Source organism: Oncorhynchus tshawytscha, unplaced genomic scaffold, assembly GCF_018296145.1.
Source record: "Oncorhynchus tshawytscha isolate Ot180627B unplaced genomic scaffold, Otsh_v2.0 Un_contig_766_pilon_pilon, whole genome shotgun sequence".
NCBI lineage: Eukaryota > Metazoa > Chordata > Actinopteri > Salmoniformes > Salmonidae > Oncorhynchus > Oncorhynchus tshawytscha.
The window spans coordinates 1,884,819-2,020,000 of record NW_024609833.1 but is presented as its reverse complement, the minus strand read 5'-3'; the positions used below and the strand labels follow the sequence as shown (position 1 = coordinate 2,020,000).

Here is a 135,182-nt window from a genome sequence, read left to right as displayed (position 1 = left end):
TCAATGAGAAATTAACAGGCACCGCATCAATTATATGCAACGCAGCACACGCGAGATAAACTAGTAATATCATCAACCATGTGTAGTTAACTAGTGATTATGTTAAGATTGATTGATTGTTTTTTATAAGATAAGTTTAATGCTAGCTAGCAACTTACCTTGACTTCTTGCTGCCCTCGTGTAACAGGTAGTCAGCCTGCCACGCAGGCTCCTCGTGGAGTGCAATGTAAGGCAGGTGGTTAGAGAGTTGGACTAGTAACCAGAAGGTTGCTAAAACGAATCCCCGAGCTGACAAGGGAAAAATCTGTCGTTCTGCCCCTGAACAAGGTAGTTAACCCACCGTTCCTAGGCCGTCATTGAAAATAAGAATGTGTTCTTAACTGACTTGCCTAGTTAAATAAAGGTGTGTAAAAAATATTGGCAAATCGGTGTCCAAAAATACCGATTACCGATTGTTATGAAAACTTGAAATCGGCCCTAATTAATCGTCCATTCCGATTAATCGGTCGACCTCTAGTATGTAAAATGTATACGTGGCAAAAAAGCTATAAAAAACGAAGATATTTGTCCTCCGAAGAGGGGGTGGTGGAGGGGTTATTTAAAAAGAAAAATAATACGAAAAAACACATGGTTCAGAGAGTGGCCAAGTGTTGAACTCATCATCTGCAGTACTACTCTTTCTCATGTTAGCAGGGTGCGCAGTGAAGGGGGCATGGTGGGCCGCAACTTGGAGCGGCTGCAGCGTGAGGTGCTGGGAGTGGTGTCTGCTGCCCAAACAGACCGGGACCAAGCCCAGCAGGGCCAGGCTCGACTCAGTCAGGAGCTGGCCTCCCTCCGAGAGCAACACAAGGCAGCCTGCCAGGCTGCAGCACAGGCCACGGTGAGTCTCTTCTTTTCCCACCACCTCCATAGGCCACTGGTAGGGTGTATGGTGAGGTTGGGTCAGTTTCGCATTTTACCTTATTGCTTAAGTTTAGGATTTGGAAGAGGAAGCTGATCCAAGATCTTTACTAAGGGAAAACTTCGCCCCCTGGGGGAGGAGGGAAGCTGTTTTACTTGTTCCCTGTTGTTCATGGCTTGTCCCACCCACAAGTAGGCAGCAAAGAAACTCTGTGAGGAGGAGATACTCCAGCTCAGGAGGAACTGCAGGAGGCACGAGAACTCCAGAAACTGACGGGCCAGCGGCTCCAGGAGGCTGAGGACGAGCAAGAGCTTTTTTGCTCGCTGAGCTGGAGGAACAAGACAAACAGGTCATTACTTCCAATGCCTAAAGGATCTACGAGTCTTCTGCCCACTAGTGCATAAGTATAACACACACAGAGAAAACAACATGTACCACCACTAGAGCTACTGTTTAGAAACCATTGTGGGAATGTATCACATCATAATTGTAAATTAGTTAAGTTGACAGGATTGCTGAATGAATGGATATAGATGGACAGATAGATGGACGGATAAGTGACTGACTCACTCACTGACTGACTGTAGGTTCTTGTCTCCCCCAGATGGAAGTGGGCGAGTGTTACACCCAGCAGCAGCTGCAGTTCTGGACTTGGAGCTGCTGGAGCTAAGAAGCTCCTTCACAACGGCAGACAAGATGTCCGCAGCAGTTGAGAGCCGCCAAAGAGCAGCTCCGCTCCTTACACACCATCGTGGAGCAAATCAACCAGGAGAGGGATGAGGTGGGTGTCTCTTCATAAACATAAACACCTATAGGCTGTGTCCCAAATGGTACTCTGTTCCCTACATAGTGCACTACTTTTTGACCAGAGCCCTATGGGACTAAATAAATCACTGTGAGATTAAATAACTCTCTCTCTCCTTTTCGTCGTCCTATACTTTTGCGGTGCTGTCTGTGTGTAGAGAGACTGTGTTAGACTAAAGTGAATAGCTCTTTTTCAATGAATCTGTCCTCAATTTCTCCCTTTCTTTCTCTTCTTTCCTCCATCTCAAAATCCTCCTCTCGGACCTTATTCAATACGGTTGAGAAGGAGGCCAGGAGTTAAGATGAGAGGGAATCGAGGAGACTCATTAAGATCGAGTCAATCTATTTGTGATGTGTTGTGTTAATGCAGGATGCGGAGGAGCTGGAGGGGTCTAGGTTCTAGCAGCCGAGATCACTCAGAACCTGACCAAAGCCGAGGCTGAGATCCAGCTGCTGCAAAGCTACTGAAAAAGCTACTGAAGTACAGGGTATTAAAAAAAGCTAAGACTACAACTCCTACAGAAGCAATCTGCATCCCAAATGGCACCATATTCCCTATATAGTACACTACCTTTGACCAGGGCACATAGTGCACTACTTTTGACTAGAGCTATGTAGGGAATAGGGTGCTGGCAGAACTCACACCGTGTTGTACATGAGTAGAGATGTACTCTTATTTTAACAATATCTGTGCTCACCTGAGTAAGATTTGAAGTTTTTCTTTCCATTAGATGCATTTGATGGACCAAAAGCCTGGGGGGTATTTCAGATCACAGCATCCAACAGCAGGAGCTGGATCGATGAAATGGGCCTTGACCAGACAAGAGGCCCAGACTAAGCAACTGCGGGAGGCAGCTCGCCCTGGCTAGAGAGAGTTAGTTGGCTGAACAGTTTGTTTTAGCCCTATTTAGTTGAGTCAGTCTTAACACTGTAAAACACCCCAATTCACCTATTAGGCCCTAACCCTGTATGTCTTTCTGAAGATTCGATGCCCTACATCAATATTTTTTTAAATATACTTTATTGCACAATAATCCCACTTTGTTGTTGTTTTGTTGATATCCCCAATGTGACTTAGACTCCACAGAGAACAGCGGGAACCTGGAGGAGCTTATGGGAGGTGTGTGCTCTCAGGGAAAACCTGGTCCAGCAGAACCAGGTCTTATCCAGCCTCAGAGACCCTCATAGGACCAGGGGTCACTGGTACTATGTCCCATCATCCACAAATGTAAGGAACCACCACCTACCAACCTCCCTGTGACTGTTTCAGTAGTTGATGGTTATGCTTTATGGGATTGTCAGTGTGGATATGACTGCTACCTGGCTGCAAACTCAGAAGAACCCAGAACCAAATCAAGCAAACTTATTCGGTTTCCTTCTGGGGAAGGAAACCACCTCCACGAAATCCTGATTCGACAAAAGATATGCTATACCACCGAAACATCAAAAAAAATGTACACCCTGTGTAATAACACGTTATGACACGATCATAACCATATCATAATGTCATAACACTGTCATGACCCATAGATTTACACCTGTAGTGACAGATATTGCGCTATTTTATGGCAGGTTATGATACCTACATAAGAGTGCAGGCAGAGGAAAGAGTGCCTCCCTACTGGCCCTCCAACACCACTTCCAGCAGCATCTGGTCTCCCATCCAGGGACCGACCTGGACTAACCCTCCTTAGCTTCAGAGGCATGCCAGCAGTGGGATGCAGGGTGACACAGCCGTCTCAGAGTAGAATGTTACCATTAAGATGAAAGCTGCAATGCCGGGGTTCAAGCTGTGGGCCCACTGTGCCACCATCAGGACTATTTGGACACATTGCCTTAGGATGAGCTACTTCTGTACTCCTTACCACACTAGGCAAGTAACAGAACTCAAAATCAACCAGATCATGCAGATCATGTAATATGCCTTTGATATATTTTGGACATGATATTGACTACTTTAAACATCTTCTTCACCTGAACTGCTAGACAGATTGGTACAACATTTGGTATATATCATCTATGGATGCACATCTTTAACCCCCTAGAGTCAATTGACGCACCAGTGTGTCAATCTAAGTAACATAATAAAATAATCCCCATCAAAATCTGTCAGTTTAAGAGAGATGGATGCAGTGGATGGGTCTCAGTCCACCGCATCGGCCGATGTCGCACTTCCGCATCTGTGGTGAAAGGTTGCAGAGCTAGAGCGGTGTTTGTCAGACCATGAGACATCCCAAAAAATGGTCTTCTCGTGTAAACGTCTGTAGCATCCAAATTGTTTGACCTACAAACTGTTATGAGAGGGGAGACGAACACGGTGATCACCTCCTTCCTCTATGAAGTGTCAGGGGACTTGTCTGAAGTCGGTACGGTCTATTTGCCAACTTCTGTTTGGTAGTGTCTGAACCGTTTGGACTACAAACTAATGGTGTTCTCTGTTTTGCCCATTCGACCCCAACAAGTGTCACGGGACACGTCTGAAGGTAACCAGTAGCGTTTTTTTTTTAACTAATGGAAGTTTGAAGATAGTTTTTTGACTACCCAAAAAAAGGGGTTAAGTACACAACATGACCAAAAGTATGTGGACTTGCTTATATTCAGCCACAAGAGCATTAGTGAGGTCGGGCACTGATGTTGGGCGATTAAGCCTGGCTCGCATTCAGGGTTCCAATTCATCCCAAAGGTGTTAAATGGAGTTGACGTCGGGGCTCTGTGCAGGCCAGTCAAGTTCTTCCACACCTATCTCGAACCACCATTTTTGTATGGACTTCACATTGTACACGGCGGTGTCATGTCTTTGCTGTCATTAATGTGTTTGAATGTTATTTTATAAAAATCAATGAACTACGTTTAATTATTACGCTGTTAAATTAACCATATAATTAATTAAGTAGTAATCTGGGGCACCACGGAAAAAGTTTATATAATGAGTTACTGTTTTCCGATTGTCTCTTAAAGATAAAGATCTCTTACACCAGTCAATTCATTAATTCTTATTCACCTTCAGTCTCATTCCGAACATCAACTTTAAATCTGCATGAACCCTAGCATAAACCCTACCATAAATTATGAATCAGCGATATACAAATTGTATTTTTCTAACTAAATAATCACACAGAATTACATAAACACACAAACAGGATAGTTTACAGGTTACACAAGGCATTGAAAAGTCCCTAGTGGACTAACCCGATATGATGGCTTGTTACAAAAATGAGAAGGGAGGAGCATGCAAGAAAGAGCGGGAGAAGAGACAAAGGACTTCACTATCTTACATACAGCTGATAACTATGCTCATGGAAATGCGATTACGTTGCACATGAACGGCCGCTCTGTCACGCCCTGGTCGAAGTATATTATGTTTGTCTTCATTTATTTGGTCAGGCCAGGGTGTGACATGGGTTATTGTGGTGCGTTTTTGTCTTGGGGTTTTGTGGGGTGTCTAGCATAGTCTATGGCTGCCTGAGGCGGTTCTCAATCGGAGTCAGGTGATTATCGTTGTCTCTGATTGGGAACCATATTTAGGCAGCCATATTCTTTGAGTATTTCGTGGGTGATTGTCCTTATTGTCCTTATGTCTGTCGTGTAGTTGTTTGCACCAGTATTAGGCTGTTTCGGTTTTCGTTACGTTTATTGTTTTGTAGTGTTTGTATTTAGATTCGTGTTGCTTCAGTTTAATAAACATGGATCGCAATCTACACGCCGCATTTTGGTCCGACTCTCTTTCACCCGAAGAAAACCGTAACACGCTCATTCGAAAATAATTGCAATGTACATATTTATGTGTGTATGTCTTGTTGTCTCTCTGTTGAAATCGCCAGTCCGTCTGGGGAGTAATTGGACAAAGTCTCTGACTTGTCCACCAGAGATCAAAGTCTTTCGTAGTTGTAGATTGCTCAGCGGGCTCTGTTATAGTGGATATGTAAGACGTACCAATGGTCGTTTGATAGGGAAATGTGCTTTAGAATGGTTCTATCAGAGTACCACCTGGTGGTTCTCGGTCGAGTTTACTAGACTAAGAGTACTTAAACAGCTGCAGACTGAATGGCAGCAATCCTGCGTGTTTTGGTCTAATATGTTAATTATTCAGCGAGTCCTTTTTAAACACTTGGGGATAAAGGGCGTTCCATTACGTTTGGCATAATGTCTGTGCTCATTTGGGCGTGGTTATTGACTGGATAAACTTCACATGAAAAACCATTTTATAATTTTGAAGGCCAAGATCACATTTCAGCTTCTCACAAATAGTTTCATATTTAATTATATAAATTCCACAACAGTTGGATGTAAATCTGACCACTGGGAAATATACACATTCAGAGATAGTTATGTTATATCGTCGTTATTGAGATCCCAAAACAACAACTGATCTGACGTAATTGTTCTTTAAGTACCCACGGATCCTTCCAACTGTTTGGAATAGAGAAATGTTGTTTCATTATCAATCTTCGTTACAAAATCACTCTCTGTAACAAAGGGATTTTAACTTAACTTCCCTTTCATTGTGTGGGAGAGTGAGAGTTCCTGCTGGTATTTACGAGCGTCATAAAATGGCCAACTTTCACCCCTCTCCCCCTCTGCGGGATAGAGAGGGTGCTGTAGAGAGGACCCACTAACCTGATCCTTCAGATCTTCACTGGAGAGTCATGCCAGTCCCCCTCTGGTATATTCAACTTAAAAGGATCCTGTAAGTTGCAACTCACCATAAGAATGAACCTTGGATGTCCTGATTTGTGGATCAGCGTGGCAGTCCCCCCCAGTGGTTTACCCTGGTAGGCCTTCTGCCAAGGGAGTAGTCCACCACCAGGATGAGCAGTGGATGCCCGGATTGGGATCGGTGTTCTAATTCGCGGTGTGTTGCTTAGGGCACTATCCTAAGTTGATAATTACATGATACATCTACAGCCTTAAGGCATGAGTTTCGGGCAGTCTACAGGAATGACCTATGGACCTCTGGTGAGCACTGTAGCTGTAGAGTCACTTCAGAGCCTCAGAGTAACTTTTCCACTTTACTAAGGCTGGTATTTTGCTCGACCCTTAAGTTGTCCTCGCATAAATCCTCATTAAATGTTCCGTTGTAGGTGTGCGTTTATGCTTACATAAGCGCACATGCCAAGGAAAGACAACCAAGTATCCTGGTAGGCTGCAACCTGTTCAGAATGAGTCTGACGTCATTAGATCATTTCCAGGTCAATGCCTGGTCAGTAAGTTTTTATGTCGACCTCAAGACATATGTTAAGGGCACGTGGAGTTGTTTTACTACACGTCAATGTGTACACCATTGTAGTGGTGATAGGTATAGTGGTGAAGGAGTCTATTTCATAGCTATGTTATCCACGGAGGAGCTAACCTCCTGACGGAAGTACTCTATAAGCACTGAACCAGTCACACACGGTGTGATCAAGGTTCATGACTTCTTATAACTTTCCTCCTGAATGGAGAGTTCTATTTATTAGTGGCACGTGTGTTAATCAGAAGTTAACCATCAGAAGAGTGTTCTGGAGATTTCGCTTACACGTGTTGCAATCTGAGTGACTACTAACTCCTCTGTCGCTGTTATCAATCAAATTTGACTTGTGAGGTCTCTAACCTTCTTACTGATTGTGGCTGGACTGACTGTGCTGGTATTGGTACTGGTACTCAAGGGGACCAGTTATCCTGCCGATTTATTCTGAAATGTTATTCTACCGGAAAACAAGATTAGAGCATTTTACTAGTTGAATTGTTGTTGAATTTTTATTTTATTTTTGACAATTCTTTTTGAGGTGGATAGTTCACTGGACTTCTTATACAACTAATGTGGTACACCTCAATAATATCTTAGATGTGTTCTAGGGTTATCCCCGTCGAGGGGCCTGTCCGCTCCTCTCTGTTTTCATGGGGGAATTTTACAACTAGATTTGTTTCCTGCTCTGGTGGCCTCGTGCAGTGTTGCACATGGTCTCGCCCCCCACCGGCCTCGATGAGGCTCATCATGGGTCTGGGCTAGTAATCCCTCCCTTTGTGTCTCACCAGCGGTTGGTGTTGGTATCCGAGGCACAAACGAATAGTTCGGACCCAATGTACGAGTTGTCAGCGGCCGTGTTGTTATTAGATTGGCTGTAACCTTTCAACCAAGTCTCCTGGTGTTTGTGCTTCAAAACGCTCAGTGGCTGTCGAGGCCTGTCAGTCAGTACAGTGTCTGCGTGTGGCAACCTCTTCAGTCCCTGCGAACTGAGACACGGGGATATTTGTCTGGGTTATGGCAAAGTGTTTCACCAGTGGGACTCATCGGGTTGGATGCGGGACTGACGCCGTTCGTGTCATTGTATGGGTAGACAGTCCCCCACAAAGGGGAAAGTGTATCATCGGAAGCAGAGTACTCTCTGCACGTTGATGCTTTTATTCCTGAGACTGCTGCAGTGTTTGCGGAACTGTCCGAAGGACAAGAGAAGTTCATCTCAGCTACAGTATTGCACGACTCCAAGGAGGAGGAAAGTTGCTCATTCACAGAGTTTGCTGGCTCAAAATCATGAAAATAATTGTCAATCAGGTTTGCTGATGGAATGTGTTGAGATATCGTAATATTTCCTTGGCTTGGATTCAGCCCCAAGAGGTTTTGAAATGTATTTTTCTGACAGGGTGCTGTCGACAGGTAACCCTCATGGATGACTGCGTTGCAGCTAGCGTTAGGAGAAGACAGTGTGGTCAGTGGAGACGGCACTGTGACCATACGTGGTTGGTTTTCAAATCCATCAGTGGGAGTAAACGATCCATCAAGTCTGCTCCAAGTATCAGGAGTTCAGATTCGAGGCTGGTAACATACACAGGGTGAATGAGCGATACATCCTGGAAGTGTAGTTTCAGCATGAGTCTCAATGTGAGAAGCGATGTAGTCTGAGTGAAACCTCGAAGTGTAGTGTCGCATCGTTCCACTTTTAACCGATGTTTAGTTGGCTTCAAAGCCCTTTTCAGGTCATTGAACAATGTTTGAGAGATGAGCGAGATTGTTGAGCCCGAATCAATTAGCGCATGACGGGTTAAGCAGTCCACCAGGACTGTTTCCACGAATGGCCATTTTGACTTGCGTTTAGTGGACATATTCTCCACAAAGTGAAGTGGTTGTTCGCAACGACGTGATGTGTCATTTCTGTTCATGGTGAAAGCAGATCGACCGAACGGATTTTGAGTGGGCTTGGCTTTAGCGAAGCTATTGACCTTTTTATTCGCAACCTTTGTGTCAAAGGCTATAGACAAAGCCTGTTGACTTGTTTCTTGAACGAGCGGGCCCTGGATAGGGTCTCGAGTGAGAGCGGGAGAAATTTGATTTTTAATGTCCTTGCTAAGGGTGTTAACTCCTGCGGACCTGTTATTCAGCGATTCCACATCTAGTCCTAGTGACTTATATTTTTCCTTTTCTCAAATGTCTCTAGCTTTAGTTTTCCATGTAGTAGAACTTCTAGAGAACATTGGTCTACGTTTAGATTGTCCTTGAACTCTTTGTTACCCTTGTGCTCTGACACTTTTTGTGGGTCGGGTGCAGTAACGTGGCGAACAGGTCGATTGTAGCGGTAGTCGTTTCCAAGGCGACGTACTTTACAGTTATTTCGACTGCGGTGGGTATTGATATCATGGTTTTGTGGTAGAAACCGTTGTTGTGCGTCATCTCTCAATGCTCCAGTACTTGATAATGCACCCTCTAACTGGAGTAAGTGCTCCTGGTCAAACTTCAAAACCGAGATGTCAGGGATCCTAGCGTTACTTGCTTTTGATGCCTTTAAAACTGTTTTTGCAAGATCTCTGAGTTCTAAGATAGGCAAGCCAACATGGGCTGCAGGACCCACGTAGGTAATGAAGGTGGGATACATGTTTGACAGAAACATTTGTTTGAATGGTAACAGCTCTTCCATTCCTGTTTCAGTGAGTAGGCCAAAGTAAGCTGAACGAAGCCTATGATAGTACGCTTGTGGGTGTTCATTCCGAGCTTGTTTGACAGTGTTAGCCAGTGAGATTTTGTGTTTGCGAGTCGCAGAACCACTGAATTCTAATCTCAAAGCTGTTGCAGGTTTAGCGTGGTCGTTTTGCACTTATTGCTGTTGTAGACGAATGAACCTCGCCTCCTCTATTCGATATTCGCGTCAACAGGTAAAGCCTGTAAGAACCCGTAGTGTTTGGGTAGCCACCCCAGGTGTCCTCTATGCCTGCTAAGAATGCCTGTGTCGTTTGGCTGACCTGGAACGGGGTCAAAGATGCGGAAGGTTTTGATGAGTGGCCAAGAGGAGAAGACTGAGGGACACATGTGAGGGAAGCAAAGTCTAAAACCTTCTTTCGTCTTCACTCCTTTGAGTACCGAGCTTTGGTTGCTTGTTTGGGTAGTAACGCTGTAGTCACTTGGCTGCTTAGAGTACTGATTTTAGACATGCGAGTGCCGCACTTGCTCCGTTCGGCCTCATACTTATCTGTCATGGTTTGCATTTGGAGGTCTTGAGTACGGAGCGAGAGATTCAGTGATGAGATTTCCTCTACTTGCTTAGAAATCAATATTTCCATCTTCATCTGAGTTCTCTCATCATTCATTTGGTCAGCGACTTCAATGAGTTCTGCTGATTTGTCATCCAACTTAGTCATTGTGTTCATTAACTGATCGTCTTTGGTTTGCAGCATTTGGATTAGAACATTATTGTTTTGACTAACGTTCATCAAAACTGCTTGCATGTTATCAAATTGCACGCTCCTGTTTGTAGTTAACTCAACAGATTTATCTAGGTTGGAGTGGACTACTGGGTATTTAGTTTTTGCTAAATCGAGTTGTTCCTGTAGAAAACGATTTTGTCAAAGAGTTTGCTCATTCACCTTCGTAAGTATTTGCAATTACTTTTAATTGTTCAGGTTTCAAACACAGTTCCTCTGCTAGCAGAAAGTTTTCATTTCCTGCTTTTGTCATTAGTTGCTCGGTTCTCTCCACCTGTCCCTTCATATCAGCCATTTCTATCACTTGCTTCTGCTGAGCTCTGCGGTACTGGACCGATGCCAATCTTTGACATAAGGGCTGAAGTGGAGAGAACTTTTAGAATGCAATTTCTGCAGTTTTTCCGCTAATGGCGTTTATCGCTGCTGAGGTAAGTGATCAATCATTTTATAGGTGAGGGTTCATTAATTAGCGTGGGACTGGGAACCACCCGCTCTGATAGCTTGCACATTCTATTTTTAAAAATGTGGAGCTGAAAAAATTTTTTAAATCTATTTATAGACTTTAATGAACCATCAATTATGGATCAGTAATGTGGGAGCTAAATGTGAATGGATTTTCAAAAGCAAATTTAAGTGATGGGGGAAAAAAATCATTACCACCATGGGTCCCTTATCCCTGAGGGCTGAAACCACATGGAATTCCTGTGAAGGCGAAACTTCCGTCAATAGTGGATTAGTACTATGGGAAATGGCCTCAATGAGCTTGCGAATTTAATTGATTTAATCACTTTAATGATAAATCAAACCTGTATAGGCTATTTGGGAATAACATTTGAAATAACCTGGAGCTTAATTCTTATTTATCTTCAGTCTTATTCTGAATGTCGTTGACTTAAAATCTGCCTGAACCCTAGAATAAATAATGAATCAGCAATATACAAATTGGCTTAATTATTTATTTACTAACTAAATAACCACACAGAATTACATAAACACACAAACAGGATAGCTTACACATTCATTACTGTACAAGGCAATGAAAAGCCCTAGTGGACTAACCCGATAAGTGATTTAAACATTGTCAATGATAAATCAAACTTGTATAGACTATTTGGTAATTAAACCTTAATTAACCTGGAAGCGATGCTGTAACTAGGTTAATATCGAAAAGTTTAAATAGTCTCTTTGGTAGAAAAAAATCAGTTTGGACCTTATCCAAATGATTAATCTGAAAAGTTAGGTCTGACAATTTTAGCTTCTTAGTTAAATTGAATTTATTAAATCATTTTTAATAGATTCTTTAGCACCAGGGGTCACTTATCCCTGAGGGCTGAAACCACATTGGATTCCCGCGAAGGCGGGACTTCTGTCAATACTGGATTAGTTGGACTCCATGAGCTTGCAAAAGCTAATTTAATTGATATGTTAATAATAAACCAAACCTGTGTATAGGCTATTTGGGAGTGAAACTTTAATTAACCTGAAAGTGTAGCTGTATCAAGGTTAATGTGGAAAAGTTTAAATTGTCTCATTTGTAGAAACTAATCAATTTGGGTATTATTCAAAAGATCCATTTGAAAAGTCTCGCAATTTTACTTAGTTAAATTGAATGAGATGACAATATCCAATCAGGTAAGATTGGCTGGATATCAGAAGAGTAACCACTTGTTATAGATGTGAGACAAGGTCGGGTCTCAACTGAATTTTTATATATAAAAAAAAGATGTATTACCACCAGGGGTCACTTATCCCTGAGGGCTGAAACCACATGGAATTCCCATGAAGGCAGGACTTCCGTCAACACTGGATTTGTACTGTGGAAATGGCCACAATGAGCATGCGAAAGCAAATTTAATTGATGAATCACTTTAATGATAAATCAAACCTGTATAGGCTTATTGGGAATTACATTTTAATTAACCCAAACCTTAATTGTTATTTACCTTCAGTCTCATTCTGAACGTCGTTGACTTCCAATCCCTAGCATAAACCCTAGCATAAATATTGAATCAGCGATATTCAAATTGGCTAAATTATTTATTTACTAACTAAATAATCACACAGAAACACCCAAACATGATAGCTTACACATTAATTACTAAACAAAAGTCCCTAGTGGAGTAACCCGATATCATGGCTTGTTACAAAAATGAAAAGGAAGGGGCATGCAAGAAAGAGCGGGAGAAGAGACAAAGGACTAAACTATCATAGATACAGTTGAGAACTATGCACATGAATGGCCGCTCATTCGAAAATAATTGCAATGTACAAATTTAAGTGTGTATGTCTCATTGTGTCTCTGTTGAAATCGCCGGTCCGCCTTGGGAATAATTCGGCAGAGCGTCTCTGGTTTGTCCACCAGAGATCAAAGTCTTTTGTAATTGTAGATTGTTCAGCGGGCTCTGTTATAATGGGTACGTCAGACGTACCAATGGTCATTTGATAGGGAATGGATGCTTTAGAATGGATCTTTGAGTACCACCCGGTGGTTCTTGGTCGAGTTTACTAGACTAAGAGCACTTAAACAGCTACAGACTGAATGTTCCTGTGTAGTCTTCATCTTCTTCACTCAAGATAGTCACGGAGTGTCTTACCATTTTCTGGTCTTGTAGTTTTAAAACCATTTGTAACATATTCAGGTGGAACCACTTCTAAAATGTCTAATGTTAATTCTTCAGAAAGTCCTTTTTAAACACTTGGGGGAAAAGGGCGTTCCATTACATTTGGAATAATGTCTGTGCTGACGTAGGCGTGGTTAGTGACTGGATAAACTTCACATGAAAAAACATTTTTTTTATTTAGAAGGCCAAGATCACATTTTGTCTTCTCATAAAGAGTTTCATATTTAATCCTAGAAGTTCCACAACATTTGGATGTAAACCTGACAACTGGGAAATATACACATTCAGAGATAGTTACGTTATACCATCCTTAATGAGATCCCAAAACAACTACTGATCTGACATAATTGTTCTTTAAGTACCCACGGATCCTTCCAACTGTTTGGATTACAGAAATACTGTTTCCTTATCCATTCTTGGATGTCACAACCTACAAAATCTCTCTCTGTTGTAACGAAGAGATTTTTAACTTACCTTTCATTGTATGGGAGATAAAACGGCCAACTTAGAGCGGACCCATTGTAAACTGATTTTTCAGATCTTCACAGGAGATTCATGACCGGGGCATTGTCATACTGAAACAGGCCAGACCTTCCCCAAACTGTTTCCACTAAGTTGGAAGCACAGAAGGCCTAGCCTAACCCATGAAAAACAGCTACAGACCATTAATCCTCCTCCACCAAACTTTACAGTTGCACTATGCATTAAGGCAGGTAGCGTTCTCCTTTCATCCTCGAAACCCACATTTGTCCGTCGGACTGCCAGATCTGAAGCGTGATTCATCACTCCAGAGAATGCTTTTCCACTGCTCCAAAGTCCAATGGCGGCGAGCTTTACAACACTCCAGCCGACGCTTGGCATTGCGCGTGGTGATTTTAGGCTTGTGTGCGGCTGCTCGGCCATGGAAACCCATTTCATGAACCCATTTCATGAGGCTCCCGACAAACAGTTCTTGTTCTGACGTTGCTTCCAGATGTAGTTTGGAATTCGGTAGTGAGTGTTGCAACCGAGGACAGACAATTTTTACGCACTTCAGCTCTCGACGGCCCTGTTCTGTGAGCTTGTGGCCTACCAATTCGCGTCTGAGCTGTTGCTGCTCCTAGACGTTTCCCCTTCACAATAACAGCACTTACAGTTGATCAGGGCAGCTCTAGCAGGGCAGAAATTTGACCAACTGACTTCTTGGAAAGGAGGCATCCTATGACGGTGCCATGTTGAGAACTCATGTCACCGAGTTCTTCAGTAAGGCCATTTTACTGACAATGTTTGTCTATGGAGATTGCATGGCTGTGTGATCGATTTTTTACACCTGTCAGCAACGGGTATGGCTGAAATAGCCAAATCCACTAATTTGAAGTTTTTCTTCCTGAGTGTTTTTCTTCTCATCTCCTAGATTTAGGACAGACACTTCAAAACCTTGTTTCTTATTATACATGTTTTTGACTGTCCTTTCACATTTATGAATGTGTTATTGAATGTAAAATGATCCATACTATGACATTCTTAAAAAATTCCATGTCAGTTTAGCACCCCCCTCCCCCCAACATCTTAGACTCTAAAGAATTAAATGCAACATTTTCCAAGAGTCTCGATAAAAGAACATGGGCCAATGTGCTTGCATTAACGCTTTTTCCTGTCTAACAGTGCCACCATGCAGCCAAACTCAAGAGATAAAAACATGTGCCTGTTGCAGCGCAACCGTGTGGTCGATCTGAATGTGCTTGCATATGTTGAGTGTTGACAGTGTTTGAAATATGTACACTAAGTTTTGGTACAATTCAAATATCGGTGTCGGATCTGTATGAATTTATGTGCCAGACCATGCCCACATGGATGTTTATCGGTCAGTATGTTTGACATACTAGCCTAGAAATTGTTGCATTGGGAGATATTGGTCCATAGATGCCATGTATCAAGTTTCGTGCAGATCGGTCATTTGGTGCCAGAGGAGTTGTGGTTTAAGTGTTTTCTATGTAGTATGTGTAAAGCCTAAGTTATACTGCAAGACCGCAAAATGGCGATTCTGCTTACTTGTGTCGAGTTTATAATTGCGGGGCTGTACACCTTTGCGTATTTTTCCTACACAATTACGCAGGATCGCCGTTTTTGCATGGCTATTTGTAGTTCTTATATTGCATTTGGTATGAATTAGGCTTAAGGCTGATATTGTACAGGACTAATATACTATAGTTTTATTGTCTGTTTCTCCTTGTTCTGTCAGGCTCACAGTTTAGGTTCTCAGGGCACTCAGGATTCAGGTCTAGGGTCGCAGTATCCTACCTCGCCTGACAGGGGGCACCGCAGCAGCAGGCGCAGGGGGGTCAGCAGGGATGGTCCCCAGCCTGGAGGGGGATACTGGGTCTACTCCCCTCCGGTGCACATATCCTCACACACTTTCAAAGGAAGAGGTATGTATAGGCACATTGCAAGTTTCCTCTTAGACCTCTGTCGTTACACTACGATACAGCAAACCGTGAGAGTCAACACAGCAACGTGTGTGTGTGTGTGTGTGTGTGTGTGTGTGTGTGTGTGTGTGTGTGTGTGTGTGTGTGTGTGTGTGTGTGTGTGTGTGTGTGTGTGTGCGTGCTTGACCCCTCAGGTGAGGCGAGGGACAGTGGTGGTGAGAGCGATGTGGTAGACTGCAGCTCCTCTGGGATGGGGACTGGGGATCAATTCAGCCATCCCCCTGGCTTGGCCATCTACACCATGCTGCCCGACGGTTCGCCCCTGCCCCCTGGCTCTGTGATCTATGCCCTCCCTGCGGCCAGCCTGGCAGTCAGTCCCGGGACGGTCATCTACGGGTCTCCACCACAGGGGGCCCACCTGGTCTATGGCCCCAGCAGCCTCTCTGGGCCCTTGCTCGGAGTCAGCTTCCCCACCGGGGTGCTCCACTGCAACATGCCGGGGCACAAGGAGATGGTGGGTGACATGGATGAGATGATGATTCCTAATGGTTTGAATGGACTAATCCAGTGTTTCCCAATCCTGGTCGTGGGGACCCAAAGATTTCCGCTTTTAGACCTAGCACTAACACCCTTGATTCATCTAACCAGCTCATCATCAAGCCTTTGATGATTTTAATTACTCAAAATCTAACAGTTGCACCCTTTTTGGGTCCCCAGGACCAGGATTGGAAAACACAATCTACGATATGACCACTAGAGGGTGAATTAAGATGATATTGAAAATGCATTAACTAAATTGATGCCCTTGACTTACAGATGCCTTTTTTCTCTGGCTCCAACATGGGTGGCTTTCAGAAGGTTACAACATGCTGAACGTCCCAGAGACGCCATTCCTTACTCTAGCCACATGTCAGAATGAATTGTATCTGTATCTGAGTGCTCCACAACACTGTGCTCTACTGACCCCGGAGCTCTCTAACATGCTGACCACACCGCTGCAGGACACGCAGGATGAAATATCAAAACAAACTCTGAACCAATTATATTAATTTGGGGACAGGTTGAAAAGCATTGATGGGTTCTAACTCCGAAACTTTAAATATTGTTAACCTGTTTGGGCTAGAGGGCAGCATTTTCACATCTGGATGAAAAGCGTGCCCAGAGTAAACTGCCTGCTACTCAGTCCCAGTTGCTAATATATGCATATTATTAGTATATTTGGATAGAAAACACTCGGAAGTTTCTAAAACTGTTTGAATGATGTCTGTGAGTATAACAGAACTCATATGGCAGGTGAAAACCTGAGAGAAAATCCAACCAGGAAGTGGGAAATCTGAGGTTGGTCGTTTTTCAACTCATTCCCTATTGAAGATACAGTGGGATATTGGTCATGTTGCACTTCCTAAGGCTTCCACTGGATGTCAATTGTCTTTGGAACCTTGTTTGATGCTTCTACTGTAAAGGAGGGGGGAATGAGAGGGGAATGAGTCAGAGGTCTGGCAGAGAGCCACGAGCTCGTGAGGCGCGTTCATGTGAACGTTACCTCGCATTCCATTGCATTTCTACAGACAAAGGAATTCTCCGGTTGGAACATTATTGAAGATTTATGATAAAAGCATCAATGATTGATTCTATACATCGTTTAACATGTTTCTACGAACTGTAATATGACTTTTCGTCTGAACTTTTGCCTGGACCTGCCCGCGCGTCGTGAGTTTAGATTGTGTATTGAACGCGCGAACCAAAAGGAGTTATTTGGACATAAATGATGGACTTTATCAAACAAATCAAACATTTGTGGAACTGGGATTCCTGGGAGTGTATTCTGATGAAGACCATCAAAGGTAAGTGAATATTTATAATGCTATTTCTGACTTCTGTTGACTCCAACATGGCGTATATACTTTTGGGTTGTGCTGGGCTCTGAGCGCCGTACTCAGATTATTGCATGGTTTGCTTTTTCCGTAAAGTTTTTTTTTAAATTTGACACAGCGGTTGCATTAAGGAGAAGTATATCTTTAATTCTGTGAATAACACTTTTATCAATGTTTATTATGAGTATTTCTGTAAATGGATGTGGCTCTGTGCAAATTCACGGGATGTTTTGGAGGCAAAGCCAAATGTAAATAGAGGTTTTTGGATATAAATATGAACTTGATCAAACAAAACATATATTTATTGTGTAACATGTTGTCCCGGGAGTGTCATCTGATGAAGAATATCAAAGGTTAGTGATTCATTTGATCATTATTTGTGTTTTTTGTGACTCCTCTCTTTGGTTGGAAAATCACAGACACTAGACAGAGGAACTCTGCCTTGAAGGTCAGCATCCCGGAGTCGCCTCTTCACTGTTGATGTTGAGACTGGTGTTTTGCGGGTACTATTTAATGAAGCTGCCAGTTGAACTTGTCTGTTTCTCAAACTAGACACTCTAATGTACTTGTCCTCTTGCTCAGTTGTGCACAGGGGCCTCCCACTCCTCTTTCTATTCTGGCAAGAGACAGTTTGCACTGTTCTGTGAAGGGAGTAGTACACAGCATTGTACGAGATCTTCAGTTTCTTGGCAATTTCTCACATGGAATAGCCTTCATTTCTCAGAACAAGAATAGACTGACGAGTTTCAGAAGAAAGTACTTTGTTTCTGGCCATTTTGAGCCTGTAATCAAACCCACAAATGCTGACGCTCAAGATACTCAACTAGTCTAAAGAAGGCCAGTTTTATTGCTTCTTTAACCAGGACAACCGTTTTCAGCTGTGCTAGCATAATTGCAAAAGGGTTCTAATTATCAATTAGCCTTTTAAAATTATAAACTTGGATTAAACTTGGAACACAGGAGTGATGGTTGCTGATATTGGGCTATGTAGATATTCCATTAAAAATGTACAGTTTCCAGCTACATTAGTCAACATTAACAAACCATGTCTTTGTCTTATGTAGCTGTATGACCCAATGGGTGAATAAACTTGGTTGAGCTTTACTAATCGTCTGTGAGTTTTAAGTTAATTTAGAACCTAACAGTTGGCGCTGCGAGCAGGGTTCACCACGATTTACAGTCGAACTAGAGTCTGAATCAGTGAACAGGAGCCGGCACCAGAAACAAGGTAGGCACAGTTCCTACACCTGTTATCACTCATTCTGTCATCTTGGGGAGATGAGAGTCGTAGGCTGAACCAATTATAGGATACAGACCTAGAAAGCCTGAGCTTATTCAGTAGTCCCATTGTATTACGACCAGTTGTAGCTTGATTGTAAAGGGTAAGTCCCGAGCAGGAGAGTTCCTGTGGAGGGTAAGTCCCGAGCAGGAGTGTTCCTGTGGAGGGTAAATCTTGTAGAGGGGGTAAGTCCTGAACAGGGTGGTCCTATGGATGGTAAATCCCTAGTGTAGTGGTTGATCAGCCAGACCTGTAAGGAGGGTGAATGTCTCAGCTGCAGTGGCCGTGAGGCAGTATATTATTTATTTATTTTATTTCACCTTTATTTAACCAGGTAGGCAAGTTGAGAACAAGTTCTCATGTACAATTGCGACCTGGCCAAGATAAAGCAAAGCAGTTCAACACGAACAACAACACAGAGTTACAGATGGAGTAAAACAAACATACAGTCAATAATACAGTAGAAAAATGAGTCTATATACAATGTGAGCAAATGAGGTGAGATAAGTGAGGTAAAGGCAAAAAAAGGCCATGGTGGCAAAGTAAATACAATATAGCAAGTAAAAAAATAAATAATAATAAACACTGGAATGGTAGATTTGCAGTGGAAGAATGTGCAAAGTAGAGAGAGAAATAATGGGGGTGCAAAGGAGCTAAATAAATAAATAAATACAGTAGGGGGAGAGGTAGTTGTTTAGGCTAAATTATAGATGGGCTATGTACAGGTGCAGTCATCTGTGAGCTGCTCTGACAGCTGGTGCTTAAAGCTAGTGAGGGGGATAAGTGTTTCCAGTTTCAGAGATTTTTGCAGTTCGTTCCAGTCATTGGCAGCAGAGAACTGGAAGGCGAGGCGGCCAAAGTAAGAATTGGTTTTGGGGGTGACCAGAGATATACCTGCTGGAGCGCGTGCTACAGGTGGGTGCTGCTATGGTGACCAGCGAGGTGAGATAAGGGGGGACTTTACCTAGCAGGGTCTTGTAGATGACCTGGAGCCAGTGGGTTTGGCGACGAGTATGAAGCGAGGGCCAGCCAGCGAGAGCGTACAGGTCGCAGTGGTGGGTAGTATATGGGGCTTTGGTGACAAAACGGATGGCACTGTGATAGACTGCATCCAATTTATTGAGTAGGGTATTGGAGGCTAATGACATCGCCGAAGTCGAGGATCGGTAGGATGGTCAGTTTTTACAAGGGTATGTTTGGCAGCATGAGTGAAGGAGGCTTTGTTGTGAAATAGGAAGCCAATTCTAGATTTAACTTTGGATTGGAGATGTTTGATGTGAGTCTGTAAGGAGAGTTTACAGTCTAACCAGACACCTAGGTATTTGTATTTGTCCACATATTCTAAGACAGAACTGTCCAGAGTAGTGATGTTGGACGGGCGGGCAGGTGCAGGCAGTGATCGGTTGAAGAGCATGCATTTAGTCTTACTTGCATTGAAGCTCGTCTGGAGGGTTGTCAACACAGAGTCCAAAGAAGGGTCAGAAGTATACAGAATGGTGTCGTCTGCGTAGAGGTGGGTCAGAGACTCACCAGCAGCAAGAGCTACATCATTGATTTATGCAGAGACGAGAGTCGGTCCAAAAATAGAACCCTGTGGCACCCCCATAGACTGCCAGAGGCCCGGACAACAGGCCCTCCGATTTGACACACTGAACTCTATCAGAGAAATAGTTGGTGAACCAGGCGAGGCAATCATTTGAGAAACCAAGGCTATCGAGTCTGCCGATGAGGATGTGGTGATTGACAGAGTCGAAAGCCTTGGCCAAGTCAATGAATACGGCTGCACAGTAATGTTTCTTATCGATGGCGGTTAAGATATCGTTTAGGACCTTGAGCGTGGCTGAGGTGCACCCATGACCAGCTCTGAAACCAGATTGCATCGGGGAGAAGGTATGGTGGGATTCGAAATGGTCGGTAATCTGTTTGTTGACTTGGCTTTCGAAGACCTTAGAAAGGCAGGGTAGGATAGATATAGGTCTGTAGCAGTTTGGGTCAAGAGTGTCCCCCCCTTGAAGAGGGGGGTGACCGCAGCTGCTTTCCAATCTTTGGGAATCTCAGATGACACAAAAGAGAGGTTGAACAGGCTAGTAATAGGGGTTGCAACAATTTCGGCAGATAATTTTGGAAAGAAAGGGTCCAGATTGTTTATCCCGGCCTATTTGTAGGGGTCAAAATTTTGCAGCTCTTTCAGAACATCAGCTGACTGGATTTGGGAGAAGGAGAAATGGGGAAGGCTTGGGCGAGTTACTGTGGGGGGTGCAGTGCTGTTGACCTGGGTAGGGGTAGGCAGGTGGAAAGCATGACCAGTCGTAGAAAAATGCTTATTGAAATTCTCAATTATAGTGGATTTATCGGTAGTGACAGTGTTTCCTCTCCTCAGTGCAGTGGGCAGCTGGGAGGAGGTGTTCTTATTCTCCAGGGACTTTACAGTGTCCCAGAACTTTTTTGAGTTTGTGTTGCAGGAAGCACATTTCTGCTTGAAAAAGCTAGCCTTGGCTTTTCTAACTGCCTGTGTGTATTGGTTTCTAGCTTCCCTGAAAAGTTGCATATCACGGGGGCTGTTTGATGCTAATGCAGAACACCATAGGATGTTAAGGGCAGTCAGGTAGTCAGGTCTGGAGAGAACCAGGGGCTATACCTGTTCCTGGTTCTACATTTCTTGAATGGGGCATGCTTATTTAAGATGGTGAGGAAGGCATTTAAAAAAAATACTGACGGGATGAGGCCAATGTCATTCTAGGATACCCCGGCCAGGTCGATTAGAAAGTCCTGCTTGCTGAAGTGTTTCAGGGAGCGTTTGACAGTGATGAGTGGAGGTCGTTTGACCGCTGACCCATTACGGATGCAGGCAATGAGGCAGTGATCGCTGAGATCTTGGTTGAAAACAGCAGAGGTGTATTTAGAGGGCAAGTTGGTTAGGATGATATCTATGAGGGTGCCCGTGTTTACGGCTTTGGGGTGGTACCTGGTAGGTTCATTGATAATTTGTGTGAGATTGAGGGCATCAAGCTTAGATTGTAGGATGGCTGGGGTGTTAAGCATGTTCCAGTTTAGGTCGCCTAGGAGCACGAGCTCTGAAGATAGATGGGGGGCAATCAGTTCACATATGGTGTCCAGAGCACATCTGGGGGCAGAGGGTGGTCTATAGCAGGTGGCAACAATGAGAGACTTGTTTTTAGAGAGGTGGATTTTTTAAAAGTTCAAATTGTTTGGGTAGTAACACAGAACTCTGCAACACCACCCCCTTTGGCCGTTCTATCTTGTCTGAAAATGTTGTAGGTCGGAATGGAGATTTCAGAATTTTTGGTGGTCTTCCTAAGCCAGGATTCAGACACGGCTAGAACATCCGGGTTGGCAGAGTGTGCTAAAGCAGTGAATAAAACAAGCTTCGGGAGGAAGCTTCTAATGTTAACATGCATGAAACCAAGGCTATTGCGCTTACAGAAGTCATCAAAAGAGAGCGCCTCGGAAATAGGAGTGAAGCTAGGCACTGCAGTGCGTGGATTCACCTCTATATCACCAGAGGAACAGAGGAGGAGTAGGATAAGGGTACGGTTAAAAGCTATGAGAATTGGTCGTTTAGAACGTCCGGAACAGAGAGTAAAAGGAGGTTTCTGGGGGCGATAAAATAGCTTCAAGGCATAATGTACAGACAAAGGTATGGTAGGATGTGAATACAGTGGAGGTAAACCTAGGTATTGAGTGATGATGAGAGATATTGTCTCTAGAAACATCATTGAAACCTGGTGATGTCATCGCATGTGTGGGTGGTGGAACTGAAAGGTTGGATAAGGTATAATGAGCAGGGCTAGAGGCTCTACAGTGAAATAAGCCAATAAACACTAACCAGAACAGCAATGGACAAGGCATATTGACATTAAGGAGAGGCATGCTTAGTCGAGTGATTATAAGGGTCCAGTTAGTAGTGAGGTTGGTTGGGGTAACGGCGATTCAGACAGCTAGCCGGGCCATCGGTAGCAAGCTAGCGTAGGACGGTGTTCTGTTTTTAGCCACTTCGTGCATTTCCGTTAGTAGATTAGTGGGGTTCCGTGTGGTAGAGGTGATCAATCCAATTGGCAAAATAGATATAGTTATAGTGACCCAAGAAAAATTGTCCGAGAGACCTAATTCAGATAGCAGCCGATAAGACCGCTAACGATTAGCGGGCCGCAGTTGGCCGTTCAGGTAATGTTGCGACGGAGGAGCCAGTTGGATAACTCCCTCGTGCAGATAACGTCGGTAGGACAGTCGTGAAGGCCCGGTGGGGCTCCGCACCGGCAGTAAAACAGGTCCGGATAGGTGATTGTAGCCCAGGAGTGGTTGATGGAACTCTTCAGCTGGCTAGCTCCGGAATAATTGAAGTTTGCTCCGGGACCGACGTAAGCCAATAGTCACACGGATAGCAGCTAACTAGCTGCGAGATCCAGGTGTAAATGTTTATAGCTTTCGGGTGAAATCCGGGGATATAGAGAGAAAAATAGGTCCGGTATATACTGGTCCGAGTCGCGTTGTCCAAAACTGGTGATAGCTTTTCGAGCTAAAGGATAGCTGATGGCTAAATACTAACGTTAGCCAGTAAACTGGCTAGCTTCTGGCTAGCTCCTGGTTAGCTCCTGGTTAGCTTCTGGCTAGCTTTTGGCTAGCTTCTGGTTAGCTTCTGGTTAGCTTCAGGCTAGCTTCTATTGTGGATTTCAGATTTGAAATAAATAATACTTTTTAAAAAAATTGTTGAGGCAAGAGAGTGTTTTGAAGTTGAGTTTTTGGAAAAGAAATTATATAAAAGATATGCGAAGAAAGATGTAAATATATATATACACGGGACACCACAAGACGAGGACAAAGGACGTCTGACTGCTATGCCATCTTATGAAGCTGTATCGTGCCAGTGGATGGATAAAGTGTCTGGAGGAGAGCCTCATTCATGGTTAGAAAATGAAAAATATATTGAAATGTTGTTTGAACATGATTTGAGTATATTAGCATTAGCAATAAGAAGAGAGGTTGGTTTATGCCCTATTGGTGCGGGGAACCGTAACAGATTATGTGGAAATAGGAAGGCAACTTTGAATAATTTTGGTGATGTGGCATAACACTGGAATAAGACGGGTCACCAGTATTCTCCAGTAATACATTTGCAGACGCTATAGTATTGGTTCTAATACAAGGTATTAAGTGACGTGACCAATTAATAGGAACAAATACCATAACTATTATCCTGTGAAGTGAGTAGCGCTACCTTGGAAAATGGTTAATAGAAGGTGTGTATTAGAGTCGGGAGTGAAGAAGCTCTAAACATGCTGGACATCGTCGGGAGAGTTTTCGGAATAATAATAACTATTGAAATGGCGGCAGACGGCCCCGATTCTCCCTGTAAGCATGGCTAGAGGGAGAGAAGTTTAGTAAAGCTATAGAGGCGCTGAAAGAGGCGAACAAGCATTCCATCAATTTGTCTCAAATATGGGAAAAATTTGCAAACTGGATAAAATTGGTCAGCATTTCCCTGCTGACTGAAAATTCCAATCAAATAAAGAACTCAGAGATGCTGTTGTGGTCTGGCACAATGACATCAATGAGAAATCCCAAGCTCAATATACAAATGTTTTGATGCCGTTTTATCAACAGAAGAGTATAACCAATAAAACCAAAATGAGTAGATGTACTCCGCTGCAAAAAGACTGGGTACGTGAGAACATTGATAGAATTTGTACATCAGCTTTGATGGCAGGTTTGAAACCTGTGATCAAAACGGCAATTGCGGGGGTAGTGGATGATATAGAGCAGGATGCTTTGAGAGTGGAATAGAACTCCGCTCACTTCGCAGTCATGCAAAGGGGTTAATACTGCCACAGTGAAAGTCACTAACAGTGGTTTTAATGGCCAGGGTAAGACAAATAAACAAGAAGGGGAAAAATGTAGGGGGATAAATCCCTTTTTAGATGTGGGGGCGTTGGAAGAATGAGTGTAGAGTGGTAATGGAGACGACTGCACCCGCTGCATTCGAAGGGATGCTGCAATGCAAGCATTTTCATCTTTGTCAAAACAGCAGCAAACACTCCAGAAAGTAGTGGGACAGAAAACTTTCACATAGCGGTGTATGGCCTCGGTTATACAGTGCCTTGCGAAAGTATTCGGCCCCCTTGAACTTTGTGACCTTTTGCCACATTTCAGGCTTCAAACATAAAGATATAAAACTGTATTTTTTTGTGAAGAATCAACAACAAGTGGGACACAATCATGAAGTGGAACGACATTTATTGGATAGCTCATCACCCTGAACACACCATCCCCACTGTCAAACATGGTGGTGGCAGCATCATGGTTTGGGCCTGCTTTTCTTCAGCAGGGACAGGGAAGATGGTTAAAATTGATGGGAAGATGGATGGAGCCAAATACAGGACCATTCTGGAAGAAAACCTGATGGAGTCTGCAAAAGACCTGAGACTGGGACGGAGATTTGTCTTCCAACAAGACAATGATCCAAAACATAAAGCAAAATCTACAATGGAATGGTTCAAAAATAAACATATCCAGGTGTTAGAATGGCCAAGTCAAAGTCCAGACCTGAATCCAATGGAGAATCTGTGGAAAGAACTGAAAACTGCTGTTCACAAATGCTCTCCATCCAACCTCACTGAGCTCGAGCTGTTTTGCAAGGAGGAATGGGAAACAATTTCAGTCTCTCGATGTGCAAAACTGATAGAGACATACCCCAAGCGACTTACAGCTGTAATCGCAGCAAAAGGTGGCGCTACAAAGTATTAACTTAAGGGGGCTGAATAATTTTGCACGCCCAATTTTTCAGTTTTTGATTTGTTAAAAAAGTTTGAAATATCCAATAAATGTCGTTCCACTTCATGATTGTGTCCCACTTGTTGTTGATTCTTCACAAAAAAATACAGTTTTATATCTTTATGTTTGAAGCCTGAAATGTGGCAAAAGGTCGCAAAGTTCAAGGGGGCCGAATACTTTCGCAAGGCACTGTATCAATAGTGGTTCATAGAGATTACTTTTTTTATGTGAAGGGAGACGACGTCTTACACAACTTTCTAATAGATACCGGCGTTTAAATATTACTGATTCCTTTCGATGAGAAATTGGCTAAATTTGCGACAGGAAAAGTATCACATTTGGCGGGCACAATCTAAGGCGAAACAGCTATTACCTATGTCATTGGACATTGGGCCAGTAACCATACCAGGATAATTTGACATGGAAGGAAATGGAACCGATTTAGCTAGGTAGCTTGCTGTTGCTAGCTATTTTGACCTGGGATATAAACATTGGGTTGTTATTTTACCTGAAATGCACAAGGTCCTCACCCCCGAAAATTAATCCACAGATAAAAGGGTAAAATGAGTTTGTTTCTAGTAATCTCTCCACCTTCAGGCTGCTTCTTCTTTGGACTTTATATGGTGGTTGGCAACCAACTTTAAGATGCATTCCCACCACCAACTGGACTGAAGTGTGGACCTCTGTTCATCTTTCAATCACTCATGTGGGTATATGCTCCTAAAAACCAATCAGGAGATGGGAGAGGTGGGACTTGCAGCGTGTCAAACGTCAAAATAGAACCAAGTTCTACTTTAGCGCTTGGCTTTGAAGATCCTCATTGTGTTGGTGCAAGTGTTGGTGCAATTGTTGGTGCAATGATTGAATAACATGTGTATGTACATTTATTTTGCAACGCCATGCTCACGAGACGGGGGCGGTGTGGTCAGCATGTAAGCCATAAAAATGTGTGTGTATCCGTTCGTCTGTCCGTTCATCAGGAGAGGGAGCTGGCCAGGCTGGAGCAGCTGGTGGAGGAACAGCCACGTGGCAGCCAGGGCCCAGGGGAGGAGGAGATGCAGGCCCATGTGAAGAGGGATGTGCTCAGGCACCAGGATCAGCGCACACAGCTCAGACTGGAGCTCAGAGAGCTCCGGAGAGCCTTAAGCCAACTTCGCCGCAGAAGGTACGGTAACCCTCAGCTCTCACAGTCCAGCAGGGTTAAGGTAAATTCGAATTGATGTCAGTCAATTCAGGAAGTGATTTGAATTAAAAATGTAAAAATTGGAAAAACTTTTGACATAAATAACTTCTCCTTTTAAACTTATTGAGAAGTAATTGAAAAGAAATACACTTTTTTTCAATTATTGGATTAGAATTTTAGTTTACTTCCTGAATTGACTGACTTCAATTTGAATTGACCCCAACCCTGCAGTCCTGTACATCATATTTTTTTGGAGACTAAAAGACCAACTTGGGGACATCTTGATCAGCTATGTGTGTGTCTCCTCAGGGAGATGCTGGAGGGGGGTCAGAGGTTGTGGAGGAGTCCCTGCGGCACCACGGGGCTCTGCTGGAGGAGGTAGAATGTTTGGAGAAGACCTTGCTCCGCCGCAGGGCTGAACTCAGGGAGGCAGACCGACTGCTGCTGGAGGCACAGAGCAGCTTGAAGGACACAAGGACCAAGGTCACATATATTGACATATATTTTATATATAATGTTATTAGGAAGTGTATATTCGACCAGAAGAAGAAAACGTACACTTAGGCATAGGGGTCGAAATAAATAACTTAATGTTAGCATACCGCCGTCCACCACCATTCATTTTCTCCCAGTCGAATATACACTGCCATATTCTTATTACCTCTTGGGTGGCAGAATGGAGAGAGGGGCACATTTACGGGTGGACATAAATAGCCCCCTTCATTTAAGGGGAGGGGTGCAGTAGTCGGTTATCAGCAGCTTGATAGTCTGTCCTTCTGGTTTAAAATATTATAGTTGAATTACTGACCGTCTTACATTTGAAAACTTTGTTGCTGGTGAATGGTGATATTTGTCTGTAGTACCATCTCTTGTATCATTAGCCAGCAGTGTTGTAACAGACTGTTTCATGTGACCCTGTGTAGACTAAAGCGACTCTCCAGCAACACACTGAGGCCCGGAAGCGGCTCACCGACACAGAGCGGGATCTGGAGGAGCTGGAACTCCGCACTCGGGACAGCGCCTCTTTGCTGGTGGAGGCCAAACAGCATCTCAGGGATCTGCAGGAGGATCTCCAGGAGCTGAGGAGACGCAAGGAAGAGCAGGGAGACACTCTGCAGAGGGTGGAGGAGGTGGTGGCTGCCCGCGACCTGGTGTTCCAAGAGGTCAACAAGAAGGTGAAACGAGCCAGTGAGCGACTGGAGGCCCTCCGGAGCCAGATGCTGGAGACCCAGAGCAAGGAGGCCACACTGCTGGAAACCTGCAAACAGTCTGAGAGCACCCTCGCCCAACGCAGGAGCGAGCTAGAGCAACTTAACATTCAGGTATTGCAATGACATTCTTAGTTTCTCTGTCACAATGTCAAGTCAAAGTTTATTTAAGGGGTCACAACACACTTAGCCTCAACGAGAATTGGGAAGCCTGGTGAAGTCTATGGCCAAAATGAGCTAAAATGGGGCGGAGAACCGGTGTAAATAAGTGACACCTCGCAACACGTCAAACTAATCAAATGCCTTTCTTGGGTTCAGCTTAACATGCAGCACTCCTTCAACTATCATGTCAGGGAGGGTTATTGATCGTAACACTAGGGGCACTTTCCGGTAACCACGTTAGCCTCATTTAAATGCACACCGATATTCATAGCCGGTTCGATAGTCACAGACAAATCACATTTATTTATATAGCCCTTCTTACATCAGCTGATATCTCAGTGCTGTATAGAAACCCAGCCTAAAAGCCCAAACAGCAAGCAATGCAGGTGTAGAAGCACGGTGGCTAGGAAGAACTCCCTAGAAAGGCCAACACCTAGGAAGAAACCTAGAGAGGAACCAGGCTATGAGGGGTGGCCAGTCCTCTTCTGGCTGTGCCGGGTGGAGATTATAACAGAACATGGCAAAGATGTTCAAATGTTCATAAATGACCAGCATGGTCAAATAATAATAATCACAGTAGTTGTCGAGGGTGCAGCAAGTCAGCACCTCAAGAGTAAATGTCAGTTGGCTTTTGATAGCCGATCATTAAGAGTATCTTTACCGCTCCTGCTGTCTCTAGAGAGTTGAAAACAGCAGGTCTGGGACAGGTAGCACGTCCGATGAACAGGTCAGGGTTCCATAGCCGCAGGCAGAACAGTTGAAACTGGAGCAGCAGCACGGCCAGGTGGACTGGGGACAGCAAGGAGTCATCATGCCAGGTCCTCCGAGAGAAAGAAAGAGAGAATTAGAGAGAGAATATTTAAATTGACACAGGACACCGGATAAGACAGGAGAAGTACTCCAGATATAACAGACTGACCCTAGCCCCCCGACACAAACTACTGCAGCATAAATACTGGAGGCTGAGACAGGAGGGGTCAGGAGACACTGTGGCCCCATCCAATGATACCCCCGGACAGGGTCAAACAGGCAGGATATAACCCCACCAACTTTGCCAAAGCACAGCCCCCACACCGCTAGAGGAATATCTTCAACCACCAACTTACCATCCTGAGACAAGGCCGAGTATAGCCCACAAAGATCTCCGCCACGGCACAACCCAAGGGGGGGCGCCAACCCAGACAGGAAGATCACGTCAGTGACTCAACCCACTCAGGTGACGCAACCCTCCTAGGGGCGGCATGGAAGAGCACCAGTAATCCAGTGACTCACCCACAGTAATAGGGTTAAAGGCAGGGAATCCCAGTGGAGAGAGGGGAACCAGCCAGGCAGAGACTGCAAGGGCAGTTCCTTGCTCCAGAGCCTTTCTGTTCACCTTCACACTCCTGGGCCAGACTACACTCAATCATATGACCCACTGAAGAGATGAGTCTTCAGTAAAGACTTAAAGGTTAAGACCGAGTCTGCGTCTCTCACATGGGTAGGCGGACCATTCCATAAAAATGGAGCTCTATAGGAGAAAGCCCTGCCTCCAGCTGTTTGCTAGAAATTCTAGGGACAATTAGGAGGCCTGCGTCTTGTGACCGTAGCGTATGTGTAGGTATGTACGGCAGGACCAAATCGGAAAGATGGGTAGGAACAAGCCCATGTAATGCTTTGTAGGTAAGCAGTAAAACCTTGAAATCAGCCCTTGCCTTAACAGGAAGCCAGTGTAGGGAGGCTAGCACTGGAGTAATATGATCAAATTTGTTTGGTTCTAGTCAGGATTCTAGCAGCCGTATTTAGCACTAACTGAAGTTTATTTATTGCTTTATCCGGGTAGCCGGAAAGTAGAGCATTGCAGTAGTCTAACCTAGAAGTAACAAAAGCATGGATTTTTGCAATGTTACGTAGATGGAAAAAAGCTGTCCTTGAAACAGTCTTGATATGTTCGTCAAAAGAGAGATCAGGGTCCAGAGTAACGCCGAGGTCCTTCACAGTTTTATTTGAGACGACTGGACAACCATCAAGATTAATTGTCAGATTCAACATCTCTTTGTTTCTTGGGACCTAGAACAAGCATCTCTGTTTTAAAAAGTAGAAAGTCTGAGTTTAAAAGTAGAACGTTTGCAGTCATCCACTTCCTTATGTCTGAAACACAGGCTTCTAGCGAGGGCAATTTTTGGGCTTCACCATGTTTCTTTGAAATGTACAGCTGTGTGTCATCCGCATAAGTTAACATTATGTTTTCGAATGACATCCCCCAAGAGGTAAAATATATAGTGAAAACAATAGTGGTCCTAAAACGGAACCTTGAGGAAACCGAAATTTACAGTTGATTTGTCAGAGGACAAACCATACACAGAGACAAACTGATATCTTTCCGACAGATAAAATCTAAACCAGGCCAGAACTTGTCCGTGTAGACCAATTTGGGTTTCCAAGCTCTCCAAAATAATGTGTTGATCGATGGTATCAAAGGCAGCACTAAGGTCTAGGACCACGAGGACATATGCAGAGCCTCGGTCTGACGCCATTAAAAGGTAATTTACCACCTTCACAAGTGCAGTCTCAGTACTATGATGGGGTCTAAAACCAGACTGAAGCATTTCGTATACATTGTTTGTTTTCAGGAAGGCAGTGAGTTGCTGCGCAACAGCTTTTTCTAACATTTTTGAGAGGAATGGAAGATTCGATATAGGCCGATAGTTTTTTATATTTTCTGGGTCACGGTTTGGCTTTTTCAAGAGAGGCTTTATTACTGCCACTTTTAGTGATACAAACAGATCCAGTCAGCGTTATGAGTGACCTCTGACCTGCTGCAGGCTCTCCTGACTCCTCTCCAGTTGGTCCGGGCGCTGGTCCGGGCGCTGGTCGTGCTGCAGCTTCACATAGACCTGTTTGTATCAATAATGTGCCAATGACCAATTACAAAGTAATTTTATGTAACTGTGTGTGTATGTAGGTGCTGTGTGGGGATGTAGAGGCGCTCCATGTCCAGAAGGGTGAGCTGGAGGCACAGCTGACTGAGAGGAGGGCTAGCGTGGCTGCACTCAAACAGCAGGGAGGTCAGGAGGAGGAGATCCTACAAAATGTCCGCTTACAGATCAACAAGCACAAAGCAGGTAACCAACCCTAGCACGAGTCACACACAGCTAACTCACCTAGTTCTACAATGCTGTTAGATTGACACGGTCAGAGGGTTTTGCTCAAGGCCCAGACCCTAAATAGCCTGGTCCCAGATCTGTTTGTGCTCTTGCTAACACCATTGATAATTGTAAAGCGAAACATGTTTGGCATGGCAATAAGTGACAAGGAGTTGGCGTCAGGCTACGCCCAAAAGCCTAATGATAGCAAGGTACAGACATCCCAATAACTATATGAACAGTATAGAAGAGTAAAACTATATCCAAATTATTAAATTATTATTCGTGCATGATCTGTCGCTGAGTGTGGTTACAGCGGGAAAGCAAGTGCAGCCCAAGTATCAGAAAGTGTGGACATGGCATAAGACCGTGAACCGTGAGGTTACTCTGCACTTCAATGCTTATGTATTACTACATAGTAGTAACCTTATAGAGTTGTGCAGTTTGATGACTGTGTGTGTCATTGTGTGTGTTTGTGCTTGCACACGTGCCTGTGTGTGTGTGTGTGTGTGTGTGTGTGTGTGTGTTTGTGCAGAGCTGAAGCACGTTCTGGAGATGTTGCAGGTGACGGGCCAGGAGCTGCAGGCGGTGAAGCTGCAGCACGACCGGCGCCTGGACCAGCTGGAGAGGAGTCAGGAGAGCCTGCAGCAGGTCAGAGGTCACTCATAACGCTGACTGGATCTCAAATGGCACCTTTTTATTTATTTATTTTTATTTATTTTATTTAACCTTTATTTAACCAGGTAGGCTAGTTGAGAACAAGTTCTCATTTACAACTGCGACCTGGCCAAGATAAAGCATAGCAGTGTGAGCAGACAACACAGAGTTACACATGGAATAAACAAATTAACAAGTCAATAACACAGTAGAAAACAAAGGGGGAGTCTATATACAATGTGTGCAAAAGGCATGAGGAGGTAGACGAATAGTTACAATTTTGCAGATTAACACCGGAGTGATAAATGATCAGATGGTCATGTACAGGTAGAGATATTGGTGTGCAAAAGAGCAGAAAAGTAAATAAAAACAGTATGGGGATGAGGTAGGTGAAAATGGGTGGGTTATTTACCAATAGACTATGTACAGCTGCAGCGATCGGTTAGCTGCTCAGATAGCTGATGTTTGAAGTTGGTGAGGGAGATAAAAGTCTCCAACTATATGAACAGTACAGAAGAGTAAAACTATATCCAAATTATTAAATTATTATTCGTGCATGATCTGTCGCTGAGGGCTGTGACCGTTTAAATAGTAAAAATGATTTGGTGCACATTTTCCTCCGCTCTTGACTGCATGTGCTGCCATAGAATGGGCAGCACATCATCACATCATCACATCATCACAGCACATCATCATCACTCATCGATCTACACATGATACCCCATAATGACAAAAAACTTAATTACCGTATGTACATAAGTATTTTATGATGAGACTTGAACCCTTTGCTTTGAGATTCTAAATTTCCTGTTTCCATTGATCATCCTTGAGATGCGGTAAATTTAATTGATCGGACATGATTTGGAAAGGCACATACCTGTCCCACAGTTGAGAGTGCACTTCAGAGTAAAAACCAAGCCAAGACAGGATTGTGTCGAGGCACAGATCTGGGGAAGGGTACCAAAAAATGTCTGCAGCATTGAAGGTCCCCATCATTCTTAAATGGAAGAAGTTTGGAACCACCAAGACCCTTTCTAGAGCTGGCCGCCTGGCCAAACTGAGCAATTGGGGGAGAAGGGCCTTGGTCAGGGAGGTGACCAAGAACCCGTTGGTCACTCTGACAGAGCTCCAGTATTCCTCTGTGGAGATGGGAGATATATAATGGCGTAGGAAGAGATGTTTGCCGTTTTATGGGCTCCTAACCAATTGTGCTATTTTGTGTTTTTTCGCATTGTTTAACTTATTTTGTACAGAATGTTTCGGCCACCGTCTCTTATGACTGAAAAGAGCTTCTGGCTATCAGAACAGCGATTACTCACCTCGAACTGGACAAAGATTTTTTTCTTTAACGAGTCGGACGCAAAGGATTTATTCGAGATACCAGACCAGGCCCAAATCCCCGTCATTTGCATGAAGAGAAGACGCCGATATAGGGGACGCAGGGGACGAGCTGTATAAAGCCATAAGCAAACAAGAAAATGCAAGAAACAAACAAGAAAATCATGGGCGGTGCTCCTAGTGACGGGGGACTTTAATGCATTTCTACCAGCATGTTACATGTACAACCAGTGGAGGAAAAAAACTCTAGACCACCTTTACTCCACACACAGAGAGGCATACATAGCTCTCTCTCGCCCTCCATTTGGCAAATCTGACCATAATTCTTTCCTCCCGATTCCTGCTTCAAAGCAGGAGGTACCAGTGACTCATTGAATACGGAAGTTGTCAGATGACGCAGATGCTAAGCTACAGGACTGTTTGCTTGCACAGGCTGGAATATGTTCTGGGATTCCTCCAATGACATTGAGGACAATACCACATCAGTCACCGGCTTCATCAATAAGTGCATCAATGATGTTGTCCCCACAGTGACCGTACGTACACGCCATGATTCACAGACAACATCCAGAGTGCGCTAAAGGGTAGAGCTGCTGCTTTCAAGGAGCGGGACTGTAACCCAGACACTTAAAAGACATGCCTCTATGCCCTCAGACGAACCATCAAACATACAAAGGGTAAATACAGGACTAAGATTGAGTCCTACTACACCGGCTCTGATGCTCGTCGGATATGGCAGGGCTTGCAAACTATTACGGACTACAAAGAGAAGCCCAGCCGCGAGATGACCAGTGACACAAGCCTTGCAGACGAGCTAAACAACTTCTATGCGCGCTTCAAGGCAAGCAACACTGAAACATGCATGAGAGCACCAGCTGTTCCGGACGACTGTGTGATCACGCTCGCCATTGCCGATGTGAGTAAGACCTTTAAACAGGTCAACATTCACAAGGCCGCAGGGCCAGACGGATTACCAGGACGGGTACTCCGAGCATGCGCTGACCAACTGGCAAATGTCTTCACTGCCATTTTAGACATGTCCCTGGCCGAGTCTGTAATACCTACATGTTTCAAGCAGACCACCATAGTCCATGTGCCCAAGAACACAAAGGTAACCTGCCTAAATGACTACCGACCCGTAGCACTCACGTCTTAATCCATGAAGTGCTTAGAAAGGCTGGTCATGGCTCACATCAACATCATCATCCCAGAAACCCTAGACTCACTCCAATTTGCATACCAACCCAACATATCCACAGATGAAACTGCTCAGTCCCCACCTGTACTCCCTGTTCACCCATGACTGCGTGGCCAAGCACGACTCCAACACCATCTAGTTTGCCGACGACACCACTGTGGTAGGCCTGATCACCGACCACGATGAGACTATAAGGAGGAGGTTAGAGACCTGGCAGTGGGGTGCCAGGACATCAACCTCTCCGTCAACATGACAAACGAGATGATCCTGGACAACAGGAAAAGGAGGGCCGAGCCCGCCCTCATTGTCATCGACGGAGCTGTAGTGGAGCAGGTTGAGAGCTTCAAGTTCCTTTGTGTATACATCACCAACAATTTATCATTGTCCAAACACACCAAGAAGGTCGTGAAGAGGACACGACAACGCCTTTTCCCCCTCAGGAGACTGAAAAGATTTGGCGTGGGTCTTCAGATCCTCAAAACGTTCTACAGCTGCACCATCGAGAGCTTCGTGACTGGTTGCATCACCCCCCGGTATGGCAATAGCTCGGTCTCCGACCGCAAGGCGCTAGAGAGGGTAGTGCGTACGGCCCAGTACATCACTAGGGCCAAGCTTCCTGCCATCTAGGACCTCTTAATTCCATGCTGTGACAGAGGGAGGCCATAAAAACTGGCAAAGACTCCAGCCATCCTAGTCATAGTCTGTTCTCTCTGCTACCGCACAGAAAGCAGTACCGCAGCACCAAATGTACACTCCCGTTCAAAAGTTTGGGATCACTTAGAAATGTCCTTATTTTCAATGAAAACATACATGAAATGAGTTACAAAAGAATAGGAAATATAGTCTAGATGTTGACAAGGTTATAAATAATGTTTTTTTTAATTGAAATAATAATTGTGTCCTTCAAACTTTGCTTTTGTCAAAGAATCCTCCATTTGCAGCAATTACAGCCTTGCAGACCTTTGGCATTCTAGTTGTCAATTTGTTGAGGTGATCTGAAGAGATTTCACCCCATGCATCCCGAAGCATCTCCCACAAGTTGGATTGGCTTGATGGGCACTTCTTACGTACCTTACGGTCAAGCTGCTCCCACAACAGCTCAATAGGGTTGAGATCCGGTGACTGTGCTGGCCACTCCATTATAGACAGAATACCAGCTGACTGCTTCTTCCCTAAATAGTTCTTGCATAGTTTGGAGCTGTGCTTTGGGTCATTGTCCTGTTGTAGGAGGAAATTGGCTCCATTTAAGCGGCATCCACAGGGTATGGCATGGCGTTGCAAAATGGAGTGATAGCCTTCTTTCTTCAAGATCCCTTTTACCCTGTACAAATCTCCCACTTTACCACCTCCAAAGCACCCCCAGACCATCACATTGCCTCCACCATGCTTGACAGATGGCGTCAAGCACTGCTCCAGCATCCTTTCATTTTTCTGCATCTCACAAATGTTCTTCTTTGTGATCCAAACACCTCAAACTTAAATTCCTCTGTCCATAACACTTTTTTCCAATCTTCCTCTGTCCAGTGTCTGTGTTCTTTTGCCCATCTAATCTTTTATTTTTATTGGCCAGTCTGAGATATGGCTTTTTCTTTGCAACTCTGCCTAGAAGGACAGCATCCTGGAGTCGCCTCTTCACTGTTGACGTTGAGACTGGTGTTTTGCGGGTACTATTTCATGAAGCTGCCAGTTGAGGACTTTTGAGGCGTCCGTTTCTCAAACTAGACACTTATGTACTTATGTCTTCTTGCTCAGTTGTGTACCGGGGACTCCCACTCCTCTTTCTATCCTGTTTAGAGACAGTTTGCGATATTCTGTGAAGGGAGTAGTACACAGCGTTGTAAGAGATCTTTAGTTTTTTGGCAATTTCTCACATGGAATAGCCTTCATTTCTCAGAACAAGAATAGACTGACGAGTTCCAGAAGAAAATTCTGTTTCTGGCCATTTTCTATGTATATATTCCATTTAAGATCCCCCGTTTCAAATCAAATTTATTTATTAAGCCCCTTACATCAGCTGATATCTCAAAGTGCTGTACAGAAACCCAGCCTAAAACCCCAAACAGCAAGCAATGCAGGTGTAGAAGCACGGTGGCTAGGAAAAACTCCCTAGAAAGGCCAGAACCTAGGAAGAAACCTAGAGAGGAACCAGGCTATGAGGGGTGGCCAGCTACAATAGTCATTTACAGCATTAACAATGTCTATACTGCATTTTTTATAAATTTGATGTTATTTTAATGGACAAAAAATTTGCTTTTCTGAGTGGCCGCAAACTGTTGAATGGTACTGTAGGTCCAAAAGGCATCTTAACAGCTTCTACCCCCAAGCCATAAGACTGTTGAACAGTTAATCAAATGGTTACCCGGACTATTTGCATTGACAATTTGCTATTATTTTTTACTTTTGTTTATTTAGTAAATAACAGGGCTACCTGTTGTTGTATTAGGAGCATGTGACAAATAACATTTGATTTGAGTACCTTCCAGAAGGACAACCATCTCTGCAGCACTCAACCAGGTAGCGGCCAGACAGAAGCCACTCATCAGTAAAAGGCACACGACAGCCCACTTGGAGTTTGCCAAAAGGCACCTAAAGGACTAGACCATAGGAAACAAGATTCTCTGGTCTGATGAAACCAAGAATGAACTCTTTGGCCTGAATGCCAAGCGTTGTGTATGGAGGAAACCGGGCACCATCCCTACGGTGAAGCATGGTGGTGGCAGCATCATGCTGTGGGTATGTTTTTCAGCGGACGAGACTGGGTGACTAGTCAGGATTGAGGGAAAGATGAAAGGAGGAAAGTGCAGAGAGATCATTGATGAAAACCTGCTCCAGAGAGCTCAGGACCTCAGAATGGGGTGAAAGTTCACCTTCCAATAGGACAATGACCCTGAGGACACAGACAAGACAACGCAGAAGTGGCTTTGGGATAAGTCTCAATGTCCTCGAACCCGATCGAACATCTCTGGAGAGACCTGAAAATAGCTGTGCAGCGACACTCCCCGTCGAACCTGACAGAGCTTGAGAGTACCTGCAGAGAAGAATGGGAGAAACTCCCCAAATACAGGTGTGCCAAGCTTGTAGCGTCATACCCAAGAAGACTCGAAATTATAATCACTGCCAAAGGTGCTTCAACAATGTACTGGGTGAAGGGTCTGAATACTTATGTAAATGTGATATTTCCGTTTTAAATTTTTTATGAATTTGCAAACATTTCTAAAAACCTGTTTTTGCTTTGTCATTATGGGGTATCGATGAGGAGCTAAGAAATATTTGTAACAAAATGTGGGAAAAGTCAGTGTCTGAATACTTTCCGAATACACTGTATGTGCTGTGATTTGTTCAAATGGACTGAGATGACCAAAATGTTATATTATTATCCGTATTTAATGCGCTATGTTTGACCAGGGCTCATAGGGCTCTTTTCCGAAATAGTGCCATTTTAATGTGTTCAGGGACAAGTGGGAGTTTATTTGTTTTTTGTGTGTGTATTTTATGTCTCTCTGTGTTTTCCCCCAGGTGCGCGTGGAGCTGCAGGTGCTGCAGCAGGAGGCATTGCGCCAGAAGTCTGAGGGCGAGCGCCAGATGAGGCTGGCGGAGCAGGACCGGACGGAGCTGAGAGAGGAGGCGCAGGGAGTCCGGGAGCAAGCGGAGGAGGCCGCCAGGGAGAGGAACAGGCTGGAGGAGCAATGCCGGAACCTGGAGGCCAGACGGACACACGCCGACCGGTGTTTGGAGGCAGCGGAGGACGGGGCGCGGGTGGCTGAGGCTGAGCTGAACAGGCTGCATGCAGAGCTGGGCCAGCTGAGACAGGAGCAGAGACCGGCTCACACACACAGGTCTGAATCACTCAAACTGCACTTTTTCTATTATTGTATTTATTGTCTTTAATTTTCTAGAAGATATGTCCTTTGTCTATGCTTGATGATATGTTTTAATGTATGCACACGAGCCGGAAGCAAAATCTCTCTACAGGGATAATAAAGTCTTTAAAAAAAATCTTGTCTCATCTCATCTTATCCTTCAGGCAGAAGATGGAACGAGACACGGCAGCCACTCAGCAACAGCTATACCGGGAGTCTGAGATCTTCAGTGGTCAAAAGGAGCAGGTGGAAGAGCAAAAACGGCAATTAGAGATGCTGGAGGAGGAGGTGCGAGTGTTGGTCATGGTCCGGGACAGTGTGGCGCGGGAGGAGCAGGAGGCGAGGAAGCAGCTGGAGGAGGATGAACGAAGAGCTGAGCAGCTGGAGCACCGGCTGATGGAGCTGCACACGGACCTGGCTGAGAGGCAGACTCAACTACAAGTAACATGACAGGACAAGATTTAGACACCATACACTGTTGCCAATAAGTCGTAGTCTGAAATAGCACCCGTTTCCCTGTATAGTGCATTACTGTGGTCAAAAACAGTGCACTTTTTTAGGCGCAGCCATAGTGAAATAGGCCTGTACAGTTGTGGCCAAAAGTTTTGAGAATGACACAAATATTAATTTTCAAAGTCTGCTGGCTCAGTTTGTATGATGGCAATTTGTATATACTCCAGAATGTTATGAAGAGTGATCAGATGAATTGCAATTAATTGCAAAGTCCCTCTTTGCCATGCAAATAAACTGAATCCCCCAAAAATATTTCCACTGCATTTCAGCCCTGCCACAAAAGGACCAGGTGACATCATGTCAGCGATTCTCTCGTTAACACAGGTGTGAGTGTTGACGAGGACAATGTTGGAGATCACTCTGTCATGCTGATTGAGTTTGAATAACAGACTGGAAGCTTCAAAAGGAGGGTGGTGCTTGGAATCATTATTATTCCTCTGTCAACCATGGTTACCTGCAAGGAAACACGTGCCGTTATCATTGCTTTGCACAAAAAGGGCTCAACAGGCAAGGATATTACTGCCAGTAAGATTGCACCTAAATCAACCATTTATCGGATCATCAAGAACTTCAAGGAGAGCGGTTCAATTGTTGTGAAGAAGGCTTCAAGGGCACCCAAGAAACTCCAGCAAGCGCCAGGACCATCTCCTAAAGTTGATTCAGCTGCGGGATCCGGGCACCACCAGTACAGCTTGCTCAGGAATGGCAGCAGGCAGGTGTGAGTGCATCTGCACGCACAGCGAGGCGAAGACTTTGAGGATAGCCAGGTGTCAAGAAGGACAGCAAAGAAGCCACTTCTCTCCAGGAAAAACATCAGGGACAGACTGATATTCTGCAAACGGTACAGGGATTGGACTGCTGAGGACTGGGGTAAAGTCATTTTCTCTTATGAATCCCCTTTCCGATTGTTTGGGGCTTCTGGAAAAAAGCTTGTCCGGAGAAGACAAGGTGAGCGCTACCATCAGTCCTGTGTCATGCCAACAGTAAAGCATCCTGATACCATTCATGTGTGGGGTTGCTTCTCAGCTAAGGGAGTGGGCTCACTCACAATTTTGCCTAAGAACACAGCCATGAATAAAAAATGGTACCAACACATACTCCGAGTGCAACTTCTCCCAACCCTCCAGGAACAGTTTGGTGAAAAACAATGCCTTTTCCAGCATGATGGAGCACCTTGCCATAAGGCAAAAGTGATAACTAAGTGGCTCGATGAACAAAACATTGATATTTTGGGTCCATGGCCAGGAAACTCCCCAGACCTTAATCCCATTCAGAACTTGTGGTCAATCCTCAAGAGGCAGGTGGACAAACAAAAAACCACAAATACTGACAAACTCTAAGCATTGATTATGCAAGAATGGGCCGAAAGTTAATTGAAAGCATGCCAGGGCAGATTGCAGAGGTCTTTTTAAAAGACGGGTCAACACTGCAAATATTGACTCTTTGCATCACCTTCATGTAATTGTCAATAAAAGCCTTTGACACACTTGCTTGTAATTATACTTCAGTATTCCATAGTAACATCTGACAAAAAAATCTAAAGACACTGAAGCAGCAAACTGTGGAAATTAGTATTTGTGTCATTCTCAAAACTTTTGGCCACAACTGTATACTCAATGGCTCCATAGCTGTATTGGTTCACAACATTTCAAACCTACAACTCTGCTTAAGTGCAATGGAGGAAGTAGTTATTTCTGTGTGTGTGTAGTGTGCGCGGGGGCTGCAATGTGAGGCCAAAGTGCGTGAGGAGAGGCAGCGGCAGAGGCTCCAGGAACTGCAGGCCCAGAGCCAGGTTGAGGAGAGCTCTCTGGCCCAGCACACACTCAGACTGGAGCAGGTCAACACTGCAGTGGCCGACATGGAGGACAGGAGCCGGCGAGTAGTGACCAGGGACCACAAGCAGTGTGCCGTGCTGCAAGAGCACATGCCTCTGCTTGGTAAGCAGAAAATAACTTATACTACTTACAGTTGAAGTCAGAAGTTTACATACACTTAGGTTGGAGTCATTAAAACTCATTTTTCAACCACTCCACAAGTTTCTTGTTAACAAATTATAGTTTTGGAAAGTCTGTTTACTTTGTGCATGACACAAGTCATTTTTCCAACAATTGTTTACAGACAGATTATTTCACTTATAATTCACTGTATCACAATTCCAGTGGGTCAGAAGTTTACATACACTAAGTTGACTGGGCTTTTAAACAGCTTGGAAAATTCCAGAAAATGATGTCATGGCTGTAGAAGCCATGCCAATTGGAGGTGTACCTGTGGATTTATTTCAAGGCCTACCTTCACACTCAGTGCCTCTTTGCTTGACATCATGGGAAAAAAATTAATCAGCCAAGACCTCAGAAAAACAATTGTAGACCTCCACAAGTCTGGTTCATCCTTGGGAGCAATTTCCAAACGCCTGAAGGGTACCACGTTCATCTGTACAAACAATAGTACGCAAGTATAAACACCATGGGACCACGCAGCCGTCATACCGCTCAGGAAGGAGACGCGTTTTGTCTCCTAGAGCTGACAACAGCAAAGGACCATGTAAAGATGCTGGAGGAAACCGGTACAAAAGTATCTATAACCACAGTAAAACAAGTCCTATATCGACATAACCTGAAAGGTCACTCCGCAAGGAAGAAGCCACTGCTCCAAAACCTCCATAAAAAAGCCAGACTACGGTTTGCAACTGCACATGGGGACAAAGATCGTACTTTTTGGAGAAATGTCCTCTGGTCTGATGAAACAAAAATAGAACTGTTTGGCCATAATGACCATTGTTATGTTTGGAGGAAATAGGGCGAGGCTTGCAAGCCGAAGAACACCATCCCAACCGTGAAGCACGGGGATGGCAGCATCATGTTGTGGGGGGTGTGCTTTGCTGCAGGAGGGACTGGTGCACTTCACAAAATAGATAGCATCATGTGAGGAAAGAAAATTATGTGGACATATTGAAGCAACATCTCAAGACATCAGTCAGGAAGTTAAAGCTTGTGCGCAATTGGGTCTTCCAAATGGACAATGACCCCAAGCATACTTCCAAAGTTGTGGCAAAATGGCTTAAGGACACCAAAGTCAAGGTATTGGAGTGGCCATCACAAAGCCCTGACCTCAATCCTAAAGAAAATGTGTGGGCAGAACTGAAAAGGCGTGTGCGAGCAAGGAGGCCTACAAACCTGTCTGTTACACCAGCTCTGTCAAGAGGAATGGGCTAAAGTTCACCCAACTTATTGTGGGAATTTTGTGGCAGGCTACTCGAAACGTTTGACCCAAGTTGAACAATTTAAAGGCAATGCTACCAAATACTAATAGTGTATGTACACTTCTGACCCACTGGGAATGTGATGAAATAAATAAAAGCTGAAATAAATACTTTTCTCTACTATTATTCTGACATTTCACATTCTAAAAATAAAGCAGTGATCCTAAGACCGGGCATTTTTACTCTGATCAAATGTCAGGAATTGTGAAAAACTGAGTTTAAATGTATTTGTCTAAGGTGTATGTAAACTTCCTATTAGACTTAGACTCCTTATTTGCTCACTATCCTCTCACTCTCAACCAGGGTTAAAATAATATTTGTTTTCTTTCAAATACTTTAAAGGTGCTTGATTGAGCTTACCTGGCACCATGGAACCAATGTTATAGTCCCCAAAGTACAAAGCCTGCCCATCTGACGCTACACGCAGGCTCAATCAAATGCTCCAAAGTGTTTGAAATACATACAGTACCAGTCAAAGGTTTTAGAACACCTACTCATTCCAGGGTTTTCTATATTTTTACTATTTTCTACATTGTAGAAAAATAGTGAAGACATCAAAAGTATTAAATAACACATATGGAATCATGTTGTTAACAAAAAAGTGTTAAACAAATCAAAATATATATATATTTTTTTTTTGATTATTTTAAGTAGCTACCCTTTGCCTTTGACAGCTTTGCACGCTCTTGGCATTCTCTCAACCATGCATTTAAATTAACAGGTGTGCCTTTTTAAAAGTTAATTTGTAGAATTTATTTTCTTCTTAGTGTGTTTGAGTCAATCAATTGTGTTGTGACAAGGTAGGGGTGGTATACAGAAGATAGCCCTATTTAGTAAAACTCCATATTATGGCAAAAACAGCTCAAATAAGCAGAGAAACGACAGTCCATTATTACTTTAAGACATGAAGGTCAATGAGTAAAAGTGCAGTTGCAAAAACCATCAAGGGCTATGATGAAACTGGCTCTAATGAGGACTGCCACAGGAAAGGAAGACCCATTACCTCTGCTGCAGAGGATAAGCTCATTAGAGTTAACTGCACCTCAGATTGCAGCTCAAATAAATGCTTCCCAGAGTTCAAGTAACAGGCACATCTCACCATCAACTGTTCAGAGGAGACTGTGTGAATCAGGCCTTCATGGTCGAATTGCTGCAAAGAAACCACTACTATAGGACACTAATAAGAAGAAGAGACTTGCTTGGGCCAAGAAACACGAGCAATGGACATTAGACCGGTGGAAATCTGTCCTTTGGAAATTAGTCCAAATTTGAGATTTTTGGTTGCAACCGTCGTGAGACGCAGAGCAGGTGAATGGATGATCTCCGCATGTGTGGTTCCCATAGTGAAGCATGGAGGAGGAGGTGTGATGGTGTGGGGGTGCTTTGCAGGCGACTGTCAGTGATTTATTTAGAATTCATGGCACACTTAACCAGCATGGCTACCACAGGATGGCGTATCGCTGCAGAATCCCATCTGGTTTGCTCTTAGTGGGACTATCATTTATTTTTCAACAGGACAATGACCCAAACACACCTCCAGGCTGTGTAATGGCTATTTGATCAAGGAGCGTGATGGCGTGCTGCATCAGATGATCTGGCTTCAACAATTACCCGACCTCAACCCAATTGGGATAAGTTGGACCGCGGAGTGAAGGAAAAGCAGCCAACAAGTGCTCAGCATATGTTGGAACTCCTTCAAGACTGCTGGAAAAGCATTCCTCATGAAGCTGGTTGAGAGAATGTCAAGAGTGTGCAAAGGGTGGCTACTTTGAAGAATTTGTTTAACACTTTTTTTTTGTTTAATACATAATTCCATATGTGTTATTTCATACTTTGGATGTTTTCACTATTATTCTATAATGTAGAAAATAGTAAAATTACAGAAAAACCCTTGAATGAGTAGGTGCGTCCAAACTTTTGACTGGTACTGTATTTGAAAGAAAGCAAATACTATTTGAACTCTGGTCTGATCTCAATACACTATCTTTCATCATTCGCTCCTATCATATCACCAATATTCACCGCAGTGTTTGCTGGTTTTTGCCTGCCTGGTTTGTCCATCCACACCTGAAGCAGGTTTGTTACATGACTGTGTTTATGTGTGAATGTGATCCCAGGGCAGGAGCTGTGTGAGAGGGAGGCCCAGCTGCAGGAGCGGGCTGAGGAGCTGCTTACGCTGCAGGAGGAGCTGGGGGCGTGTCGGGCGGAGGTGCAGTGTATGCAGGAGGAGAGGAGGAGTGCCGAGAGCAGGCTGCAGGCCCAGAAGAGCTGCGAGCACGCCCACCAAGAGAAACCAAAGGAGACAGAACAGGTGGGTCATAGGGATGGATGGATAGATGGTAGGGAGGGATATCTATGGATGGCTACTGGATTTTCACCTAAACTTAGTGGATATCTACGTATTTTTCATTGCTGTACCATTTTAACCAGACGGTATCGTAGCGTCTGTCATCAGACTGTGGGTTGCGACGACTAAGGAGGAACTAATTTGGAACTCTGTTCCGGTGCACATTTTTTCATCAATGATCATTGGAAAAATAACGATTTCGCATCTTTCTAATTTTCAGAGGGGGAGGGGACAGTTGGCCCATGCGTTGGCTGTGAGTTTCCGTTCAGGGGGTTGGAGACTTCGCTAGTCTCGTTAGTATCTTTTCTCCTACATCTTCCCCCAGAACCTAATCGAGCATCTGAAGCAATTTCAATTCTTCGTTTCCGAGATTAAGAAGAATGAAATGTGTCGCCCATAGTCTCTGTTGACGTATTTAGGCAATCTGAGTGGAAAATTTGCAGGGATTAGGAGAAAGTGACTGGTAACAAGATAAATAATAATAATATTAAACAATATAGCAGCAGCATAAGTGGTATTGTGTGTGTGTGTGGGTGGAGACCTAGGTGGGGGTGGGCAGCTATTATCTAGTTGTTTAAAAGTCTCATTGCTTGGGGGTAGAAACGGTCTCGGAGCCTGTTGGTCCGAGACCTGATACTCTGGTACCGCCTGCCGGAAGGAAGCGGAGAGAACAGTCTATAGAAGGGGTGGCTGGAGTTTTGGGAAATGTTTCGGGCCTTCCTCAGACACCGCTTGATATGCATGTCCTGAATGGCTGGGAGCTGGCCATGGTAGTGCAGGCTGCACAGGGCATCAACCAGAAGTCCAGAGGCCTGCAGAAGGAGCTCGACACGGTGTCCAAGGAGATGATGGGCCTCAGAGACAATGTTCTGTCCATCTCCACTACAGAGTTGGAGTTAGTTACAGAGTTAGACCTTCAAATGTAGACAGTGTACAAAACATTAGGAACACATTCTTGATACACACTTGAAACTGTTGAGCATGAAAACCCAGCAACATTGCAGTTCTTGACACACTCAAACCGATGCACCTGTTACCATACCCCATTCAAAGACACTTAAATATTTTGTCTTGCCCATGCGCCCGGAGCACTTTCAGTACATAGTATGAAGTTGCATTCTGTTATGTAATCTGTTGTGTCCCTCAGCTGCGCAGTCAAGAGGGGGGCGAGAGCCGCCTGAGGGAGATCAAGGAAGCCATGCATTGGCTGAAGACTGACGTCAAGGCAGAGCTGAACAGTGGGATGGTAGAGCTGCCCCTCGCGCCTGACCAAGATCCCTCCTCCTCAGACACTGACGACCACAAAGAGAACTACCCCCTCTACTCAACCCCAGCCGTGCCTAGGCTAGCCTGCAATCCTACTGTAATGCCTCAGCTTTGCTACCTTACATCTCTCCCTGTCATATCTAGTTTGTGCTGCACACACAAGTCTGTTAGCCTGGGTGCCAGTCTATTTCAAGCTCTTGCCAACACCTAATGGAATTGTTTAGCTTGACAATGACAAAGGCAAGAGCACAAACCAATCTGAGACCAGGCTTCAAGTCTGTATACAAAGCTTTTTTGAGCAATGCCCAAGATTTGTGTCTGTGGTTAACTTTTGGTATTTGAGTTTAACATACTTCCCTTTTCATCATACCTCATGCGAAATACCTTGTAACAAAGATTATTACAGAACCGCTGTTCTACCATCACTAGCAGGCAGAGGTCTTGCCTGTGTTCCTTAGATTGATGGGGTGTACAGTACAGTCTAGGAATTCCTCTGAAGCGATGACAGGTCTGTGTTTCTCTGCATGTCTGTCTTCAGGATGAGCAGTGGAGGGGAGAGGTGCTAAGAGAGAGACTTCGACAGCAGGAGGACCTCCTGAAGGTACTACTACCCCAACGTGTCTTTACATTCCAGTATGCTTCATCTCATGTTGGACCAAAGTTCAATCAGGGCCATATCAAACGTCTCAAGAGTAGCCATGCTGATTTAGGATTACTTCAACCTTTTAGATCACAATGAACACATTGACATACTGTACAAGGGGTAGGGGAGCTTATCCGAGATCAGTACTCCTAATCTGAGATGCTTGATAGCTACAGTGGGGCAAAAAAGTATTTAGTCAGCCATCAATTGTGCAAGTTCTCCCACTTAAAAAGATGAGAGAGGCCTGTAATTTTCATCATAGGTAAACTTCAACTATGACAGACAACATGAGAAAAAAAATCCATAAAATCACATTGTAGGATTTTTTATGAATATGTTTGCAAATTATAGTGGAAAATAAGTATTTGGTCACCTACAAACAAGCAAGATTTCTGGGATTTCTGGAGAGAAGCAGCAGAGGGCGCGGCCCCCTATTCACATCAACGGGACAGTAGTGGAGAAGGTGGAAAGTTATGTTCCTCGGTGTACACATCATGGACAAACTGAAATGGTTCACCCACACAGACAGCGTGGTGAAGAAGGCACAGCAGCGCCTCTTCAACCTCAGGAGGCTGAAGAAATTTGGCTTGTCACCAAAAACACAAACTTTTACAGATGCACAATCGAGAGCATCCTGTCAGGCTGTATCACCGCCTGGTACGGCAACTGCTCCACCCACAACCGTAAGGCTCTCCAGAGGGTAGTGAGGTCTGCACAACGCATCATCGGGGGCAAACTACCTGCCCTTCAGGACACCTACACCACCTGATATCACAGGAAGGCCAAAAAGATCATCAAGGACACCAACCACCCGAGCCACTGCCTGTTCACCCCGCTATCATCCAGAATGCGAGGCCAGTACAGATGCATCAAAGCAGGGACTGAGAGACTGAAAAACAGCTTCTATCTCAAGGCCATCAGACTGTTAAACAACCATCACTAACATTGAGTGGCTGCTGCCAACATACTGACTCATCTCTAGCCACTTTAATATTGAAAAAATGTATGTAATAAATGTATCACTAGTCATTTTAAACAATGCCACTTTATATAATGTTTACATACCCTACATTACTCATCTCATATGTATATACTGTACTCTATACCATCTACTGCATCTTGCCTATGCCATTCGGCCATCGCTCATTCATATATTTTTATGTACATATTCTCATTCATTCCTTTACACTTGTGTGTATAAGGTAGTTGTTGTGAAATTGTTAGGTTAGATTTCTTATTAGATATTACTGCATGGTCGGAAGTAGAAGCACAAGCATTTCGCTACGTTCACATTAACATCTGCTAACCATGTGTATATGACAAAACTTGATTTGAGCGTGCTACATGGCAAACCAATCCGAACTCATCTCTCGCCATGTCCAGCCCATCCATTATCTAGTGTTAGGCCAATCATGGCTAGCGGGGTTCCTGTTTTGTTTTTGTTTTTCATGGCTAAACCAACAGTTTGTTATTAAGGCACATAAAAGTTCACATGTTCCAGAAGGCGTTTCAGACAAAAAACGCATTTTGATAAAAAAATGTCTTTGTGCAAATGCCTCTCCTGTGATGTAGTGACGTGTGACATACGCCTAGGTTTCTGGGTCACAGATGTGCAGGGAAGGCCTATCTATGCTATTCTTCATTTGTTTCTGACTGTTCTGTTGTCCTCGCCAGGCTCAGCTGGGCAGACGCATGTGGTCTCAGGAAGAGTTTCTGAGCCAGCGCAGGCAGCAGACCGAGGGGAGTCTATTGGGGCTGAGCAGACGAGTGGACAAGCTGGGCCAACTGCTCGGCAACTGCACCTCGGACTCCCTCTCTCTGAGCTCCTCTGAGCCCCCACTTAAACAAGGCTGTGTAAGTGTGAGCAAAAAGGGAAGGAACCCTTGTCTAATAGCACTTATAGCAGCTACATTCATCCATCAGTAAAGGAATTTGTGATATGCCATGGTACTGTTTACATTTAGTTTAGAACCACCCTAATAGTTCATGTAGATTCCATTGTATCCATAAGCTACAAGTGGAAATCAGTTAACAATACAGTCTCGGTCTTGATCTGTTTAGCCAGATGCTCCAGAGAAATGGCGTCTCCAGGAGAGTGCGCAGGCGGAGGTGTCCCACAAACTTGTGAGACTGGATCCTACACTACTTGAGAAGTAGCCAGGCCCCAGGCTGCGTCCAGGCCTCTGACAACCTCCCAGCCTCAGTGTAGGGTGAAGTTGCCCCTAGATGCTGATATTGGGTCTTCTTTGCATTTCCCCACTAATGGTTAAGGTTAGGATTGGGGGAGGGAAGCTGATCCTAGATCACTGCCTAGGGGAAACTTCACCTTAGAGCGTGAACAGTCATCCTTTCTGTTCGGTGTGGCATGCCTCAACATGATCCACCATCACAGCAATATTTACCCAGGGTGAAGAGGAACAGTCTCTCATCCATCCAAAGTGCACTTGACCTGTCAGCAGGATCATCAAGCAAGATTTTTTTTTTTTATGAATATATATATAAAACTATGCATTTGTGTGGCTTAAGTATTGTATCCTTAACATAGTTTCCACTACCTCAACTAGTTTGAGAAGTTTTTGGGCAAATTCAATTACATTTTTGCCTATGAATATGCTTGTTTTTGTATGATATATTGGTATATTATTTTTACTTTTCAATATCAATGTCTCATTTATTTACAAGCTTTCCAGTCACGGTAGCATTTAATTCCTAGCATCCGGCTAATGCATGAAAATTCTGTTTGTTACAATCAATATGTTTTCTGGACTTCACTATAGACATATGTTGCTCTCCGGTTTTGTGATTAAACAAAGGTGTGGTAGAATTTATTGTCTCGGCCTTGGGCCTATATATCAGGGTTTCAAGGCATATGAACTAACAGGTTATAGAGCAAGCAACGCAATTATCGCAACACATAAATTGTCATGGATTTTTTTCCCTGGCTTGATTCCTCTGTGATTTTACCCCTGCACCACTACTACAACACAATCAAATTGTGCAACATCTGCCGGGACTGTTGTGTTACTTCGCACAATATCATTATTAAGGTGATAGGGCCACAAGTGGTTTGAAGTGCGTGCACCCAGGGGGAATTGACATCCAAAATAAAGTGAAAAAGCAAAAAAGTGATGTCATTACTGTAGTTAGCTAAATTGAATATGTCAATTCCTTTAGACATATATTTTAAGATACCTTATTGGAATTATGAAAAATCACCCTGAAAATGTACCTGTCCTTCAAATGAGGGGGAACTATTTTACCAGACGCCATTCTGCTGCCCAGTTGTGATAGCTAATGGTTGAAGTATCACTGCGCAGGTCCGTGTGGGCAACGTAAGTCCCTACAACGCGCAATGCTGTCGGGGGTACGCCAAATAAAATTGTGATTCACAAAAAAAATACATTCCTTCACATTTTCAAACAGTCCATTTACATTTTCCAAGGGGGCTATACATTTGGGTGAGGGTTTTTTTCTCATCTGAGTAGCCTCGTTTCAATGCCAAAAACAAAATTAAACTATCTAGTGTTAAATAACTACACAACGTAAAATACAGGTAGCCTAGTCAAATAATTAACATCCAATCACATTAACCGTTACTCTCTCGCGGGAATTCCATTAACGGTCCATATGTAGCTGCAGCGCATTCCGTTTGCTCGAAAATGGATGAATGGTTTAAAAAACTTAAGGCAGACGTCCATAGAAACACTTACAACTCTACTGGTAGTACTGCTACTACCAGCAGACCTGCACCTGTCAACGACACAAGTTGTTCTGCTTCCACGAGCACATTCAATGCTAGCATCAGGAGTTCAACATTTGTTGTTAGCCCAGCTAGCATGGACACAGTTGTGCATCTGATGCAGCCGAAGAGCTACTGCCCCCTTACCCGGGAAAGCACTGAACAACAGACAGGGACATTGGACCATCGAAGAGACGCAAATATGATGAGAACTATATTGATTTGAGGTTCAATTATATTGGGACTAGTGCCTTTCCTCAGCGCAAAAGTACTATCTCACAATCCGATGAAACCTTCACACTTGCGCAGACATTTAGAAACAAAACATGCCATATTGAAAAATAAGCCACGGGAGATATTTTGAGCGAAAATGTATGACTTTCGATTAGTAAGACATATATAAAAGCAACATAAACCATTAGTAAGAAGGGGGTAGAAGCGTCTTATATGGTGAGCTACCGAGTGGCTAGGACAGACAAGCCCCATACTGTTGTGGAGGACTTAATTATTCCTGCTGCTGCGGATATGGCTGGGGGAAACAATTACTGTTTTGCATACAAGTCAGTGAATTCTATGCGTTACAGCTGGATGAGTCAGCGTGCCTGGCACAGCTCCTGGTATATTTCCGTTACATTTATGAGGGGTCAATTAAGGAGGACATCCTCTTCTGCAAACCACTGGAAGCCAGGACAACAGGATATGATATTTTTTAAGTACTGGGCAGCTTTGTGACATCAAATGGACTTTGGTGGTCAAGATGTGTTGGTATCTGTACTGATGGTGCAAAAGCCATGACAGGGAGACATAGTGGAGTGGTAACGTGCGTGCAAGCAATTGCCCCCTACGCCACTTGGGTACACTGCAGCAGCCACCGAGATGCTCTTGCTGCCAAGGGAATGCCTGACGGCTTGAAAGATGTTTTGGACACTACAGTGAAAATGGTTAACTTTGTTAAAGCAAGGCCCCTGAATGTATTTTCTGCACTATGCAATGATATGGGCAGTGACCATGTAACACTTTTACAACATACAGAAGTGCGCTGGTTATCAAGAGGCAAAGTATTGACACTTTTAATTGAGAGATGAGTTTAAAGTTTTCTTTACTGACCATAAATTTAAATTGCCTGACCACTTGTACTGGTTTCTCACACGACTGTCCTATCTGGGTGATGTTTTTTTCTCACCTGAGTGATCTGAATCTAGGATTACAGGGACATTCCACAACTATATTCAATGTGCAGGACAAAATTGAGGCTACGATTAAGAAGTTGGAGCTCTTCTCTGTCTGCATTAACAAGGACACCACACCGGTCTTTCCATCATTGTATGATTTGTTTGTGTGCAAATTAACTCAAGCTTATGGACAATGTCAAATGTGATATAGCGAAGCACCTGAGTGAGTTGGGTGGCAATTACGCAGGTATTTTCCCGAAATGGATGACACAAACAGCTGGATTCGTTATCCCTTTAATGCCCTGCCTCCACTTACCGATATCTGAACAAGAGAGCGTCAATTAAATTTAATCAGAAGTTACTGCCAGATTTCTTGATTGGGCATTGCTCCAGAGTATGCTGCCTTGGCAAATCGCACTGTTAAGACACTGATGCCCTTTGCAACCATGTACCTATGTGAGAGTGGATTCTCAGCCCTCACTAGCATGAAAACTAAATACAGGCACAGACTGTGTGGAAAATGATTCAAGACACTCTCTCCAATACAACCCAACATTGCAGAGTTATGTGCATCCTTTCAAGCACACCCTTTTCATTAACCTGAGTTACTCACAATTTTTGATGAACAAATAAGGTTTAATATGTAAGATGGTTGAAGAAGTTATTGATTATAAGAGCTCTTTGTCACTTCCCACGAGCTGCGTTGTGACGACAACTCACACTCATTCTTGTGTTTAATAAATGTATTGTATAGTGTGTGTGGCAGGCTTACAATGATGTCAAAAAAACATTTGAGAGTGCGCTGACCCAGATGCTAGAGGGGGTATGCAGCTGGAGGTTGAATGTTTGAAGGGGTACAGGACTATAAAAAGTTTGGGAACCACTGATATAAGGAAATCAGTCAATTGAAATGAATTCATTAGGCCCTAATCTTTGGATTTTACATGACTGGGCAGGGGCTCAGCCATGGGTGGGTCTGGGAGGGCATAAACCCACCCACTGGGCAGCCAGGCCCAGCCAATCAGAATTAGTTTTCCCCCACAAAAGGGCTTTATTACATACAGAAATACTCCAGCTTCATCAGCTGTCCAGCTGGCTGGTCTCAGAAGAAGAAGCTGGATGTGGAGGTCCTGGGCTGGCATGGTTACACGTGGTCTGAGGTTGTAAGGCCGGTTGGATGTTCTGCCAAATTCTCTAAAATGACATTGGAGGCAGTTTATAGTGGAGAAATTAACATTCAATTCTCTGACAACAGCTCTGGTGGACATTCCTGCAGTCAGCATGTCTGCACACTTCCTCAAAACATGAGACATCTGTGGCATCGTAAAGTGGCCTTTTATTGTCCCCAGGACAAGGTGCACGTAATGATCATGCTGTTTTATCAGCTTCTTAATATGCCACACCTGTCAGGTGGCTGCGTGGTCATTGCAAAGGAGAAAAGCTCACTAACAGGGATGTAAACAAATTTGTGTACACAATGAGAGAAATAAACATATTTGGCGTATGGAATATTACTGGGATCTTTTATTTCAGCACATGAAACATGGGACCAACATTTTACTTGTTGCATTTATTTATTTTTTCAGTATAGATACGTACCGAGTCATCTTTAAAGGGAAAGATGCACATCCCTAGTTACCACACACAAGATTGCCCTTAATCCAGAACAAAATCTAATTACAGAAAGCTCAACTGAGATTAAGAGTTGTTTATCCATAAATATGTTACCATGGTTAAAGAGGTGGTCCTTCAAAGCAAGTATTATTACACAGAAACTTTTTATAATCTGGTCTTGTCAAGAGCATCTGTGCTTAGATTCACAAGAGTATAAAGAATGTACAATAATGGTTATCTAAATAAAGTAATTCAATAATGAAATTACATTATGCAAACTCAATTGTACATTTGCTCAAGACAAAAATGTTACATTAATCAAAGAAAATCATTACAAACAGAAATGGCTAGCCATCAGTAAACCAATTCCAACACGTAAGATTTTTGACCAGGGACCATATGTATCAAGCCTATCAGAGTAAGAGTGTGGATCCAGGATTAGTTTAGCCTTTTAGATCATAATGAATCTATATGAATCATAATGAAGACTACATGGACAGGGTGGGACCTGATCCTAGATTCTCTCCCACTCAGCTGCTTTGTGAATATGAGACTAGGCTTACGTGATGGAGCTACATTTAATGAGACCAATTTAAATCCTTCTCAACACTTCCAAGGAGACCGCATGGGGAAAAGCACCACAACTAATATTAGCCAGTCTCTTCATTCCACCAAAAAACTTGAGTGAAAGGCGGACTGGACCAGTCTTTTTACAGTGCATCGATCGAGCTTTGAGAAATTGCATTACAGTTGTATCTTCTAAGCCCATTTTCAAGATAACACCACTGCTGCGTTGCGATACTGGGCCCTGAAATACAGATTGAACATAACACACTAACACCTCTGCTGGGGGAAAAAAAAAGCCTTCAGAATCATAGCTCGACATCTCTCCAACTAAGAAATCAAGTACATCAGTGATGTCAAGGTAAATGGAAAGGTAAATATGGAATGACTTCAATGAAAGATTAGTAAGAAAAATATATTTCACAAAACATGAGAAACTTAAGCTCTCTACAGAATGCACCACGTGTGGTCATCCCAATGTGGAGATTATTGTTGTGAAATGGTTGAGGAATGAGCTTTCCTATCCTCTGGGGTGTATTCATTAGTGCAAAACGATTTGCATTAGAAAACATTTTGCAACAAAAACAAGGGTTTGTTATTGGACAAATTCAGGTAGGTCCTTACCCATTTGCTTTCATTTGCTTCATAGTGTTTATGCCAGAGGAATCTGGTGGAGGAAGAGTTCATTGTAAAGTCTGGAATGGAATCGTAACATCAATCAACTTGTTTGACTCCGTTCCATTTCTACCATTAAAATGAGCCCGTCCTCCTATAGGGCCTGCCACCAGCCTCCTCTGGAATACACCCCTGCTAAGACATGAAGAAAAGGGACAGGAACCGCTTTAGGTGAGTAGCTAAGATATCTGCGTGGCTCAGACAGCGCTCCTCGATGCTCCATTACAAGAAGGGAATGAATCTGGTGTTATTAGAATCGGAACAAACCAGACAAAAAAATACAAAATATTTTTGTGCCTTTGAATGGGGTATGGTAGTAGGTGTCAAGAACTGCAACGTTGCTGGGTTTTTCATGCTCAACAGTTTCCCTTGTGTATCAACAATGGTCCACCAACCAAAGGACATCCAGCCAACTTGACAGAACTGTGGGAAGCATCGAGTCAACATGGGCTAGCATCCTTGTGGAAAGCTTGACACATTGTAGAGTCCATGCCCCAACAAAGTGAGGCTGTTCTGGGGGCAAAAGCGGGTGCAACTCAATATTAATGTGTCCCTAATGTTTTGTACAATCTGTGCATATGATCTGAAGAGAGGCAGTAAAATATATCAAAATATAGTTATGAATCTAATATAGTAGCCTATTGAATTTACAGAACGGCGTTCTACATTAGTCTGCGTAACAAGTTAACACTAAATTAGGCAAAAACAATCACAGAGAGAATGATATGGGGGGTGTGATCAAGGGTCGCATCCCAAATGCCGCAATATTACCTATGCAGTGCACGACTTCTGACCAGAGTCCTATGGGTACAATTTGGGATGCAAGCAGTGAGATGAAGTCCCTGAGATTACATCAATCACAGGGAGAGGTGCATTGCTGAACCACCTCACAACCTCAGTTCACTAGCTAAGTCCTACTAAAGTGCCCCAGGGGACATAGGAGAGATATCCCTCTAATACAAAGCCACGGGCTGAGCAGGATGACCAATTTTCACAGCCACCATAGATCCACATACAATACTCCCATTTGAGTCACAGCTGGAGTGGGCATCCGAGATGTCTCACTGATCAGAATCTCTACTGATGGGGTGTATTCATTGGACAATTAGGTTTGTCCCTCCCTGTTTGCTTCCGTATAGTTTCTAGTGAAAACCCCCCTGCTGGAGCTCCATCTCCACCGAAACGGCCTCCAGACCACATCACAAAAAGTGCAAAGATTTCTCTTGGACTCCAACGCCCAGTGTTCTAACTTTCCAATAGTACATGCTACAGGTCAGACCTCTCTCATTGAGGCACCTAAGAAATTTGACAATTTGGTCTTTCACACACTCATATTCAACATGATACTGTACCCATCATTTCCCACTAATGTTCATTAAAATAAATGGGTACAAAAATAACAAATATTTTATATTAATTATATCGAACAAAAAGTAAATCCAACGTATTCCAAGACGGATAAAACCTCCGGAAACGTTTAAAAAGAATGAACAATTTGGTAAATGGTTATACACGTTGAGTGAATCATGCATCCATTATCTTTGGTATCTGTGCCTGTTTGCTGAGTATTTTGCAGCCACTCTTAATAATTTAATTTGAATTAAAACAGTACTACATTCAAAACACCACAAGAGTGATGAATCATTCCATTTATAGTTATGCACATCATGGTTTCTTCTGTGGATAGAAAAAGGCATTTTCTTCAGTAGAGCAGCCAGCCAGCCACAAAGGCCTATTTCTCTGTTGCTGTGTTCTAATCACAATGTGTGACCCATGAAGCTTGCTCATCTCATCATAGGTGCTGGGTGCACTGGGTTATGTAGGCTATGGGGACATACAGCATAGCCGTGTGAGATAGATACAGGGAGACAGAGAGAGAAAGAGAGAGATGGCTGGGAATGGTATATTGCCCATCCCTGGCTCAGAGCCTACTGGGGCCCAGACTGTCATGTCAGTGCCTTGGTGGAGGCATGTGGGCTCCTGGGTGGTAGAGGGAGGCTGTGGCACAGGGGGCAAAGGTCAGCTGGAGGGTCAGTGGGTGGGGTCATTAGCAGCTGCAGCTTTCCTTCTGAGGCTGCGGTTCACTGGTCAGCCGTCCCCCCTGCGGGGCGGAGGGCTTGTGCTGGACACCAGACTCGGCGGCGTTCAGGTCCAGGCTTCCGTCCTGAATGTTCTGGTAGATCTTCTTGGCTGCCTCCAGGAACGCGTCCTCCACATTCTCACCCCTGGGTTACAGGAAAACAACAGACTCAGGCACAATATACTGACTAGTCCCCTAGTAACTTCAATGCACTCTTTTATGCAAGTGAACACATTTGGGTGTGTTAACTTACGTCTTTGCACTAGCCTCTAGGAACAATAGACCTACAAAAACAAAAGACTGAATTAGGTTCATAAGAAAAGTTTTTGCAAATAGAAAGTGATTGTTCCAACTTTGATTTCCCATGATCTACAGTACATGGAGATCTGCAGTGATAAATCTTACCGTTCTCCTCAGCAAACTGCTTAGCCTCCTCATAGGTTACATCTCGCTGGGCCTCCAAGTCTGCCTTGTTACCAATAAGAATGATCACCTGGAGAGATAGCACACAGGCCAGGGTTGTCATGGCAGCATGGAAATATACAACTGTCTTGTAAAGACATCCCACAGTCTGATCAGGAGTTCAGATTTCCAGCTGGCTGACTCACAGTATTAGGGTTGGTGAGGTTTCTAGCATCAGTCAGCCAGCTGCTAAGGTGGTTGTATGTGCTTCTCCTACAGGAAAGGACAAGAGAACATTTGGAACCATAACAATAATATAATTTCAGTTCAAATGTACAAAGACATAATACCAGATAAGTCATTGTGAATACAAGACAATGGAAATTGAACAAAAGGTTAAATGGGGTTACTGAATCCATGCTAATTCTCAACACTCAAATGCTGGGCACCTTATGGGTTGGTTTGCCGAAACCCAGATTTTCCATAGGCCTGGATTTAAAAAGCACTTTAAATTGACATTCTCCATTAAACATGCTTTTTAGTCCAGGGCTTAATCTGTGAGGCTAGATAAATAATCAATGTAATAGTCGCCAGAGCCGGCGTTATGGGCGGGCCTTAAGGGGCCTGGTCCGCTCTACCGTATCCCCTTGCCCGTCCAAATCAAATATTGATAATTTATTTAAACGGGACGCGAGCCGACAGAAAGATGCATCAAGCTCATAAGTCAACCGAGCCAGCATTCCTCTATCACAGTGTGTGTGGCCCGTGTATGTGATGCTGTCTGGACAAAAATACTATGGCATGTCATACTCTTTTTGTCCAGACAGCACCAGATAGATAGATACATATATATATATATATATATATATATATACACACACACACACACACACAAGTATGTAGACACCCCTTCAAATTAATGGACTTGGCTATTTCACCCATCCCCGTTGCTAACAGGTGTATAAAATTGAGCACACATCCATGCAATGTGTGACAAACATTGACAGAAGACAAACATTGACAGAAGAATGGCCTTACTGAAAAGCTCAGGGACTTTCAATGTGGGACAGTCATAGGATGCCACCTTTCCAACAAATCAGTTCTTCAAATTTCTGCCATGCTAGAGCTGCCCCGGTTAACTGTAAGTGCTCTTATTTTGAAGTGGAAACATCTAGGAGCAACAACGGCTTATCCGTGAAGTGGTAGGCCACACAAGCTCACAGAACAGGACTGAAGCACGTAAAAATTGTCTGTCTTCAGTTGCATCACCCACTACCGAGTTCCAAACTGCCTTTCGAAGCAATGTCAGCACAAGAACTGTTTGTCGGGAGCTTCATGAAATGGGTTTCCATGGCCGAGCAGCCGCACACAAGCCTAAGATCACCATGCGCAATGCCAAGTGTGGTCTGGAGTGGTGTAAAGCTCACCGCCATTGGACTCTGGAGCAGTGGAAATGCATTCTCTGGAGTGATGAATTACGCTTCACCATCTGGCAGTCCAATAGACGAATCTGGGATTGGTGGATGCCAGGAGAACGCTACCTGCCCAAATGCATAGTGCCAACTGTAAAGTTTGGTGGATGACTAATGGTCTGGGGCTGTTTTTCATGATTTGTACTAGGCCCTTTAGTTTCAGTTAACATAAATCTTAACACTACAGCATACAATGACATTCTAGACCAGGGGTTGGCAACCCTGTTCCTGGAGTGCCGCAGCTACTGCAAGATTTTGTTCCAGCTAGGCACCACACTTGACCAACTGAGATAATTGATCAGTTCAATGATTGCCTAAATTCAACACACCTGGTCTTCCAGGTTGGTTAAATCAAAACCATGAAGTGCCTGCCTCACTCCAGGACCAGGGTTGCCTACACCTTTTCTAGACAATTCTGTGCTTCCAACTTTGTGGCAACAGTTGTGGGGAAGGCCCTTTCAGAATGACAATGCCCCTGTACACCAAGTGAGGATAATACAGAAATGGTTTGTCAAGATTGGTGTGGAAGAACTTGACTGGCCTGCACAGAGGCCTGATCTGAACTCCATCGAACACCTTCGGCAGGAATTGGAAGGACGACTGCGAGCCAAGCCTAATCGCCCAACCTCACTAATGCTCGTGGCTGAATGGAGGCTGTTATAGCAGCAAAAGGAAGGGACCAACTCCATATTAATGCTCATGATTTTGTAATGAGATGTTCGACAAGCAGGTGTCCACATACTTTTGGTAATGTAGTGTATATCCAACAGTAACAAACTAATGAAAATGGTTGTGTGTTATTTGGGGGAAAAATGTAATCGTATTCTTACCTAAGACCTTCATAAACACAACCAAATTATTATATTTGCGATAGCATATATGAAATGTATTAATAACACTGTTAGAATGTTGCAATCAGAATGACTGCTCATTAGCTTGAAGAGGGGGGCGGGGTCCCTCGAAGCAAAGCAGTTCTAGCGTAAAACATTTTTGTCCCCTTATGGAAATCCAACGCGCGTCCAACTGTTTAGTTCTGGTGCTGGCCCTGATAGTCACTTCAAGTAAAGCCCAGCTGAGATCCTGGCCTACCTGGTGATGTCATAGACCATGAGTGCCCCTGCTGCTCCCCTGTAGTAGCTGCGTGTGACGGCCCTGAAGCGCTCCTGTCCCGCAGTGTCCCAGATCTGCAGTTTGATCTTCTGGCCGCTCACCTCAATTATCCTTGTGCCAAACTCGACTCCAATAGTGTGGGGGCAGTCTGCCATGACTGTTGGGAAAACAGATAGGCCCTATTAGCTTACTAAAAGTATCTATTGAAGAGAGTATCTTGAGTGCAGTGCACATTTCTTGGTTTGTTAACAGAGGTGTATTCACTAGGAACCAAACTAAAGTAAAACAGGAGGGTCTAATCCCAACTTGTCCAATAAATCCTATTCTTCATGGTGACTATGTTGACTTGCCTGTATTCTGTTTGTATATTAATGTAAATGTACTTGGCAAATAAAGGTCATTATGATACTGAAGAAACACTTGATTCTGTTGCAAAATGTTTTGCTAGTGTGCATTAATGAATACATCCCTGGATTATGTAACCTTGAATGGAAAGTAAACTATGTAAACATGCAGTGGTACAGTAACATGATTGTGTACAATCTTCCATAAAGGAGACACCACTGCTTTTTAGACCATACTCACATTTCTTTTCTGTGAACTGGTGAAGCAGGCATGATTTCCCTACACCCATATCCCCTGTAGTGGGAGAAAACAAAGCAATATAGGCAGCACTTACAATTATTCAAAGGCTTATATGAAACAGTGATGTTGAAGATTTATGGGATGAGTGTTGTAGTTGGGCTAATTTATAAAAGAGGATAAGTATGTACACTTAAGCAGTATTCTCATGAGACATCAACTAACATTCAGATTCATTTCAGTGAGCTATGTAAAATATGGGAATCCACTTACCAATAATAATGTATTTGAAGATGTAGGAGTAGTTGTATGGAGCAGTAGTCATTTCGGCTCTTGAATAAAGAAAGGAACGTCAATTTTAATGAAACGTTCTAGCTAGCAATAACACCAACCAGAATGTAAACTATAAACAACCATGCCACAGCCGGAGGCCCATTACAACAGTCAAGCTCGAATTGAAAACCATAAGCTAGCTATAACGTTAGCTAGCTAGTTAGCAAACCAATACATTTTCTCGTCATCTAGCCTATGCCATAATAAACATTGCGAACTGCAAATTCACTTTGGCTATCTACTCCGATTTCAGAGCACTCTCGTCAGTGTGTCAGAGCACAGAAAACCTGATGAATTTATGAACGCTCAACACCGGTTGAATAAAAACGTAATTAACGTGTTGCCAACAGCACAGCAACAGCCACCAACTGCTAGGGTGAGTAAAATAGTCAGAGTGAGCTGTTATCTCAGTTAGTTTGGGTGCTTGACTGCCGTTGTGAGGTTAGAACACTCGAACCCTGTTCTTCCGCCAGAGCGTCCAGTGTGCGCTCTGAACGCTCATTTACGAACGGACAATCTGACAACACTGTGAATTTAAAAACGCCCAGAGCGCACTCTGGCACTCAAAAGTCCATTTACGAACACACCCTAAATTAAGCCTATTCGATTTTTGAAAATGTGGTGCTAGCTAGATCAGAGGAAAAGGACGAAACAGTAATGTAATGGGGAAAACCTAGCGTTCTACATTGGCAATTGTAACGTTGGCCAAAGGGAACTCCCATTCAGTTGCTAGCTAGTTAGCTAGCTAGCTGACTCTTGCTCAAGTTAGCATTAGCTAGCTAACGTTACGCATTTAGCTAATTTAAAGTAACGTTGAGCGGTATCAAACTTGAATTCCCCAATTTCAGATAAACATGATACATGTCTTTGTTTTACCTTGTATTTGAATACTTATCTAGCAGTCTAACCCGGCGATCTGATAAATCGGTCCTTTTAAGAGGCTTTCACAATTCTTCATCAATAACAGCTAGCGCAACCAAGTTCAGCTGTATACCGCAACCTACTGGACAGGAGTACACTCAGCTAATGCTGCACGGATATGGAAGTGATCATTTTTTCCCATGGGGTTTTTCCAATGATGTGTAAGTTATGTGATGATGTGTATAAATGACACTGTTGGGGAAGCTACTCTGAAAAGACCGTTTAAAAAGCTACCAGTTACTTCACTCTGAAAGAAGTTAAGCTAGGCCAGTGGCCAATCCTCAAAAATGGCTTTAGTTTTTGATATACCCCTACCAAATGTAGAACAAAACACAACCATCTTTAAAAAAAAATCTCTGTCTCTCATTTATGAAATGGATTGTTGTGAAAAATATTTGACTGCAAAAGGGGTGACATTTATAGATATTGGGACACACACCCTAACCTCAAAACATGCAGGATAATGCCTGGCTGGAGGGGGGCACAAATCAAATTTTATTTGTCACATGTGCCGAATACAACAGGTGTAAACCGTACAGTGAAATGCTTACTTACAAGCCCATAACAACAATGCTTGAAGTAAAAAACTTTTTTTTTTAAGTGTTAAAACATTGATTTCTTATAAGGAATTTTTATAAGCTTCCAGGTTGGAGTCCCGTTCCTTGAAAGCAGCAGCTCTACTCTTTAGCTAGTGCGGATGTTGCCTGTAGTCCATGGCTTGTGGTTGGGGTATGTACATACAGTCACTGTGGGGACGACGTCATCGAGGCACTTGTTGATGAAGCCAGTGACTGTGGTGTACTCCTCAATGCCATCGTAAGATTCCCAGAACATATTGCAATCTGTGCTAGCAAAACAGTTCTGTAGCTTAGCATCTGCTTCATTTGACCACTTTCTAACTGACCGAGTCACTGGTGCTTCCTGCTTTAGTTTTTGTTTGTAAGCATGAGTCAGGATAGAATTATGGTCAGATTTACCAGGACGTGTACTCCGAGCATGCGCTGACTAACTGGCAAGTGTCTTCAGTGACATTTTCAACCTGCCCCTGACTGAGTCTGTAATAACATGTTTTAAGCAGACCACAATAGTCCCTGTGCCCAAGAACTCTAAGGTAACCTTCCTAAATGACTACCGAACCGTAGCACTCACGTCTGTAGCCATGAAGTGCTTTGGAAGGCTGGTCATGGCTCACAATCAACACCATTATCCAAGAATCCCTAGACCCACTCCAATTTGCATACCGCCCCAACAGATCCACAGATGATGCAATCTCTATTGCAGTCAACACTGCCCTTTCCCACCTGGACAAAAGAAACACCTATGTGAGAATGCTATTCACTGAGTACAGCTCAGCGTTCAACACCATAGTGCCCTCAAAGCTCATCACTAAACACCTCCCTCTGCAACTGGATCCTGGACTTCCTGACAGGACAGGTGGTAATGCACATAACACATCTGCCACGCTGATCCTCAACACGGGGGCCCCTCAGGGGTGCGTGCTCAGTCCCATCCTGTACTCCCTGTTCACTCATGACTGCATGGCCAAGCACGACTCCCAACACCATCATCAAGTTTGCAGATTACACAACAGTGGTAGGCCTGATCACCAACAGCGAGACAGCCTATATGGAGGTGGTCAGAGACCTGGCCGTGTGGTGCCAGGACAACAACTTCTCCCACAACATGCTCAAGACAAAGAAGATAATTGTGGACTACAGGAAAAGGAGGACCGTGCATGCCCCCATTCTCATCGATGGGGCTGCAGTGGAGCAGGTTGAGAGCTTCAAGTTCCTTGGTGTCCACATCAAAACAAACTATCATGGTCCAAACACACTAAGACAGTCGTGAAGTGGGCACGACAAAACCTATTGCCCCTCAGGAGACTGAAAAGATTTGGCATGGGTCCTCAGATCCTCAAAAGGTTCTACAGCTGCACCATCGAGAGCATCCACTGGTTGCATCACTGCCTGGTATGGCAACTGCTCGGCCTCCGACCGCTAGGCACTACAGAGTAGTGAGTCTGGCCCAGTACATCACTGGGGCCAAGCTTCCTGCCATCCAGGACCTTTATACCAGGCTTTGTCCCCCCCAAAACATGTCAAAGACTCCAGCTTGTTTTCTCTGCTTCCGGATGGAAAGCGGTACCGGAGCACCAAGTCTAGGTCCAAAAGGCTTCTTAACAGCTTCTACCCCCAAGCCACAGGGGTACCCTCTTTTACGCTGCTCCTACCACAGTAAAAATACAAGTGTTAATTTCACTCCTATAGTTTAATTCAACTCTGTTTCAGATAACATTTGGTCCTAGTCTATATACTGTTAAAGTTCATCTTCAGGTAGTGTCACATTTTCAGAGTTAATTTGACTCAAAATGGTGTTAAAATTCACACAAATGTGTAATAATATTTAACACTGGTTTAGTTATACTCTCCAGTGTTATTTAATCACTCTTTTCAGAGTCAAGTATACTCAAAGTTGTGTTAAAATTTACACATTTTCTTCTCTAGTGTTATCCAGAAAGTTACTGTTACCAAATTACTTAACTTGGTGTCAATATATGTGAATAAACACAACTCCACATGATAAATGTCCAACATTTATTGTAAATGTCATCAATTTCAATGTTAATGCACATCAACCCGCCCTCACCTTTCCTTTTAATCAATGTAACCATTTACAGATCAATGTCAACATCACAAGTGACATGCTCACCAGAAAAAGCAATATGGGACAACAAATGTGTTATTCATTCTATACGACATTTGTATATCAAATCATCTATGATAATGCAGGTTGTCGACATGAAAGAAAACAAAACCATGTTTTGACTTGGTTACTTTGTATGCATGGAAATGTTCTTGAAAAGCTATATATATATTTTTTTTTAATTATGCTTACCTTCATACCCCAACTATGAATTACAGGTCAAATTTTCTGGATGCAGTGGGGATAATGAATTAGAAAATGGTGCTTTGGTAAAAGTTTTCTGGGGAAACTGTTTAAATAGTTTGCGGTGCTCCACAATCAAATGTTTTAAATAAACATAGGAGAAAATATTATGTTAACTATTTGAAGTCATAAAAGGAGTAGGCCTCAGTGCTGGTCAGTAGAAGGTACCAAATCCCCCCCAAAATAAGAATGTTTCTCAGTAGGCACCATGACAAAATTGCATTAAGTCCCAAATCATTCGATCCTTCTGATAAATTCACAGCCACTGGTTTATTGTTTCTTTTCATGAATCCATAATCAAAACTTTGTATTCTTAAATCTCTAATTCTGCTGATGTTACATGTTTTTCCATCAGCTAAAGAAATAATAACTTCAACTTGCACTGGGCCACACCCTCTAACAAGTTCTCACAGGTGTATGTTAGTCAAACAAGAATTCCATTTATGAGAGAAGTTCCTTAAAAAGTAAAATATATAGCACCCAATTTATGAATACCTCGCTTGGAACCCAAAGGGTTTGCAACCTCAAAATCATTATAGGACAATTTAATCTGTATTGCGTGCCTTTCTATTGAGAACAGAGGGTGACTCTTAATAAAAGATCCATCACAAATATCACAGTCTTGTGTCACTGGTATCGCGTCTTTGCAACATCTCTGAAACATGTTGACTTTTTAATATTGACTGCAAGGTAGACAATATTGGAACATACATAAATTTGTCTTGAACTGCAATCTGGTCATATGTTCCAGTCTTTTTCGTCTTGTGTCAAATCTTGAGCCAATGACATGTTCAACTGGTTCTACAGTTTCCCACTTCTCTGTGAACGAATGTGGACCTCTTGTATTCAGAATTTAGCACAGTGAAAGGATTCTCTAACCCTTCAAAACATTCCTCGACTTTCTTGGACATTTCAGTTTGTCCTTCATCACACAGAACATGCTTAATGACAGTTTCTTCAGCTCGCTGTTGGATATCATGAACTCTTCCATGGAATTCACAACAGAATTAACTGTACTTTGACTGTGTTTTGGCTGTGTTTTTCTGTGGCTGTGGCTTGGTGGTGTGGTGCTTTGCTGTAAATCCTTTGCTGTAAATCCTTTTTGAAATCATACACTGTGGCTGGATTAATGAGAATTTTATCTTTAAAATGGTGTAAATTACTTGTATGCTTGAGGAATTTTAATTATGAGATTTTTGTTGTTTTGAATTTGGCGCCCTTGCACTTTCACTGGCTGTTGCGGAGTGTTCCAGTCCTAGACAGGTTAATCTACTCATCAGCCCTAACAAAACCTATTGCATAGCATTTCTTATCCTGTGATACACTTAAGGGAAAGTTCAGTGATTTTACACACTGCAAACTAGCAACATTTTGGGATCAATTCCCCATGTAAGTCAATGTATTAAAGTAGTATGTATTAAATGTCATGCCTGATATTGATTGTGACCAATGAATTGGTTGAAAGGTAGACAGCATTTGTAGTGTATTGCATTGGATAGCATGGTATTGTGCTCATGGATGCCAAGGGAAGTCAGGATCTCCACCCCAACCCCCCTCTCTTTCAAAAAAACATACTGAAGAATTTCTTTCGTCTCTGTGTTTCATACATTTCCTTGCGCAAGAGGCTGAATGTATATCACTGGAGAAAGTATCAGAGTGAACGAAACAGCGCCCCTCGGTTATGTGTAGCCCATCTAACTGATGCTGTCTGGTCAAAAGGAGTATGACGCTGTTGCCCGTAGCACTGAATGCAAGGGACACCATCGAGCATTTGGCCTCCCTTGATATATTTTATAGCCAGTTAGCGTTGAGCTAAACTGAGTGAGCTCAGCTGTGAATGGTCCTGGCACACCAAAAAAAAAGTGTCAAGGGAAACCAGTTTGGTTTTGGCTTCACAGCAATCACATCACATCAGAAGCCAAACGTCATTGACAGAAAACTTGAATTGTTGCATCTCATTGTGTCGTTATCCTCCAATGGCTAGCTAGCTAACTAAAATTGTCCCTTTCCTAAATTAGTCACAGATGGAGATAGGGAAGAGGACATGTGGTTTTACTTAATTCTCCGTACTGGCCAATGATTATAAAGGCGATTCTGATCCAACTATAAATTCATATATTATGCCCCTGGCCTGAAAGGATAGAAAGGTCAACATGTAGCTAATGTGTCTTCTTATTGTCTCAGCCTTAGGCCTATATCTCGGTGTCAAGGTACAGTTTATGAACTAATAGGTTATAGAGCAAACAATGCAATTATCACAACACATAGGTTGTAATATCTATTTTTTTCCCTGGCTTGGCATCCCAGATGATATTACACACACAGCTACTGACACACACACACAAAATCCATATCATCTGTTTATTTGTACAAAATTAATGAGACCTATGGCACGGTTATGTATTCATAATAATCCTAAAAACACCTTATCATAAAATTATGTTGTGTCTTTCCGAGTTAGTATCTTGCTGTTTCCTTTTATATTTAGCTGCTATAAACAAAAAATGCCTAAATGTGTCTAAAGCAACCTTTGCCTGCTCATAGTTGTCATGTGATGCACACCAGATGTCATCAGTGTCTCCTGAACTTAAACCTGACGTTTTTTGTCTTGGTGCTGGAGATTATGAATTTGGTGTTGAAAAAGGGTGAAGTGCCCCTTTAACAGCCTTCAAATAGAACACGTTCTGCATAATCATTCAGAATGTCTACATATTTAGTGCAGGCGGGACTTCCCTCACATTCAGTTGGCCACATCTCAACTGTAGCCTGGGAATCCAAAGGGTATCTATACCTGAAACATAGGGTTAGGGTCAGACCTGAATCAAAGAAGACGTGGTTATAGTGCAACAGTATACTGTCAGTAGCCAAGTTTTATAATATTTTTGTAATCCAAAATAAAGACCAATGCACACACTCACTTATAACTTCTGCCAACTCGTATCTGCATGCTGTCTGCACCCATGATCAGGTACTGCCCACCAATCTTCATATCCACAGAACTGCAACTGGCCTTTTTGACAAATTCCACCTCTGTGTTGATATTGACATTGTCCAACCCTGTCATTTACACAAAACAGGAATAAAGTTAAACACATATACAGTATATCACAAAAGTGAGTACACCCCTCACATTTTTGTAAATATTTGAGTATATCTTTTCATGTGACAACACCAAAGAAATTACACTTTGCTACAATGTAAAGTAGTGAGTGTACAGCTTGTATAACAGTGTAAATTTGCTGTCCCCTCAAAATAACTCAACACACAGCCAAATTGGGCCCAATTAGCCATTTTCCCTCCCCGGTGTCATGTGACTCGTTAGTGTTACAAGGTCTCAGGTGTGAATGGGGAGCAGGTGTGTTCAATTTGGGGTCATCGCTCTCACACTCCCTCATACTGACTGGTCACTGGAAGTTCAACATGGCACCTCATGGCAAAGAACTCTGAGGATCTGAAAATAATTGTTGCTCTCCATAAAGATGGCCTGGGCTATAAGAAGATTGCAAAGACCCTGAAACTGAGCTGTAGCACGCTGGCCAAAACCGTACAGCGGTTTAACTGGACAGGTTCCACTCAGAACAGGCCTCGCCATGGTCGACCAAAGAAGTTGAGTGCATGTGGTCAGCGTCATATCCAGAGGTTGTCTTTGGGAAATAGACGTATGAGTGCTACCAGCATTGCTGCAGAGGTTGAAGGGGTGGGGGGTCAGCCTGTCAGTGCTCAGACCATACGCCGTACACTGTATCAAATTGGTCAGCATGGCTGTCATCCCAGAAGGAAGTTTCTTCTAAAGATGATGCACAAGAAAGCCTGCAAACAGTTTGCTGAAGACAAGCAGACTAAGGACATGGATTACTGGAACCATGTCCTGTGGTCTGATGAGACCAAGATAAACTTATTTGGTTCAGATGGTGTCAAGCGTGTGTGACGGCAACCAGGTGAGGAGTACAAAGACAAGTGTGTCTTGCCTACAGTCAAGCATGGTGGTGGGAGTGTCATGGTCTGGGGCTGCATGAGTGCTGCCGGCACTGGGGAGCTACAGTTCATTGAGGGAACCATGAATGCCAACATGTACTGTGACATACTGAAGCAGAGCATGATCCCCTCCCTTCGGAGACTGGGCCGCAGAGCAGTATTCCAACATGATAACGATCCCAAACACACCTCCAAGACGACCACTGCCTTGCTAAAGAAGCTGAGGGTAAAGGTGATGGACTGGCCAAGCATGTCTCCAGACCTAAACCCTATTGAGCATCTGTGGGGCATCCTCAAACGGAAGGTGGAGGAGTGCAAGGTCTCTAACATCCACCAGCTCCATGATGTCGTCATGGAGGAGTGGAAGGGGACTCCAGTGGCAACCTGTGAAGCCCTGGTGAACTCCATGCCCAAGACGGTCAAGGCAGTGCTGGAAAATGAGGGTGGCCATACAAAATATTGACACTTCGGGCCCAATTTGGACATTTTCACTTAGGGGTGTACTCACTTTTGTTGCCAGCGGTTTAGACATTAATGGCTGTGTGTTGAGTTATTTTGAGGGGACAGCAAATTTACACTGTTATACAAGCTGTACACTCACTACTTTACATTGTAGCAAAGTGTAATTTCTTCAGTGTTGTCACATGAAAAGATATACTCAAATTTACAAAAATGTGAGGGGTGTACTCACTTTTACTGTACATATGTTTCTTACTTCACTTTAAAAAGTTTTTATAGGAGAGACTTACCCCTTTTGAAGGGATCCTCCACATTTGCCACATAAGTACTAAAATCACCTTCTTCCTCAATGGATTTGATTTTTACCTTGAAAGCTGTGAGAAAAGACGCAAACATATCATATGCAAGTCCGCCTAAACGAAAGAAATAGAATAAGCTCATCATACCAAAAAGACTGCCTACAAATGTGAAATTTCTTCAATAAAATCAATTGGGCATTGGAGACAATTTTTACTGATGAGGTGGTAAAAGTTCTAACAAAGTATCATCTTACCATATTTTATATTGTCACGGCAGGTAGTTTGTCTTCTTTCCTCAGCAGTGATGCTGGGATCCATCTCTGATTTGAAGTTGCAGCATTCCGCTATCATCACAGCAACGGATTGCAGTCACAAATAAAAATAAACAAAGTAATCACCCATAATTTACATTAACTTGAACAAATGACCAACCAGTTTTATCCAAACCCACTCATGTTCCACCCTCCATACATCTTCAATGCTTATAATTTACTCGCAAACACCACTGTCCTCTGAGCCCATATGACTTACCTGCCATGCAGTGGCACTGTTCCCCTACACAAAGCCGCAGTAGCTTGGTTTCTATAGGCGGGGAGTAGAGCTTGGAACATTGGCTCTCTGTGGAGCAATAGAGAAGGATTATTTTAAAGTTGCTCAAACTTCCTGTGGTATATTAGTTTCTATGGGTTTTGTTTTCCACCATACTGTACCTTGATCATTGTACTCGTAGATTTTAAACAAGGAAGCACTGACCATGCCAACTCGAAAGAGTTCTTTTATACGGAATCCCACACAGACGAATTGGTCAAAGGGGACCTGTAGTGTGAAAGGCAATGACAGTGTTAACATTATATGACACACTTGAACAAAAGTATAGGACTAAAGTATTAGGACAAATTTAAACTACAGTACAGGACTACATTATATGATTTATTTGAATGTCCACACCTAAACCAACATGTTCCAATAGCAGAAGAGAACATAAGTGGAACTTACCGAGTCCAGCTGAAGCACAACCTTGTCTCCTGTGATCTTGTAGTCAGATATCACAGATTCCAGTCCATCCCGAAACTGTGAGGGAGTTGATCACACAACCAAAAACAGGCCATTTCATTCATGTGGAACAGTGTACAAATACACTGAACAAAAATATGGATTTTACTGAGTTACAGTTCATATAAGGAAATCTCTCAATTGAAATAAATTAATCAGGCCCTAATGTATGGATTTCAGATGACTGGGAATACAGATATGCATCTGTTGGTCAGAGATATCTTTAAAAAAAGGTTGTGGCGTGGATCAGAAAACCAGTCAGTATCTAGGTGTGACCACCATTTGCCTCATGCAGCGCTACATCTCGTTACAGCTCCATAGAGTTGATCAGGCTGTTGATTGTGTTGTCCAACGCCTCTTTAATGGCTGTGCAAAGTTGCTCGATTTTGGCGGGAACTGGAACGCACTGTCGTACGCGTAGATCCAGAGCATCCCAAACATGCTCAATTGGTGACATGTCTGGTGAATATGCAGGCGATGGAAGAACTGGGACATTTTCAGCTTACAGGAATTGTGTACAAATCCTTGCGACATGGGGCCATGCATTATCATGTTGAAACATGAGGGGATGGCGGCAAATGAATAGCACAACAATAGGCCTCGGATCTCGTCACAGTATCTCTGTGAATTCAAATTGCCATCGATAAAATGCAATTGTGTTTGTTGTCCATAGAAAACTGTCAGGTCAAGACCCTGGTGAGGATGACGAGAATGCAGATGAGCTTCCCTGAAACGATTTCTGACAATTTGTGCAGAAATTATTTGGTTGTCAAAACCCACAGTTTCATCAGCTGGCTGGTCTCAGATGATTCCACAGGTGAAGAAGCCGGATGTGGAGGTCCTAGGCTGGTTGGACGTACTGCCAAATTCTCTAAAACGACAATGGTAAAGAATGCAATGGCTTATGGTAAAGAAATTAACATGACATTTTCTGGCAACCGCTCTGGTGGACAATCCTGCAGTCAGCATGCTAATTGCACGCTCCCTCAAAACTTGAGACATTTGTGACACATTTTAGAGTGGCCTTTTATTAGTGCACCTGTGTAATGATTATGCTGTTTAATCAGCTTCTTGATATGCCACACCTGTCAGGTGAATGGATTATCTTGGCAAAGGAAAAATGCTCACTAACAGGGATGTAAACAAAGTTGTGCACACAATAGGAGAGAAATATTTTTTTTGTGCATATGGAACATTTCTGGGATCTTTTATTTCAGCTCATGAAACATGGGACCAACACTTGTTCAGTGTAGATTTAGGAGAAAGTGGAAAACATGAATATGTTAATTACCATATTCAGATCTTCTTGGAAGGGTTGCACCCCAGTGGGTAGTTGGATTTCCATGACTGTGTGGCTGGAGTCAGTGAATACCTCGTTTGGAGGGGGATTGTATCTTTAAAACACATGAGACAATTTAAGCACTGTTCTATGAAGTATATTTTACTATACAGAAATGCACATTGTCTTTACAGTGGTGGAGATAGCGTTAGGTTTTCTTTGTATTTTAATTACATTAAAACAGATACAAAAAACACCTTATGGAACAGCGGGGACTGTGAAGCAACACAAACATTGACACAGACACACGCATACACATGCACACACATACACACGCGCAATACATACACATGGATTTAGTACTGTAGATACAGTGCCTTGCGAAAGTATTCGGCCCCCTTGAACTTTGCGACCTTTTGCCACATTTCAGGCTTCAAACATAAAGATATAAAACTGTATTTTTTTGTGAAGAATCAACAACAAGTGGGACACAATCATGAAGTGGAACGACATTTATTGGATATTTCAAACTTTTTTAACAAATCAAAAACTGAAAAATTGGGCGTGCAAAATTATTCAGCCCCCTTAAGTTAATACTTTGTAGTGCCACGTTTTGCTGCGATTACAGCTGTAAGTCGCTTGGGGTATGTCTCTATCAGTTTTGCACATCGAGAGACTGTACATTTTTCCCATTCCTCCTTGCAAAACAGCTCGAGCTCAGTGAGGTTGGATGGAGAGCATTTGTGAACAGCAGTTTTCAGTTCTTTCCACAGATTCTCAATTGGATTCAGGTCTGGACTTTGACTTGGCCATTCTAACACCTGGATATGTTTATTTTTGAACCATTCCATTGTAGATTTTGCTTTATGTTTTGGATCATTGTCTTGTTGGAAGACAAATCTCCGTCCCAGTCTCAGGTCTTTTGCAGACTCCATCAGGTTTTCTTCCAGAATGGTCCTGTATTTGGCTCCATCCATCTTCCCATCAATTTTAACCATCTTCCCTGTCCCTGCTGAAGAAAAGCAGGCCCAAACCATGATGCTGCCACCACCATGTTTGACAGAGGGGATGGTGTGTTCAGGGTGATGAGCTGTGTTGATTTTACGCCAAACATAACGTTTTGCATTGTTGCCAAAAAGTTCAATTTTGGTTTCATCTGACCAGAGCACCTTCTTCCACATGTTTGGTGTGTCTCCCAGATGGCTTGTGGCAAACTTTAAACAACACTTTTTATGGATATCTTTAAGAAATGGCTTTCTTCTTGCCACTCTTCCATATAGGCCAGATTTGTGCAATATACGACTGATTGTTGTCCTATGGACAGAGTCTCCCACCTCAGCTGTAGATCTCTGCAGTTCATCCAGAGTGATCATGGGCCTCTTGGCTGCATCTCTGATCAGTCTTCTCCTTGTATGAGCTGAAAGTTTAGAGGGACGGCCAGGTCTTGGTAGATTTGCAGTGGTCTGATACTCCTTCCATTTCAATATTATCGCTTGCACAGTGCTCCTTGGGATGTTTAAAGCTTGGGAAATCTTTTTGTATCCAAATCCGGCTTTAAACTTCTTCACAACAGTATCTCGGACCTGCCTGGTGTGTTCCTTGTTCTTCATGATGCTCTCTGAGCTTTTAACGGAACTCTGAGACTATCACAGTGCAGGTGCATTTATACGGAGACTTGATTACACACAGGTGGATTGTATTTATCATCATTAGTCATTTAGGTCAACATTGGATCATTCAGAGATCCTCACTGAACTTCTGGAGAGAGTTTGCTGCACTGAAAGTAAAGGGGCTGAATAATTTTGCACGCCCAATTTTTCAGTTTTTGATTTGTTAAAAAAGTTTGAAATATCCAATAAATGTCGTTCCACTTCATGATTGTGTCCCACTTGTTGTTGATTCGTCACAAAAAAATACAGTTTTATATCTTTATGTTTGAAGCCTGAAATGTGGCAAAAGGTCGCAAAGTTCAAGGGGGCCGAATACTTTCGCAAGGCACTGTATGTGGTAGTGGTGGAGTAGGGGCATATGAAAGCACACAGTGTGTTGTGAAATCTGTGAATGTATTGTAATGTTTTAAAATTTTATAAACTGCCTTAATTTTGCTGGACCCCAGGAAGAGTAGCTGCTGCTTTGGCAGCAGCTAATGGGGATCCATAATAAATTCAAATACAAATAAAACGATGGTGATTTACTCAAATGACTGTGAACTAATATATAGAGTGTGTGACTATTTATTTTCATAGCTTATAGTTTATTCTCCGTCAGTCAGCACCTCGACATAAAATAATTTCCTCTGGGTGTGCGCCAGCTCAGGTTTTTATTCGATTAATTAAAAAAAACACCAAATATTTTACTCACTTTGCACATGCGACAATTCGAGACGAATGCAGCATAGTATCTGGTGAAGTAGAAATTAAAGCTACAGTACCAGTCAAACGTTGGACACACCTACTCATTCCAGTGCTTTTCTTTATTTTGACTATTTTCTACATTGTAGAATAATAATGAAGACATCAAAACTATGAAATAACACATATGGAATCATGTAGTAACAAAAAAAGTGTTCAACAAATCAAACTAGTTCAAATAAAGAAAATCCTTGAATGAGTAGGTGTGTCCAAACTGTTGACTGGTACTGTATATTTGTTTCCAATGTTATTGTGAGTGAAATGGTTGTAGTAAGTTTACAGACATTGATTCACTGTCATACCTTTGGACTTTTTGTTAGGATGATGCACTTCAATGGAAATGTCAAATTTGCAGTTTTTGTTGGTCTCTGTTGTTTTATAATAAACGGTTTTCATCTGTTGTCAGATAAGAATTGAGCATACTGTTTAATGGGGCAATCTAGAGTTGAAACAACAATTGGGTATGACAGTTGAACTAAGCTCATGAGGCATAAAATAAATTCTTCAAGAATGAATGGGTATATGTAAATCATTACTTAAATGTACAGTGGCAAGATAAAGTATGTGAACCCTTTGGAATTACCTGGATTTCTGCATTAATTGGTCATAACATTTGATCTGATCTTCATCTAAATCACAACAATAGACAAACATAGTGGGCTTAAACTAATAACACAAATGATTGTATTTTTCTTGTCTATATTGAATACATTATTTGAACATTCACAGTGTAGGTTGGAAAAAGTATGTGAATCCCTGGGCTAATAATGACTTCTCCAAAAGTTAATTGGAGTCAGGAGTCAGCTAACCTGGAGTACAATCAATGAGACGAGATTGGAGATGTTTGTTAGAGCTGCTTTGCCTTGTAAAAAACACTCACAAAATTTGAGTTTGCTATTCACAAGAAGCATTTCCTGATGTGAACCATGCCCTGAACCAAAGAGATCTCAGAAGACCTAATATTAAGAATTGTTGACTTGCATAAAGCTGTAAAGGGTTACAAAAGTATCTCTAAAAGCCTTGATGTTCATCAGGCCAGCGTAAGACAAATTGTCTATAAATGGAGAAAGTTCAGCACTGTTGCTACTCTCCCTAGGAGTGGCCATCCTGCAAAGATAACTGCAAAAGCACAGCTCAGAATGCTCAATGAGGTTAAGAAGAATCCTAAACTGTCAGCTAAAGACTTACAGAAATCTCTGGAACATGCTAACATCTCTGTTGACGAATCTACGATACGTAAAACACTAAACAAGAATGGTGTTCATGGGAGGACACCACGGAAGAAGCCACTGCTGTCCATTGCTGCTCGTCTGAGGTTTGCAGAAGTGCACCTGGATGTTCCACAGCGCTACTAGCAAAATATTCTGTGGACAGATGAAACTACAGTTGAGTTGTTGGTGTGCTGTGCCTTCCAAACATCAAAACCTCATCCCAACTGTAAAGTATGGTGGAGGGAGCATCATGGTTTGGGGCTGCTTTGCTGCCTCAGGGCCTGGATAGGTTGCTATCATCGACGGAAAACAGAATTCCTAAGTTTATCAAGACATTTTGCAGGAGAATGTTAGGCTATCTGTCCGCCAATTGAAGCTCAACAGAAGTTGGGTGATGCAACAGGACAACGACCCAAAACACAGAAGTAAATCAACAACAGAATGGCTTCAACAGAAGAAAATACGCCACCTGGAGTGGCCTAGTCAGAGTCCTGACCTCAACCCGATTGAGACGCTGTGGCATGACCTCAAGAAAGCAGTTCACACCAGACATCCCAAGAATATTGCTGAACTGAAACAGTTTTGTAAAGAGGAATGGTCCAAAATTCCTTCTGACCGTTGTGCAGGTGTGATCTGCAACTACAGAAAACGTTTGGTTGAGGTTATTGCTGCCAGAAAGGTCAACCAGTAATTAAATCTAACGGTTCACATACTGTGAATGTTTGCACGGTGTGTTCAATAAAGACATGAAAACGTATAATTTTTCAGTGCGTTATTAGTTTAAGCAGACTGCTTGTCTATTGTTGTGACCTAGATGAAGATCAGATCAAATTTTATGGCCAATTTATGCAGAAATCCAGGTATTTCCAAAGGGTTCACATACTTTTTCTTGACACTTTATGTTTCAATCACAGAATTGCATCTTTAATGTGAGCATGAGAGATATTTTTAAATTATACCTTCATTTAACTAGGCAAGTCAGTTAGGAACATATTCTTATTTACAATGACAGCCTAACCCGGCCGACGCTGGGCCAATTGTGCGCCGCCCTATGGGACTCCCAATCACAGCCAGATGTGATACAGCCTGGAATCAAACCAGGGACTGTAGTGATGCCTCTTGCACTGAAATGCAGTGCCTTAAACTGCTGCGCCACTCGGGAGCCCATAATCAACTTCTGTTTAGAAGGACATTGAGTAACGCAACAGAGGATGGATGGAACTTACCTGGACAATGGAGACTCCTGTACCAAAGCCTGTGGACACTCTGACATCTTTATCCTCAGTCACCTGTTAAAATGAGACACAGTATGACTGTATAATCAGGAATTAGATGGGAGACAGAAAATAGTGAGGAAACATACAAACACAGCACATGAGAGATATAATATATAGTCTGTACTGCAACTTCAGGGTTCATTTAGCAAAGATCAGTATGAAATGTGCCATAGGGGTAGATGCTGAAGAAACTACATCAGTACATAAATGATTGAGATCATGATCAGGTTATACTGCAAATATCATTGACCCGATACATCATAGTCACAGGAAAACCCAAGGAAAAGATGGTCTTATTGAGAAGAAGTGGTCTTTTTGCAGGCAGTGTGTAAATTTGGGGTCACACAGCATGTGAGGGTGGAGGTAAGCCCTTACCTCTATTGGTTTGCCCACAGGTTTCTTCTGGGTGAGCACAATTTTCCCCAGTTGTTCCCTCGTCTTTATGTAGGACGCCTCGATCAACAGATCCAGCTTGGTATATTTGACCACTTTGCTGTACTCAGTCAGAGCCTCCAGGGTGAGAATAGTGTCCTGTGTAGAGATGACATACAGTAGTGTGATGAAGAAGGTATAGGTGGTCCTCTGTAAGTGGTCTTCTGTAGCTCAGCTGGTAGAACATGGCACTTGCAACACCAGAATAGTCTGTTCAATTCCTGGGACTTATGTTAAAATATATGCATGACTGTAAGTCGCTTTGGATAAAAGCGTCTGCTAAATGGCATATATTATGTAAGGGATAATCAACAAGGGGCTATGTGTTATGGAAATTATTGAACAAAGTGGAAGGTATGTGCCATGACTAGTGGTGGGGAGTCCATTCCTCAACTCCCATTTCTGTGTGTCAAGCCTCTATTCCGCTAGGGATCGAGTCCTAAGAGTCAGTATTTTGCAATGGAGGAAACTAGCTAGTTGCCATAGGCTACTTCCGAGAACGCCAACTCTCGCAACTTTTACAGCAAAGAAAGAAGCAGCTAGCCAGGGAGGGAGAGAGGGGAGGGGCAGTCAGAACCATGCATCCAAAACAAATCACATTTTATTTGTCACATGCGCCGAATACAACTGGTGTAGAAACTTACAGTGAAATGCTTACTTACAAGCCCTTAACCAACAATGCTTTAAGAAGTTAAGAAGAAAAAACGTGTTAAGTAAAAAATAGATAAGTAGAAAAATACAAAAATAAACATAACAAATAATTAAACAGCAGCAGTAAAATAACAATGACGAGGCTATATACAGGGTGTACCGGTACAGAGTCAATGTGCGGGGGGATCGGTTAGTTGCGGTAATTGAGGAAATATGTACTTGTAGGTAGAGTTATTAAAATGACTATGCATATCTAACAGAGAGTAGCAGCAGCGTAGAAGGGGGAGGGGTGGTAATGCAAAAAGTCTGGGTAGCCATTTGATTAGATGTTCAGGACACTTATGGCTTGGGGGTAGATGCTGTTTAGAAGCCTCTTTGACCTAGACTTGGTGCTCTGGTACCGCTTGCCATGCGGTAGCAGAGAAAACAGTGTATGACTAGGGTGGCTGGAGTCTGACAATTTTTAGGGCTTTCCTCTGACACCACCTGGTATAAGAGGTCCTGGATGGCAGGAAGCTTGGCCCCAGTGATGTACTGGGCCATACGCAATACCCTCTGTAGTGTCTTGCGGTCGGAGCCAGAGCAGATGCCATACCAGGCAGTGATGCAACCAGGATGCTCTCGATGGTGCAGCTGTAGAACCTTTTGAGGATCTGAGGACCCATGACAAATCTTTTCAGTCTTCTGAGGGGGAGTAGGTTTTGTCGTGCCTCTTCACAACTGTCTTGGTGTGCTTGGACCATGTTAGTTTGTTGGTGATGTGGACGCAAAGGAACTTGAAGCTCTCAACCTGCTCCACTACAGCTCCGTCAATGAGAATGGGGGCGTGCTCGGTCCTCTTTTTCCTGTAGTCCATAATCATCATCTTTGTCTTGACCACGTTGAGGGAGAGGTTGTTATCCTTGCACTACACGGTCAGGTCTCTGACCTCCTCCCTATAGGCTGTCTCATCATTGTCGGTGATCAGGTCTACCACTGTTGTGTCATCGGCAAACTTAATGATGGTGTTGGAGTCGTGCTTGGCCATGCAGTCATGAACAGGGAGTACAGGATGGGACTGAGCACGCACCCCTGAGGGGCCAACGTGTTGAGGATCAGCGTGGCGGATGTGTTGTTACCTACCCTTACCACCTGGGGGCGGCCCATCAGGAAGTCCAGGATCCAGTTGCAGAGGGAGATGTTTAGTCCCAGGGTCCTTAGCTTAGTGATGAGCTTTGAGGGCACTATGGTGTTGAATGCTGAGCTGTAGTCAATGAATAGCATTCTCACATAGGTGTTTCTTTTGTCCACGTGGGAAAGGGCAGTGTGGAGTGCAATCGAGATTGCATCATCTGTGGATCTGTTGGGGCTTATGCAAATTGGAGTGGATCTTGGGTTTCTGGGATAGTGGTGTTGATCTGAGCCGTGACCAGCCTTTCAAAGCACTTCAGGGCTACATACGTGAGTGCTACGGGTCGGTAATCATTTAGGCAGGTTACCTTAGTGTTCTTGGGCACAGGCACTATGGTTGTCTGCTTAAAACATGTTGGTATTACAGACTCGGACAGGGAGAGTTTGAAAAGGTAAGTGAAGACACTTGCCAGTTGGTCAGCGCATGCTCGGAGTACACGTCCTGGTAATCCATCTGGCCCTGCGGCCTTGTGAATATTGACCTGTTTAAAGGTCTAACTCACATCCGCTGCGGAGAGCGTGGTCACACAGTTGTCTGGGACAGCTGATGCTCTCATGCATGTTTCAGTGTTAATTGCCTCGAAGCGAGCATAGAAGTTATTTAGCTCGTCTGGTCTCGTCGTGTCACTGGGCAGCTCTCGGATGTGCTTCCCTTTGCACTCTGTAATAGTTTGCAAGCCTTGTCACATCTGTCGATCATCGGAGCCAGTGTAGTATAATTCGATCTAAGTCCTGTATTGACGCTTCGCCTGTTTGATGGTTCGTCGGAGGGCATAGCAGGATTTCTTATAAGCTTCGGGGTTAAAGTCCCGCTCCTTGAAAGCAGCAGCTCTATGGTAGCCTAGTGGTTAGAGTGTTGGGCCAGTAACCGAAATGTTGCTGAATCAAATCCCTGAGCTGACATGGTAAAAATCTGTTGTTCTGCCCCTGAGCAAGGCAGTTGATCCACTATTCCCCAGGCACTGTGGATGTCAATTAAGGCAGCCCCCGCACCTCTCTGATCCAGAGGGGTTGGGTTGAATGCGGCAAGACACATTTCAGTTGTGTGACTGACTAGGTATCCACCCTTTAGCTCAATGTGGATTTTGCCTGTTATCCATGGCTTCTGGTTGGGGTATGTACGTACAGTCACTGTGGGTACAACGTCATCGATGCACTTATTGATGAAGCCAGTGACTGATGTGGTGTACTCCTCAATGCCATCGGAAGAACCCCGGAACATATTCCAGTCTGTGCTAACAAAACAGTCCTGTAGTTTAGTTTATCCGTAATCAAACTATGTATATGTTTAATCATATACTTCCAACTTGTGCTAAATTAAAATATTATACTGAGTTAAATCAACCAGACTCAGGCGCTAAACTTCAACATGTCTTTACTCCATCACTGTCCGTATAACAAGTCCCATATTCCTTTACTGATGTGGTGACGTCATATATCAGTACGTCACATCAATACATGACATCCCTCCTTTACTTGGATATGAACTTCAACATCAACCTGACATACACAACAACACTAGTTATTTACCTATATAGAAACCTTTGTTTTTACCAATAAACAACTAAAATATGTTCATTGTCTTATTATTTCTGTTCTCCTAATGGACTTTCCTTTTAAAGCTTACTTCTAAGCAAAACAAAACAGTACTATTATTATTATTTCTTAATGTAACAAAACATTCTGCACCTTTTTCACAACATAACAAACATTCAAAGTCTTCGCATTAGTCCTTTGTACTTGTAATTTTTCAGTTTATTCTCGTTTTCTTTACCCCTTGCAGTACAGGATAATTAGTTTATGACAAAGTCTGTTAACTTCTGTGGCAATTTAATTTGTCTGTGAGGCTTGACTGGCTTGGGTGTCCGTGGTCTTTGTGGTGATCCCTCACAGATAGTCTGGTTGGACTCTATGTAATGTCTCAGAGTAGGACTCTGTTCCACAGTCTCTTTCAGTTGTGTGGTGTCCTTTGGTTGTGGATCTGGCTCCTCAATTGTATACCTCTTTACGAATGTTGTATTCCTTGAATACCTGGTCCTGGTTGGAGATTGAACAACCACATTTTTTCCCTCTTCACTGATCACAGTGTGTGGTATCATTTGAACGTTGTTGTGAACTTGTGTGTTTTGTCCTGTTTTAGGAGAACCTGGTCTCCGATGTCCACGTCAGAGTGTTTGGCTCTGCGACGGTTGTCTGCATAGATCTTGGATTTCCACTTCTGCTGAGCATCACCTGTCTCTCCAGGTCACTGTGGTGTAGCTATATCCGGAAGCTTCCACCTCATTTTCCTTTAGAAAATGAGCTCAGCTGGGCTCCTGCCCATGGTATAGTGATCAATGGACCTGTAGACTGTGACATACTTGCATAGCTCCTGCTTCCAGTCCAGCCCCTCAGCTTGTGCAATGCGAATCCGTTTCATGAAGGAGGCATTTTTCCACTCCACTTCACCATTTACCTGTGCCCATTTTGGCATAGTTTTTCATGCTGTATCCTATTTTCCTGGCAGAAGTTCTGGAACTGGGATAACATGTACTGTGGGCCAAAATCAGATCAGATTGTTAATGGTAGACCATGATGACTGAAAATAGTCTCCAGACTATCAATCACCTTTTCTGCGGTAGCAGATTGCATTATATCATTTTCATAATATCTGCTGTAATACAACTACAAGTATTGAGTGTCCTGTTGGTAGTGAACCCAATAGGTCAGTGGTGACGTCATGTCACGGCCCATCAGGCAAAGCTGTGGGTCTCAGTGGTTCTGGCACATCTGGTTGTGCTTCAATCAGACAACCATGGCATGACTTGACGTGGCTCTCTGCAGACTTGTTCTTGCCCAGCCACCAAACTTTACTCCTGAGATGGTGTTTTGTGCCTACAATGCCCAAATGTCCCTTGTGAGCTACGGCTAGAACCCTTGCATTAAGTGCATGTGGCAAAAACAATGTGTTCCCCTTAGGACTAATTGTCTGATTACACACAGTTAATTTGCTATAGGTGAATATGCCTGGCATGTCTCATAACACCCACTGTCTCATCAGTTGTTAAAATGTCTGTCTCGGTGTAACGATCGTCTTCAGGAGAAAGAGAGGAGGACCAAAGCGCAGCGTGGTAAGTGTTCATAATTTTAATTAAAGGAAGCACTGAATCAATACAAAAAGAACAAAATGAACGAATGAAACGAAACAGTCCTGTCTGGTGACATACACACGTGACACAAAGACAGAACAAAGGAACTAAGGTCAGAACGTGACAGTACCCCCCCAAATGTGCGGACTCCGGCCGCAAAACCTGAACCTATAGGGGAGGGTCTGGGTGGGCGTCTGTCTGCGGTGGCGGCCCTAGCGTGGGACGTGGACCCCACTTCACCATAGTTTTTGTCCGCCTCCTCAACCGCCCCCGTGGCCTCTTATGAGTGGCGACCCTCGCCACGGACTTCGGACTGGGGACCCTCACCACGGGTCCCGAATGGACGGGAGACTCCGGCATCGCCGGCGTGACAGGCAGCTCTGGCAGCTCCTGGCTGACTGACGGCTCTGGCAGCTCCTGGCTGACTGACGGCTCTGGCAGCTCCTGGCTGACTGGTGGCTCTGGCAGCTCCTGGCTGACTGATGGCTCTGGCAGCTCCTGGCTGACTGACGGCTCTGGCAGCTCCTGGCTGACTGATGGCTCTGGCAGCTCCTGGCTGACTGACGGCTCAGGACAGACTGGCGGCTCTGGCAGCTCAGGACAGACTGGCGGCTCTGGCAGCTCAGGACAGACTGGCGGCTCTGGCAGCTCAGGACAGACGGGAGACTCTGGCAGCGCTGGAGAGGAGGAAGGCTCTGACAGCACTGGACAGGCGGGAGCACCTGTAGGGAGAAGACGGAGAGACAGCCTGGTGTGGGGGGCTGCCACCGAAGGGCTGGTACGTGGAGGTGGCATTGGACAGACCGGACCGTAAAGGCGCACTGGAGCTCTTGAGCACCGAGCCTGCCCAACCTTACCTGGTTGAATTCTCCCCGTAGCCAGGCCAGTGCGGCGAGGTGGAATAGCCCGCACTGGGCTGTGCTGGCGAACCGGGGACACCATGCGTAAGGCTGGTGCCATGTACACCGGCCCGAGGAGATGCACTGGAGACCAGATGCTTAGAGCCGGCTTCATGGCACCTGGCTCGATGCCCACTCTAGCCCAGCTGATACGAGGAGCTGGAATGTACCGCACCGGGCTATGCACACGCACCGGAGACACGGTGCGCTCCACCGTATAACACGGTGCCTGCCCGGTCCCTCTCTCTCTCCGGTAAGCACGGGAAGTTGGAGCAGGTCTCCTACCTGCCTTCGCCACACTCCTCGTGTTCCCCCCCCCAATACATTTTTGGGGCTGCCTCTCGGGCTTCCAGCCGCGCCGCCGTGCTGCCTCCTCATACCACCGCCTCTCGGCTTTCGCTGCCTCCAGCTCAGCCTTGGGGCGGCGATATTCTCCAACCTGTGCCCCTGGTCCCTTGCCGTCCAGAATCTCCTCCCAAGTCCAGGAGTCCTGCGATCGCTGCTTCTGCTGCTGCTGCCCGTTACCACGCTGCTTGGTCCTTTTGTGGTGGGTGTTTCTGTAACGATCGTCTTCGGGACCACAGGAGAAGCTCAGCCATTAACACCGTAGTACCCTGCAAGCTCATTATTAAACTCGGGGCCCTGGGTCTGAACCCCGCCCTGTGCAACTTGGTCCTGGACTTCCTGACGTGCCGCCCCCAGGTGGTGAAGGCAGGAAACAACACCTACACTACGATGATCCTCAACACAGGGGCCCCACAAGGGTGCATGCTCAGCCCCCTCCTGTACTCTAGGTTCATGCTCAGCCCCCTCCTGTACTCAAGGCCACGCACGCCTCTAACTCAATCATCAAGTTTGCAGACGACACAACAGTGGTAGGCCTGGAGGTGAGGGCCGTGACGGAGTGGTGCCAGGAAAATAACCTGTCCTTCAATGTCAACAAAACAAAGGAGTTGATCGTGGACTTCAGGAGACAGCAGAGGGAGCACGGCCCCATCCACATCAACGTGGAGAAGGTGAAAACCTTAAACACCTTCTCAACGTCAACAGTAAAGAGGCGACTCCGGGATGCTGGCCTTCTAGGTAAAGTTCCTCTGTCCAGTGTCTGTGTTCTTTTGTCCATCTTAACCTTTTCTTTTTATTTGCCAGTCTGGGATATGGCTTTTTCTTTGCAACTCATTCTAGAAAGCCAGCATCCCGGAGTCGCCTCTTCACTATTGAAGTTGAGACTGGTGTTTTGCAGGTACTATTTAATGAAGCTGCCAGATGAGGACTTGTGAGGTGTCTGCTTCACAAACTAGACACTCTAATGTACTTGTCCTCTTGCTCAGTTGTGCACCGGGGCCTCCCACTCCTCTTCCTATTCTGGTTAGGGCCAGTTTGCACTGTTCTGTGAAGGGAGTAGTACACAGCGTTGTACGGGATCATCAGTTTCTTGGCAATTTCTCGCATGGAATATAGCCTTCATTTCTCAGAACAAGAATAGACTTACGGGGGCCCCCGGGTGGTGAGGTGGTCTAAGGCACTGCATCACAGTGCTAGCTGTGCCACCAGAGACTCTGTTTTTAAAAATAAAAAAAATATTTTACCTTTATTTAACCAGGCAAGTCAGTTAAGAACACATTCTTATTTTCAATGACGGCCTGGGAACAGTGGGTTAACTGCCTGTTCACAGGCAGAACGACAGATTTGTACCTTGTCAGCTCAGGGGTTTGAACTCACAACCTTCCGGTTACTAGTCCAACGCTCTAACCACTAGGCTACCCTGCCGCCCTGCCGTTCAAGCCCAGGTTCGATATCTTTGCCTTATCGCGCACTAGTGACTCCTGTGGTGGGCCGGGTCGCTAGGTGTACGGTGTCCCCTCCAACACATTGGTGTGGTTGGCTTCCGGGTTGGATGTGCATTGTGTCAAGAAGCAGTGTGGCTAGGTTGGGTTGTGTTTCAGAGGATGCATGGCTCTCAACCTTCACCTCTCCTGTGTCCATACGGGAGTTGCAGCAATGAGACAAGACTGTAACTACTACCAATTGGGGAGAAAAAAGGGGTAAAAAAAGAATAGACTGATGAGTTTCAGAAGAAAGTTCTTTGTTTCTAGCCATTTTGAGCCTGTAATCGAACCCACAAATGCTGATGCTCCAGATACTCAACTGGTCTGAAGAATGCCAGCTTCTTTAATCAGAACAACAGTTTTCAGATGTGCTAACATAATTGCAAAAGGATTTTCTAATGATCAATTAGCCTTTTAAAATTATAAACTTGGATTAGCTCACACAAAGTGCCATTAGAACACAGGAGTGATGGTTGCTGATAATGGGCCTCTGTATGCCTATGTAGATATTCCATAAAAATTCAGCCGTTTCCAGCTACAATAGTAATTTACAACATTAACAATGTCTACACTCTATTTCTGATAAAGTTGATGTTATATTTTCTTTCAAAAACAAGGACATTTCTAAGTGACTCCAAACTTTTGAACGGTAATGTATGTGACCAATCAAATTTGATTTGATTTCACTAATGAGCAGGCCGGCCCTGCTTGTAATTGCTAAGGACTGGAGAGTTATTCAGGATAAAAAGTCAAAAGAATGGAGTAATGCGCAGAGGAAAGCCTGGTTCAGTCTGCTTTCCACCAGACAATGAGAGATTAATTCACGTTTCAGCAGGACAATAACCCTAAAACACAAGGCCAAATCTACACTGGAGTTGCTTACCAAGAAGACAGTGAATGTTCCTGCGTGGCTGAGTTACAATTTTGACTTAAAATCTGCTTGAAAATCTATGGCAAGACTTGAAAATTGGACAGAGCTTGAAGAATTTTGAAAAGAATAAGGTGCAACTACTGTACAATTCATGTGTGCAAAGCTCTTAAGAGACTTACCCAGAAAGACTCACAGCTGTAATTGCAAAGGTGATTCTAAAATGTACTGACTCAGGAGTGTGAATACTTATGTAAATTAAATATTTTTGTATTTAATTTTCAATACATTTGAAAAAAATCTAAAAATATGATTTCACTTTTTCATTATGGGGTATTTTGTGTAGATGATGAGAATTCAGAATTTTGAATTCAGGCTGTAACACAATAAAATGTGAAATAAGTCAAGGGGTATGAATACTTTCTGAAGGCACTGGACCTACCTATAGGCTGTATAGCCTACATATTTATTTAGATTGTCATTCTATCATTTTCATGGAATTTTTATTTAGAATTGATCAGAATATATTTTCTATAAATATTTTTACCAACCCCGTGCTACGGCAGCACTACGTCCCTTTAATGCCAATAAAGTTTTTAATTCGACTTTCAAAAGCAGCTCATACATAGAACATGTAAGAATGAACTTCATAGCCATTGAATTATACTGTGCATTGTAGGGAAATAATGGACACTCTAGAATGCCCTTTAAGCCAATCAGGACGACTATTCAACAATGCCAACATTGTTGAATACTCATTTTTGATTGGCTAGAGAGTGCATTATTTTCCTATAATGTACAGTATAATTCAATGGCTATGAAGTTTATTCTTACATGTTCTATGTCGATTTTCATAATAGGAAGACTGATGGTTTGGCTCGCTAAGCTAGCTTGCTTGGTTAACAAGGCAACTACTGTTGCTGTCAAGTAAACTTGCTAGCTACCTCAGTGGATGTTGAACACATTTCTATCAGCAAATTAAAACATTTCTAGCAGCAAATAATAGCCTTAGTATAAGCAGGATAATTAACTTGAGGCTCTAATCGTTCCCTGCAAAATAAATGCAACTCGGTGGAAGATAAGTGGCACACACCTTCCACTTCATGCATTATTTTCCATATAATTCATTGATTATCCATGAAATATTATATACAGTGAGCTCTGAAAGTATTGGGACAGTGACACCTTTTTTTGTTTTGGCTCTGTACTCCAGCACTTTGGATTTGACTAAAGTAGGTACTAATTAACTTATGTTTTTTAAAGTAGTCAAAAGTTTAGTATTTGGTCCCATATTCCTAGCACTCAATGATTACATCAAGCTTCTGACTCTACAGACGCACAAATGGTATACACCCAAGACATGCTAACCTCTCACCATTACAGAAAGGTTAGCATTTTTTTTTGGGGGGGGTATGATACTTATGCCTCTAACTTTCTCCATCATTATTCATGATTCAGTCAGAATTATCTGTAATCATGGTACCATCCACATTCATGTTAGAAACATATTATATTCTTATTTACAATAAAAGTGACTCCCAAAATGACACAATACATTATTTACCATTAATTTCTATTGGGAACATAATAATCTGAAACACAAACCAAACAAACAGCAAATGCATCTAACAAGTTTGAAGACTCACAAGCTTGATGTAATCATTGCGTGCTAGGAATATGGGACAAATAATAAACTTTGGACTACTTTAATAAACATATAAGTTAATTAGTCCCAACAGTTTTGGTCCCCTAAAATGGGGGGACTATGTACAAAATGTCCTAAATGACAAATGAAAAAATACTTGTTATGTATATTGAGACCTGGGTTCAAATAGTAGGCCTATTTTGTTTTCTTTCAAATACTTTAACTGCGCTTGATTGAGCCGGTCTGGCGTACTGTAACCAATGGAATAGTGCAAACCCTGCCCATTTTGCATTTCGTTCAGGCAGGCTCAATCCAATGCTCAAAGAATATGAAAGTAAATACTATCTGATACCAGTGTTAGTATTGCTATGGAACCTGAGTTGAGTGAAAGCCCCCTCCATAGCGCTGGTCCTGGGTCAGCCAGTTGATGATGGGCAGGGCGTAGTTGTGTTTGGCTTTGATCAAGCCTGTGAGTAGGACGTAGGAGGTGGTCTCCACGGTCTGGGCCGATGCCTTGTCAGGCTTTAGTGGGTTCAGACGGGCATCTATCTCATGCCAGTAACGATATTCAACTGGGTTTCCTTCACAAGAAGACACAAGAGTACAGACATCACAAGATTATACTGATAATTTGGAGCTACAGTATGTTCTACATTTAATTCTAAATTGTATCCAGTAACTTTCGCCTCAGATTCCACACCACTTCGTACCTTTTTCCCTGGCTTGCTTCTCAAGGCCATCATACAGGATCACGGATTGCATGCTGTCCCTGTCTTCCAGTGTGAGAGCATAGGCAGCCACAGCTTTCGCATACAGGCTTTTCACCCGAGGAGCATGATCAGAGATGTAGCCAGCAGCACGTTTCAGAGCCAAACTAAACGTCTGAGGATAATCACACAAGTCTAGGTTACCACATGGTACTGGAAATATTAGAGCCTATATTTGATAGCCTACTTCCACATTTGCTATAGCCTCACCAGCAAGCCACAATTTTCCACCGCCATGGCAGTCTTGATCCCAATCATGACGAAGGATGTGAAGAAGACTGATTGATCCACGGAATCTACACTTGCACCCTGTACTCTGGGACAGAAGGAGAATTCACGGAAGGAACCATCCTCATTTTGAGCCTTGTTGATCAGCCAGAAGATGGAGTTAGACAACATGACACTGTCTACTTTGACGTATTTGTCCACCTGTCCCAAAGTCTTCACCACAAGAGCTGTTAACCTACAGGAGAGTCGGTCACAACAACACAACAAGGTGAGGTGCATGAGACAGCGCCCTGAGTTTCTTCTAGCCTAGTTGCTGACCCATACTGTATTTACTGTATATATATGCTGACTGGCAGCAAGAAGGACAACAGAAAGATGACTACATTTGATGACAACATTTGATACATTTACACAGGCAGCCCAATTCTTAAATGTTTCCCACTAATTGGACTTTGACCAATCATATTAGATAATTTTCAGAGCGGATCTGGTCAAAAGACCAATTAGTGAAAAAACTATCCGAATTGGGCTGGCTGCCTGTGGCATGACAATGATAGGGAAGTTGGCTACAGCACACAGTATGGGACCAGGCTCTGTCTGTTCAACCCTATACCAAGCAGCAGACTCACCATGTACTAGCCTCCTTGTCTTTCCACATGCTGTAACTAAATTCACGAGGCCTCTTAAAAGATAGGATGCTTGTGATGCCTTAACGACACAGAACAACAACAAAAAAACACAATTGAGCAACACCAATTCAAAGCTCATGAAACAAAAAGATTACAATTTTATTTCAACTTTGTTTTACCAAATGTTGAAGTTAGGAAACTTTTTTGCAAGGAGGACTTAGCAAACAAAGGAGCAAGGGATTCTAAACAACATGTTCCTGTAGAACAGGATAATAATGTAATGTTGTGTTCACATTTGTATTTTAGAGAAACAATAAGTGTAAAAAAAAGAGTGAATCTCCCACCCTCTCTGATCTTCCTCTTAAGCTCCAGGGGACTGTTTTGTTCCTCTAGGCCCATGATGTCCCAACGGCCCGTGGTCTCCAGGTAGTGGTAGACAAAGTAGATGGGGAGGACTCTCATGATCTCACCCTCAGCGGAGCCACTGGGTAGGTTGACAAGCTGGCGCAGGCCATCAGGGTTGTTCAAGATAGCCAGCACCTCTCCCAAAATCTCACCTAAAAGATGTGGTGAGGAGGATACAGGCTCATTTAAATGCAAGATGGAGAGGGAGGAAATGGAAGGAGTGATAACAATTAGACACAATAACAAAGATTACGATAATGAGGTAAGGTTAGGCTATGAGATTACGATTTCTACAATTATTTTAGGCTAAAAAAAGAGCAACTGGGTGCAATTCACAAATCATACGGCGCAACTTATTGATATGAACTTAAAGACATGATCAATAACTTGATATTGTAGAGTTTCAGAAATGATACACATTTGTATAATTTCTGCTGTGGAAGTTCTGCCACATTTGAGGAAACAGAAATAGATATCACAGTGCAACCTCTATAGCATACCATATCATTACAATAGAATAGAATAAAATACCATTAATAGTAAGGAGACGTTCCACAGAGGTCTTAGGCACCAGTTGTGAAGGAATGGTATTACTGAGTTCTACCTTCCTGCTGGCGGCACCTGATACACACAACACAGAACATACATCAGCAGTTAGGAGAAATGATATCAACAATGGCCAACAAGTCGAATGTCCATGTGTGGAGCATGTGCATCCAATGGAATGCTTTGTTCATCAATTTTTGTTTTTCCAAGAAAAGACAGCCCAGCATTACAGAATATTTCTTGTTTAGGAGTGATGATCCACAGGAGGCTGGTGAGGGGAGGACGGCTCATAATAATGGCTGGAATGGAGTAAATGGAATGGAATCAAACACATGGAAACCATGTGTGTGAAGTGTTCCATACCATTACATTTATTCCGTTCCAGCCAATACTATGAGTATGTCCTCCCCAATTAAGGTGCCACGAGCCACCTGTGATAGAGATAGAAATTATGCAGGCAGAACCATGACACAGAGGTTTGGAGAGTATACTAAGAAAGATATTATAGTTAATGTACTGTATATCTGCAGTAGCTTTAGGACACAACATCGTGAGTCTGTGTATTGGTTGAACTCCCTGAGTTGTGCATCTTTCTGGTGGGTGGCAATGGAAAATAACCCAACCACAATATAGCCGGCTTAACCACCCAAAAAAATCTTGTCTACAAAGGTATATGTATAATTTCTAGGAACTCTATTTACAGACTAAAGTGAATTGTGTCCAACTTTTGTCCGAACCACATCATATTCCTGCTGAGTTAAACAGTGGGCTGGCATTACAACATGCACTTCACGTGAAACTTCCTACCACAAAATCTACCATATGGAGGTTCGGACAAAAGTTGGATTCAGTTGTTGATTTGATAGCGAGGGATACATTTCACGTCTGGTAAGTACAATTCCTACAGCTGATACATATGCCTTTGTTGGCTTCTGTTGACAGGAAAAGTATTTTTGGTGAAGCAGGATATATTGTGGTAGGGTTATTTTCCTACACCACACACCAGAACGATGCACAACTCAGGTCCAATACACAGACTGCCGATGTTGTGTACCAGCACTAATGTGAAATAGCATTGAGCCCATACCATAAAGACCCTGTGGGTCCAGTTTTCCTCCGCTGAGTTCCTCAGTCCTGATGCCTTCAGGCTGATGAAAAGACAGATAATACACAGCTTTTAAGACATCATACTGTCATATACTGTACATAATATACAGAACGTTCTGTGTATGTAATCACAATATTCATTAGGTAGTTGCAAAGATGTTAAAGAGATATTTTACTGAAAAAACATAATATCGTTTTTTTTCTCGATTGCAGTCAAAAAAAAAATTGCATTGTCATCAGTTTTCAAGATAGAGCACTTAGTAAAAATCTAAAAGTGTGATGATGATGCATTTTGTGTCAGTTCCATTTTGCATCATCATCCCCCCTTTTGTTTTGTCATATCCTCAATAATACCAGAGGGTTCGCAACTGTATAATGGTGCGGATGACGCTCATTCTAGTACAGTTAAGTGCAGAAGTAGCAGCAGTTGAACTAGTCGCCTATAAGCTTACCACTACACGGATCGTCTTCACAATTTGGTCGTTGAACCTTGGCTTGTCAGTGCGTAAGGTGAATGTGAGAGTGTGACTCCCCACTTCCAAGGCCATGAGAGTGAAGGTGACAAGACCAACTGAGCCGCTTTCCAAAAGAGTGGTTTTGTCACAGTTGGTAGTCTTTATGCCGTCATCTTTCGTTGGTTTTCCTTGGAACAGGCACACCCCTGCCCCAGCGGTCAGAGTTACACAATACTAGCCACGGATGATACAGACAGAAAGAAGAATGGAAGCAATAAGATGCAAGTAAATCAGTACTTAAAATGGGCAGGTATACACCGGTACTGAATACCAGTAACTTGATTTTTGACTGCTTGAGTACCGGCACATCCTATAGAATATTGTCTTCACAAAAAACAGTAATACTGGCCCTTATTTCATTCCACTTCAAGCACATCATAAATTCATCAAAATATGCATTATATGATAAATGTTTTCAATCCTAATGACGTGAATAATACCAGGTAAATGTTTTTTAAATTATTTTCAATGCATTTCAATAGAACCTAATTTACTGGCTTCACCTTAATATTGTCTTCTGCCTGGTTATAGACGGAGCCTCGCAGCTCGATCTGCTCTCCACGCACCATGGAATAGGGCAGGGGCACATCTACACTCACTGCCTGAGTAACTGATACCTTGATGGGGTCCGCCACACAGATCCCTGAGCTCTCTGGGAAGAATAAGAAAAACATTAACAACAAAACCGGGGTGACCAAGGGTTGATTCACTCTTCTGTTTTGAGCCAAGCTTTGCTGGCCTGGCTACACAACTAAAATGGCAGCAGGGAGCCATGTAGCTCATACAGGAGTGCTACAGGAATGATAAAGGCCTAGTGACCAATTTAAAAAATAGATATATTGTGATTTATCAGGGAATGCTGAATCACCCACATCAACCCTACTTCCCTCGGCTATGACAACTACCATAGTTGCTGGAACTGTGCTGGAAAGGACAATGTGTAGAGAAAATACTAGAGCCTGCATGGTACGGTTCGGGTTGGCACAATGTGTGAAAGGGGTACAACTGACTGTGTAGAACAGTGGCTAAGGACAGCAAAGATAGTTGCTATTATATGGATGAAAAAATAAGATTGCTTGGTGTGTTGAATGACTGTGGTAAATGTACCTAATTTCTCCTGTAGGTGGTGCTAGGCGTCAGTGTTTGTTCACCAACTTACCCTCCTTCTTGAACACGCCAACAGCTTTTATCTCCCAAGTGGTCAGAGAGTCTGGGAGATTTCTGTTCAAGGTAATCTGCCCTGACCTAGTTGATGACAACAGTAACACACTTACTTGGCCTCAGGTCAACCAAGACACAAGGGCCACTGGGCTAGCACACTCCACTTTTAGATACTGTTAGATAATGGTACATTCAATTAACATAGAGAATACAATTGTTAAATCTGTCTTTCAGTATTGTCTCACGTAACTTACTTTGCATTAATTGTCAACCTTAATGTTCCATATTCAATCTCTTCCAGGTAAGAAGATATATTGCATTTATAGTTTGTTTATATTTTTTTATGCTATGCCAAGAACCTTTGTTTTTCTCACCTGACTGGTTGTACTTCCCATAGCCAGCTCTCTGGGAAGTAGCTGCGTATCTGAGTGGGCATCAGGTCAAAGAGAATAGCCATCTCTGCATAGAAAAGGCAGGGATTGTCAGTTAAAACACAACTATGCTGACCCTCAACACGGGGACCCTCAGGGGTACCTGCTAAGTCCCCTCCTGTACTCCCTGTTCACCTGCAACTGCATGACTCCAACACCATCATTACGTTTGCTGATGATACAATGGAGCTCCCTGCCATCCAGGACCATTGTGAACCAGAACAGGACCACAAAAAAATCCACAGGACCACAACAGGGACTACCCACTGGGCACACACTGGTTGATTCAATGTTGTTGCAATGTAATTTGTCAATGTATTGTGACATGGAATCACTCCGAATTTACTTTCACATACAGCTTGTACAAGAAAAGTTTGAGGAGTTACTGTTCAATGTTATTTATGTAGTCTACGCAAATTAGTATGGAAGCTGATCAATGTCAAAATGTGTTGACATGATAGCTCAGCTGAATTGTACACAGTTTGTTTCCAAAGTTAAGCAGAGTACATAGAGGTAGGCATCTGGATGATGGACTTGTTCTCACTAATGTGCATTACCTCTCATACAGCAGTAGAAGTCAATGTCCAGGCAGAAATCGTTGGACTGTGACTTCAGATTGTATTTCAAGGTTGATAGCTTGACATTGAAACAATGACATTGATTAAAGAATACAATTTTATTATCAACATTGAAACAAGGGAAAATCAAATGTGTGCCCCATTTCAAGAAACTATGCGTATGTCGCACATCAGTACTTTCCAGGAGAGGCATTTGAATGTTTATTTTTATCGAAATACATTTTTTGGGCAGAAATGCCTTCTGGAACATATGAATTTACATATGCCTTAATTTGTATGCATCTGTAAATAATTGGTTTAGCCAGGAAAAAATACAGGAACCTTCCCACTAGCCATGATTGGCTGAGATAATGGATTGGCTGGACATGCTGAGAGATGAGTTTGGAGAATGCTTCTGTCTGTAACGTGAACTGCTAAGTGTGTGTGGATAATCCGGTCTACCTCAGCTTTTTTTTTAAGATGTCATGAACAACTGAAAAAGTTTTGCTACTGCTCTCAACATTGCTGCCCTGAAGTTAATAGCGCTATCGACAAAGCTCAGTGGGAAAATGTTGTGATGGACTACTTTCTGGAGGTTGATCTGACTCTTTCTGACTGAAAATTAATCAGACAATGAGGAAATCCCTGATTTAGGTAAAAACATTTTAATTGAACCAGACATTGTAGTCTTCTGATGACAATGGTGGGGAAGAAACGGTATTGTTGTCACGGAAGAGTTGACCGAATTTTGAAATCAGTGGAATGCCCAGTGGAAGCAGAGAGATGATTGCCAAATACAGAGAGTCCAAAAAGAGAACACAGAAAGGAGGCTGTTGTATAAAACACCCGTCTATGGATTACATCTTCAAACTAAGTGAAACCTTGGCATCCATGACAGAGGGAGAAGCATTCATCCATGTATAGGGAGGGGTAAGTGCCCAGCTACATTTTCAGATATACATTTCAAATTTTGTCAGAAAGTTGTTTTCATTGCAAGTTAAAGCGTACTGTTAGCTAACTAGCTAATGTTAGCTGGCTGGCTCGCTAGCTAATGATCTGTGTAGGAGCTCTAGAAAGAAGCCCGAGTTCCTGAGTTGGAATTCCGAGTTGGGTGACAGTTCAAATCGATTTTTCCCAGTCAGAGTTTGTTTTTCACGGGATTATGGTTAACTGTTTAGCTTGCTAGCTAGCTAAATTTCAAAACAAAAGACTATGCAAGTAACCATTTAACTGTACCGTTTACACCTTCTGTATCCTGTGCATGTGACAAATAAACATAGATTTTATTTGATATAGTGTGATTACCAGAGACGGTAATGTGAAGAACAACAAGACATGCACCAAAGTCAGATTAGGATATATCAAATCAAAGTTTATTTGTCACGTGCGCCGAATACTACAGGTGTAGACCTTACAGTGAAATACTTACTTAGGCTCTAACCAATAGTGAAAAAATTGTATTAGGTGAACAATACACACGCCAAGAACTAGATAAAGTTTATTTTTAATACAACTTTTTGTTACTACTTTAACCACTTTTAGTCTTGAAATCGTTGGTTGTGAACGATGCTGAATGGGTGAAGAAAAGGAGGAGCTCTCCAGTAGGTCTATCAAAATATTCACAGGCCATTTTCTCAAAAGTGGGGTTAAAAGTTTATTAACTTTCAAAAGCATAATTACTTTTTCATTGTTCCTCAACTGCAGTGTATGCTATACCATTTTCTAGCTCAGAGTCTCTACTTTGATCCAATGTAAAAAAAAAAATGTTGCTAAATAGGACCAAACACAGGTGGTGGGTCACATACATTACCAGTCAAAGGTTTGGACACACCTACTCATTCAAGGGTTTTTCTTTATTTAAAACATTTTCTACATTGTAGAATAATGGTGAAGACGTCAAAACTATGAAATGACACATATGGAATCATGTAGTAACCAAATAAGTGTTAAACTAATATATAAATATATTTAATATTTGAGATTATTCAAAGTAGCCACCCTTTGCCTTGATGACAGCTTTGCACACTCTTGGCATTCTCTCAACCAGCTTCATGAAGAATGCTTTTCCAACAGTCTTGAAGCAGTTCCCACATATCCTGAGCACTTGTAGGCTGCTTTTCCTTCACTCTGCGGTCCAACTCATCCCAAACCATCTCACTTGGGTTGAGGTCGGGTGATTGTGGAGGCCAGGTCATCTGATGCAGCACTCCATCACTCTCCTTGGTCAAATAGCCCTCACACAGCCTGGAGGTGTGTTTTTTGGTCATTGTCCTGTTGAAAAACAAATGATAGTCCACTAAGCGCAACCCATATGGGATGGCGTATCGCTGTAGAATGCTATGGTAGCCATGCTGGTTAAGTGTGCCTTGAATTCTAAATAAATCACTGACAGTGTCACCAGCAAAGCACCCCCACACCATCACACCTCCTCCTCCAAGCTTCATGGTGAGAACCACACATGCAGAGATCATCCGTTCACCTACTCTGCGTCTCACAAAGACACGGCGGTTGGAACCAAAATCTCAAATTTGGACTCATCAGGACAAAGGACAGATTTCCACCGGTCTAATGTTCATTGCTCGTGTTTCTTGGCCCAAGACCGTTTCTTGGTGACCTTTAGTTGTGGTTTATTTGCAGCAATTCAACCATGAAGTCCTGATTCACACAGTCTCCTCTGAACAGTTGATGTGATCTGTCTGTAACTTGAACTCGGTGAAGCATTTATTTGGGCTGCAATCTGAGGTGCAGTTAACTCGAATGAACTTATCCTCTGCAGCAGCGGTAACTGTGTGTCTTCCTTTCCTGTGGTCCTTATGTGAGCCATTTTCATCATAGCGCTTGATGGTTTTTGCGATTGCACTTGAAGAAACGTTCAAAGTTCTTGAAAATTTCCGCATTGACTGACCTTCATGTCTTAAAGTAATGATGGACTGGCGTTTCTCTTTACTTATTTGAGTTGTTCTTGCCATAATATGGAATTGGTATTTTACCAAATAGGGCTGTATACCACCCCTACCTTGTCACAACACAACTGATTGGCTCAAATGCATTAAGAAGGAAAGAAATTCCACAAATTAACTTTTAACAAGGCACACCTGTTAATTGAAAGAATCTAAAATATACTTGGAAGAATCTAAAATCTAAAATATATTTTGATTTGTTTAACACTTTTTGGGTTATTACATGATTCCATATGTGTTATTTCATGGGTTTGATGTCTTCACTATTATTATACAATGTAGAAAAAGGTAAAAATAAAGAAAAACCCTTGAATGAGTAGGTGTGTCCAAACTTTTGACTGATACTGTATATTTGTTGTGTGTAGTTCTGATGATTATGTTGAAATTAGGTTGATGTAACAACCTGTTAGTCAGGTTAAGTCAATGTATTAAAGTTTAAGTTTGAACCTAATTTCTATATTTACAATGCTGGTTGAAATGAGATGAAAACAGTTCTGGTTAATTACTTTTTTCAAATCCAATGTATTTTCTATGTTGATTCCACGTCACAATAAGTTCACAAATTACATTGAAACAACATTGAGTCAACCAGTGTGTGCCAAAAATCTATCATTTCTCATAATGTAACGGCTTTCTTCCGTTGAAGGAGAGTCGGACCAAAATGCAGCGTGGTTAAATCGAGACATCTTTAATAACGAACGAACAACGAACAATACAAAACGAACAATACAAAAACAACAAACGGAATGCGAAAACCTATACAGCCTGTCTGGTGACAACTAACACAGAGACAGGAACAATCACCCAAAAAATACACAGTAAAACCCAGGCTACCTAAATATGGTTCCCAATCTGAGACAACGAGAATCACCTGACTCTGATTGAGAACCGCCTCAGGCAGCCAAGCCTATGCTAGACACACCCCTAATCAGCCACAATCCCAATGCCTACAAAAACCCCAATACGACAACACAATAAACCCATGTCACACCCTGGCCTGAACAAATAATTAAAGAAAACACAAAATACTAAGACCAAGGCGTGACAGAACCCCCCCCCCCAAGGTGTGGACTCCTGGACGCACCTCAAAACCATAGGGAGGGTCCGGGTGGGCGTCTGTCCATGGTGGCGGCTCCGGCTCGGGACGTGGACCCCACTCCATAAATGTCTTAGTTCCTCCCCCTTGCGTCCTGGGATAGTCCACCCTCGCCGCCGACCATGACCTCGTAGTCCTCACCCAGAACCCCACTGGACTGAGGGGCAGCTCGTGACTGAGGCAGCTCGGGACTGAGGGGAAGCTCGGGACTGAGGGGCAGCCCGGGACTGAGGGGAAGCCCGGGACTGAGGGGCAGCCCGGGACTGAGGGGAAGCCCGGGACTGAGGGGAAGCCCGGGACTGAGGGGAAGCCCGGGACTGAGGGGAAGCCCGGGACTGAGGGGAAGCCCAGTACTGAGGGGAAGCCCAGTACTGAGAGGAAGCCCAGTACTGAGAGGAAGCCCAGTACTGAGATGAAGCTCAGGCAGGTAGTTGGCTCCGGCAGATCCTGGCTGGCTGGCGGATCTGGAAGAGTCTGGTTGACTGGCAGATCTGGAAGAGTCTGGTTGACTGGCAGATCTGGAAGAGTCTGGTTGACTGGCAGATCTGGAAGATCATGGCTGACTGGCGGATCTAGCTGCTCTGGCTGCTCCATGCAGACTGACAGCTCTGGCTGCTCCATGTAGATTGGCAACTCTGGCTGCTCCATGCAAATTGACAGCTCTGGCTTCTCCATGCAGACTGGCAGCTCTGGCTGCTCCATGCAGACTGACAGCTCTGGCCGCTCCATGCAGACTGGCAGCTCTGGCTGCTCCATGCAGACTGGCATCTCTGGCTGCGTTGAAAAGGCAGGAGGCTCCGGCAGCGCTGTAGAGGAGGAAGGCTCTGGAAGCGCTGAACAGGCGGGAGACTCCGACAGCGCAGGAGAGGAGGAAAACGCTGGCTGCGCTGAACAGGCGGGAGGCTCCGACAGCGCTAGAGAGAAGGATGGCTCTGGCTGTGCTGAACAGGCAGGAGGCTCCGGCAGCGCTAGAGGGAAGGAAGGCTCTGGCTGTGTTGAACAGGCGAGGCGCACTGAAGGCCTGGTGCGTGGTGCTGGAACTGGTGGTACTGGATCGAGGACATGCACAGGAAGCCTGGTGCGGGGAGCTGCTACCGGAGGACTGGTGTGTGGAGGTGGCTCTGGATAGACCGGACCGTGCAGGCGCACTGGAGCTCTTGAGCACCGAGCCTGCCCAACCTTACTTGGCTCGATGCCCACTCTAGCCCGGCTAATACGAAGAGCTGGTATGTACCGCACCGGGCTATGCACCCGCACTGGAGACACCGTGCGCTCACTAGCATAACACGGTGCCTGCCCGGTCTCTTTAGCCCCCCGGTAAGCACAGGGAGTTTGCGCAGGTCTCCTACCTGGCATCGCCATACTCCCTGTGAGCCCCCCCAAATACATTTTTGGGGGTGACTCTCAGGCTTCCATCCGCGTCGCCGTGCTGCCTCTTCATACCAGCGCCTCTCCGCTCTCGCCGCCTCCAGTTCTTCTTTGGGGCGTCGATATTCACCAGGCTGTGCCCAGGGTCCTTTTCCGTCCAATATCTCTTCCCAAGTCCAGAAGTCCTTTGATCGCTGCTCCTCACGATTAACAGGGAGAGTTGGCTCAGGTCTGACTCCTGACTCTGCCACTCTCTCCCTGAGCCCCCCCCCCCAATAAATTTTTGGGGCTGCTTTTCGGGCTTCCTTGCCAACCGTGTTCCCTCGTATCATCGGCTCTTATCTCCGGCTGCCTCTGCTCTCCTAAATGCCTCCACCTGTTCCCATGGGAGGCGATCTCTTCCGGCCAGTATCTCCTCCCAAGTGTAACAACCTTTGCCATCCAACACGTCTTCCCATGTCCATTCCTCCTTTCGCTGCTCCTGCTGTCGCTGCCTGTTACCACGCCGCTGTGTCCGGGTGTGGTGGGTGATTCTGTAACGGCTTTCTTCCGTTGAAGGAGAGTCGGACCAAAATGCAGCGTGGTTAAATCGAGACATCTTTAATAACGATGAAAACGAACAATACAAAAACAACAAACGGAATGTGAAAACCTATACAGCCTGTCTGGTGACAACTAACACAGAGACAGGAACAATCACCCACAAAATACACAGTAAAACCCAGGCTACCTAAATATGGTTCCCAATCAGAGACAACGAGAATCACCTGACTCTGATTGAGAACCGCCTCAGGCAGCCAAGCCTATGCTAGACACACCCCTAATCAGCCACAATCCCAATGCCTACAAAAACCCCAATACGACAACACAATAAACCCATGTCACACCTTGGCCTGAACAAATAATTAAAGAAAACACAAAATACTAAGACCAAGGCGTGACACATAAAGTGTGCACTTGTGCCACCTTCACACATATTTAAAAGCATTTGCATCATATTTCTTATACCAATCCATGAAAGGAAGTAAACAAGTGCACACTTTGGGGAAAAGGATAGATTACTGGGATTCAAGGAATATAACATTAACAAGAAGAAGTTTTGGGTCATCATAATCATAGGGGCTGTGATTGCCATCCAAAATATGCACTCACCAACACGTGCCAAGACATGATCACTACTGGTTTGGAGAAGCTGTAGGCTGTAGTCACAGCACTCAGTGAAAACCGCACGACACTTCTTCACATCACTGGGTAGTTTAACCTTAAGTCTATTGGCACGGTGAGCACAGGTATCCAGGGTTGGGATTTGATGCAATCCTTGCCAGCAGCAGAAAAAGTCCCTGCCATATTGTTTGGCTGTGGGACAGAGACACAGTTAGGGCCCTGATTTATCTAAACAAAGTACAGCTTTTTCATCGTAACATTTAGAATAAAAATAACATTTGTTGTGATGGGGAGTTAGCTCACTATTTTACTTGCCTTTCTCTTTCTGTTGGTCATAAGAGAGGGCACGCTTTGGTCTCACAGAAGCAGTGCATGTGTCATCTGATGGAGAGAACATACATGGATAAAAGTGTGTGTAAGGAGGCTTATTCTCAATGACGCTTACATGTTCTCCAGTCCTCCGCGACTTTATCTGTGTCTGCAATGGCACCCTATTCCCTTTATAGTGCACTACTTTAGACCAAAGGGAATAGGGTGCCATTTCGGATGCAGACTTTGACAGATACTGTACATTACCTTCAGATTGGGAAGCCTGAGCATTTGCATTGGTTATAAAAGTGAGTCCGGTGAGACGGAAGACATCAGCATTATCTTTGCCACCTCCTCCTCCACACCCTTGGTCACTTTGCTCAATGTGTCGGAGCACCTAAAGAAAGAAATAACAATGATTGTCACCTCACCTTCTACATGCCGGCTTTTTGCTTTCTATGAAATGTGCCCAGTTCAAGTCTTCAGTATTACATTTGGCGTATTCGGCAGAATATTAATTTTATCAATAAATCCCCATTACTAAGGTTCCATTCACCAGAGAAAATGCCATTCATCCTCTCAGCACTAACCATGCTCAATAAGAGGTTGCTGGAATAACCTGTAAAATGTACACTGTGTGTAATGCTGAATGTATCTTTTAACTCTGAGTGCCAAACACAGATGTAATTTTTTTTAAATGTAATGGACAATAATGTTTTCTTTTCTAACAAGTTAAGCATGGCTGTTGTGTGTTTTCTGAGTCTTGAATGGTCTCACTCTTGTCACTGGGTCCTGGAGTGGGGCTCTAAGTGAGTAGACAGCAGTGTCAATAGCAGATAAGGCCACCAGGGAATCCTGCCCAGTTTTCACTTCAAATATCAGTTCATCCTTAGGCTTGTAATCCTTCTTACGAAATGAGAGCTCTGTCTAAGAGATAAACAAACAGAAAATGTTCTGGTGAATAAAGATGGGGTATGCTCATTGTGAAATGACAAATATTCTGTGCATTCTTAGCTTATTCACAGTTAAATGTGACAACACGATCAGGAATTAAGAGTTTTGAATGGGTTGTGGTGGAGGCGGAGCTACAGTACCTTAAGTCCATTGACACATTTGTCCTTGACATCTATCCACACTGAGTCAGCAACCAGCTCAGGTGTCTTCTCCCCATGCAGTATGTAGTAGACTAGCAGGCGTATCGATGGCACCATGTCTGAGGTCACTGTGAAACTAATGGCTTGGGAACCTGTACCTTGGAGACGCTTTTCAGAAGCAAACTTCACTATCTTACCCCTCGAGATGATCTGGCATAGAAGTCAGATAGGTAGGTCAGGAAGAGGTAAATTGTTAGAATTACAGAACATTTTAAATTATTTTGGTTTTGTTATATTACTTTTTTTTTACAGAAATCATTTTATTTTTTACTTTGACCTAATGGGGTATTATGTGTAGATCAGTGACAACAAATCCCAAATAAATCATTTTAAATTCCACTTGGTAACATAAACAAAATGTGAAAAAGCCCAAGAGGGGTGCATACTTATTATAGGCACAGTATGACTAGAAAACTAACATCACTTACCTGGTAGCTGAAAGTCTCAATTCGGAGGTAGCTGCGAGCATGGAAGTAGATTTGAATGCTGACATGTTGTCCAACTTGAAGGCCGGAGTAATCGGACGGCAAATCAATGTACAAGTAGCGTTCGTTGGGGGACGAGTATGCCTTGGCTTCAAGTGTATATTCCGCTTGACTACCGAAGGGTAACCTCTCATCAGCAGTCTTGAACTGAAACAACATTACAGCATTACATACATTCTATCCCAAGCCTCACAAAAGCAACAGAAAAGAGAGCAAGCAATAGATGTGTGGCATATGCAGAGCCTGTAGTCTAACGATAACATGCCTGGCTTAGACACATTTAAACTCCCTCTCCCCACTGGAGACTGGGATTCAATCCCAGCTCCAACCTTTCAATCTGTTTCTCCCACCTTCCTGTCTAAACAGTGTCAAAATACCTCCAGAAATATATATAAAAAATAGATGTACACTACAGTTCAAAAGTTTGGGGTCACTTAGAAATGTCCTTGTTTTAAAAAAAAAAGTAAAGCTCATTTTTTGTCCATTAAAATAACATCAAATTGATCAGAAATAGAGTGTAGACATTGTTAATGTTGTAAATGAATATTGTAGCTGGAAACTGCAGTTTTTTTTATGGAATATCTATATAGGCGTACAGAGGCCCATTATCAGCAACCATCACTCCTGTGTTCCAATGGCACGTTGTCTAAGCTAATGCAAGTTTATCATTTTAAAGGCTAATTGATCATTAGAAAATCCTTTTGCAATTATGTTAGCACAGCTGAAAACTGTTGTTCTGATTAAAGAAGCAATAATACTGGCCTTTAGACTAGTTGAGTATGTGGAGCATCAGCATTTGTGGGTTTGATTACAGGTTCAAAATGGCCAGAAACAAAGAACTTTCTTCTGAAACTCGTCCGTCTATTCTTGTTCTAAGAAATTAAGGCTATTCTATGCGAGAAATTGCCAAGATACTGAAGATCTTGTACAACGCTGTGTACTACTCCCTTCACAGAACAGCTCAAACTTGCTCTAACCAGAATAGAAAGAGGAGTGGGAGGCCCCAGTGCACAACTGAGAAAGAGGACAAGTACATTAGAGTGTCTAGTTTGAGAAACAGACACCTCACAAGTCCTCAACTGGCAGCTTCATTAAATAGCATGCACAAAACACCAGTCTCAATGTCAACAGTAAAGATGCGACTCCGGGATGCTGGCCTTCTAGGCAGAGTTACTCTGTCCAGTGCCTGTGTTCTTTTGCCCATCTTAATCTTTTATTTTTATTGGCCAGTCTGAGATATGTTTTTTTATTTGCTACCCTGGCTAGAAAGCCAGCATCCCGGACTTGCCTCTTCACTGTTGACGTTGAGACAGTTTTTTTGCGGGTACTATTTAATGAAGCTGCCAGTTGAGGACTTCTGAGGTGTCTGTTTCTCAAACTAGACACTCTAATGTACTTGTCCTCTTGCTCAGTTGTGCACAAGGACCTCCCACTCTTCTTTCTATTATGGTTAGAGACAGTTTAAGTTGTTCTGTGAAGGGAGTAGTACACAGCATTGTACAAGATCTTCAGTTTCTTGACAGTTTCTCGCATGGAATAGCCTTAATTTCTCAAAACAAGAATAGACTGACGAGTTTCAAAAGAAAGTTATTTTGTTTCTGGCCATTTTGAGCCTGTAATCTAACCCACAAATGCTGATGTTCCAGATGATCAACTAGTCTAAATAAGGCCCGTTTTATTGCTTCTTTAAATCAGCACAACAGTTTTCAGCTGTGCTAACATAATTGCAAAAGGGTTTTCTAATGAACAATTAGCCTTTTAAAATGAGAAACTTGGATTAGCTAACACAACGTGCCATTGGAACACAGGAGTGATGGTTGCTGATAATGGGCCTCTGTACGCCCATGTAGATTCCAATAAAAATCAGCCGTTTCCAGCTACAATAGTCATTTACAAACATTAACAATATCTACACTGTATTTCTGATCAATTTGATGTTATTTTAATGGACAAAAATGTGTTTTTCTTTCAAAAACAAGGACATTTCTAAGTGACCCCAAACTTTTGAACAGTAGTGTCTTCACTTAATCAAACATTTAATGAGACTCAATCCACATTGGTACTTACAATAAATGTTGCACTCTCAGCTTCAGAATGAAGGTTGCAAATAAAAAGAGCAATCCCGTCGTGCTTGGTCCTCTTACTGTTATCCACTGTCAGTGTAGGACACTGAAGTTTTTCGTCTACACCAAGTTTGTTTTTGATGAAGGAATTCACCAACTTCACTGGTACCAATGCCACAGGTTCCCCCAAGTGGTCCTTGACTGACACCTGGTGGCAAAACCCCCATACAGTCTTATTAAAAAGGGTTCCAAAAGGGTTCTTTTCAGTGAAATAGGTTTCTACCAAGACCCGTTTTCATCTGAAGAACCCTTTTTGGAAGACAAGGCTTCTTTATAAGGCAAAGGGTTCTACCTAGAACCTTTAAAGGGTGTATATGAAACAAGGGATGGTGGAGAAGGAAACCATTCTGCAGGCACCATAATATTATTTTTCATTCTATTTGCTAACACTTGATCCCCAAAAAATAAACAATATGAATTTTAAACCAACAGTTTGCATAGTACCTTTGAACATTACGGACGTTTGTCGTTCTGAAACAATGGACTTTGACATCACTTGGGAACCATTCGATCAATTACAGCATCCCAGCATCCAGCATCCCAATTACAGCATCCCAGCAAAAAAATGTCCTCCCTCTTGCTATTTTCCTCTCTACATACGCCCAAGGCTATACATTCTTTCCACCAGCAGGGGCGAGCGGAGTTTGCAGTTCAAGGTGTGATTTGCATCTCTGGCGAGTAGCCCTTACTCATAGGACCGCTACAAGCCCTTGGCCGGCCGCTTTTGCACCTATGCCATTTAGCCTGCACTCAGAGGACAGCCATAAGCCCTAGGCAAGCCATCTAGCCATGAGAAAATTTGAAAGACAATAGCAAGGAATTTCTCTAATCTCAAATTCAGCCTGCCACTTTCCAGCTAACCACAGCCAGCCAGAGGCTGCAAGCTGTTTTTGTTGTTTCTATAAATACCTTACATTTATTGTGATATTAATTACATTTATTAGTCAATTAAAAAACACAATTACAACCACACATCTGGACATAATACATTTAAAAGCATTAAGGAATACAAAAAATGTGATAAACCTAATAATTTAGTTATAGATATATTGATTAAGCCAAAAAATAGCCTACATTTTTGCTATTGCTTTAATATTCTATATTTTGAGGCAATAGCAATTAATGCCACTCCCTAAACTGCCTCATCCACTTGAATAAAAGTGTTGATCACTACAAACAGTATGTGGCGGCACCTCTTAAACCCCACAGAAGAAGCCAAAAAACCTTAAACTGGAAGTTATCTTTCTTACAAACCTGTCTTTGATACTTGATATTAGTAGCTTTTAGAAAATAAAATTCCCCAGGCTTTTGGAACAAAACAACAGTTTAATTATTTTTATGTATCATCACCGAATGTTTTGAAATACCAAACAATAATACACTAGCAGCACCCATTCAGTCGATATAGATCAGGGATGGGGGTGAGGGTCACAAAAGATTTGAATGTTATAATGATGCAGGTTTGCTGCAAATTTACATATTTTAACATGGGGCAGAGAGAAGATTTAGCAATTTTATAACTAACTACACAATTTGCCATAGGGTGGAGAGGAATGTTTATTCATATTTTTTTTTTTCATTAACCCCTCCACCACTCCCCCTCTTTGGAGGACAAATATCTTTTAGGTTTTTTTACAGCTTTTTTGCTACATACATTTTACATACACATTTAGCATAACATTTTTACATACATGGTACTTATATATGTACTTATATATAAAGCAGTCACATAACAATAATACATTACCAAACATAAACTATTTAATCCCAACCCTCAGCCACTCTCAACCCATCCCACCTATCAGCATAGACCACCCTCGTTTGGTTTCCATGTGCCATATATTTTTCAATTGTGCTGTGATGTTTTACATAATTTTTTTACCTTTCGAATCGTATAGATTCCACAGATTGTGAGCTAAAGATGAAAACCTTCACAGAAATATTGTTATATTATGTATTGATTATGGCTTTCCAAACCGCCCAACACTGCTATTTGTAAGATTCATTTTAAGAGCATGTTGTGATTTTATTAACATTTCTGAACCTGTGACCATAAACAAGCTACATAGGGGCAATACCTGAATAAATGAGCTATTGATTCTGTCTCGTCGCAGCAAAATCTACACACATAATCTTTATTTAAAATAGGAAAGTCCGTTAAGAACAAATTATTCTTTTCAATGACGGCCTAAGAACAGTGGGTTAACTGCATTGTTCAGGGGCAGAACAACAGATTTTAACCTTGTCAGCTTGGGGATATGATCTTGCAACCTTTCGGTTGCAAGTCCAACGCTCTAACAACTAGGCTACCTGCCGCCCCATATATACATAGCATTCTGTTGGTGGCAAGAATTTTATATAACAATCTAAATTGAAAACTCTAAGTCTTGAATCAAGTGTAGTTTTTTGTACCAGTTCATAAACCATATTCCATAGAGTTGTTACACTGAAAATCTCTTTCCATTTATTTTGAAACCTGTATGGCGCAGCTGTCAACATTTGTTTCCTCAAATTAAACTGGTATATTTTTTTATTCATGCCAGTTCCTTTAAGCCAATTTGTATCTTTAATATATGGCAGACAAACAAGTTTTTGTGGTAGTGCTGCAATCAGTAGGTTGTACATTTGGATTGAGCAGATATTTTCGATAACTGCATATGTGACATAACTCCTCCGTTTCTATTCATAATATCATAAACAAATATAATATATACATATATATTTTTTAAAATTCCATAAAGAATGTTTTTTTTTTAAATTAATCAGTAAATTTGAATTTATCCATAACATTTGTTGTAATGTAGGTCTATCTTTTCTGGAGAATAAAACTGAAATTGCAACCAGTTTGTATGGCTTCTTTAAGAAAGGGTGATACTTAAAAAGTTCAATTAGTCGGAAATTAGAAATCTGTATAAAGGCAAAAAGGCAATTTTTGAACAAAGGATGAGCCTTTCTTAAATCTTCTTAGGGATAAGGGGCAGTATTCGGAAGTTTGGATGACTGAGGTGCCCAAAGTAAACTGCCTGTTACTCAGGCCCAGAAGCTAGGATATGCATATGCATGGGAGTATTGGATAAAAACACTCTAAAGTTTCTAAAACGGTTAAAATAATGTCTGTGAGTACAACAGAACTGATTTGGCAGGCGAAACCCCGAGGACAATCCATCCAGGAAAATGTATTTTGAGGTAATTGGATTATCCAATGCTTTTCTATGGTGAAGCCAAATTATTAGGACCCAGATTGCAGTTCCTATGGCTTCCACTAGATGTCAACAGTCTTTAGAAATTGTTCGATGTTGTTGTTTTTTTTAATGAAAAAGTAGTTGAATTCTTTCTAAGTGTCACTCAGGTGGACTCTAGTCTTTTGGTGCGCGTGAATGAGAGCGCGCTCCTCGTTGTGTATCTCCGGTATTGGAAACAGTTTATTCCATCTGAAATTTTATAGATTATTTACATTTTAGGGTACCTGAGGTTGGATTAGAAACGTTGTTTGAAATGTTTGAACCAAGTTTACAGGTAACTTATTAGATCCTTTGTAGGCATGTTGGGCGAGTTGGAACCGGTGTATTTCTGAATAAAACGCGCCAAATAAACAGACATTTTGGGGATATAAAGAAGGACTTTATCAAACAAAACAACCATTCATTGTGTAACTGAGACCTTTGGGATTGCAAAAAGATGAAGATCTTCAAAGGTAAGCGATTTATTTTATCGCTATTTCTGACTTTCGTGATGCATCTGTATGGTTGAAAAATGTTTTTCATGCTTTTGTATGCGGGGCGCTGTCCTCAGATAATCGCATGGTATGCTTTCGCCGTAAAGCCTTTTTGAAATCTGACAAAGCGGCTGGATTAACCTCTCTGAGCACGGAACCGGGTAGCGGGCTGAAATTCCACAACATACGGTGATCGCTACATAAATACTCATATTAAACATTCATGAAAATACAAGTGTCTCACATGTATCGAAAGCCTAGAATCTTGATAATCCAACTGCGTTGTCAGATTTAAAAAAGGATTTACTGCGAAAGAATACGATGTGATTATCTGAGGATAGAGCCCCATAAAAAAACTATTTCAACCAGCACAGGCTAACAAAATCACAAACTGCATTAAAATAAATAGTTTACCTTTGCAAACAGATGAAGATCGTCAATCCCAGTGCTCATTGTTACACAATGAATGATCTTTTGTTTGATAAAATCCGTTTTTATAGCCTAATACGAAACATTTTGTGAACCGCTTGCGTCGTGAACTCCATCTCACTCCATTTTCAACGACACATTTGAGGGTAAATACCCACACAAAACGTGACTTTTCCAGTCATGTTTGGTTTCATTGCAATCAACTGGTTTGTTTGTAACACAACCAAACCTGATAGGCCATTTCGCGGGACGTATTGACTGAAAGAAACCGATTTGAAGACAACAAGTAATGACATCAATGTGCACCAATGATATGACCACTGTTTTGTTGATTGACTGTATTTTAACCCAATGACCACTGATCATCTTGAAATCTAGCTGGGTAGATAGCCAATGAGCTGAGGTAAACGGCAATATGCAATGGTTATGTGTTGGAAGACCAACCCATGTAGTAAACTCCTGTGTAAAGAGAGTCATTCGCTATTGAAGTTTTATACCGGAAAGAGCTACGCATATTACGCACAGCATTGTTTGGTAAACGCGCAGAATCAGCTGTTTATATATCAATCAGTATGGCGACTAAGTCAGTTAAAGCTAAATCGAAGTCTAGATAGACAGGTGTACACACAATTTTAGAAGAAATTGATCGGAAAAGTGAGACAGAGATTGTTGTAGGATGATTCATTTAGCGATACCCAAGTGGAAGAATATTTTTTGGACGGAGAGGACATGTTTTGGACTGGTAAGTTCTTCTCATGCTAATGCCCTTGTTTGAAATTAATAATATGAAATATTATTTGTGATTTTAGAAGCAATATATAAAAATGTAATGCAATGAAATGTGAGATGCGTGTGTCTACCGCCCCACCCCAACCCACATGAAATAGCCTATTTGAGGCTGTTGAGGGGAGGGCAGACCCACAACAATGGCCAAAGTGAAATGGAGACAGTAGATACAGCTGGTCTGTTGTAATATAATAAAGACAGTAGATCTAGCTGAAATGTCATAATATAAAAGAGACAGTAGATCTAGCAGGTCTATAATAATATATTCAACCTTATGTTCCCTGTACTCTATACAGTGGGGCAAAAAAGTATTTAGTCAGCCACCAATTGTGCAAGTTCTCCCACTTAAAAAGATGAGAGAGGCCTGTAATTTTCATCATAGGTACACTTCAACTATGACAGACAAAATGAGAAAAAAAATCCAGAAAATCACATTGTAGGATTTTCAATGAATCTTTTTGCAAATTATGGTTTAAAATAAGTATTTGGTCATTAACAAAAGTTTATCTCAATACTTTGTTATATACCCTTTGTTGGCAATGACAGAGGTCAAACGTTTTCTGTAAGTCTTCACAAAGTTTTCACACACTGTTGCTGGTATTTTGGCCCATTCCTCCATGCAGATCTCCTCTAGAGCAGTGATGTTTTGGGGCTGTTGCTGGGCAACACGGACTTTCAACTCCCTCCAAAGATTTTCTATGGGGTTGAGATCTGGAGACTGGCTAGGCCACTCCAGGACCTTGAAATGCTTCTTACGAAGCCACTCCTTCGTTGCCCGGGCAGTGTGTTTGGGATCATTGTCATGCTGAAAGACCCAGCCACGTTTCATCTTCAATGCCCTTGCTGATGGAAGGAGGTTTTCACTATAATTCTCACGATACATGGCCCCATTCATTCTTTCCTTTACACGGATCAGTCGTCCTGGTCCCTTTGCAGAAAAACAGCCCCAAAGCATGATGTTTCCACTCCCATGCTTCACAGTAGGTATGGTGTTCTTTGGATGCAACTCAACATTCTTTGTCCTCCAAACACGACGAGTTGAGTTTTTACCAAAAAGTTCTATTTTGGTTTCATCTGACCATATGACATTCTCCCAATCTTCTTCTGGATCATCCAAATGCTCTCTAGCAAACTTCAGACGGGCCTGGACATGTACCGGCTTAAGCAGTGGGACACGTCTGGCACTGCAGGATTTGAGTCCCTGGTGGCGTAGTGTGTTACTGGTAGGCTTTGTTAATTTGGTCCCAGCTCTCTGCAGGTCATTCACTAGGTCCCCCCGTGTGGTTCTGGGATTTTTGCTCACCGTTCTTGTGATCATTTTGACCCCACGGGGTGAGACCTTGCGTGGAGCCCCAGATCGAGGGAGATTATCAGTGGTCTTGTATGTCTTCCATTTCCTAATAATTGCTCCCACAGTTGATTTCTTCAAACCAAGCTGCTTACCTATTGCAGATTCAGTCTTCCCAGCCTGGTGCAGGTCTACAATTTTGTTTCTGGTGTCCTTTGACAGCTCTTTGGTCTTGGCCATAGTGGAGTTTGGAGTGTGACTGTTTGAGGTTGTGGACAGGTGTCTTTTATACTGATAACAAGTTCCAACAGGTGCCATTAATACAGGTAACGAGTGGAGGACAGAGGACCCTCTTAAAGCAGAAGTTACAGGTCTGTGAGAGCCAGAAATCTTGCTTGTTTGTAGGTGACCAAATACTTATTTTCCACCATAATTTGCAAAAAAATTCATTCAAAATCCTACAATGTGATTTTCTGGATTTTTTTTCTCATTTTGTCTGTCATAGTTGAAGTGTACCTATGATGAAAATTATAGGCCTCTCTCATCTTTTTAAGTGGGAGAACTTGCACAATTGGTGGCTGACTAAATACTTTTTTGCCCCACTGTATATATATATATATATGTTTATTATACCTGTTGATACTCACTTTACTGCAGAAAGAGACTGCTATGGCACCTGGCATCAGCAGCACAATATTGTGTAGAGCTTTGGCAAAGTGGATGGGGTTATATCCTTCCCGTTTGGCCCTGTCCGGGAGTCTCATCGGATGGGGCCACAGTGTCTCCTGACCCCTCCTGTCTCAGCCTCCAGTATTTATGCTGCAGTAGTTTATGTGTCGGGGGCCTAGGGTCAGTTTGTTATATCTGGAGGACTTCTCCTGTCTTATCCGGTGTCCTGTGTGAATTTAAGTATGCTCTCTCTGATTCTCTCTTTCTCTCTCGGAGGAGGACCTGAGCCCTAGGACCATGCGTCAGGACTACCTGGCATGATGACTCCTTGCTGTCCCCAGTCCACCTGGCCTTGCTGCTGTTCCAGTTTCAACTGTTCTGCCTGCGGCTATGGAACCCTAAACTGTTAATATTTACTCTTGAGGTGCTGTCCTGTTGCGTCCTCTACAACTACTGTGATTATTATTATTTGACCCTGCTGGTCATCTATGTACGTTTGACCCTGCTGGTCATCTATCTCGGCCATGTTCTGTTATAATCTCCACCCGGCACAGCCAGAAGAGACTGGCCACCCCTCATAGCCTGGTTCCTCTCTCGGTTTCTTCCTAGGTTTTGGCCTTTCTAGGGAGTTTTTCCTAGCCACCGTGCTTCTACACCTGCTTTGCTTGCTGTTTGGGGTTTTAGGCTGGGTTTCTGTACAGCACTTTGAGATATTAGCTGATGTACGAAGGGCTATATAAATACATTTGATTTGATAGAGGACTGAGGGTCTTCCAAATATTGAAAGTGTGTAAATAGTTACCCATGTTATTTTGTAAATGTATATATTTTTTACTTCATATTTATTTTCCCTTTTTATGGGGGTGTTAGAATACCATTTTGGTATTTTGTATATAGTAATTTTTTCAAAATGTATACCTTCACCAATTTGGCCACTTGGGTACATTTGGGCTACTTGTGTGGGACACCTGGGTGACTTCATGATAAATGTCATGTAGCACACTCGTTTTGGAAGTTATCATTCTGAAACTTTGCACAAGTACTGTTGCCCTTTTGTTTTTCACTGAAATTGTCCCCATCATCCTATCTGAACGTTTGTTTTATCTTGTTCATTTTAAAGATGATGATACAACATTAAAAAGAAAAAACATGTTTTTTTTCAATGTATTATCGAAACAAGATCTATTGTGTTATATTCTCCTACATTCAATTCACATTTCCACAAACTTCAGAGTGTTTTCTTTCAAATGGTACCAAGAATATGCATATAGTTATACAGTCAGTTAGATTTGGGTATGTCTTCAGGCGGAAATTGAAAAAAGTAGGGGGTAGCTCTAAGAGGTTTTAACAAGAAGTTAATCTTTAATGTATAACACTTGTATTTTTTATGAATGTCTATTATGACTATTTCTGTATTTTGAATTTGGAGTTCTGCAATTTCACCGGATGATGTCGAGGTGGGTCGCTAGCGGAACGCCTGCGCCAGAAAGGTTAATAATCTACTGGAGAACCATTTTGGGTTAAAGTAAAACTTATGTATGAGTGAAGCTTTTAGTGAGAAGTTTAAAGCTTTAATATTGAATCATTTTAGCCCCCGAACTCATGTTCATTATATACAGTTGATGTCGAAAGTTTACATACACTTAGGTTGGAGTCATTAAAACTCGTTTTTCAACCACTCCACAAATTTCTTGTTAACATACCATAGTTTTGGCAAGTCGGTTAGGACATCTACTTTGTGCATGACACAAGTCATTTTTCCAACAATTGTCTACAGATAGATTATTTCACTTATAATTCACTGTATCACAATTCCAGTGGGTCAGAAGTTTACATACACTAAGTTGACTGTGCCTTTAAACAGCTTGGAAAATTCCAGAAAATGATGTCATGGCTTTAGAAGCTTCTGACAGGCTAATTGACATCATTTGAGTCAATTGGAGGTGAACCTGTGGATGTATTTCAAGGCCTACCTTCAAGCTCAGTGCCTCTTTACATGTCATGGGAAAATAAATAAAAATTAGCCAAGACCTCAGAACAAAAATTATAGACCTCCACAAGTCTGGTTCATCCTTGGGAGCAATTTCCAAACGCCTGACGGTACCACGTTCATCTGTACAAACAATAGTACGCAAGTGTAAACACCATGGGACCACGCAGCCGTCATACTGCTCAGGAAGGAGACGCATTCTGTCTCCTGGAGATGAATGTACTTTGGTGCGAAAAGTGCAAATCAATCCCAGAACAACAGCAAAGGACCTTGTGAAGAAGCTGGAGGAAACAGGTACAAAAGTATCTGTATCCACAGTAAAACGAGTCCTATATCAACATAACCTGAAAGGCCGCTCAGCAAGGAAGAAGCCACTGCTCCAAAACCGCCATAAAAAAGCCAGACTACAGTATGCAACTGCACATTGGTACAAAGATTGTACTTTTTAGAGAAATGGCCTCTGGTCTGATGAAACAAAAATAGAACTGTTTGGTCATAATGACCATCGTTATGTTTGGAGGAAAAAGGGGGAGGCTTGCAAGCCGAAGAACATCATCCCAACCGTGAAGCACAGGGGTGGCAGTATCATGTTGTGGGGGTGCTTTTCTGCAGGAGGGACTGGTGCACTTGACAAAATAGATGGCATCTTGAGGTAGAAAAATTATGTGGATATATTGAGTGGATAAATAAAGTGGTGATCCTAACTGCCCTAAGACAGGGAATTTTTACTTGGATTAAATGTCAGGAATTGTGAAAACTGAGTTTAAATGTATTTGGCTAAGGTGTATGTAAACTTCTGACTTCAACTGTAAATAGGCATGTTCAATTTTGTCTGGCTTAGCATTTAAAAAATGAGACATCTGGAGTAGGCATTGCCATTAGTAAATAAGTCAACTGTGATAGGACCAAAGAGTAAATCAGTGTGATTTTTAAAGTATTTATCTCTCCATTGTTGCAGAATCTTTTCTATTTTTGCTAACTTTCTATTGAAATGAATTGTGGTAAGTTCATTTATATTTTTTGAGATGTGAATACCATAGTGAGGTATGTCTACCTCACTATCCGCCCATTGTATTGGTAAACTACAAGGTAGTGTAAACATTGTATTTTTTTAATGATCCAATACGTAATATTGTCATAATTAGGTTTTAATCCAGTGAGGCTAAAAAAGTGATCAAGATCTTCAATGAGACTGTGCAGGGATCCAGATTGTGGACTTATGAAAAAACTACAGATATCGGCATACATTGACACTTTTGTTTTTATCCCTTGGATTTCTAACCCCTTGATGTTCTTGTTGGATGTAATTTTAATAGCTAGCATTTCCGTGGCCATAATAAATAGATATGGAGACAACAGACAGCCCTGTTTAACTCCTCTTAAAAGCTCAAAACTTTCTGAGAAGTAACCATTATTTACTATTTTACATCTGGGGTTGCTGTACATAACTTTAAGGGATTCACCAAAATTAAAGTAATCCAGGCATTTATATATAAATTCTAGTTGTACTTTATTAAATACCTTTTCAAAATCTGCTATGAAGACCAGGCCTGGTATCTTCGATGTTTCATAATGTTCAATTGTTTCAAGTATATTATCTCCAATATGTCATCTATGTAAAAAACCTGTCTGATCATTGTGAACAATATCTTGCAAAACCTTTTTTATTCTATGTGCTATGCATTTCGCCAGGATTTTCACATCACAACATTGAAGTGTTAGAGGCCTCCAGATTTTTAAATGGACTAGATCTTTATACTTACCACCTGTGTCCTGTTTCAGTAGTAATGAAATCAGACCTTCTTGTTGAGTACCTGAAAGTCTACCATTTATATAAGAGTAATTAAATGGATCTTTGAGGAGATCAAAGAGAGGAATGTTTGCAGTTTTTAATATGATATCTGACTGAAAGTGACTAACAAAATCAACAGTAGACAGCCCCGAGTCTTCTTGGGTATGAAGCTACAAGTTTCTCCCATTCTTCACTGCAGATCCTCTCAAGCTCTGTCAGGTTGGATGGGGAGCGGGTTCAAGTCTGGTCTCTGGCTGGTCCACTCAAGGATATTCAGAGACTTGTCCCGAAGCCACTCCTGCGTTGTCTTGACTGTGTGCTTAAGGTCGTTGTCCTGTTGGAAGGTGAACTTTCACTCCACTCTGAGGTCCTGAGCGCTCTGGAACAGGTTTTCATCAAGGATCTCTCTGTACTTTGTTCCGTTCATCTTTCCATTGATCCTGACTAGTCTCCCAGTTCTTGCAGCTGAAAAACATCCCCACAGCATGATGCTGCCACCCATGCTTCACCGTAGGGATGGTGCCAGGTTTCCTCCAGACGTGATGCTTGGCATTCAGGCCAAAGAGTTCAATATTAGTTTCATCAGACCAGAGAAACTTGTTTCTCATGGTCTGGCAAGTCCTTTAGGTGTCGTTTGGTAAACTCTGGGCTGTCATGTGCCTTTTACTGATAAGTGGCTTCCGTCTGGCCACTCTACCATAAAGGCCTGATTGGTGGAGTGCCGCAGAGATGGTTGTCCATATGGAAGGTTCTCACATCTTGACAGAGGAACTGTGGAGCTCTGTCAGAGTGACAATCAGGTTCTTGGTCACTTCCCTGACCAAGGCCCTTCTCCACTGATTGCTCAGTTTGGCCGGACGGCCAGCTCTAGGAAGAGTCTTGGTGGAACCAAACTTCTTCCATTTAAGAATGATGGAGGCCACTGTGTTCTTGGGGACCTTCAATGCTGCAGACAATATTTGGTACCCTTCCACAGATCTGTGCCTCGACACAATCCTGTCTTGGAGCTCTATGGACAATTCCTTCGACCTCATGGCTTGGTTTTTTCTCTGATATGCACTGTCAACTGTGGGACCTTATATAGACCGATGTGCACCTTTCCAAATCATGTCCATTCAATTGAATTTACCACAGGTGGACTCCAATCAAGTTGTAGAAACATTCAAGGATGATCAATGGAAACAGAATGCACTTAGCTCAATTTCGAGTCTCATAGCAAAGGGTCTGAATATTTACCTAAATAAAACTTTTTTATTTTTTTATTAAAAAACTGTTTTTGCTTTGTCATGATGAGGAAGGAATAATGTATTTAATCAATTTTAGAATAAGGCTGTAATATAACAAAATGTGGAAAAAGTTAAGTGGTCTAATTACTTTCCGAATGCACTGTATTTACCACAGCTCCATGTGGATGTGATAGCCATTGAGGTATTTAAACGTTACATTCACTTAGCCCAGATGGGACTTTGCTTATCTGTTCTTTCTTACACAGTTTTTACTTAATTTCAATGTAACATTATTGTTTCAAACAGGGCCAGAAGTGAGACACTACAACGGGTCAACGTTGCCAAGTTTGGGCCACAGACATGAAGGGAAGAACATAGCTAACTGTTACCAACTTGACTGTAAATACGTATTGGAAATATCTGCCATCTGTCTTTACAGACTATCACAATAAATTAACATAAAATATAGGGGGTGGAGGAAGAAATATGTTATAACATAGCTTGTCATTTATAATACTTCTCTTGCATTTTGTAGCTTCGGTTTCTGGCTGTAATGGGTGCCAAGGACCTGAAGTCGCCAGTGTTTTGGATGCTACCTGGCATTTTGTCAAATCGTCTTGCCATCGCCACAACCAGTGATAAGGCCTGTTTCAGGGACTTGTTTCTGAAAACCATTCTTCACAGTAAGTTTTGATATTATTAAATGAGTTAGTACTTTTAAGTACATTCTTAAACTCTTGTAAGACCATGTGCAATTCAAATGTATCTCAATGTTCTTTCTTTGTGTATAGGAGCCATTAGGAAGAACCCTACAACCCGAGATGCCACGGATGAGAGGATCCAGATTCAGGTCGTTACCTGAAAGGGGCCTCCGATTGTAAATATATGCTGCTGTACACTGTACCTTATTCCACTCACTATCCACATGGACAAAAAATGTCCATACAATATCCGTATTTTATTTTATATGCATGCCTCTTGTACTTGATTTTGTTTATTTAGTATTTTTATTAGTATGTTATATATTTACAATGACACTTACTTGATTGCTTTCTTATGTTACATTTTTTTGTTATTTGACTGGATTTGGATTTGATTTGTCATCACCAGTGGATCCAGGTGACCAGGACTGGCCCTTGTTATCTGATATATATTGTATACAAATAATAATTTACAGTACTTTGCCACAAACCTTTTTCAAATGGCCCCCAAAGTATCTTAAATATTACAATTCAATGGTAACACTTCATTTGAATAGTCCATCTACAGATGCCCTAAAACATTTCAACTAACTACACTGAACAAAAATATAAATGTAACATGCAACCATTGCCTAATACCAGAATTAAGATGGACCTGCCTATTCCTTCACATAGGTACAGTGCCTTCAGAAAGTATTCAAACTCCTTGACTTGTTCCACATTTTGTTGTGATACAGCCTGAATTAAAAATGGATTGAATAAAATTTATATTTGATAGAACTTGAAGAATTTTGATAAGGATAATGGGAAATTATTGTACAATCCAGGTGTGCAAAGCTTGGTTGTTGATCATTGCTAGACAACCATTTTAAAGTCTTGCCATAGATTTTCAAGCAGATTTAAGTCAAAATTGTAACTCGGCCACTGAGGAACATGCACTGTCTTCTTGGTAAGCAACTCCAATGTAGATTTGGTCTTCTGTTTTTGGGTTATTGTCCTGCTGAAAGATGAATTAATCTCCCAGTGTCTGCTGGAAAGTAGACTGAACCAGGTTTTCCTCTAAGATTTTGCCTCTGCTTTGCTCCATTCATTTTCTTTTTTATCTGGAAGAACTCCCCAGTCCTTAATGATTACAAGCATCCCCATAACATGACACAGCAACCACTATGCTTGAAAATATGGAGAGTGGTGTAATGTGTTGTATTTGATTTACCCTAAACATAACACTTTCTATTCAAGACAAAAAGTGTATTGCTTTGCCACAGTTTTTGCAGTATTACTTTAGTGCCTTGTTGCAAACAGTTTTGGAATATTTGTATTCTGTACAGGCTTCCTTCTTCTCACTCTGTCAATTAGGCTAGTATTATGGAGTAACTACAATGTTGTTGTTCCATCCTTACAGGCATTAAACTCTGTAACTGTTTTAAAGTCACCATTGGCCATGGTTAAATCCCTGAGCGGTTTCCTTCCTCTCCGGCAACTGAGTTAGGAAGGATACGCCTGTATCTTTGTAGTGACTGGGTTAATATATATACCACCATCCAAAGTGTAATTAATAACTTCACCATGCTCAAAGGGATATTCAATATCTGCTTTTTTTTATTTGTACCCATCTACCAATAGGTGCCCTTCTTTGCGAGGCAATGGAATACCTACCTGGTCATTGTGGTTGAATCTGTGTTTGAAATTCACTGCTTGACTGAGGGACCTTACAGTTAGTTAGTTGTAGGTGTAGGGTACAGGGATGAGGTAGTCATTCAAATATCTGGTTAAACACTATTATTGCACACAGAGTGAGACCATGCAACTTATTATGTGACTTGTTAAGCACATTTTTACTCCTGAACTTATTTAGGCTTGCAATAACAAAGGGGTTGAATACTTATTGACTCAAGACATTTCAAGCTTTTCATTTATTACATGTATTTTAATATATATAATTCCACTTCTACATTATGGGGTATGTGTGTAGATCAGCGTCCCAAAAATTTCATTCATTTTTAATTCAGGTTGTAACACAACAAAATGTGGAAAAAGTCAAGTGGTATGAATACTTTCTGAAGGCACTGTAGACCCCTTATAAATCTGAAGAAGATTTTTTATTATAACAATTTTTCTTTCTTTTAAATAATACTAGTGTTTACCTCAGTGTTAAACTTTAACATCAGGAGTTTGAGTAATCTGATCAGTTTAAAAAGATTGGTGTGAGAATGATTTAAACTGTACCTACTGTATATGGGAAGATTTTTGTATTTATCTGGTGGTCCCTTAATAATTGTGCATATACAGTACTTAAATGCACACGTGACTCAGTATGCAATTTTTGGGGACCACTTTTGGCTCGTGGGCGCTACTTTCAGAACTACTGGCTAAAAGGTATAAAAAAGTACCAGGTAATATCTTTAACGTAGGTTGCAGGTGATTAATAGGTCCAATTATTGGATATTCTCACTCTGGCTGGATTCCAATAGGAATTACACATCACTTTGCAAGTCAGCATAATATGACTTGCTGGCCTAATGTGGTCTGTAAGCCAGGAGTTTCCTAAAAACCACTGTGTTAGGGTATAACTAGGCACTCAAAGAAAGACCGTATGATATATGTAAGGTATTGTCATAAAGACTTTAATTTAAAATGCTATAAGGCTGGTGGAACCATTCATAGAGGGTTCTAGGAAGAACCGGTAGAGGATAAAAGGCTTCTCGGTAGAACCATCGTAGAGGGTTTGAGGCAGAACCCTTCATACAGGGTTCTAGGTAGAACCATTTAAAAGGGATTCTATGAAGAACCCTACATAGAGGGTTCTATAGTAAGTAAAACCATCTGCAAAATGTTTAAATTTAACAAATTTAACAAATCACACAAAACATGTTTTACTTTGAAAATGTTGCAATTTCCAATGCGGAAGAAGTTCGTAGACCGCTACCTTTACCATCACATAAAATAGCTAAAATTAGAATCAGGTGCATGGAGGCGGTGGCATTATGGTTTGGGGCTGCTTTGCTACATCAGGGCCTGGCCAACAAGTATAATATTTTAGTGTCATTTGTTAAATTAGGTTACCTTTATCTGTCAATAGTGTTGAAGTGAAGATTACAAATCCACTTGTCCAAATATGTACCAAAAAAAGACTACTTTCCAGGGAGTGTACTTACTTTTTCACATGCCTGTATTTACTTCTGTACAGTAGATCTTACAGTAAGGATATATTCGGTGTCGACTTAATTTGCAATTTTATTATTGCATGTACAGTGCCTTGCGAAAGTATTCGGCCCCCTTGAACTTTGCGACCTTTTGCCACATTTCAGGATTCAAACATAAAGATATAAAACTGTATTTTTTTGTGAAGAATCAACAACAAGTGGGACACAATCATGAAGTGGAACGACATATATTGGATATTTCAAACTTTTTTAACAAATCAAAAACTGAAAAGTTGGGCGTGCAAAATTATTCAGCCCCTTTACTTTCAGTGCAGCAAACTCTCTCCAGAAGTTCAGTGAGGATCTCTGAATGATCCAATGTTGACCTAAATGACTAATGATGATAAATTACAATCCACCTGTGTGTAATCAAGTCTCCGTATAAATGCACCTGCACTGTGATAGTCTCAGAGGTCCGTTAAAAGCGCAGAGAGCATCATGAAGAACAAGGAACACACCAGGCAGGTCCGAGATACTGTTGTGAAGAAGTTTAAAGCCGGATTTGGATACAAAAAGATTTCCCAAGCTTTAAACATCCCAAGGAGCACTGTGCAAGCGATAATATTGAAATGGAAGGAGTATCAGACCACTGCAAATCTACCAAGACCTGGCCGTCCCTCTAAACTTTCAGCTCATACAAGGAGAAGACTGATCAGAGATGCAGCCAAGAGGCCCATGATCACTCTGGATGAACTGCAGAGATCTACAGCTGAGGTGGGAGACTCTGTCCATAGGACAACAATCAGTCGTATATTGCACAAATCTGGCCTTTATGGAAGAGTGGCAAGAAGAAAGCCATTTCTTAAAGGTATCCATAAAAATTATCGTTTAAAGTTTGCCACAAGCCACCTGGGAGACACACCAAACATGTGGAAGAAGGTGCTCTGGTCAGATGAAACCAAAATTGAACTTTTTGGCAACAATGCAAAACATTATGTTTGGCGTAAAAGCAACACAGCTCATCACCCTGAACACACCATCCCCACTGTCAAACATGGTGGTGGCAGCATCATGGTTTGGGACTGCTTTTCTTCAGCAGGGACAGGGAAGATGGTTAAAATTGATGGGAAGATGGATGGAGCCAAATACAGGACCATTCTGGAAGAAAACCTGATGGAGTCTGCAAAAGACCTGAAACTGGGACGGAGATTTGTCTTCCAACAAGACAATGATCCAAAACATAAAGCAAAATCTACAATGGAATGGTTCAAAAATAAACATATCCAGGTGTTAGAATGGCCAAGTCAAAGTCCAGACCTGAATCCAATCGAATCTGTGGAAAGATCTGAAAACTGCTGTTCACAAATGCTCTCCATCCAACCTCACTGAGCTCGAGCTGTTTTGCAAGGAGGAATGGGAAAAAAATTCAGTCTCTCGATGTGCAAAACTGATAGAGACATACCCCAAGCGACTTACAGCTGTAATCGCAGCAAAAGGTGGCGCTACAAAGTATTAACTTAAGGGGGCTGAATAATTTTGCACGCCCAATTTTTCAGTTTTTGATTTGTTAAAAAAGTTTGAAATATCCAATAAATGTTGTTCCACTTCATGATTGTGTCCCACTTGTTGTTGATTCTTCACAAAAAAATACAGTTTTATATCTTTATGTTTGAAGCCTGAAATGTGGCAAAAGGTCGCAAAGTTCAAGGGGGCCGAATACTTTCGCAAGGCACTGTATTTCAATTTGTGCATAAAAGATAGCTTGGTCCCAGATCTGTCATGTTTAGCAGAACAATGACCATAGGAGTTGGGAACTGTCAAAAGAGTATCTAGCAAGCATCAAGATGTGTCAAATAACAGTGTAAAAATCACTTGATGGCATATAAATCAGATTTGACCAATCAGACACAAGTCGCATGGCCAGAAATCAGATTTAGGTGGTTTGAAATTAGGCTTGAAATATCTGATTCCATGTGCTTTTTGAAAAATAACAGATTCTAATCAGGTATGCAAGTGGGATTTGAGTCACTGCAAACTTCCAATGTGAACAAGGCTATAGAGGTGCCCTACCCTGATAGCGTATGGCAGTCCTGGTTTGATGAAAGGAGGAGTAGCGACAAGACTCAGTCTGTACGGGGACTTTAGGAACTTCACATTGGCCATCTCAGCTTCCTGGGAGATACCACCTAGAGAGATTAAACATAACCTTGTCTGATCAAAAATAGAGTAATAATATGTTCCTGCTAAACTAAATGATGCAATCATTTTGCAATAATGGAATGATCTTCTTTGAATGATCAATCAAACTCTAGGTCAAAGTGAGCTAATCTTAGATGCATTACTATTGTTTAAATGGATAGGCCTAATGGAGCTGATTTTTTTTTATAGAGTATGTATTTTGGCATCAATACTGTAGGTATGTGTATAACAAGGGGGGCCTACACTGTGCGTCTCTCACCAGTTGGCTCTTGTACCATCACAGCCAAATACAGGAACTTTTCCACCATCCCTTCCAGTTCTTTGGGTCCATCTTCAAGTGATAGAGCTTTCTTCATGTTTATGCACACCTCCACATCACCACTTTCTGTCATCTGAAAGGTTTGATCACAATTTTGCTTAAAAACCCCAGTGGCTCTAGAAGATCAATGTGAAACAATAATATCATATAATAATATTTATTATATGATATATTTAGCTGACATTTTTATCCAAAGAGATTTACAATCATATGTGCATACATTTTTCTTGTGGGTGGCACCAGCGGGACTCACTATCTTCTTTCTCCATGTGTAGTGCACTGACACACACACCCAACCGCACAAACATAACTTTACTCATAACTAATTCTTACTTGCTCTCTTCTCACTGATTTGTGTAGGATGACAGTTGTTTTCCCAATGTATCCAAACCGTAGGAATACGTCTGCATTTGCAACTGGAGCACCATGAATATACCTGATACACAGCACAAATAACAAAGAAACTCAATATCTTCCAGGATAATGTAGAACCACAAAATGATCAGACAGACTGAATATTGTTGGATTGAGACAAGACAACTTAATCAAGAATTAATGCAACAGTGTAGGCTAAAATTATTATTATATATTATTATTAAATATTATATATATATATATATATATACACTGCTCAAAAAAATAAAGGGAACACTTAAACAACACAATGTAACTCCAAGTCAATCACACTTCTTTGAAATCAAACTGTCCACTTAGGAAGCAACACTGAATGACAATACATTTCACATGCTGTTGTGCAAATGGAATAGACAACAGGTGGAAATTATAGGCAATTAGCAAGACACCCCCAATAAAGGAGTGGTTCTGCAGGTGGGGACCACAGACCACTTCTCAGTTCCTATACTTCCTGGCTGATGTTTTGGTCACTTTTGAATGCTGGTGGTGCTTTCACTCTAGTGGTAGCATGAGACGGAGTCTACAACCCACACAAGTGGCTCAGGTAGTGCAGCTCATCCAGGATGTCACATCAATGCGAGCTGTGGCAAGAAGGTTTGCTGTGTCTGTCAGCGTAGTGTCCAGAGCATGGAGGCGCTACCAGGAGACAGGCCAGTACATCAGGAGACGTGGAGGAGGCCGTAGGAGGGCAACAACCCAGCAGCGGGACCGCTACCTCCGCCTTTGTGCAAGGAGGAGCAGGGGGAGCACTGCCAGAGCCCTGCAAAATGACCTCCAGCAGGCCACAAATGTGCATGTATCTGCTCAAACGGTCAGAAACAGACTACATGAGGGTGGAATGAGGGCCAGATGTCTACAGGTGGGGGTTGTGCTTACAGCCCAACACCGTGCAGGATGTTTTTCATTTGCCAGAGAACACCAAGATTGGCAAATTCTGGCACCCTGTGCTCTTCACAGATGAAAGCAGGTTCACACTGAGCACATGTGACAGACGTGACAGTCTGGAGATGCCGTGGAGAATGTTCTGCTGCCTGCAACATCCTCCAGCATGAGCGGTTTGGCGGTGGGTCAGTCATGGTGTGGGGTGGCATTTCTTTGGGGGGCCGCACAGCCCTCCATGTGCTCGCCAGAGGTAGCCTGACTGCCATTAGGTACCGAGATGAGATCCTCAGACCCCTTGTGAGACCATATGCTGGTGCGGTTGGCCCTGGGTTCCTCCTAATGCAAGACAATGCTAGACCTCATGTGACTGGAGTGTGTCAGCAGTTCCTGCAAGAGGAAGGCATTGATGCTATGGACTGGCCCGCCCGTTCCCCAGACCTGAATCCAATTGAGCACATCTGAGACATCATGTCTCGCTCCATCCATCAACGCCACGTTGCACCACAGACTGTCCAGGAGTTGGCGGATGCTTTAGTCCAGGTCTGGGAGGAGATCCCTCAGGAGACCATCCGCCACCTCATCAGGAGCATGCCCAGGCGTTGTAGGGAGGTCATACAGGCACGTGGAGGCCACACACACTACTGAGCCTCATTTTGACTTGTTTTAAGGACATTACATCAAAGTTGGATCAGCCTGTAGTGTGGTTTTCCACTTTAATGTTGAGTGTGACTCCAAATCCAGACCTCCATGGGTTGATAAATTTGATTTCCATTGATAATTTTTGTGTGATTTTGTTGTCAGCACATTCAACTATGTAAAGAAAAAAGTATTTAATAAGAATATTCCATTCATTCAGATCTAGGATGTGTTATTTTAGTGTTCCCTTTACTTTTACTTTACTTTACTTTTAATATTTAATAAATCCAACATTATATTCAGTCTTTCTGATCATTTTGCCTAGTTAAATAAAGGTTAAAAAAAATCTATATTTAACTAGACAAAATGATCAGGCAGACTGAATATTTTTTATATTTTTTAAATGTACCCCTTTTTCGTGGTATCCAATTGTTTAGTAGCTACTATCTTGTCTCATCGCTACAACTCTCGTACGGGCTCGGGAGAGACAAAGGTTGAAAGTCATGCGTCCTCCGATACACAACCCAACCAAGCCGCACTGCTTCTTAACACAGCACGCATCCAACACGGAAGCAAGCCGCACCAATATGTGTCAGAGGAAACACCTTGGTTAGCGTGCACTGCACCCGGCCCGCCACAGGAGTCGCTGGTGCGCGATGAGACAAGGATATCCCTACCGACCAAGCCCTCCCTAACCCGGACGACGCTAGGCCAATTGTGCATCGCCCCACAGACCTCCCGGTCATGGCCGGTTACAACAGAGCCTGGGTGCGAACCCAGGGTCTCTGGTGGCACAGCTGGCACTGCAGTACAGCGCCCTTAACCACTGCGCCACCCGGGAGGCCCCAGACTGAATATTGTTGGATTGAGATACGTTTCAGTTAAAAAAACATAACTTTTCTGTTCTTAAACCCACCTGGCAGATATCTTGATCTTAAAAGCTTCAAAAGTACCGAAACTGATGTAGTTAGCCTGTGGCTGCATGTGGATGGATAGACTGGGTAATACTAATAATAAAGAAAGCACAGTTAAACTCAAAAGTTAGAATCTAAAGTGTCTAAATAAATGTAACTTGGTGGGAGGTATAATAAAACAATGTTTTAAGTACAATTCAATCATCAATCACAATCAATGTTTCTTGTAGAGTTACCGTATTCTTTGACTTCAAATTCAGCTTTGTTTTTTGTGGTGAACTCATCTGTGTAAGAAGCTTCAATTATCCAGATACCTAACCTATGACATGGACCACATTGTATGTACTGTCATTAAATGATACATACAACTGATATTATCATGCTGAATCATGACTAACTGTGTGATGTCAAATGTTGTGTTGTAGATACCACTTACTTAGGTTTTAGAGGGATTTTGAACGGATTTTGCATTGATGGGATTCCATTGACATCTGTCATGTCTACAATTTCCACCTTCTGTAACTCTGGGTCCTATACATTGCCAAACAAAAGAAAGACCCATATCAATGTAGTGTATGGCTAAGTGTATGACTAAGTGCATCGCTACTGCCTTCCTGAGACCTAGAAGTACTGTCGTCCAGGACTCAGAAATAACTTAGCTTAACTGGATCACTGGTATTGAAGGTGCTTCGTAAAGGGACCGTTCACCCAAATGACAAAGTTCCATGTCATTCCAAAGAGTAGGTTTAACTGAGCAAATTAAATGTGACCATACTTTATCGCTCATATATCATCAATTATGCTATTTAGGTCTATATAGAATTTGCAAAGTCATCAACAGCTATTGTTTCAATTCAACCCAGAATTCAACTAAAAATAGACAATAGAATAGGCCTAGGTATTTAAGCTCTGGTTGATTTCAAATGTAAGGATATTTAGTGATATTGAATTGTTTAGTTTAACAACGCCACCAATTATCTACATTTTAAGGAGAAGTATCGGCTGGTTGGATAGTTCCATCTGTGCCACTGACTTAGTCTGGAGTTAATTCCATTATGTCTACAAATTCATAATTGATATGTTGGATTCGGTAAGATTTGAGCTCGATCCAGGCTGTATCACAACCGGCCGTGATTGTGAGTCCCATAGTGCGGCGCACAATTGGCCCAGCGTCGTCAGGGTTTGGCCGGTGTAGGCCGTCATTGTAAATAAGTATTTGTTCATAAATGACTTGCCTAGTTAAATAAATACAAAATATATATTCAAAAATACTCCAAAAGACAAGTACTGTAGCTTTGGAAAGTGGGAGTGGGTAGCACTCAAACTCTACGGAACCAGTACTCAAAGTTTAACAGGTTAAATTCCATTTAAAGTTGCATTTAGTCATATTCTTTAACATATGTAAGGGATAATCAATGAGGGACTATGCGTTCTATGGAAAATAATGAACTACGTGGTGGAACGTTATTTGGATGAATTTATTCATACTATTTCATCCTTCCACAAGATATAATCCCGAAACAAATCTAAGGTTGCTACCCAAACCGGCTGGTCGTTCGTTCTATCGGTTCGGTTGCTAGAGACGCGACCCAGTTTTACAAGTCTTTTTGTTCTGTATCTATGGACACGACCCAGTCGTTCGTTCTAAATGTTCCATTGCCAGACTGGCTGGCAACAGTCTTAACCCTTGCTTGCTAGCTAGTCAGCCAACTACGACTAATTTAGCCAGAATAACAACAAAGTAGCTGCATTTGCATTTGTTTGAACTGTTTTCTAGAGACATTTATTTAGATACAACCATAACAATGAGATAACGAGGCGCGATTTCGCCTGGCATATAGAACGTGCTCTCTCGTCAGGTCACTGTTGTTCAGAGGAGCTAGCTAGCTAGCTAACACAATCATTTCAAACTGAAGCTGGAAAGACTGCAAACTAGCTGCACTTAATATCACCTTTTTTCTATTTACATTTCTTTGTCTATATCCATAAAAATGATGCCAATTGATTAATGATTTCGACTGATTGAGAAACGCTGCCTGCCATTCTGTCTCGTTCCGACTCCCGACACATTCATTACTATGGGACAGCAGATCGAATTTGAATATTGAAACAATGTTGCAAATGTCGGAGACAGACAAGGTTTATTCAAATCTCCGCTGTTAAAAACTAAATGTGAGATAATGTCTAGATGCTTTTTATAGTGGAGATCAAGTGTATAAAGTGCCTGGCTTGGTTGATGAGACAGTGGATTGCCAGTCAAATGGAACAGAGTAAATTGGCATTTTAACATCATAGATGTAGCTGGTGGTAACTTGTGGAAAAGACACCGGCTGGAATGCGGTTTTAACCAATCAGCATTCAGGATTAAACTCACCGGTTGTAGAAGTAAGGAATAATCAACGAGGGTCTATAAATTCTACAGAAAACAATGAACGAATGTGTCTTCCACAGAGTGCATTATTTTGGCTAGCACGTTTGCTAGATAGCTACAGTAGTTGCCTTGGTAACCAAACAAACATACTTGCTACTTTAGCTACTTTAACATATTTGTGTCTGAGTAAAAAAAAAGTATACTAATGCAAAATACTCCAGTCAGAATTTAGACGACATAAACCAGGTAGAGAATGTGTATAAATGATAATGAATTTACATTTTTTAATAATTTAATCTAAGGAATGTTTTTCTTCAGTCACAGTATTTTCAATATAGAGCTATTTTGGTTAGTAGCACTATTTTGGTTGATTTTGTGGTCTCAAGCTAGTGAGTTTATTCAAATGTTTCATCAAGAATATGGGCAAAATGTTATTATTGACAATGAATGGGAATGTTGTTCTCATGTCATATAGTTGCAACATTTACTATCAATATAGCATTAAAAATAGTTTTCCAGATTGTATTTTGGCGATTATTTTTTGCACTGCGAATATTGGGTCTTGACTGAGACCACCTGGTTCAATTTGGGTCCCGAGGCAAAACCAGTTGAGGACCACGGATGTAAAGAATGCATGTTCAAGATAGCATGCATAGGTTGTCGCAGTTCCGTGATCTTCACAGTTTCTGTAATAATCTGTGCAGATTGTCGAAAGACATTGATCAATTGCAACATATACATTTAATGTAATCTCAACTGCAATCCAGGTCATTTGGTTCCGCTATTAGATAAAGCACAGTGATAACACAATCTGTTGTATAAATAAACGAAACATCTGACACTGTATTCCCATTTAAATTTTGCTGTGCTTTTAGTGTGGGTGACACCTAAACCAAAAATCAAACATTGTTTTTCCATTGGAATATGGTTGTGCTTTTAGATGGTTGAAATAATAGTGAAAACTAACTTTTGGCTGTCTTTTTATGTGGGTAAATAAAGGTTGTAATCTCATTGATTTGTGATACACTCACCCTGAAAGTTAGAGTCACAGGTCGAAGGGCTGGCTGCAGATCTTCATTGAGAGAGAATGCTCGCACTTTCACTGTTGGATCATGCTTAGCATTAGAAGGGGTATGTGTATCCACTTCTCACAATGGCATACAACTAGCAACGGATACGTTCAAACACACATGCACATACGCACCAATACACGTGCACAATGCTGTTATCATCCTCACCTGATTGTTCTGGGGTATAAATGCCTTTGTCAGTCTGAATGAAGAGGAAGCCATTTTTACGAGAGACTGGTATCTTCACGTGCTGTGCAAACTGTTCTGGAACTATAACTTCAAGGTATGCATGAGTGGCATCCTTAAGGAACGTACTAGGGAAAATCTGTGGAGAGTTAATATATTGATAAAAAAATTCCTTACTAAGAACAAATATCTCAAATAAAATTCATACAAACCTGGTATGCCCTATTGCAAACAAAGATGTGAGACAAAAAACTCATGCAAAATCATAACCACATACATTTCATAACCAACATAACATAAACATTTCAAATCTCCATGATCTTTGTATTACTATGTTATTTCCTGTTTTACACAGATATAGACACTTGGGCCTGTATTTGTAAAACATCTCAGAGAAGGAATGGTGATCCAGGACCAGGTCCCTCCTGTATTCTTTTTTTTATTAGAAAAGGCTAAACTGTTCTTAGATCAGCACTCCTACTCTGAGGGACTTCATGAATACTGCCCTGTCCTTCAAAAGGAAACATGACTGCCTCTTTCACTCGTTGGAGCTTTGTCTGACCCTCAATGTGGCAGCCTCCAGGAAGCCATTCTGGGTGTTGAGGGTCACAAACTGATCAGCATATTTTATATGGGATGCGTCCATAGAGCTTTTCAAGTAAACATGGACATTGGCTTCTTGGGTATAGCCAAACAGCTGAATCACCACTTTCTCAGATGCATCCAGTCGGAGGAGTTTAGGAGCAGTGATCAGGTACCTTAGGAGTTATATGGGAAAAACAGGGTTATAGAAAATGTCACTGTGACACACTAGTGTCCTGTTCAGGGGATGTACTTGTACATTAAGCTGCCTCATGTTACAGAAACGGGAGATACGCTCCTGCCCTATGGGCCATTCTGGCTCAGACAAAGCTAGTTACTATACTTACTAATCCAAACAAGTCTAAATTTAAAAAATAAAGGACAATTGCCAGGATTGTCATGAATGCAGCCACTTACGTCTTTTCCTGAGCACCTGCCAAACAGCAGCGATGAAAAACACAAAGAAGCAGTAAGAGTTTCATCTTCCACTGCCGATGAGACTGACTGACTCTGCAAACCCAACCGCTGATGTTTTTATCCAGCCCACTAAGGAGTTTGTGCAGTATGCTTGTTTTCAGTTAATCATCAACTGTGGTCCTCCAAGCTCAGAATTTCCAACCATTTCTAGTCACAAAGGTGAGTTTGCTTAAGCTCTGTTTTCACAGCATTATTTCACAAGAGCGATTCTGTTGGCTCTGTGATGCAAGTCGATTAAGGAGGTTACTGGAAACCACGTTTACTTCACGCAATTTGGCTTATCAATGGATTAACTCACTAAGGGAAACTGAATTTAGACAATCAGTATATGGTACAGTTAAATTATATATGGAGAGATTGTATGATATAAACAGTTATAATCATGGGACAATTAACAGAAGACAAGGAAGGTTACAATGATTTATTTGGAGTACTAGGTGAAAATACAAAGTAATTTATATATGCAAACATAGTATAGGTAATACACTGCACCCCGCTTTGTAATTTAAGTTATACATACTGTACATGTAGAGATAAAGTGACTGTTCAATAATTCTGGAAATAGAGTACATTTTAGGATTATATTTACATCTTATATAGTGTTTTTACATGTCATGAATCATTCTATTCCCTGACTGGGACACAACAAAGCTAATAGTTATTGGGAGAGTCTGGAAAATCCTGTTAAGTGACCAGTTCAAATGATCCTTCATCCATTACAGTGGCAAATTATACAATTCTTGTTTGTTACAATAGTCAAAAATATGAGTTAATCAATGTTATGAACGTGTGAATGTACTCCCAAACCCAGATCTTGTTTGTACAAATCAATTTGACTGTCAGCCTGGGCTACCTCATTCAGGTGGAAATAAACAAATAGCATTTTTTTCACAAAAATAAATAAAAAACTGCATGCAAACAAAAGTGAACTACATTTGCCTCCCAGATACAGTACCTCTGAAGATGTACAAGAACATCCCAATATTGTCCCATGCACTGGTAAGAGAGAAAAATAACTTCCAATAACTTCAAAATGTTAAACCATTCAGAACTTGACCTATAGATTTTTTAAATATCTATAAAATAAATGGATTTCTATATGTTATCAGTATGACGGTACCTGGCATGACCAATCAATACACTACATACAGTACTGTATATTATGGACCCAAATATATATATATATTAATCAACTGTGGTCATCCACAGTTGATTAATACACAGAGATTAAACTTAATCTCACAAGAACGGTCACAGTGACAACATAAGGTCTAGTTACATTTTTGACAGTAAGTTAACAGAATTCCAGTACCTAGATCACCTTCGTCCTACATAGTGCATTGTAAAAGAGAAATTGTGAGGGCCAAACTATTATATGTGATCAGAAAGTCCATTTGCCGGTAGCTCTAACAGTGACACCACTACAGCCAGTTAATTTACATCAAATATGTGCAAGGAAGTGCAGACTTGTAGAAAAGCATCACATTTTGCAGTACGATCATCACTGTCGAGGGGATGTGCCTATTGGAAAGAATGTACAAGGCTTTCCTTCACAGGACCATGGTGGGGATGTGGTGCACCAGAGAGGCTGGGTGGGGCACCGTTGTCATCTGGGGGGGGGGGAGTGTGCCTGGTGGAGGCCCACCACCACTCCCCCAGCACCACCGGGCCGGTGTCTGGCGCTCTTCTGGTGTGCCCGCAGTCCTGCCAACTGAGAGTAGGCACTCTGGCACACGTGGCACTTGTATGGCCGCTCGCCAGTGTGCAGGCGCACATGGTTGCGCAGGGTGGACGACTGGCTGAAGCGCCGATTGCAAAAGCGACATACAAAGGGCTTGTCCAGGGTGTGGATGCGCATGTGGGAACGCAGGTTGCTGCGAGAGTTGAAGCCCCGGTGGCAGATGACACAGCGCATCCGGCTAGCGGTGGTAGGCAGGGCAGAGGACGAGGAGGTGGAGCCGTCGCAAATATGAAACTCATCTAGGAGAGAGAGAGAGAATAGAGTCAGACTCATCTCGACAAACATTCTCAATGTTGTACATGAAATAAATACATCTAAACTTTGGCAGCCTATTTCAGAAAGTGATAGTGAAAGGCCTATCTGCATGTTTTGGCCCAAGTCGTTTCCGACTAAAGACTCACCGGTTTTGCTCTTTTTCTGCTGGTCATCCTCTATTCCTGGAACTCCGGGTATCCCCAGGAATGTGTTATGTGAGTTTCCATACCACACGAGCAGCTCCTGGTCGGGGGGAATGGTCTGCGGAGGGTTGACATACAAAATACATTAATTTTATGGAATAACAATAACATCAGAAACAACACAACAATACATCATAAGCAATGACTGCCTAATTGATTGATTGACTGATGGACTGACTGACTAATTTACTAAGAATCATAAACACACAAAGGGCCCAGCTCATTTGAGTCTGTAAGACAACTTCTTGTGAATATAGTATTAGTATAACATTTGTATTATTATTAGTACAATATCATGTAGAAGTAGAATGTAGTGCATATTGATGTAATAATGTGAGTAGCCATGATAATAATAACAATGTAATGAAATAAACGCTGTTCTAGGGGTCTAGCCATAGAAATTGAATCTCATAGAGAGGGATCATTGACTTGAATGAGGATCCCCGTTCTACTCATTCTAGTTCTGTGGGTCAAACTCACCTCCATAGCTTTGTAGAAGATACTGCTACCAATCTGCACAACTTCCAGGTTCTGCTCCTGCTCGTTGCGGGCACATTTGATATAGGTCATCCAGCTGCGGTGATCCTCCTGACTAGCATCAATGAAGTAGCGCACAGTACCATCCTCATTAAACACCTAAGGGAACACACAAAAACAATGGAGTGTCTATCTATATCCATACAAGCAATAACCTGATCCTATTTATTATTTTCATGTGTATGTGGTTGTATGTGTCAAACAATGATTAAATGACTAGCATTGGGGTGTAGTAAGCCTGTACATGACCTACCAGTGTCTTTTCTGCAACATGCATGCACACTCCACCTTTGCTTACCTCCCACATGAGGTTGTTGTTCTTGAAGAGATCCACATGCTCAGGAGAGATGACTCGGCCAGTAAAAGGCCCCATCTCTGTCCCAGCTTTGATCCAGGTCTTGGAGAAGATTCCTAGGCCCTCGCCAGGGATGGAGCTCTGGGCTATTATCACCTCACTTGGCAACACCAGACTGGAGAGCTTGTGAACCTCTGGGGAACAGAGAGGGACATTTAGCATGATAACATATACCTGTATTGTAGCAACATCATGCAACATTTCAGTTGTCTATGCTGCAATTGCCATCACTGGTCTCAATGCTTTCCTATGAAATTGCTCCTTGCAGCAGAAATCAGTGCTTTCACAAAGGGGATATTGAATATTGTAGGCCATCAATTTTCCCCAGTTGACAACAAATGTTGTTAGTATTGTTACAAATACCACAGAATGTCTTTGTCTTTTATAAACTCAATTTTATACAAGCACTGTTCATTGGGTGCCTAATCATTTAGGTTGTGAAAACCAGTGAAATTTAATTTGAGCCTAAGCAGAAAAGGGTTAAAAGCTCATTTTCCAACCTGAAAGCAGCAAATTGTCATGCTTTGGATGTGATGGGCCCTTACACATTAAAGGCTAAATGCAAGTGGAAAGAAATGTATAATTCCACATTCATGATCCACTTAAAAACTTTGTAGCAACACATGTAGGGACAATGAAATGATGACTTCTTTAAAAGGGCCTGGAATTTCTGGGGGAAAATGGAAAGTCGATTTAGACGGCTGACATGGTGTGAATAGCAATAGAATTAGCCTTCGCCGCATATTAACGGAGGAACACCCATCTTTATTAAAGGCGACTGAAAGAGAAAAGTGCCGGCCGTGTAATAGCTGCCAAAGCCGGGGAGAGAGGCTTTTCTGAGATTGTTGAATGCAAGATAAAACCTGGGACATTTAAAAGAAAGTGTTTTTCTTTCCCTCTAAAGTCCGTGGTCTGTGTGGAAACTTTCTTTGGTCAAGCACAACTTTAACCAAATTAATGTAATATCCCTATTTTAAGTCACCATCAGTTAGTTACACGCGATCCTAAACGAGTCTCTAAATATGCTACGTGGGATCATGTCGTTAAACGGTTAATACGCTTAATGGAATGGAAATAAATGGAATTCAAGGAAAAAGTGCATGTGGACCAAAACAAAACTTTAGAACGGGTTTTCTGGAAAATTATGTAAGCCCATAGGCTATGTGAATTTGATCACTTATAGTTCACAGTTATACTATATGCTGTTTCTAGACAGACGGCATTTCAACACTTGAATTACGTAAAACATTATCAACACACTTTAGAGTCGCCTAGGAAATTCAAAATAACGGAACTCAATAATATCAAAAAAATATATGTAACTTTGTTTTACTTCATACTAATATATAAACAGGCTAGACGTGGACAAAGACATGGAAACAGTTGAAAGGATACAAATAATAAAGGCCTGCATAATTCGAAATGAAACATCCAATTGACTCACCCCCTGAGAATGATTGCGCAAGGACCTCTGCGGTGAAAGCTGTTTTGGGACTGACGTTTATCTTCTCCTCCAAAAGGTGTTCCCCAAGCACGTTCCTCCATCTACCATAGAGAAAACTATGGAGAATGTCCGAGGTGATAATTTCAGAGAGAGACAAACTCTGTTGCTTAAATCCAGACTTCAGCACCAATGCTTCAGCGGGCAACACGGAACCCATGGTGCCACAAATCTGTAAGGTTTATCTAAAAATGCGAAATATAAGTAGGTGCGCAATTTCAGATGTCCATCTGCCTTTTTTAATGTATGGAGAATAAATGGAACACACACACAAATAAAAATAAACGAATACTTATATGCACAACAATTTCAGACTAGGCTATTTGCCAAATACACGTCCTCCTTTGCTGCCTGAAGTTTTAAAATGTTTCGCCTTTTCAAAGTCCTGGTAGTCTTTATATGCTGCTGGTGTGACCCCCTCTAATTAGTTATTAATGACCCTCCCCTTATGTTCTGGAGCCTTGTTCTACCAGAAAAAAAGCCAAGCTCTTTATTGAGTGGCCAATCCTCAGGGGGGCAGGGGAGGGAGGTGTGTGTCAAGGGAACGGGACTGTTAACTGGGGTGTCTAATGGTGCGAAATACAACCACCTTGCCCGAGGAATAACAAGCTCAGTCCACCACTCTCTCACCAACCTCCGGCGTCTTGCGCTGCAGCAGCAGTAGCGTGCCCCAAAATGCTCCGGGCAGGGGAAAAACCCAAGGCAGCAAAATAAAGACAAACTTAGTTTAGCATAAAAAAACAAGATAATAACTGGAATAATTCTGAGTTAAAATGATTTTTACTTCAGAGCATTAGTCTATTGAGAAAATAAACGTGTTGCCTCATTGACTGTGAATATGACCAATTACACTTGGGCAACAATTACTTTTTGTAAAGGACCATAACTTTGTTCAGAATCATTAAATAGTAGGTTATACAACACGACATACATTTTCAGCATGGCACGTTGTTATTCGCCTATACAGTAATAGTCGAATTGATAGCCTATAGCAAGTGTAACCTGCGTCGCAGACGCACAATCACATAGCATTCATAACATACATGCGAAATTATGTATTTGGGCTAATTAGCCTGTATTTCTTTCAAATATAAACGGAACAAGTAAGAAGTTAAATAATCTATGCATCATCTACATGTAGGATTACAGTGCAAATCTAACCACATAATTTACAGTGACTCAAATAAGGTCACACATTGTTTACTTGCTAAATGAGTAGGTTAGGCTACAGGCCTACATGATCTAGAGATTATGTAAAGTGATGTAGGCCTATAGCCAATAGGTTTATGCATCACAAGTGAAAATGGGAATATTGCAGTCATTTTTACACTCATGGAAGTAGAACTTTACAAAGTCTACACCAATAGAAACAGGCTTGACAAAACCGTTCCCTTCACAGCCCTGCCCTAAAGCCAATTAATAACATTACTGAATTTGAGAAGCAATTTATGCGATGGGAGATTCAGCTATCCATCCCTGCCTTAAATATTAATGAATG

General features: G+C 42.5%; 4 protein-coding genes across 5 annotated transcripts in view; 1 reads left to right on the top strand and 3 right to left on the bottom strand.

Annotated features, from left to right (window-relative positions):
• Positions 1–49,037, top strand: part of LOC112249544 (centriolin) — a 111,888-nt gene extending 62,851 nt beyond the window's left edge. The window contains exons 14-34 of the mRNA XM_042319556.1: positions 691–880; positions 1,097–1,152; positions 1,506–1,515; positions 1,611–1,682; positions 2,076–2,101; positions 2,795–2,933; positions 15,218–15,404; positions 15,596–15,915; positions 26,324–26,548; positions 26,836–27,009; positions 27,450–27,848; positions 30,841–31,000; positions 31,557–31,672; positions 37,731–38,050; positions 38,239–38,515; positions 40,296–40,524; positions 43,964–44,157; positions 45,341–45,556; positions 45,998–46,060; positions 47,777–47,956; positions 48,164–49,037. Coding sequence (XP_042175490.1) covers positions 691–880; positions 1,097–1,152; positions 1,506–1,515; positions 1,611–1,682; positions 2,076–2,101; positions 2,795–2,933; positions 15,218–15,404; positions 15,596–15,915; positions 26,324–26,548; positions 26,836–27,009; positions 27,450–27,848; positions 30,841–31,000; positions 31,557–31,672; positions 37,731–38,050; positions 38,239–38,515; positions 40,296–40,524; positions 43,964–44,157; positions 45,341–45,556; positions 45,998–46,060; positions 47,777–47,956; positions 48,164–48,259 — 3,649 coding nt within the window. The 3' untranslated portion in view covers positions 48,260–49,037. The remainder of the gene's footprint in view (positions 1–690; positions 881–1,096; positions 1,153–1,505; positions 1,516–1,610; positions 1,683–2,075; positions 2,102–2,794; positions 2,934–15,217; positions 15,405–15,595; positions 15,916–26,323; positions 26,549–26,835; positions 27,010–27,449; positions 27,849–30,840; positions 31,001–31,556; positions 31,673–37,730; positions 38,051–38,238; positions 38,516–40,295; positions 40,525–43,963; positions 44,158–45,340; positions 45,557–45,997; positions 46,061–47,776; positions 47,957–48,163) is intronic.
• A 3,531-nt stretch (positions 49,038–52,568) lies between these two features.
• rab14 (RAB14, member RAS oncogene family) lies at positions 52,569–60,877 on the bottom strand. 2 transcript variants are annotated; one of them, XM_024418337.2, is made up of 8 exons: positions 60,722–60,877; positions 59,786–59,844; positions 59,516–59,569; positions 58,910–59,087; positions 56,555–56,621; positions 56,352–56,439; positions 56,200–56,230; positions 52,569–56,091 (listed from the first exon to the last, which is right to left on the bottom strand). In XM_024418337.2, the coding sequence occupies exons 2-8, from the start codon at positions 59,835–59,837 to the stop codon at positions 55,914–55,916; spliced, it is 648 nt and encodes a 215-aa protein (XP_024274105.1). In that variant the 5' UTR covers positions 59,838–59,844; positions 60,722–60,877; the 3' UTR covers positions 52,569–55,913. The 2 variants fall into 2 exon arrangements, with proteins under 2 accessions (XP_024274105.1, XP_024274106.1); XM_024418338.2 differs by lacking the exon at positions 59,786–59,844 and having other exon boundaries at positions 59,516–59,531; positions 60,722–60,862.
• A 5,182-nt stretch (positions 60,878–66,059) lies between these two features.
• c5 (complement component 5) lies at positions 66,060–129,141 on the bottom strand. The gene is made up of 40 exons (XM_024418336.1): positions 129,033–129,141; positions 128,596–128,791; positions 128,016–128,172; positions 127,809–127,879; positions 124,843–124,937; positions 124,643–124,725; positions 124,409–124,499; positions 121,894–121,996; positions 121,501–121,633; positions 121,113–121,228; positions 103,248–103,451; positions 101,124–101,327; positions 100,636–100,845; positions 100,319–100,468; positions 99,809–99,938; positions 99,548–99,613; positions 99,221–99,424; positions 92,031–92,115; positions 91,655–91,740; positions 90,999–91,147; positions 90,433–90,669; positions 89,961–90,021; positions 88,859–88,948; positions 88,267–88,479; positions 87,923–88,001; positions 87,276–87,528; positions 87,009–87,180; positions 86,674–86,879; positions 76,052–76,207; positions 75,626–75,688; positions 73,491–73,584; positions 73,139–73,178; positions 70,790–70,892; positions 69,442–69,516; positions 69,156–69,261; positions 68,977–69,063; positions 68,700–68,789; positions 68,437–68,520; positions 66,631–66,769; positions 66,060–66,503 (listed from the first exon to the last, which is right to left on the bottom strand). The coding sequence occupies exons 1-40, from the start codon at positions 129,095–129,097 to the stop codon at positions 66,371–66,373; spliced, it is 5,079 nt and encodes a 1,692-aa protein (XP_024274104.1). The 5' UTR covers positions 129,098–129,141; the 3' UTR covers positions 66,060–66,370.
• A 365-nt stretch (positions 129,142–129,506) lies between these two features.
• Positions 129,507–134,874, bottom strand: prdm12b (PR domain containing 12b). The gene is made up of 5 exons (XM_024419503.2): positions 133,628–134,874; positions 132,127–132,317; positions 131,772–131,927; positions 131,235–131,349; positions 129,507–131,072 (listed from the first exon to the last, which is right to left on the bottom strand). Exons 1-5 carry the CDS (start codon positions 133,842–133,844, stop codon positions 130,699–130,701), a joined length of 1,053 nt encoding a protein of 350 aa, XP_024275271.2. The 5' UTR covers positions 133,845–134,874; the 3' UTR covers positions 129,507–130,698.
• Positions 134,875–135,182: the final 308 nt, after the last annotated feature.

Coding starts and splice junctions, on each gene's coding strand:
- rab14 (XM_024418337.2), bottom strand. CDS start 59,837: ATGACTACTGCTCCATACAACTACTCCTACATCTTCAAATACATTATT. Junction 59,088..59,515: donor CCAGTTCACAGAAAAGAAAT/GTGAGTATGGTC, acceptor TTTTCCCAACAG/TCATGGCAGACTGCCCCCAC. Junction 56,622..58,909: donor ATGGTCTATGACATCACCAG/GTAGGCCAGGAT, acceptor CCTTTCCTGTAG/GAGAAGCACATACAACCACC.
- c5 (XM_024418336.1), bottom strand. CDS start 129,097: ATGAAACTCTTACTGCTTCTTTGTGTTTTTCATCGCTGCTGTTTGGCA. Junction 91,741..92,030: donor TGGGAAGTACAACCAGTCAG/GTGAGAAAAACA, acceptor GTCATCAACTAG/GTCAGGGCAGATTACCTTGA. Junction 73,179..73,490: donor TCCTAACAAAAAGTCCAAAG/GTATGACAGTGA, acceptor CTACTTCACCAG/ATACTATGCTGCATTCGTCT.
- prdm12b (XM_024419503.2), bottom strand. CDS start 133,844: ATGGGTTCCGTGTTGCCCGCTGAAGCATTGGTGCTGAAGTCTGGATTT. Junction 131,928..132,126: donor ACAACAACCTCATGTGGGAG/GTAAGCAAAGGT, acceptor GTGTTCCCTTAG/GTGTTTAATGAGGATGGTAC. Junction 131,350..131,771: donor TCTTCTACAAAGCTATGGAG/GTGAGTTTGACC, acceptor AACCCTCCGCAG/ACCATTCCCCCCGACCAGGA.